A 104,798-nucleotide genomic window follows, 5' to 3' on the forward strand; every position below is an offset into this window, starting at 1 on the left:
TTAATGTAAGTATTAAGCGTTGTTTACTTACCAGTGAGTTCAACATCGAACTCCGTTATTTTTCCCCAATTCCAGCAGCCTACAGTATAAAGCAACCATCTTGTTTTGCTACTCAACCTCTACTATTGAAGTTAGCATGCTGACTAGCTAGCCCCATCTCATCTCACTTTCCGATACCGAGTCAGCATCCAGGCTGTCCTAAAGAAGACATAGACCTACAACCTCTTCTTTTGTAAATGCAATAATGGCTGAAGTTCAGGTGAGTAAACTGCCCCTAATTCTAGCATTAGCAATATAAAGCCGCTTTCCCACTAAAATTAGCGGGTTGACGCAGGTTTTTTAAACGCGGGTCGACCCGCTAACAAAGTTTTTCTTTTTTTCAGTCTTTTTTGGTCAGTGTTGTTTGATCTTTTGATCAAATCCCAGTCTCAAATGCGAGCAGAGCTTTGTTTTGGTAGGCTACGTGACATGAGACATGACTGGCGCGTTAAGACGTAGCGTCACGTAACGCTCAGCGTCATCACGTAAATTAGCGAGTTGACCCGGGTCTGGCGTTCCCACTGCAAGCCGATCAGAGCCGTGCCGATTGAAGGCGATTTTAACCGATTTTGCCGATTTTAAGTCGGCGCGCCTTCCCCACTGCCACCAAAAGCCGATTGTTAGCGGGTTTAAACTGTTTTTTTGGCCAGTGGGAAAGGGGTATAACATAGCCTAATGCTGCAATGGCTGAAAATTGGGTAAATAAACTACAATTATGCTAATGTAAGCAGTATAGCAATAATAAAATTATGGTTAATGGTGAGTAAACTACTAACTAGGTGAGAGAAAACTAAAAAAAATAGGTCCATAAAATAAAAAAAATAGTTTGGTCCTGACTGTGCTGTGTGTTCCTGTGTTTCTGGGATTTCTGCCTAATATGTCAGCAGCTCTGACGGATGAAGAGAAACGATAGGAAAACCTGTCGAGTTGGCACATTTTGCGATATTAATGACTAAAACTGGTTTTCAAGTGTTTCTCAAATGGCAGTATAGTGCACTGTGGGGTTTATTGACAGTGTTCACACATTTCACTTTTCTTTCATCAACAGGTTTCTACTGGTCACATCATTATTCCCTCCTCGCTGCTTTGACTGCAAAGCAAATTCCTCTTGATGACTGCAGTGGGCCTGCTATGCCCTGGCTCTGGGCCAGCCCTGTCTACATTTCACTGATGGACTCGCACAGCAATTTGCCTGAACAAACTTATCCCAGCTGTATCGCTAAAACCTCTGGAAAACGCATCACTGTGACAATTTCAGGCATGTTTGGCTTTTCAAATGGATTTTCAGAGATGTTCCTTCCTGCAACTTGTGTTATTTGAGTCAGAATAAAAATAGAATCGGTCCGATCGGCACACCTCGTCAAAGATGTGTGAGCCTTTTCTTTTCAGATGAGTAGCAGCGAGTCCAGCGGAAAACCTGTCAGGAGATGAATAGCAGGGTAATACAGGCTTTGAATGTATTACAAATGACAACATCATAAATAACTTTTCCATAAGATGGAACAGACGGTTCTGCTTTTGAAGGTTTCTGGAGACTTTGAGGTTATGGTTCTCTGGATATATAGTTAAAAAAAATTGTCAAAACCTCAATAGAAAAAAAAAACACGCACCACACATGTCTGATGATGGATGGTACTTAACTTTTTAGTGGTGGTGTAGGAGGAGAACAATTGGGATGTGTCATATCAAATGTTTTAATTGTAAAGATGTTTGTGTAGTTTTATGTTTGGCAGCTAAAGTAGGATTAAAAATATTAGGGTGTTTTCACTTGTGCGATTTATTTAGTTGCCATGGGGAAACTCAGCCATTGAGTTTGGTAAAGTCACATCATTCCCATCATAGAACCAAAGAAAATGATTGATGCCTGATTAAAAACACCTGTGTGGTGGGTGTGCCAATTTTCTTTTTTGTTAAAGGCGCTATTTTTAAGCTAATGCTATGCTGGGTAGCCTATATGTTAACATCACCTCAACTGAATCCTTTTTGGGTCGTGGGTAAGAAACAGCACATTGACGACTTGTTCAGAATAATTGGCAAACTTTTTAATGCCCACTTGGGAACATAAACAGAGGACCCTAAGGTGACACCACCATTATTCACTCTACCAACTACCTGACGCATCACTCCACTGTCTCCCAATGTATCACTCCACCCAATCGAAACCACAATTGAACACTGTGGCCAAACGACACAACAGAAAGTAGTTTTCAACCCCCACGACAATACACTGAACATTTCCCAAATCAAACTCCTCACTAAAATAAATCGCAATATCCAGTGTTAAAGCAGAAGTAAGCGATCCGGGCGTTTTGGCTAACTTCCTGTCAGCCAATGGAGTTACCAGCCCCTGTCCTCGTCCCTACGTCACCACATTCACGCGCATCCCTTGGCTGCACACACAGAGAGGACCGCCCCTTTATGCCGTTCTCTCTCCTCATTGGATAAAGGTTGTAGGATACAAGGAAAGTTTTCTCCTCGGCTTACAGCAGAGCAGAGTGACTGACAGACCCGTGTTTCAGACCAAACACTCTATAAAAGTGATTGCTGTCGGAAGATATAACTATTTAAGACTTATATAACACAAATATTCCGCTTACTTCTGCTTTAATGAGACTGCTAGCTACACAGCTGCTAACGCTGAGAGCTTCAACCATCTTTGCATCTACAAAACAGGATGTTATAATTCATTCTCTGATCAGTGCTACTACTTCATCTGCAGACCCTACAATGACTTGGTATTTTTCTAGATAATAAAATAGCATGGTTATGGTTACAGTAGCATACTCCAGTAGTGTAGAGTGTTGCTGAGTGTTGTTTTCCACTGCTGGAGAGTAGATAGATTACGTTTGATACCGAACTTAAAATGTTTCTTATAGACTGGAAGCAATGATAGCTCCTTTAATAAGTAGAGTGATTGAGTAAATATTGGGTACTCTGTTAAAGGGGAACTATGGAAGTCCGATTGCTTTTCCGCTGTGTTGCTAACCCTGCTCCTGTCCATGTGCATTTGTTTACAACAAAGCCAGCGAGAAATCAATCAATAGAGCGAAACATAACGTTATGTATCATATGCAATATTACAACGTGTAGCCTATATTTGTGTAGTCTTCTCTGTCATAAACAAGAGATTACAGGTTACAGGGTGCGTTCTTGATACGTAGTGCAGAGACGAGAGCTGGGACACCGGGTCGGAGGCTCTGATCTTGCAAGGTTGATTTCCTGCCAAAAGAAGCTAAGTGAAAGGCAGAGAGCCTCCATTGTCCCTGGAACAAGTATCAAGTCATTGATTTAATCATAGCAAAGGTTTTTAATTAAGGTAGAAATGTAGCAGAGTTAAGTTGACATCTGTCCCTCTGAAATGCAAATCACTTTTAATGCCACTGCTTATTTTCTTTTAACGTCTGTTCTGTTGTATTGGCCTTTTGCCAGATCTATAGTTTGAATCAGTTGCCAGAAGTCACTCAGCTTGCAGTGACAAGCTAAACTGTCACTGATAACAGTACAGTAAGTACTTGGATGGCACTGCAGTGGATAATTAAAAGAAATCCTTTGAGTGGCAGCTACAGCGTCCTGACAAGCCAATCTTTTTCCACTGGATTTTGTCTTGACAATAATAAAATATCCCTTCATGTTACATTTTGAACAAATTGAAAGATTCACTTCTAAATAAAGCACGATTAACTATGGACAGTCATGTTCTAATCAATTGAAAGTCCTCGTAAATATACTTATAACTACTTCCAACCACTGCCTGTTGGAAACATTTCCTCACACGTCCCTAAAGAAAACAAAAAGTCGACAAGAGCACGAGTACTTTCCATGTAAATACAGTGATCTAAGAAAAGTGTATCAACTCACACAGACTCCTCTCACATCATCCTGTGAGTGTTCTCGCTGCTTAATGCCATAACAAAACACGAGCCTGACAAATATGACAGGCCGACCTGTTTGTGAGCGACAACAAGTCATCACAGGATTTCTCGTCGAGGGTGAAAAAGTTACATACACACACAGAGAGAGACAGAGAGAGAGGGAAATGCCCTGTTGAATGTGCGGCGGAGCCCTTTAACTACAGCCTGGAGAATAGCGAGGGGATTTGTATTGTGAAAGGCCTGAGAGCAGAGAGGTGGGGCACTTTGACAAGCTCTTTGTGAGCAGAGGAATCCCATATTAATTGCAGCGCGAGGGCGGCTGCCGTCGCTGTCAGTGCGCCTTGGTGTGCAGTGCCAGGTGAAATACCACGGCCTTGAATTGAAAACAACTAAATACTTATCTCTGGTATTGTTCTCTCCAAGTGAGTGCTGAAAAAAAAGATGAAGGCTGATGCATCTGATCCCGTTTGTCAAAAACACGTCTGTCGTTGCCTCGGTAATGGGTTAAGCCTCGAAAGCTGTCAAATGGCACAGGGCTGACAAAACATACATCATCCTACACTTAAACACGGTTAACTCGGATCAGGACAGTGTGTGTGTGTGTGTGTGCGCTGCAGCAAGTGATAACCTGTATACGAATACCGAATACTAACAGTGTGTATAGGTTTAAGAATCACCAAGGTGCCATAAAAATGACAAACTCAAGAACAAAAGCTGATACTGTCACAAATTATAAGTAAAGGAAGATTGTTTTTAAATGTCAAATATGTTTGGGTTTTTTTTAAATTGAGAAACTGAATAAACCAGACAGACAACAGAAACGTGACACAGCAGTTTAGAGTTTACACACGGGGTCAAAATTCATGTGAAAATACACAACATAATACCACAATATGTCATTTGTGTCAACACACAGTCAAACAAAGGATGTCATTTCTATTCAGATGCACTGTAGTTGTGTTACCACCAGCCTCTTTCTCTGTGTTGCAATTGAGATTATTTCCAACACTGCAACTATCCTTTGTTTGTTTAGATGTAATTAAACATTTACAGTAAGTCTGGTTACTATAACAAGATTAGACCATAGTAGAGGATCAGAAATGCTGAATATAATAAATGTTTTTGTAAGTTGAGTGGGATTTTTAATTGCCTGAAAATGTTTTACTGACTTAAAACATGTATTTTGAAATTTTGAGACAAGAGGATCAATGAAACTCTTGTGAACAGAAACTATAGCTAAAGCCTGCAACTCATAATTTAGCACAAAATGTTTTTAATTTACACAATAAACTAATTCTCTCTTTAGCCCAAGACTACAAACTTCCTATAACACCCTAACCCTAACTTTCTGTTTTCATCTGTTTGTTTTCCTGAGCATTCGAGGCTGAAAATTCATGGACGTTGCAAAGGAAACGGACCAAGCAGATAAATCATGACGTATACCGTACATGAAGCCTGTGACTTTCACGTCTATAAGAAGCTTCTGCTGCAGTGAAGAGGTGAAAATACCAACAATGAGGAGGTCGTAACCTTCTTCAATCAAACATGAGCCATGAGGTTGGAGGTTATCATCAAAACGAAACCTGATGATAAACAGAGCTGGAGGTATTTCAGCTTTTGAGCCTTTTATATTTATAGGGGCCTGCTTATAACTTACAAGGACGTGTCCGAAGAAGCGTTGGAAGGTGTTTTAGTCTGAACCAGGTTGCTACAGATCCATTAGACAGGTTGATCTTTGGCTTTTGACAGGTCAAAGACCACGAAAACAGTTTGACCTCACTCTTATTTTATGATTCAATGAAGCTGGGACTCTATACCTCTTTGAATGGTAAAGGTACTATCTATTTAAACAGGTCTTATTTTTTAATCATAAATTCACTCATCAGTGATGGCAGTTTGGGTGATTTAAGGATAAGAAATGATTATCCCATGCACTTAAAATCGCCCATTTGTTCGGGTCCCCCAGTAAATTTTGTGAGTGGAAACAAGCAATTAGTCCCAGCATGCCACACATACCATAGTATATCATTCCTGGACCTCATGTGTCGTCTTTTCTGTGGCAGTTCAAAGAGAAAAACCGCAAAACAAAACACATTTGCACATTTTTCTTTTCAGTCGTATAACAACAGCAGCAGCAGATGCAGCAGCAAAGAGACGCGTTTCTTTACAAATACAGGCCGACACATCGCACCGCTCTTTACACCTTAACACCACTAACCTCCACTCCTGTGGATGTGGTTAAGATGAAGTGGTCTTAACAGCTCACAGATGCTCACCATGCACTGATGGTGGGCAGGTATTCAGGGGGGCTGACTTCATCCCCCCTACCTCCCTACCTCCCACCGCCCACCCCCCAGCGATTCACTGTGACAAGTTCAAAACACATGCAGACTTCGCTCTCTCTCCCTCCTCGCTGCAGCTTCACCTCTGCTACAAGCTGGAAGAGCTGGAACACACATTTGGGGCATAAAGAGCCAAAGCAGCTATAGCCATCCCTGCCCCGTTTCATCTGTTTCATCCAGTTCCAACCTGCAGAGAAAGAAGAAGAGGACACAACTCAATTACAGATGTCATTAACAGACATGTTTCAAGGGCAGTTTCTTTTTTCTTTTCTTTTTTTCTTCCTTCTTTTTTTTGTGTAGTGGAAAACGTTACAGTAAAAAATGTTTAAATGCTTTGTGTTTGCTCTCCCTCACCCTCTTTTTCTTTTTAGTCTTTCTTCTGCAAATTTTTGTGAACTTAACTCGCCAGGAAATCAGCTGTCAATCAAAACCGTCTGGGAAAAGGATTGTAATGTCTTTTTTCCTTGTTTGACGGAGTTGGCAGTCAAGTGCTCGGTTTCAATCAGAAACACTTTCTCCAAGCAATTACCCATTTATGGCGAACGTTTGCACAGTTCAGTGGAAAAAGACATAAAGGGAGCTCTTAAAAAATAATAAAATAATAAAAGCACACTCACTCGCACTGAAATTTATTCAGGAAGCCCCAGAATATAACACACTGAGGCAGCAGTAGAAGCTGCAGTATCTCTTTTTTTATAAAATTGGTCTATTTGGATCAAATTAAGACTGGGACGCGACTGGTTGGTGGCCATCAGTTTAAAAACATCCCCATTACAGTCAATGAGACTGTTGCAAACTGTCTACAGTAATCCTGAGAGTTTATCTGGGACACAAGATTATATGCAGACCATATTACTTCCTGTGTGTCTGAGGATTTATGGTCTGCAGGACACCAAATGCAAAATCATTCTGTGAAAACGGTCCTCCTAAGAAAAGAAAAAAAAAAAAAGTTCAGTGAATTAGAAAGAAGAGTATTTTTTGTCATAGAAGGATGATGTCCACTTCCTGTCTCTTTAAACCAGGACCATGGTTGTTGTCTAATCTTTAACAAGTAGATATTGCTATAGCCACGATGACAGAGGTCCTGTGTTGTTTCAACTCAAGCTCTGGCCAAGTAATAGAGATGAGTTGTGGTGTCAGATAAGAAAAGGCCAAAAATAGGAGCATCATAAAATAACATTTGCAGTATATGTCATATTGGAAGGCAGACAAACCTTTTAACCTATTATGTCATTTAAACAGGGGACTTGTTGAGACTGTGATAGCATGAAACAGATTTGACATTTATTTCTAAAAAGAGAAAAAAAATGAACATTTTCCAACAGTTTTTGTAGTTTGTGCAAAAATCCTGCAGCGAGCCATCTGCAGATAATCAACAGTGTGCATATGAGTAATCTGTCAGAAGATATTATCAGGCAGGGTTATCGCTGCTCATCAATGCCTCGGTCCGGCCCAGGCCACCAGATGTCAGGCAGGTTGTAATATTAAGCAGCGTGCTTTAACAATGAATGGCAGAACACCTGCAACAAAGGCAACTACAAAGAGGCTTCCCCCTGACAGCATTTCCTCTCTTTTCAGCCTCCTACATGACCCCGGCACCATCTTGGAAAAAGATCTCAGCACCGTTGCTCTGGACCAGACGCCGGTCCCATGAGAGCGCTCAAAAAGCAGGCCCTCGCAAAAAAAAAAAAAAAAAAAAAAAATTGAGCACTGGCAGGCAGAAATTGAGGGTGGAGTAATGGAGGAGGGCACGGTGCACCTGCCCGTAAATCTTTGCCGAAAGTTTTCCTTTCATGAGAAGCTTGAAGAGAGAAATAACAAACACTGGTCAGAGGGCCAGGGGATAAATTTGAGAGAGAAAGAAGCAGCCAGCTGGCCACGAATGATGTTTAGGAAATCATTTACTGAGACGACACAACAGCTGGGTCCAAACCGGACACCTCGGAGATCCAAAAGTCCATCATGCAGACACTGAATGCCTGGTTTTTTTTTGTGTGTGCCAGAAGTCTGTGTGAATGTGGATTGCTTTATGTAACGTAATACTCAATAACTTTTGTGGATGACTAATGATACTCAAGAATGTGATAACGATCAATGGAAAGAACTGCAGGGATACCCATTATCAGCTGCTACTAGTGATGAAACCCCAATTAATTAGCCTAGGGACTGAAAAGGAGAAAAAAGCTTGTCACAACGGCATTTAAAATGGGAAAAATCCAGATTTAGCCAGTGGATTTATTTTTACAGGAAACATTTTGACTGAAAAAGTTCAGGTTTATGATTGCATTTAATTATTTTATTTATCAATATCACCTGTACTGTACATTTAAATCTAAATGTCTGCTGTGGAAGATGGACTATGGTAAACCTCTTAGCAAAAATGGATGGCTGTAGTCCAAAATGGCGAAACCTAGCTTATTAGCACTTTACTGTTGCATTAACTTTAATTTATCCTCTTTTATTAGAGTATAAACTGCACCACATTAGTAGAATATGTCATGATATAACCACCTTTTAAACTAAATGGCTTTGTTTGCCAATGTAGTGCTAACTGTGAATGAGCATGCTACGATCAAAGAGCCACTTTCCATCCTCTGTTACTCTAATTAGTTAAAGTAATATACATTCTCAGCTGGTACAGAAAAGACTTGAGACTCTAAAATTAAACAGATGTTAAAGTTTGGTTGTAAATGAAATTAGGGTTGATGTCAAAACCCAAGGCTAGGTGACATTGTAACAGTTAGCAGATGATGGTTAGCAGGGGTCCTGGGAATAAAATACCAGAGAGGAATAAATGAAAAGAAGAAAAAGAAAAAGAAATCTCCCTCTTTAAGCCAAAATCAACCATTTGTTTTCAATATTTACTATATATATATTAAAATCCATGTAAATGTAAACTGCGACACACCAACCATGGCCTCTCTGTTATTATTTCCCCTCTTCACTGTTTAAACAGCGACTAAATCATCTGACTCAGAAATAAATGCACCGCAGTGTAAGCATTGGTTATTCAAATGGGATTCTCAGATAACACAGAGAAAACAAACAGCTGTGGCTCATGTAAAACTAATTATAACACACCCTATGTTTGCTCACACCTGTGTTGTGGACAACAACACAGTGTGTAGCCTATTTATGTGTACGGTGTACCTGAATGCCTCACACCCAAATAGCCTACCGCTCATTAATTTTGTTCCAATGTGAAGTCCCAGCTTGAATAAGATAAAAAATGTACATTAATGCATTAGATGTAGTAGCCTATTACATGGAAGATATGCAACAGTTTTTCATATGAAATATTTTCTGGCGATGTTAAATACTTTAGCTATATTATAAGTCCTCTGCGGCTCCTGTCCTTGCAATTTTTTATTGGATATATAGCAAGATACCATACCATTTTCCAACAGGTCCACCATTTTATTTTTCTGATTGTAGATACATGTCGGCCTTGTAGGCTTCCTCTGAATTGTGTACAGCTCTTTTCCCAGCACTGTTTTTGTCAAGTAAACGATAAAATGTTAGACAAAAAATAAATAATATAAACTGTTTCATCGAACAGTCTGTCAAATATCGAAAAGAATCTCAATTGTCGATCAAAAGTTTCACTGTATGGTCACACAACGCCCCAAAAAACATGTGTTCATGTCACCATGAGATTAAATTGCTCCATAAATGAACTAATAATTATTTTGCATTCATAATGATTGATGTACAGTATTATGACAGTCAGTATCGTTTACATAGGAACTCTCACTGAGATCAAAATCTGTTTTGCAAGATTGAAATGAGAACAATTGTGTACAGTACACACCAGATAAGCAGGAGAGCCAGTCACACAAAGACCACACACATACACATATATACACACATAGGTATTGAAAAATACAGCAAGTTGACATTTATTCAGATGTAGGATGCATAATAACAAAATAAAGTCTTCCTTAAATTACTTTTTATTGCTACAACAATCGTTGCAGTTAGTTTTAGCTCTGCTTTGATGGATTGGTGTTCATAAAGTTAAATAATTCCTACAGTAATATCATCATTACATTTTTTAGGCATCTTGATTCATATTCAAGTATTTATGGGGAAAATAAAGTAAAAGTTGGATTCAATGGACCTCCTTTGCATCTGTAAATGGTGTGCTCCATTGTTCAGCCCAGCTATTTATTTAGGAACCTGTACACTCTGAATAAAATGTCATGCCATGATTCACCTCAGCCTCTTCACAGAGGGTTTCAAGGTGAATGGAAGCCACAACCACTAGTCCTTTCACTGCCAAATGACTGCGGCCGAGCCCTTTCCTGGCTCGGTGAATCTGAAGAGGGGGTTGGTTTGAACCGCAAAGTTCATAATGTTTGTTTATTTGGGTAAAATTTACATTCAGGAACCCTGAGCACATCCTCACGTAAGAAAAGGGCAGAATTGTTGAAGAGGGGAAGTTAAGATCAAAGTTTAAATTGGCGGCTTTGTTTATTGATCTGTGAGGTATTCAAATGACCGAGCGACCGTCAGGATGGAGCTTTGAATGTCTTCACAAGGTCATCAAAGTGTCATCACGAATATATAGACACCCAGCATGCTGAAAACTATGCATTTTGTGTTTTACTGTCCATTTTATCATGAATAAGCTCTGCCTTATAATGACCACGGAAAATTCTGATATGTTTTTTATGTCTGATGATCGTAGAGTAACAGTGAAAAAGTGTTTTATTTAGCTCAATATGTGTTGAACGCTCACCAACAGCACATGGATTACTGTTCTTTATTACTTATGGTGTGTCTTTTTTTATTTTTATTTTAACGCATTGATTTTTAAACTTGGTACTATAGGCTACATCATTCGTCCAAAATATTTGTTACATCACTCAAGTCTTTAAACAGAAATCTGAACATGATGTCATTTTAATTGCATAAAAGTATCTTAAAATAACGACCAACCTGCTGCTCACTACAAGTTTAAGATTATTTCATTACTCAACATTATTCAACATGTTTCTTGTCTTCCCTTTACTCTACCAGTCCTACACTACAACATCCAGTGCAGTTTGGGTAAAAGATTGAATTCCATGATTTACTAAATAGTATAAAAGCGATAGTTCTAGCAGACACTGTGGGGAAATGACCAATGTTTACATATTTCCTGGAACAGATTCTATGTTATCTTAATTTATTGAGATAAGATACACTTGATGCAAATGCAGACAAATTATGAGATGTATTAAAAACAGGGTAGAAAAAACAATGTCTCTATCGAGTTTAAAACAAACAAATGTCCAGTAAAAACAGCTTTATCTTTTCATAGTGAAAACAAAACAAAGCTTCTGATATCAGAACGATGCAAATGGAGCTTGACTGAACCTGTGTGTTATTTGCATGACTTGCCTTTGAAACTCCACAATGCTATGATCAGGCTTACTTTATGTCAGTGTATGTAAATGTGGGCTAGCGCTCAATCACTCTGGACTTGACATGTTTGTTTAGGGCTCAGGTGGCCGCGCCAGCAGCTTCTGTTGCGTTTCAGCACCGAGCTGCAGGAGAAGACAGGCAGCTCACTGAGGCTCCGTCTGCTGGACGCTGACGCCATCTTGTGATCACTTCAAAGACTGCACAGCTGGGAACACACAACCTCTGGATCTCTGTCTTGCTCTAAGTAGCTTTATAAACATATATTAGGTGTTGTATTACATGTAAGGAATCGGTTTGCAAGTGAGAATTGCACATATGATGAATATCCTTGGAATAATCTAAAAACAGAATCATAATTGATTTGATGATTTGGTTTAGGGCCTTCACATTAATTGTGTAGCTATCTGAATTTGGTCAAATTGAGATATTTTTTGGTTGTCATATAATCATGAATCAAACTTCATGATGCAGGTTGAAAACATTTCTCTTTTCATGTGCTTATGGCTGCGCTCTTTTTAAGAACTTTAAACTTTATCTATTTTCTTTTCCTCCACATTTAGTTGCCTTCGCTGTGTTTAATGTTTACTAAAGATTAATTGCTGTGCTTACTGGGATCTTGTCTTTATGATGAAAAAAATTGAGTTACTGTACCTAATATATCCCATTAAAAGTTAAAGTCCTATATTCACACTTAGGCTATAGAAGTGATAAGGTTATAGGCTAGGTGTTAGATTCATATTGAGCATGCTGCATGCATAACCATCAGGGTTAGGAATCACTGATATTGTCCCTCTGTAGCAGAATAACAAGCCCACACATAAAGCCAGATTCATAGGCAGACTTGTAAAGAACTATTTCCAGACACAACAAGGAAAGGGGTCAGTCTGGGGTCACACGAAGAGACAGAAAACACTAAAGTCACAGAGGAACTGTGGCAGGTTCTGCAAGATGCTGGAACAATCATCTGTGTGCAGATGTGGACAGGACAACTTGTACAGTTTTGAATGTAAGAAGAGTTGTCACACATAACACTTTTTTTTCCTTCCTGTGTAGGCTACCTACTACATTTTGTACGCAGTTAGGCTACAATAGGATAGGCTATTAATGCATTCATTTATTGCCAGTGCCTTGAACTTTTGTACAGTCCTATCTCAGTTTCACACATTCCAGCTGTGCAGTAGGAATGGGCTCTTTGCACAGCTCCACTACTTCCTGAACTTAATACTGCTCCTTTATTTCCTGTCTTACATTATTGGACAAACTAATTAATCCAGGTGTGTCTGAGTAGTCACAATGGTCAGACTTCAAACTTCAAACTTTATTTATTTGTATAGCACCTTTCATACATATAAAAATGCAACACAAAGTGCTTTACAGTGTGCAAAAGACACACCTGGATTAATCAAGTTGTCCAATAATGTAAGACAGGAAATAAAGGAGCAGCATTAAGTTCAGGAAGTAGTAGAGCTGTGCATAGAGCCCATTTGACCAGCTATGATGTTTAGCTCAGAGGTAAAAACAACGAAATAAATAAATTTAAGTCGTTTTACTATAGCCTGCCTACTAGCCTACTTAGAGCAGGAAGAGTTGGTGATGATGAGACGGCTTTCCCTGCTCAAATGGTGCCAATCACCGTATTAAACATTAATAAACATAAGTTATTGTTATTTCTTTAACATCTGTACACATGTGTAGCTGTATTGCTCTGTTTTAGTGCAGTTAGTTGCAGCAGTTCCCACTCAACCACAAAAGTTGCCGCCCCCCTTCTACACGCCCCAACAAGAAGGGGGAAACTTGAAAAAAATGATTGACGTATGACACAGCCAATCACAGCGCAGGCAGGTAGGCGGGACTTCCGGTGACATTGACAAATCAATAATGGCGACAAAAAAAACTTTAGTATGTCAGCAAAACAACACGGAGGAAGGGGGAGTGAACTTATGGACGAAACATTATAACATATCCATCTCATTGTGAGCAGTTTAACAGTTCGGCCGAAAGGTAATTTGACCAACGGCTCCACCATATTATATATTATGATAAATACTGACGTGTTAACTCACTCGCGGTTCCGCTAACGGTCCAAACTTTCTGACAGTTCGGTTCAGTCCGTTAACCAAGCGAGCTAGTTGCTAAGCTACCTAGCCGTTAGCTGTTAGCCGTCAGTGAACCCGACGATCTAACGTTACGCCTTAAAAAAACGTCCTTATTGTTAAATCAGTGAAACTTTACGCTTCTAAACGTGACGTTCAAGTCGAGCGCTGTCACTACAGATGTAGCCGAGGTCATGACAGCAGCTTGACTTTCACCTAAAGTTTCATCTTTTTTTGGTTGCATATGCGTGATGATGATGGCCACCACCACCACCACCAGGTTTTTTTTGGGGGGGGAAGCCATGATGATCCAGACAGACAGACAGATATAGACAGAGCTGAACTGTAACGTTACTGTACATGAACTGACACTCAATAATAACGTTATAATAACGGGAAACGCTGTCAAACCGATAGCATCTGAATCGCAGCAGTAACTAACGAAACAATTTGTTGTAGTTGCTGCAAGAAATGCTAATACTGTATTTTAACCAGTAGGCAGAGCAATGACAGTTGTCATAAATTAACATACAGTAGGCATGTGCAGTATATTGTGGGAGTTGTGCACTACTTGTGTCATGTAGTTATGTGTTTTTATTACGTGTAGCATGCGTTCTTTATTATGTGTAGCACTTTATATATGTTTTTATGTCTTAAAGCACCTTCAAATGATAATAAAAATCTATCTATCTATCTATCTATCTATCTATCTATCTATCTATCTATCTATCTATCTATCTATCTATCGTGCTAGCTAGATGATTGATTGCAACCATAAAAAAAACAAACATTTGCATTGTGTGTTGTTCGTCTATTTTTATCCTTTCAGTTCAGTTCAGTTCAGTGCAGGAGCTGTTTCCGTTCTGAGGTTTTGTCACCATGAAATAAAAGATTGACAGAGGAGTGAAGTTTAGTTTGACCTAGAAATGTGGTCAGTCAGATTGATGCTGCAGTGCCAGTGCATGTTGTTGATGTTTGTTTACATCGAGGTTGCAGCTCTGTACAGTACAGAATGACCATTCCATGCCTATGTAATTTAGATAATTGAACTAGCGGTATAAGGAGAAATGCTCTCAAAAGAGACATTTGTTTTAGTGCTATAAGATACTGCTTTAGCCATAAACCAATAGTCATCAATAATTACTATGCTGTGAGACCTAGATTAGACAGTGTCATGCAAAAGTTTGGGCGCCCCTGGTCAAAATTTCTGTTAATGTGAACAATCATAAGCAATGGAAGATGAAATGATCTCCAAAAGGCATAACGTTACAGATGGTAGTACATTCCCTTTACATTTTAAACAATACAATTTAAAGTTTTCTTTTTTTACATTTTCAAAATGACAGAAAAGTAAAAAAGGCCCACAGCAAAAGTTTGTCCACCCTGCATAGTTAGTAGCTAGTAGCCCCCCCTTTGGAAACTATCACAGTGTGTAAATAGTAAACATCTTGTCTGAGAGCTCAAGTCTCCTGGGTTTCCCATTCTTTTGCAGGCTGCTGCTTTGTTTCCCTTTTTCACTATAGAAAACAAAAATAATTCACTGAACTGAAACTGAAAATAGTGTTTCATGTTTAACTTTTTGCCTTTTGGAGATTATTCATCTTCCACTTGCCGAACAGAAATTTTGACAGGGAGGTGCCGAAACTTTTGCATGCTACTGTATACGCTTGCAAGTTGCAACTGTAAAAAACATTTGCATTGTGTGCTGTTCGTCAAATTGGATCAGATGGTCGTGTCAGTTCAGTTCAGTTCAGTTCATTGCAGCTGCAGTTTTGGTTCTGAGGTTTCTCACCGTTAAGTCAAAGATTGATATGACAGAGAAGTGAAGTTGAGTTTGACATAGAAACGTGGTCAGTCAGATTGATGCTGCGGTGGATGTTTGTTTACACTGAGGTTGCAGCTCTGTACAGTACAGCAGTTTGTCTGTGCACATGTAATTTAGGCACTAAAAGCAAATTGAAATTGCTTTTTGAAATCAAAACCATAAATGTATTTTTATTTATCTGTGAATTTGATGCAAATTGCAGAAAAAAAGATAAAGAATCAACTCCAAGTTTGCTGTGATCCCTCTGATACACCTGCACTCAGGTTCTCAGGTCGTTGCAGCATCTTGGTTCATCTGCTGCAGTTTCAGTCTCAGTGTCTCGTCATGTGATCGGCTGCAGACCGACTGCATGATGTAGAGATCAGGACTCAGTGGGACGTAGACCACCTGATGCTGGACTGCTTGTTCTTTCCTGTCTCTGCTGATAGTTGTTTATGACTCTGGCTGTGTGTGTGTGTGTGTATGTGTGTGTGTGTGTGTGTGGAGCTTGTTGACCTGCTGCAGAATGAATTTAGAGCCGAAGAAGAATGCGTCCCTGATTGTACAGTGTGATAGATAATCATCTAGATATATTAAGAGTCTGAAATCTTTTGCATAATGATGGTTTACAATAACGTTATGCAGCAAATGCACGTTACTATATATGGCAAACATCCACAAGGCCATAAGGAGACCGCCTAATTTACTTGTGCTTGAAATGTTAGTATAAAAAAATACAATATTTGGTTGTTAAAATAGGTTTTTCACAAATTCCTCTCAGAGCAGATGTCCAGATCACATTCTGTTTTGTTTTAAACATAATTTAACATCTGTCATGTATGAAATGCTGCTCAAAAAGAAACAAGAAAAACAAAAGACAAGAAGAATTCATTACATTGCATGAAAATCATGTTCTTTCTTTGTTTTTTTCTTTCTATCTTGAAGCTGTCTGGTGTCCCTCCAGCAGTTCAGTCGATGTCCACCCCCTCAGACACATCAGGTGGTATGTCCCATCCTGGCCCTTCTCCGGGGGCTGGTCTGTCCCCGGGGCCCATCCTGGGTCCCAGCCCCGGACCGGACCCCTCCCCAGGCTCCGTTCACAGTATGATGGGACCGAGTCCTGGACCGGGGACGCCCAACGCGCCCCACGGCCTGCAGGGCCAGAGCGACTACTCTCAGGACGGCATGTATCCTATGCACAAGGTTAGCGCTAAAATATATATTTAAAAAATGTTTAAAACATAAAATATCTTTACAGTTATATACGTAGAAACTGCCTCTGTGCTGTGTGCTTTTATCCTCATTATTATTATCTTATTTATTTCAAGATACATTTTGTATTTTTTATGTTTCATTGTTATGACAAAATCATTTTTTCACTGTTGTTATTTAAACACTCCAATGTGGATATGAAAGATAAAATGTGCAGAATCTATAAGTGTCAGTATATGTCTGCCCTTTTACTGTTATTTTGACATTGTTTTGGCTTAATATGAATATAAACATACGTTTTGCTCTAGGCAATGTTTGATTGACAGATAGTATATAGGTATCGACCCCACTGTTGTGTTAAAATTGACCATTTGGGAGATAAATGTGTTGCAGAGCGCATCCAGAAAGTTTTCAGACCCCTTCACACTTTTATGAAGTTGTAACCTTTTATTAAAACAAAACACATTTTTCATTCATATCAGAAAAGGGGTCTGAATACTTTCTGAATGCACTAATTGAGTTTAATTTTTTAACAATTTTCTGTATTTTTTTCAGCCCATGGAGGGGATGAATGACAAGACAATGGCAGACGCAATGCACTTTGGCCACATGAAAGGTGTGGGGATGAGATCTCTGCACAGCGGGATGGGGCCTCCACAGAGCCCCATGGACCAGCACAGCCAAGGTAGAGAAACCATTTTGAACCAGACTAATTTTTTTTTAGGACGAACACAGTGGCCCCTAACTCCAAATTTCAGGAGCACAGGCGTAAATCGACTTGCAAGGCAAATATTCACAATTCCTTTCCATTCATGATCCACACACACACATTGTCCTGCAACCTGTAATGAGAGATTCCAGTTTTTTGAGTAGCCCTTTCCATGTTTCACCAGTGTAAAATAAAAAGAAGGTAAGTTTACTGGTTGCACATGCGCAAGTAGATGAAAAATGTACTTGCACAGTCTCAAATTTTAGGGGCAGTGGTGTTGCTTTTAAATCTGCATGAAGGAAACTTTTTGGCTCAATGGCATCTGTTTTTTTTTCTTTCATTTTTTGTTGTGTTGATGATCATGTGACTCTTATGACAAACGTTGTTGTGAATTTTATTCAAAATGAAAACTCCTCCTCTTCTCCTTCTGTAGGATACCTGTCTCCACATCCTTCCCCCATGGGAGTCCTTGAACACGCTTCTAGCCCCATGTCAGGAGGCGGAGGAGGCGGCGGACCCACACCGCCCCACATGCCTCCCACACAGTCCGGCCCGATGATGCCCATGGATCCGCAGGGAGGCATGTCCAACATGTCCAACATGTCCAACATGTCCAACATGTCCAACATGGCTCAGCAGGGCCGCGGACCCTCTGCCTTCAGCCCGGTGCAGCTGCAGCAGCTCAGAGCTCAGATCCTCGCCTACAAGATCCTGGGCCGGGGGCAGCCGCTGCCCGAAAACCTCCAGCTGGCTGTTCAGGGCAAGAGGAGCCTACCCACAATGCAACAGCAGCAGCAGCAGCAGCAGCAACAACAACAGCAACAGCAGCAACAACAGCAACAACAGCAGCAGCAACAGCAGCAACAACAACAGCAACAGCACCCAGCACCTAGTGCAAGTCCTTACAGCAGACCTCCAGGTAGACACACACACACACACACACACACACACACACACACACACACTGCTAAACCTGAGAAATGTCGTATAGTTATAGTTTTATAGGTCACTTCAAAAACCAGAGACAGTTTTCAGATCATTTGTTTTGTCTGACCAACAGTTCAAAACCTAAATATGTTCATCTGACTGTGATATGAAACAAACAAACAAAATAAATTAACATTTAATTCTTCATCAGTCGATCGAAGAATAAAACAACTTTCTCAGTTGAGAGTAAAAACGCTTTCGTCGAATCTCATCTCTAACGAACTTTTTCTGTTCAGGTCGTGTTAAAGTAATCTTGCTTTAGGGACTGAAGATGCTGTCATAGTTTAATAATAATGAATAACAATCCAAACTCTTATCTTTATTGAAAGCTATGGCGATGGCACCTTTAGGCGGACCCCAGTCGAGCCCCTGCCCGACCCCGACCATGCAAGGCCACAATCAGAGCACAGGACCCAAACCGTGGCCTGATGGTAAGTCTGGTGACACAACAACGATGTGTTTGAGCTGTAGCTGGTTTGAAACCAGTGACACTGAGACAGGAGCTGCCTCTGTCGGGGGCTGGTGGGGCGGAGCCAGCGAGACCGGTCCACGCTTTGTGACGAACATTTTTATGCCTCTGTGTCAACAACAGTCGTCAGAGCTGGACACTCTGCAACAGTTTTGTAACATTATAATCATAAGGTTTTATTTGTAACAAATTTGATTTTTGATTATGTTCATGAAAAACAACATCCTGGTCCTGGTCTGCAGTGTAAACGCGCCTACAGTGAAATAAGTTCTCAGGAGGATGAGACATCCAAGTCGACATGTCTGAAAAACCTCGTCTTCTTTGCTCTCTCCAGCTCGCCACAGTTTTTATTTTATTTTTATTGATCGCATTAAAAATGTAGTCTCGGACTTCCAAGCTTGTGAAGCAAGTTTCGGTTTTTTGAATATATTTATTTTTCCAAACATTAGACCTCATGCCAGAGAGTCATAGCTGCTGTTAATATTGAAGTATTGATCCAATTAAAACAGAGCTGATTCACTGAAAACCGCCTCCACACAGTCAGAGCTTCACAGTTCAGCAGCAGCAGCAGCAGCAGACGGAGACTTCTCCCAGGTCTCTTTTTGTTAAATCTCCTTTACCTGGACACACTGATCAGCCATTTATGATGATTCATAATTAATAATTTGTGTTTATATGTAAATTAGTGGGCGACCGATGTGGTCAACTTCTGTTCAGACGCTTAAAGGAGAACTTTCTTACGTCATAAACATAATTTAAGCACGATTTAAATGTCTTTAACAACTTCTGCCACATTGATGTACAGTAAACACAGGATAATGTTGCGCTAAAGTTTTCAACAAAGTTCAGAGAAAGTCAGAAGTATTAGTCGATAAATTGATATATAAATGAATACAAAACCCCCAAAACAAAGAAAACAAATCTATATTCCCACTGAGGTCAAATTAAAACGGAATAAATCCATAATAATGACAATAATAGACATATAGTCAGAACAGCAACAGGTGGAAAAGCCCTGGAGGAGAAGCAGAGTGTGGGAGGAGGAGGAGAGGGCAGAGCTGCCTTCACAAGTTTATGTCTGAAATAACTTGTTCTTGTATTGTGATCTTCTTCTATATAAACTCATCATCAATCACCTCTTTTGATCTTTGTCGTTGTCCAGCTCAGGGCGGTGACAATCAAGCCAACGCTCAGAAGCACCTTACCCCCGTCTCCAGCGGACGGCCGTCCCCGGCGCCGCCTCAGGCCCCCGCCGTGCCCACGGGGCCCATGGCCGGCGGCTCGGTGGCCCCCCAGCCCCCCGGCCAGCAGCAGGTGTCCCCCATGCTCCAGATGCAGCAGAAGCAGAACCGTGTCACGCCCATCCAGAAGCCCCAGGGCCTGGACCCGGTGGGCATCCTGCAGGAGAGGGAGTACAGGTGTGTGCAGACCAAGGGGGCAGTTGTGGGTCTGAGAAGTGAAGCTCACTTCCGCGTTCAAAAAACTGCAATCCCCTCGGATTCCTCTGGGGGCTGGTGTCAGAAGGGAGCATTCTCCATAGACCCCCATGTTAAAATCGCCGACTTTACATCCTCAGTAAACATGTTAAAAGCCTGGTGTCAGAACGTTTTTTCGTCTCAATCGATAGTTTCTACCCCCGCACACACTCTGAGGGGGGTGAATTTTTTTTTAACTCTACAGTTTTACTGTTATTAGGTTAAGACTCTGGCCAATCAGGGCGCAGAAACGTTGAGTGACAGGCCTGAGCAGCTCCGTGGACAGCTGCTTCGAGGCCAGTGGGCGGGTTCTCGGCCGGCCAATCCAACATGGCGCTGTCCAGGCCGCCATATTTGACTAACTAAGCTAAGCTAAACTAAGCTAAGCTAAACTAAACTAAACTAAGCTAAGCTAAACTAAACTAAACTAAATTAAGCTAAGCTAAACTAAGCTAAACTAAACTAAGCTAAACTACGCTAAGCTAAACTAAACTAAAATAAGCTAAACTAAACTAAGCTAAACTAAAATAAGCTAAACTACACTAAACTAAACTAAAATAAGCTAAACTAAGCTAAACTAAACTAAAATAAGCTGAGCTAAACTAAACTAAACTAAGCTCTGGGTCTGTTCACAGTTGTTAATTGTCTGTGCTGGCATGAGAGCAAACTAACAGTGTATTTTCGCATCTCAGAATAATACACCTGTTTAAGTGTACCCTATATGGGTCAGTAAGAAATAAAAAAAACCCATTTTAGATACATAAAAATTAAAAGGTAAAAAAAAAAGTTTTAAAATAATGCATCAGATTAGTTAAAATGTAAATTTTGTACTCATGTTTAATTCAAAAGTACTGTAAGACTGAATGCCCTGAAAATGTCAAATGGTGTAACCACAAAAGAATGATAAATATTTAGTATAAGTATTTTATCCACCTACACTGGATTTAACTGTACTTATAAATCATTAACTTTATTCTGAAATAATTACATTGAAATAGATTTTGTTGCTTTATGTCTATATTTGAATTTGAGTGCATTTTGGCAACACTGAGCAGGACATGTCCTGAAACCACCACTTTTCTTCTAAATAATGTGACAAATTATGTAAAATTTGTTGAGAAACATAAACATAATGTTTCATTGCAAAAATGAATCACATTTATTCTACATTTGAGTCCAGATTTATTTTCGTGTATAGTCAGATTTTTATGAAAAAATGCCGGTTACATCACTTGACATTGAGTTGCATCAGTCACTGGGACTAACTAACTCCTATGAATATCCTATGAAAAGGTTAATTTTTAGTTATGAAGCACTACAAATTAGTTGCAGCCCGTTTATAATATTTTTTTTTGACTGATTTAACATCCTTGTGGTGTTGTTCAGGTTGCAGGCTCGGATTGCGCATCGTATCCAGGAGCTGGAGAGTCTGCCCGGCTCGCTGCCTCCTGACCTCAGGACTAAAGCCACGGTGGAGCTCAAGGCGCTGCGACTGCTCAACTTCCAGCGCCAGGTACTGTACGCCACAGCCGCCGTGTTCCCTGTTTCTGTTTCTGTTTCTGTTGTTGTTCCTACTCCCACGAGTGCAGCAAGGTGAAGTTTCTGCCTGAAGATATTGAAACAGTCGAATTGCTGCAATTTAAGTTGAATAACAAACATTTAATTAATGAATAAATTAATGCAGATAGAACAAAAACTCCTTTTGTTTTTGCTTCACCGCCCTCTACGGATTTAATATTCGTTATAATATTATTTTCTGATGAAATTCAGCAGCAACCTGCGCCAAGTTTTCCACACCAAAAAACTTCAACTCATATATTTTTTAAAAAGATGTTCAAGGCCATGCGAAAAAAGTTTTCTGTTCATGTTATTCTCGGATCAATTTACTGTTGGCATGCAGAGTTTTTTGACAGGTCTGTCAGTGTGTCTGGAAATGTGAACTCGATGCGTTCGTCTCTCCAGCTGAGGCAGGACGTGGTGGCGTGCATGAGGCGGGACACGACGCTGGAGACGGCGCTCAACTCCAAGGCGTACAGACGCAGCAAGCGGCAGACGCTGAGGGAGGCGCGCATGACGGAGAAGCTGGAGAAGCAGCAGAAGCTCGAGCAGGAGAAGAAACGCAGACAGAAACATCAGGTGAGCCGCCATCAGAGAAATAAAATGTTGACAGGTCCAAAGTATATCAGCGATTCCTCAGCAACTGTTCAGCCTAGATGTACAGTCTTGGTGAAAGGTTACAAACTTTGTCTGCTTACTTTTGCGAAGCTGGAAGGACGTGTTTACATCGTAGGGAGGTAAGACTGGTCTTACGTGACAGAGGAGAACGTCCTCAAGTGTTTTGATGTTTTCTAGCTCCTTTTATTATCACAATCACTCATTTTCGAGGCGCTATAGTAAATTATTTACTATATATAAACACACGTTTTTAAATTAGCTTTTAATATATAATCTTTGTGTGTTTTATACTGTTTTCTGTGTTTTATACTGTCTCTGCTGTTTTTAACTGAATTACAATTTGAATTGCTCTATTTTATGATTTTTAAAAAGTGTAAAGTGTCTTTGAGCATTTGTAAAAGCGCTTATAAATAAATAGATTAAATTATTATTATATCATCTCAAAAATGAGTAATAATAATAATACACAAAATGTTTTTAATTCTTGAAATCAGACTAAGGGTGTTAACTTTTCACACCTGAAAGTCCGAACCAAGGTCCGTGTTTTATTACATTATAATACATTTGGTCCTGTTGGTTTTGGTTTCACACTGCAAATGGAATAACGGATTTCACAAGACAAACCTACTGGATGCGAGTTTGTTTTGGTTACGCTCCGTTGTTAGGCCGTTGTTAGGTCGGCATCTGACATCAGTGTTACTTCCTGTTTACTGTTGCTCTCCCGTTCTCTCATAACCTCTCTCTTTAATCCTCTCAGAAAACAAGTAAAAACTCTCATTATTTGTATGTGTTTTCTCGTGTTGGGTCTTGATGAAGTCGTCCGACCAGATTTAAATTAGGCAGCTAATCTCCTCATCTCCCCATGTACTGTCATATAGAACGTCTCTGATTTTGTTTTGTTTACGCTGCTAGGCTACCATCATTTTATTTTGCTGAGTCAGCTGGTTAGTGTGATGTAACTTCCTGTACTGTAAATCGAGAGCAGAAGAAAAAAAAAAAAACTTCCTGTCATTGATACGAAGTTCCGAACCATACAAAAAGTTGTTTTCAAATTCACACTGTAAAAGGTACGAACCTTTAAATCTGGAATTTAGGTTCAGATCAAATTGAAAAGTCTGGACCAAAACGAGATGGGTGTGAAAATGTCCTAAACCTTTGGTGGAAATTCAATCATAGCTGTTTTTGTAGTAGAATCAGAAAAAGAAAATTGTTGTTTCTTGTATCTTGTTGTTGCGAAGTTATTGGCTTGAGAGTAAGAGTTAAACAGACAGACTGACTGACAAAAAAAAAAAATGTTCTGGTCGATTAATCTCATCTCGTCATCTTGTTTTTCAGGAATATCTCAACAGCATCCTTCAACATGCTAAAGACTTCAAAGAGTATCACCGCTCGGTCACTGGGAAGATGCAGAAACTCACCAGATCCGTGGCCAACTGGCACACCAACACGGAGCGGGAGCAGAAGAAGGAGTCGGAGAGGATCGAGAAGGAGAGGATGAGGAGACTCATGGTGAGAACCTGCAAGTCAGATGAAATGTTATCACCTCTAGTTTTTGTTTTTAATTGAGTTGAAGTACCAGATTTAAAGGGACATTGTGTAACTTCTCCTGTTATCCATTCACAAAAATCGATTATTTCGTTCAAAAGTCTGTTTTTCATTAATCAGTAATCCCCCCCCATCAACAAACTGAAGTGTTCCTTTCAGCTCTGAATGAGCCGTTCATATCATTCATATCTCCATGGAGCGGGTAAGCTCGGTGCTGCTGCCATGTGGCGTCGCCATGTTTTTACGTTCAGTGGCAGCGTGACGGTAGGAAACCACGGAAACTCAGCGGCGACACCGGAGCTGTTGGCTCAGGTCGAGGTGGCGTCTGTGAAAAGTCACCGCGGTAACGCAGTGAGGAGGAATGGAGCGTTACACTGATGCTGCATTCACCTGCAGTCGGGCAGACGGCCGTCGTCGGTAACAAACCAGATGTCATTTTAGTCACAGAAGTCGAGAGAAAGCCGGTAAAACGTGGGTCAGGTAAACAATACAACATCGCCATGACAACATATTGTCACGTGTATTGTTTTGCCTCGTGCTGACGGACCACTTGTTTACATAGAGGCTTGTTTATGCCGTTACGTGCAGCGGCTGTCGTCCGTCTGACGTCTGCCCAATTTCACGTGAATGCAGCATGAAAAATACGATTGAGTTGCTTCCGATATACAACCGCAACGCTAGATGGGAGTAATTCCTACACAATGTACCTTTTAAAGATTACTTAAATATTCAGAAGTGATTCAGTTTTTTATGCCTCCACACAGGTCGTCCATCAGTCCGTCCCACTATCTCTCTCTTTTTTATATTTGGCACAAACGTTCACCAGGAACGAGGTCTCAATTAAATCTTTAATGAAGTTGGTCCCGTTCCTCCATTAACCCCCTGTCACCTTCCTCTCCTCTCTGTCTTTCTCTCTCTCTCTCTCTCTCTCTCTCTCTCTCTCTCTCTCTCTCTCTCCCTCCTCTCTCTCCCCTCAGGCTGAAGATGAGGAAGGCTACAGAAAACTCATCGATCAGAAGAAAGACAAGCGTCTGGCCTACCTGCTGCAGCAGACGGACGAGTACGTGGCCAACCTCACCACCCTGGTGTACGAACACAAAGCTGCCCAGGCGGCCAAGGAGAAGAAGAGGAGGAAGAAGAAAAAGAAGGTGGGAAGAAGTGGTGACGGTGGAGTCTTCTCTTTTAAATCAACATATATGAAACAGAAGATGGAAATATACCTGTTTGAAGACAATAAATTGTGCAGCCTCTTAGACATTTGAGCTCCATGTACAGTCATGGTCAAAAATATCTGCACCCCTGCACTTATTTTTTTTAGAGAACGCTCCAATTTCTCCCCGAAAATTGTTTCTACTACAAATATTTGGGTTTTCAGAAGTGTATTTAGTTGGTTTGCAATGGAACAACTCCAAAAAACTGAGGGATAAAAACTAAAATCTGACATTTTACACACACAAATCCAAAAATGAACTGGTCAAAATGTTTATCGCCGGTGCCTGTTGATTAAAATGAAGCAGCATCACTGGTTGAAATCCAATAATTTCTCTCAGTTTTGAAAAGGATGCTAATCATTTTCTCCAGTTCATTTTAGGAGTTCTGTGTGTTTTGTCAAACCAAAGAAACATTTATAGTCACAGTGATTTTCTGGGAGAAATGGGGACATTATCTGAAAAACAGTCCATGTGGGGTTTTGTTGAAAAGCTTTTATCGCTCTCGATGTGTTTTATCTGATGCCACGTGCGCTCGTCAGTCGTCACACCCTGAGTCAGAGCGGCAGAGCTAATCAGCTGTCGTCTCATCTCCACCTGCTGTTCCACTACACTCAGTCTGACATCCATGATGACACCGACACCGGCATCGTCAGCCTCTTTGAAAGGCAACGCACCGTGTCACCTCATTTCGATTCAGGGGGAAAAACAGGATAGAACAGGATGGGAGAGGAAAACCTGAGTGATGACAGTGAGATGACACATTAATCCACTTCATGCCTCTTATTAAACAAATAATGCATCACAACAAAGAGCAGCAGGATAAGAAACACGTCTGTTGATCTCCTCTGGTTGTAAATCACAGCACGGTGCTGCACACAATAAGCATATCAGAGTGTGTTTGTGTGTTACATGCATTTAAATATGCGATTTGGCCGTTATAGAACCATTATTCACTCTTCACTACTGTTTTGAACATCACCTGTAGAATAACAACATGTTCACTGTGTCAGCTTAATGTGTTCTTGTGTGTTTGATGTGTAGAAGGTGGACGGAGACGGTGAAGGCACCAGCGCCATCGGACCTGATGGAGAGGTGAGCCACGCTGCTTTATGCACATTGTTGTAGTTTCCTTTTTGTTTATTCCATCACTCTGCTCATTTATTGTTGTATATACCTGTTACTGTTTTTCCTCAAATAGCGACCGGGGTCTTTATTTACCTCAACGGCCCAGGGAGCCAGGCCTCTTATTGGACGCATGCTTTTATTAGAGCAAGGCCTTTATTTCTGATTTCCTTTGTTTTTATATTTGAATTTGAATTTATTTATTCAGGATAGCTCCTTGAGATGGATCATCTCATTTTCGAGGGGGTCCTTCCACAAAATGATACAAATGATACAAAGTCAGGGGGAAAAAAAGAAATACATTGAAACACATTACAGGACTTATACATTCACACAGACACAGACACAGACACAGACACAGACACAGACACAGACACAGACACAGACACAGACAAGGCTCTTCTAATCCCAGCTAATCCACAGACAGCCAAATCTCAATTTAGTAATCAATTTAGTGATATCCATGCTTACAAATGGGAAGAAAGAGAGTCACAAACATTTCAGTTTATACGATAAATATATAAGATGCAACAAAGATATGAACGAGAAAATGAATGAGAAATAAGAATAACACAAGAACAAAAAAAAAACCAGAAACAAGAACAGGGAGTTTGCAATATATACACATATTTGCTCATGTTTTAACATGAAGCTCCTTATTTTCAGTTTTCCTTCCATTTGCTCTGTTAATTTTTACACATTAGAGACCGTATGCATCAACAAGCTCATTGTTCAGTAGCCCTTAATTGAGGACACACAGTATATAGGTGGCAGAGATACCAGAGTTATCATTAACATGCAGGAAGAGCAGTGTGTCAAAGGAAAAAGTAAAAAAAAAAAAAAACTAAAATCCTCTGGTTTGGTGTTTCAAGTTCCACATTTCTGCCTTAAATCCACAGCTGGATCTCAGATGTAAATCTGCTCAGTGTGGATGTTTCTCTTGTAATTCTGATATTCATAACTCTGCTGCTTCCTCTGATACCTGCGTTGTGCGACGTGCTTTGAAAAACCAAACCTGCGTTCTACCTCCTCCTTCCAAACGTGCTCTGACAGAAATTATCGAGAAAAACAAGAGGTGAACAACAACAGTAATCATCCTCTCAGAGAGGAGCCGGATGCTGAGTGATCCTCGAGCTGAAGCAAATCAAACATCTTGTAAATAACGCCATAAAACCAAACAGAGAAATCCTCAGCGCTTGTTCTCATTGGCAGCTTTTAATTGCCTGTCGGAAAAGAGATTCACCCAGAAGGGCAATTATGGAGGAAACAATATCCCATATGGTTGTTAATCTTTTAAAGAGGCCTTTGGAAGTTCTGCAAGTTGGACTGTAATGAAGGTGGTGGTGATTGGTTTGGAGCTGAGATTTATTATCCCTCCTTTGTTTCCTGGCTCTGTTTAAATATGTGAATCAGTGAAGCAAGGACAAATCTTTAATTCATGTCCATCAGCAGAACAACCCCAGAGGCTCCTCTGTCTGTGTGTGTGTGTGTGGGAATACAGTTCATATACACAACTTATTGAAAGTTTTACAGATAAAGTAATCAGTGTGTTTGTGTTTTTTTCTTTCCCCCGCCTGCAGCCGATGGACGAGAGCAGCCAGATGAGCGAGCTGCCAGTCAAAGTGATCCAGACGGAGACGGGGAAGGTGCTGCAGGGAACCGACGCTCCCAAATCCAGCCAGCTGGAGGCCTGGCTGGAGATGAACCCAGGGTGAGGAGGAGCCGCACGGTGGTGATGTCATCAACCTCTGATGTCTCTGTTTAAGAGGAACTATGCAGGATTTTTTTTAGCTTAACTATGCTACATTTTTACCTTTATTAAACAGCTTTGGAGTAATTTTGTTGGTTTAATAAATGACATGTTACTTGTTCCAGGGAGAATGGAGGCTCTCTGCCTTCCACCTAGCGCCCCGTAACCTGTAATCTCTTGTTTATGACAGATAAATTTAGTCTACACACACATATACACATGGTAACATTGTATATGATATATAACATTATCTACCGCTCTATTTACTGATTTCTCGCCGGCATCTTGAAACCAAAGCCACATGACCAGGAGGAGGGTTAGCAAAGCAGAGGAGAAGAGACCAGACTTACATACAGTAGTTCCTCTTTCAGTGAAAGCTGTGTTTTGTTTTTCTGGAAAGGGTTTACACTTCCCTATCCTCACTGCTTCTGCTACCTAGTTGTGTTTTTCTAGTAAACCAACTGTACGTTGACACTAAAACCGTCGGGTGCGTCTTGACGATCAGGAATCATGAATTTTCTATGACAGCCGACATCTTTTCAGCAGTGAACAGTGTCAAAAAACATTGGCGTCACGGTTTTGGTTGGTAAAAGCGTCAAGAGTAAGTTGAAGTCTGCTGAACTTTATAGAAATGAGCTACGATCGGAGTGAAGGCGTCCTTTAAATGGATGACCAAGCAGGAATATTCAAATATATATTGAATATTCCAAAGCGTCCACAAATTTTCGAACGGCATCAGAGAGGGAGAGCGCAGCAAAAGTGAAATCAGACGCCCCGCCGACGGTTTGGGTGTGAACACACAGTAACGAGTCTGAAAACTAGGGTTAGGGCAACGAATACTCGAAGAATGGTCGAATAGTTCCCGGAGATTATCGAATAGTGCTGTTGCTGAAAATGCCCATCTCTACTGAAAACAAAACACTCCTAAACAACTGATGTAAACCCTTACAAGACATAAACACAAGTTCCAACTGTGGAGATAAGATAAGATGAGACTGTATCGTCAACTAGAATGGAGAAATTTGTCTTGGGCAATAGAGAGATAAAGATAAAGATACAGACAATAAATAGATATTTACCGCCACACACAATAACAAACATAGAGGTGACGGACATTAGACCAGGATGTCTTCTGAAAGGTTTTAAAGTCTTTTATCAAGTCAAATTTCTAATCAAGCACGACTATATACAGTAAATTTAACACAACACAACACACATCTACATGAGTAGACACATACATAAACAATGCTTTGTGTTTTTGAACAAAAAAACAAACAAACCAGTCTCCTCCCTCTCATCCAGAACCTGAATCTGTTGGTTCTGTGTAAGTGAATGAGACTCCTACACACACCAGGATCAACAGCAGCAGTGTGTTTTGTATGCCAGTGTGCAGAGTGGATGATTGCACTCGTGGGAATAAAAGCAGGCAAAGTGCAGCTACTCTAAATTGTTTTAGATTTACACATAATGACTTTTAAAAGTCAGTTTAGTCTCATTAGATGAATGGAAGGACACCACACCTCCACGGCTGGTTGAACCGCTCTGAGTCAGTGCAGCAACTTTTAAATAAAACTAAATGAATGCAAAGAGGAACAAAGGAAGTTCATTTTTGTGAAGATACAGTGATGCAACAAGTTGCTCACTTCGAGAAATATCCTATGATTTTTTTTTTTTCAAGAAACACAAACTGAAGAAATGTAATGAAACAAACTCCCCACAGTGTGCAAACAATACAATTTCCTACATTATTCATTGCTGTGTTTGTTTTAATGATGCAAAGTTGCTGCTGTGTTCAGGAGCAGTGGGACTTTCTCCTTAAAACAATATTCACTCTGCTACAACTGAGGATTTTTATCAGTTTTCCTCCCTAATAATGTAGTTAATCCCCTCCCCTGCCCGTTTTGCTTGTTCTAGGGATCAATTCAAGGTTGAACGTTGTGTTTCTGTGCACGATGCAGAAAAGATCCAGCTGTTTGTAACTGATCTTTGTCTTTCCTCTTTGCTTTTTCCTCCCCCCACCTTTAAAAAAAACCGAACAGCTATGAAGTGGCCCCGCGGTCGGACAGCGAGGAGAGCGGCTCCGAGTTCGAGGAGGAGGTCAGTGACTTTTTATTTCCCGACTCCTCGCATCCTGAAAATGTGATTAAAAAAAAACAAAAAAGATTTTAGTTTATCTCAGTCTGGACAGTCAGAATAAACTACACCTTCACACAAGTGAATCCAGCAGGGGGCTGTAGCTGTACGCACTTCTTCGCTCATGTTTCATACTGTATGATGCTGTAGTTTGATCCCCATCAGGACTTCCTGCAGGATCTCTCTCTGCTGTTATTGCATTAAACAGCAGAGATGGGATCAAGTCCCAAGTCATTTCTATTAGTCACCTTATTATTGCAATCTTACCTGCAGTATCTGGTCTTAATAAAGAGAAAAGAAAAGATCACTGCTCTACAAATGTTGGGAAATTATCGACACCCTGAGATAAAATGTGTTAATCCTCACATATTTCGATGAGATGAATCAGAAAACAGGTGATGAAGGTGCTGGTTCGCTAAAGTTTTCAAGATGTATGTTTAAAGATTTATAATTATCTATAAACAGGGGACGGTATTTGCTTAATAACTTCGAAAAGTACAGCAGAGCAATGAAAATGATACTTTCTGGTAATTAATCTTCACTTTGAGACAAATTTTTATTATTGTATATTTATATCATTATTACCTAACCTACCTGTATCCTGGAAACTGAAGCCAATTAACACTCAGGACTTAATTATCCTGTTCATCAGTGAGATATCAGTACCTGTCAAACAATGATATCATTGGCAGTTTAATCTATCCTTTAAAAAAAACCATGATAATGAATTTAAGATAAATTTACTACTGCTTTTATCATTGAGTGACTCAATTTTTCATTTGTTCTTACTGTATCCACTCAATCGTTAACTCATATTTACTTCATTTATTGTTTGACTGCATTTTAAAACCATATTTATAATTTTAAACTAATATCTAAGTGACTTTATTACTGATTATTGTCTGTCAGTGTCCTCTCACCACACCGCTGTAGTATTCATTTCTTCAGCCTTTCATTTATTTGTTTTTCACTGCGTGAGGAAATGTGGCTTGTTGAGAGCCTGTGAGGTCAAAGGTCAATGCCAAGTGTTTTCTTCCTGTGAGTCACACGCTCTCCAACTTTGCCATCTTTTTTGAAGGAGGAGGACGAGGGGGCCAAGGCAGAGATGGAGGAGATGAAGATCATCGACGCCAACGGAGTCGAAGTGACTGTGAAGGCTGCCAAGCACATCATCGAGTATTTTATTCGTTCCTTTTTATTTGACTAGTAGCAATTACATCAGCAGGAGAAGTTGTTGTTGTTGTGTCCTTTTATGGACTATTTCTTTAAATTGATCTCGTTGTTGTCATCTTGAAACATACAAACGCAGAGCCTCATGTGGCGCTGAAGGAGTTCAAAATTCAAGGTGCTCAGATTTAGAGAAGAAAAGTACAACGAAATAAACAAATAAATAAGTGAATGCAGCTTTAAAGGGATAGTTCACTCAAAATTGAAATTTCGCTCCGTGCAGCACTGCATGTCCATATAACGGTTGCAAACGGAGCTCACTTTTCTTCATCCAAAAAGACACACCAAGAAACATCCAAATACCTCCATGCTGCTCGTCTGTAATGTCCCTCTTGTATTGAAGCCCTAACATGAGAAATTGTTCTGAAAAAAATTAAATAAGTCTATATTTTAAGCTTGTTTGTAGCGGAAGCTCCCAGCCTCTCTCTCACACCCAGTTCACGGCTCCGCAAATCACGCGAGATTCCGGCAGAGCAACACTGGGAGCTTCCGCTACAAACAAGCTTAAAACATAGACTTATTTAATTTTTTTCGGAACAGTTTCTCATATTGGGACTTCAATACAAGAGGGACATTACAGACGAGCACTATGGAGGTATTTGGATGTTTTTTGGTGTGTCTTTTTGGACGAAGAAAAGTGAGCTCTGTTTGCTACCGTCATATGGACATGCAGTGCTGTGCCGAGCCCCCCTGTAACTCAGAGAAGGCACGGAGGACCCTGAAACTTCTCCCAACCCCTAGTCGACATGAGGGTGAGTAGATAATTCAATTTTGAGTGAACTATCCCTTTAATAGTGTTTGTAGACTCGTCTTGAGGCGACTCTTCAGTGAGGGGATCAGGTTTTCCTCAGGCTGTGCTCCTGGCCTCAGAGTCAGCGATCATTAAAATCAATCATGGGGAGCACAGCACAAGGTCAGGTCAGAGAGCTCTCTCTCTCTCCGTCCTTTTTCACATACTTATTATTATTTTATTTTTTATTTTTCTCCCCATGAAACACAAACTCAGTTCGGCCAAACAGGATGTGGACGACGAGTACAGCGGTCCCGCCGGAGACACCGAATCCCAGTCGTACTACGGCGTGGCCCACGCTGTCATCGAGAGGGTGGAGAGGCAGTCGACGCTGCTGATCAACGGCATGCTCAAACATTACCAGGTACACACAGCACAGATTCACCTGCTTATCCTTATTTTTTAAAGTTTCTTTTGAAGCTGAACTTTCTTTTCTTTCCGAGAACAGAAGGAAAAACAAACATTTTTGGAGCATTTTCTTAAACCTTGAATAATACTTTATCCTTGAGCTAATCAGCAAGTGTTTTTTAAAACAGGAGCAGCATCTGGCCACATGACAGTAAATAAATTAAAAGAGAGGCAGCTGTAATAGAAAAATAAAACTGAAAATACTCCAGCGTCTTGAGAAACAATGGAACCTGCACATACTGATCAACAACTTTTCTCTTTTATCTCTTTTAAAGCAACACTATGTAGTTTCTCCATCATAAAATAATGTTTCTAAACTCATTCAAGTGGTAGAAAAGCTTTTACAGGATGAATGGTGCCGCTGCTGCAGCCTGAGCGGTTGCAACTGCACTCTGTAACTTTCCTGTGCGGGTTGGATCCCAGTGTAACTGTGGCTGTCTTTACACCAGTGTTAATTTTGACAGCAAATTCTAATTTAGTTTTAGTCTTAGTCTTTTGACTAAAATACAATTTAGTTGTAGTCATATTTTAGTCATCTGAAATATTTTAGTTTTAGTCTAGTTTTAGTCGACGAAATATCTTTAGAATTTTAGTCAGCTAAAATTACAGTGGATTTAGTCGACGAAATGTTTCTCCAGAATATCCAGTCATTGGAATTATCCATCAATCTGTTATGGAATGGTATTAAGGTTTGAGTCTACAATACAGGCACAGAAACAGTTGTAATATGGTACATGCATTTTTTTTTATTCATGTTCTTTTAACTTTCATGTTAGTTTCAATCAAATTGCTTTGGTTTTCTTTGGAACAGTTTAGTCAGTCTCCCATCTACTATTTCCATCATTAGCACAAAGTCCTCATCTGCAGTTGTGAGTGGTAAATGTGTGTGTCCAGTCCATCTGGCCTGCTCCTTGGTCTGTTGTTCTAGAAGAACTGAGGGAAGCTGTAGAGATGAACTGCTGCTGGGTTGCATAGCAGCACTAGCTTTATCTCCACTTGGTCCATGATTATCTGTGTCATCATCAGAGTCTTCTGTATCTGTGAGGGTGAATAAGGGGGGAATCAAGTTGTGATCTTTGTCGCTCAGTCCTCCCAGATCTCTCTGTCACACTATACACACACACACACGCAGGCACACATGCACGCGCTTGCACACGCACACACACGCGCAACGAATCAATCTTCTAATCAATACAATTCAGAGGTGGTTTCCTTTAGCTTCTATTGCATTTCATGTTTAGTCCTATAAACACGGTGGTTTGTCTGATAATATTACTTTAGCGTGTGTGCTTACCGTCGCGTGTTCTGTGTAGATGATGCTTCACGTTGCTGGTGTGTGGATCGATGTGGGTCCCCGCGGTGCTCCGGTTTACAGAGGGTTCTGGGCATTGTCCTTGTTGTCATATGTGAATTTCCGTGGTGTTCACAACTCATGCTGTCGCGCTCGGAGCGCGTGCACCGCAGGACGCTAACGAGCGAGGCCAGTTTTATTTTGAAACTTTTCATGTGCCCGGCTGTGGCTCTGCTTCCAGAGAAATCAACATGATTAAACCTCTTCTCCATTCGTCCCTCCCTAACATTTTCGTCTCGTTTTTATTCGTTGACTAAATTGTTAATTAATTTCATCATCGTCTTCGTCATCACAGCTGACTTTTTATTTAGTTTTTATTTAGTTTTCGTCCGTGAAAAAGGTTCGTTGACGAATATTTTTCGTCATAGTCTTCGTCAACGAAATTAACACTGCTTTACACTACAGGCCTTGATGCCAAATTCCAATTTGTTTCCTATATCTGATTTATATTTTTGGTCCATTTTTAAAAAAAATCAGAATTGGGCCACCTGAACCTTGTATTGTGTGTGTGAATGGGTGAATGTGATGTACTGTAAAGCGCTTTGGGTATCGTTCAGGTATAGTAAAGCGCTATATAAAATACAAGACCAAGACCATTTGTATTGTAAAGACAGCCTCTGATTAGAGTTAGATTCTGGTGGGGAGTGGTAATACTCTACAACACTGGTCCGATATTTAGGTAATCCGTGTTGGGAAACTACATAGTGTTGCTTTAACAGCTGCAGTCAGAGCTATATTGTTGTCATGTTGTCCATCCCATTCTCATGGACACAATATCTCAATAAAACCCTCAAAGGAGTTTCTTCCAATTTGAGCACAAACATTCACTCAGACTCAAAGACAAACTTATTAGATTTCGATGGTCAAAGGTCAAACACCTCACGCTGCAATTATGACATCATTTCACACATAAAAAGTTGCCTTTTTTTTGTATGACTGAGGTCAGAAACGGTTCCTTTACTTGATATTCATGTAGTAAATGTCTATTAGATGGTAACTTGCACGTGAGATACAATAAAAGGGAAATTGCTCATCAATTAGACCTGGACAGGTGTGATCACTACAGTAATACTAATAATAGTATTTTGCAGGATATCGCCACATCTGGAAATCTGTCACCACAGAAACTACTACACCTCTCTCATGTAAAACTTCTGGTTCAAACTAGAATCTAATGCACCTGCATCTTGTATTTGATTGATCGATGCTACACGCCCTGTGTGATGATGTCACATGTTGTAGCAGAAGCTCAGTCGGGCGTTATCAGGACCACCCGGTGTTGTTTTGTTGGTTTTGACCGTTTCTCATCTTTTAAACTGTCTCCTGTGCAGTGGAGAAAGAGCTATAAGCTGTCATGGCTTCGGTTATGGATGGGGAAACGGGGTGTGACCGAAACATATCTGCTGCTAGGCAACTAAATTGGCCGATCATTTTTGTTTTCTTGTATGACACTATCGTCTCGTCTCTGCTGTAGGAACTGAAAGATGGTATATTACAGCAGATAGGGAACTGGCAATTGGCCGCTGCTCGCATTTTCTTTCTTCCAATCAGGTTGCAGCCCCAGCACTCCTCTGATTTATGGTCTGCCAGACCTTAAATGAGATATGGTGGCAGCTCCCGGCCGGCGAAAATTGGAGCGATTTCTGCTGCACCGTAATTGGAACGACTGTCTGCAATAACAGCAGCAATCAGTGCATCAGACCTGAATTATCAGCAAGAATATACAGAAGCTCGGAAATACTTTTCTATGAGTTTATTATTTCATGTGAATTTTCCCCCTACGGTCGATCGTTTCCGCTGTCGGGTGTTTCGTTAACGATGCCGTTAACTAATTGGTTGCTGCCACCGCCCCACCGCTTCACCTCCTCCTCCTCCTCCTCCTCCATTCTTTCTCTTGCTGATTGTTTTTTTTATTTTTTTTATCACCACAGGCGAGCGAGCGAATCAGCCGCTTACACACTTGATATTTTTCCGCCGTTCCTTGAGTTATTTGGGATGTAAAATGCCACAGAGGCTGGAGGATCAAAGTGCAATTGGCAAAACTCTCTGAAAAGCATCAAATTAACTTCTTCAGATGTTTTAAACTGCTTGTACTATTACACGCAGAGAGGCAGGAGAAACACATTTAACCAATTCACTTATTCTTTGGCAGTTCCTCTGATTAAACGGCTGAAACTGATGAGAAGTGTAATAAGGAAGAGCAGGAAATTAAAATCAAACCATCAGAGCCTTAAAACAATTTAAACTTTTGATAGGCTCCGCATTACGTAACGGTAGATTTCCTTGTCTCATTTGATTATACTGTAATTCAGCTCTAGGTTTTATAGTAGTGCTTTGTCCAAGGCAACTCTCAACTCAGAAAAGAAACAAGCTCTGAGTTGTGAAAAATGAATTGAATGGCGTCAAATTCAGAAATCACAGTCCGGAAATTCGACGGCCCTCATCGTTAACTGTCGATATTTTCACGCATCTTCATCTGCTTCCAAAATAAGCATAAATTGCTGATACTTATATTTTTCGTGTTCTGCAATCAGCCACAATACGACCAACTTCATTTGGGCTTCCGTGTTTTTTCTCCTCCGGGTTAACCTGTCGGAAGTTGGAAATTTCAGAGTTGGATTTCCGACTTCTCTGTAACCTCCAAATTGTCTTGAACGCAGGGTTATACTGTGATGGTATCAAAGCCTCAGTCCACAGAGAAACGCACACAGCCTGTATTCAGAAACTGAGCCTAAAAAAAAACTGCCATCAGGACTTCCTGTCACTTTGTGATGTCACAACTAAAGCAGCCAATAAGCCCTGCCCACCACCATTCAACACTTTGCAGGATTTGGTTTCTCTGAGTGTCTTAAAATGAGATAAAGGTGAGATATTCTAGTCCCATGATGGTTATTGAATCACCCAGAGAGCCGTCAGCCAATCAGAAGAGAGGCTCAGGATCATTTGACCTTTTTATTCCTTGTGAAAAAGGAGCAATATATCAAACTGCAGGAAATAAATGGAAGGGAGAAATGACATTTCTGCTGCATGCCTGTTTTTTTTAAAAATGTCTCTCTGTCTGTGTGTCTGTGTGTTGTCCAGATCCAAGGGCTGGAGTGGATGGTGTCTCTGTACAACAACAATCTGAACGGCATCCTGGCTGACGAGATGGGCCTCGGCAAAACCATCCAGACCATCGCCCTAATCACCTACCTGATGGAGCACAAGAGGCTCAACGGCCCCTATCTCATCATCGTCCCGCTCTCGTCAGTACCTCACCCCCTCCCGCTCGCACTCATCATTCGCTCTCATCACTCTGTGTCGTGATGTGCTAAAAAAAAAATGTTTTGTAACGAGGGACCAATGCAAACAGTTTCCAAAAATAATTACTTTAGCAGTAAGTAATTAGTCCCAGATTAAATTACACCAACCTTATCAGCTGCAATCACAGGATGGAGCTGTAATTGAGAAACGGGTGAGGAAGGAGGGGGGAGTCAGGAGTCCCATCACTGATTGAGGCACCGATGCACCTGTTTTTACTCTAAAGATATTCAAGTGTCACAGCTGCTCGCACTCGCCAGCCTCCAGGGGGCGATGAGACGAAGTTAACGCTCAACACGAACTCACTGAGTCACTGGTAACAACATCCAGTCCACTGAGGAGTGAGCTGCACATTCATCATAAGATATTTAAAGTACCTGCAGTGTGTGGTGGTGCTGTCTGAATACACAATAACACAACAACAAACAAACCAAAATCACAACATGTTAAGAAAGTTGGACCGATTTTAAAATTTAGAGGTCAAAGGTCACTGAACTTACAATAGAGAGCCTAGGCGAAAGCAGGAAGTAACGTCGCCATGGGATCTCAATTCGGAAAAAATCTCCATGTAAGTGAACGAGAGTCAAAATTTTATTTCGTGATCCGATTGAATTGTGTCATAAGAAATATATATGACCTCTACCTGTTTAAAACATCGCGTTTTTATGGCAAAAAATCAGCAGTTTATTGTAAAACGGCAACGAAAGAATGCATTTTGTGTGAAAACCGCTCTACGGACTACAGATCTGGTGTCCCACAAAAACTACGTCACCAACTGACACGGGAAAGGGCGCCATTTGGTGTGTGACGTCACTTACGCGACCTGTAGTCTTTCTGGTTACGGATTCTTCGGGATTTTATTTTACAATAGTTTTACAACAAACTGCTGATTTCTCTGCATGAAACGTGACATTTTAAACAGGTACAGGTCATATTTTTTTCTCATGGCACAATTCAATAGGATCACGAAATAAAACTTTGACTCCTATTCACTTACATAGAGACTTTTTCTGAATTGAGGTCCCATGGCGACTGTTACTTCCTGCTTCCGCTTAGGCTTTCTATATGGTTTTGATGACATGGTATAATGATAAAGGGGTTAAAACACTGAACATATTTCACATAGACGTATTTTAATCCTTAGCCTGTTTTAAAGTGAAATTCCGGCGTAAGTGTAAACCATGGTCAAACACACCGTAACACCGAGTTAGACCCCCCCTCGAGAGATCAATTTGCCCGACCGCTACATTCACGAGATCCACCAACTTCAGCAAATACCGCAATATCGCCACACACGTAGTACGAGTTGTCAAACATCTGCTAGCTTTGCCTGTTTTCTTTAGCAAGGAGACCAGATACAACTCACCTACTTCTCCTCCGGGAGCCGCTCGTTGGTGAGGAAGCCCTGACGAGTCGATCACCGAGTGCACCGGAGTTCCGCAGCTCAATCAACAATTACCTCATGGAAATACAATCAGAGTTTTTTTTTTTTTTATCTTGCATATTACTTTATAACTATTATTATCGAGTGCTGGCCACGATATAGGCGCAAATGAGCATTTTTAAGAGCTGCGGAACTCCGGTGCACTCGGTGATCGACTCGTCAGGGCTTCCTCACCAACGAGCGGCTCCCAGAGGAGAAGTAGGTGAGTTGAGTTGCATCTCCTTGCTAAAGAAAACAGGCAAAGCTAGCAGATGTTTGACAACTCGTACTACGTGCTGGGACCCTGTGTGTACTATTGATGACATTTGGTGCAGTTCTGAGCATTATTTTGGGCAAATGGTGGCGTTTTGGTTGCGGTCAGACAGTGGATCCGGAGAGCGCCGTGTGTGGCGATATTGCGGTATTTGCTGAAGTTGGTGGATCTCGTGAATGTAGCGGTCGGGCAAATTGATCTCTCGAGGGGGGGTCTAACTCGGTGTTACGGTGTGTTTGACCATGGTTTACACTTACGCCGGAATTTCACTTTAAAGGGGAACATTGCAAGTCTGGTTTCTTCTCCTCTGTGTTGCTAACCCTCCTCTCCGCCATGTGCATTTGTTTACAACGAAGGCGGCAAGAAATCAATCCGTGGAGCGGTGGATAACGTTATTTATCACATACGATGTTACAACGTGTATATTTGTGTAGCCTTATCTGTCATAAACAAGAGATTATGGGTTACGGGGCACATTTGCGTGTTGGTGCCGCGGTGCTATGAACATTTATTGTTAAAAAAAAAAACTGCATAACCTTACTTTAAGTCTAAGTAAAACATTTTTTCTTTCAATTTTACAAATAAATGACTTCAAGTGCAGCAGAACAGGAGGTTTATTTTTCCTTCAAACGACTCAAACACAATCAAACTCCCAAAATGCCTCATTTGTTCCAACAGATTCACTCATCGACTTTTCTTCAGCTTCATTATTGAAAGAACTGACATAATTTCACAGTCTAAAATAACAAAGTACAAACGTAGCAGCGTACCCTCATTTGGCCTCATAGCTTCTTCCCTCAATCACTCATCATTCATTCTTTAGCTTTCTTTTTCCCCCACAGGTCTTTTTTTTCTTTTCCTGATAAAACACTACTTGTACAGTGTAATGAGTGGGAGACGAGGCTGTGAAGCGCAGCTCGACAGGTCGGCTCAGCTGCTTGACAGATGATTTGGCCTCTGATCTGTTTCTGTAGCACAGATGTCAGGAGGAGTAAAACCCTCTCCACCTCCCTGGCAGCTAAAACAAGCCGTGGATAAAACCACAACACCTGAGGCAGAGTGCAGCCGACAGACACCTGATGTCGTGAATACTGTAATTATTTAGTCTTAAAGATAAAGTCGGGTTGTGTGTGTGCACCTAAACAAAACCTTCCAAGGTGAAAAAAAAGTTCACACACAGCGGCGTCATGCAAAAGTTTGGGCACCTCTGGTCAAAACTTCTGTTAATGTGAACAGTTCAGCAAGTGGAAGATGAAAAGATCTCCACAAGACATAAAGTTACAGATGATATACATTCCCTTTACATTGTAAACAATATACTGTATAAATATTTATTTTCATCTTTTACATTTTTAAACTGACAGAAAAAGAAAAAAGGCCCTGCAGCAAAGGTTTGTCCACCCTGCATAGTTAGTAGCTAGTAGCCCCCCCTTTGGAAACTACCACAGTGTGTAAATAGTAAACATCTTGTCTGATACCTTGGTCAAAGTTGAGAGCTCAAGTCTCCTGGGGTTTCCCATTCTTTTGCAGGCTGCTGCTTTGTTTCCCCTTTTTCACTCTGAAACTACAGAAAACAAAAATAATTCACTGATATGGTTTAAAATATTGGAAAAGAGTGTTTCATGTTTAAAGGGATAGTTCAACATTTTGGCAAATTGGTCCATTGCCATAATCCCTATAGTCATAGCAGTAGGTTCGTTACCTTTAATTGTCGGTGCAAGCTATTTTTAGAACGGCGGAGCAGAGCCACGAGCTGCTCAGAGCTACGCTACGGAGGCTAATGGGATTTCTTGGTTTCCCTCATCAAACTCATCAAATACACAATCCAACAACTCCAAAACGCGCTGGTGGACAAGTTGTGACCTGCACATTCACCACGCTATGAGATAATAACAGAACGTTACCAGACAGAGTTGTTTTAGAGGTAAATTCATGCAAAACCTCTGATGTGTGTTCCCATCGGGGGCAGTTTTTCCATCAAGCAGACTCTGTATTTGTCTCTAAAACAACTCTGTCTGGTAACGTTCTGTTATTATCTCATAGCGTGGTGAATGTGCAGGTCACAACTTGTCCACCAGAGCGTTTTGGAGTTGTTGGATTGTGTATTTGATGAGTTTGATGAGGGAAACCAAGAAATCCCATGAGCCTCCGTAGCGTAGCTCTGAGCAGCTCGCGGCTCTGCTCCGCCGTTCTAAAAATAGCTTGCACCGACAATTAAAGGTAACGAACCTACTCCTAAAACTTATTGCAATGGGCCAAGTTGCCAAAATGTTGAACTATCCCTTTAACTTTATGCCTTTTGGAGATAATTCCATCTTCTTAGTGCTGAACTGTTCACATTAACAGAAGTTTTGAACAGGGGTGGCCAAACTTTTGCATGACACTGTATAAGAAACACATTAAAGTATTCCGACTCATATTTTGTTTAGAACTACATTATGTTTTTACTGGATGAAGGATTTTAATCATAAGCTCGTAGGTCATCACAGAAACAAGCTGAGGAAACAGCATCAAAGAAACACTGCCATTTAAAGTGAAAACTACTTTATTTACTTGTTTAAAATGATTCAGTCTCTGGGTCTGTTTGTTTCAGACCTCTATGAATAATTCAACTCTTTGTAAAAAAGCCTGTAGGAATCTGATCTAAAACACACCGACTGCAGTGACTCTCGTGATCCCACTCTACAAAACACGCTGCGTCTCTTGTTATTGTTTAGATGGAGACGTCCTCAGTGGCAGAAACTTACATTTAAACTCCTTCAAACAAACGTCTCTACTCAAAAAAAAAAACGCATAATAATAATAAAACGACTGCTGAGGTTTTCTCCTCAGCTTCTGCAAACAAACACAGCAGGTGAAAACAAACCTGATACTCAACTATTTACCCTTTAAAGCGAATTCCCACTTTCACATTTCAGTAAATTTGTACTTTTCTTTTCAGTGATGATTTTTTTCACATCTGCTGGTGTGAAAGGATAAAAACAGTGAGCGATGGGTTTCTTCTACGAGCCGTCGGCCCTGAGGCGTGCGTGTCGTTCTTTCTTTCTGTAGTCAGACAGCGGCGGCACAGCAGCAGACGCTTTAGACTCGACCCCCCACCCCCAGGCCGCTGAGTCAATGTGCTTTTTAATATGGAGCGAAGCCCTGAACTCTCCGTCTTTTATCTGCAGTTGTGTGTGTGTGAGGAAATTAAAAGTTAATGGGGCAGAGAGACTCATCTGTCCGGGGGGGCTCAGGTCTCAACAAAGACATCTCTCTCAGACAAACTCTGTTGTCTGAACTTTTTTCTCCTTTTTGATGTTCATCCAGCAAATTATTAGTCTCTTTAACCCTCCTGTTGTCTTTCTGGGTCAATTTGTTCCCTTCCTCCATCCTTCCTTCCTTCTTTCCTTCCTTTCTCCCTTCCTTCTATCTTTTCACAATCCTTCCTTCCTTCCTTCCTTCCTTCCTTCCTTCCTTCCTTCCTTCCTTCCTTCCTTCCTTCCTTCCTTCCTTCCTTCCTTCCCTTCCTCTTTTGATCCAATTGACCCTCCATCTTTCTTTCTTTCCTTCCTTCTTTCCCTTTGTCCTTCCTTCCTTCCTTCCTTCCTTCCTTCCTTCCTTCCTTCCTTCCTTCCCTTCGTCTTCACTTCTTCCTTCCTCTTTTGATCCAATTGACCCTCCATCTTTCTTTCCTTCCTTCTTTCCTCCCTTCTTTCCCTTTGTCCTTCCTTCCTTCCTTCCTTCCTTCCTTCCTTCCTTCCTTCCTTCCTTCCTTCCTTCCCTTCGTCTTCACTTCTTCCTTCCTCTTTTGATCCAATTGACCCTCCATCTTTCTTTCTTTCCTTCCTTCTTTCCCTTTGTCCTTCCTTCCTTCCTTCCTTCCTTCCTTCCTTCCTTCCTTCCTTCCTTCCTTCCCTTCGTCTTCACTTCTTCCTTCCTCTTTTGATCCAATTGACCCTCCATCTTTCTTTCTTTCCTTCCTTCTTTCCCTTTGTCCTTCCTTCCTTCCTTCCTTCCTTCCTTCCTTCCTTCCTTCCTTCCTTCCTTCCTTCCTTCCTTCCTTCCCTTCGTCTTCACTTCTTCCTTCCTCTTTTGATCCAATTGACCCTCCATCTTTCTTTCCTTCCTTCTTTCCTTCCTTCCTTCCTTCCTTCCTTCCTTCCTTCCTTCCTTCCTTCCTTCCTTCCTTCCTTCCTTCCTTCCTTCCTTCCTTCCTTCCTTCCCTTCCTCTTTTGATCCAATTGACCCTCCATCTTTCTTTCTTTCCTTCCTTCTTTCCCTTTGTCCTTCCTTCCTTCCTTCCTTCCTTCCTTCCTTCCTTCCCTTCGTCTTCACTTCTTCCTTCCTCTTTTGATCCAATTGACCCTCCATCTTTCTTTCCTTCCTTCTTTCCTCCCTTCTTTCCCTTTGTCCTTCCTTCCTTCCTTCCTTCCCTTCGTCTTCACTTCTTCCTTCCTCTTTTGATCCAATTGACCCTCCATCTTTCTTTCTTTCCTTCCTTCTTTCCCTTTGTCCTTCCTTCCTTCCTTCCTTCCTTCCTTCCTTCCTTCCTTCCTTCCTTCCTTCCCTTCGTCTTCACTTCTTCCTTCCTCTTTTGATCCAATTGACCCTCCATCTTTCTTTCCTTCCTTCTTTCCCTTTGTCCTTCCTTCCTTCCTTCCCTTCGTCTTCACTTCTTCCTTCCTCTTTTGATCCAATTGACCCTCCATCTTTCTTTCCTTCCTTCTTTCCTCCCTTCTTTCCCTTTGTCCTTCCTTTCTTCCTTCCTTCGTTCCCTTCGTCCTCACTTCTTCTTCCTTCCTCATTTGATCCAATTGACCCTCCATCTATCTGTCCTTCCTTCTTTCCACAATCCTTTTTCCCTTCCTTCCTTCCTTCCTTCCTTCCTTTTTGACCCAATCAGTCCCCACCCTCCATCTATCTTCCCTTCCTTTTTTTCCTTCTTTCTTTCCTCCCATCTTTCCCTTTGTCCTTCCTTCCTCCCTTCCTTCCTTCCCTCCTTCCTTCCTAACTACTTTTACTTTGTCCTTCCTTCCTTCCTTCCTTGACCCAGGTGGACAACAGGAGAGTTAATTGATCTAAACTTTCTTTTTCTTTTATTTTGTTTTTCCAGGACTTTGTCAAACTGGGTGTACGAACTTGACAAGTGGGCTCCATCTGTGGTGAAAATCGCTTACAAGGTAAGAGAAGGTCACTTTTCTCTCTCTCTCTCTCTCTCTCTCTCTCTCTCTCTCTCTCTCTCTCTCTCTCTCTCTCTCTCTCTCGTTGTCCTTGGTGATGACGGGGACTCTCTTGTCTCTTTGTTAAAGGGCACCCCCGGTCTGCGCCGTGGGCTCGTGCCTCAGCTCCGCAGCGGGAAGTTCAACGTCTTGCTGACCACCTACGAATACATCATCAAGGACAAGCACATACTGGCCAAGGTGAGAGGGAGATCAGTGCTCTGTGCCCGTTGTTTCATGCACTCTGTCGCTGTTTGTCACACTTCACACACAGAAACAGACTTTTAGAAACGCTGCTTCCTCCGTTTCAGTTTGTAGACAGAGAAAACTGATCATAGCTGTTTTTAGAACGGCGGAGCAGAGCCGTGAGCTGCTCAGAGCTACGCTACGGAGGCTCATGGGATTTCTTGGTTTCCCTCATCAAACTCATCAAATACACAATCCAACAACTCCAAAACGCTCTAGTGGACAAGTTGTGACCTGCACATTCACCACGCTATGAGATAATAACACAACGTTACCAGACAGAGTTGTTTTAGAGGTAAATTCATGCAAAATTGCTGATCCGCGTTCCTATGGGGGCAGTTTTTCAGTAAGCAGTCTCTGCATTTGCCTCAAAAACAACTTACTCCGTAACGTTCTGTTATTATCTCATAGCGTGGTGAATGTGCAGCTCACAACTTGTCCACCAGAGCGTTTTGGAGTTGTTGGATTGTGTATTTGATGAGTTTGATGAGGGAAACCAAGAAATCCGATGAGCCTCCGTAGTGTAGCTCTGAGCAGCTCACGGCTCTGCTCCGCCGTTCTGAAAATGGCTTGCACCGACAATTAAAGGTAACGAACCTACTGCTATGACTATAGGGATTATTATGGCAATGGGCCAATTTGCCAAAATGTTGAACTATCCCTTTAATGTTAGTGTGGGAAATCAGAGTGAATAAGCAGCGTCTCATCTGTATGAGAGCTGTCAGGTGTAGGAACTGTTCTTCATCATCTCCTTTCAATTTAAACCTATTTCAAACTCAGCATCTCCTCGTCTCAGTGTTCAAATGAAGGTCTAATGAGTTTTCTTCCACACCAAGGTTATTATATAGTTTTTATTTAGTTTTAGCTAGTCTAACAAGTGATGGAGCAGTTTAAGTTTTTATTTAGCTTTAGTCTTTGTTTTTCAGGAGGAAAGCCTTGATTTTCTATGAGAGCTCTGAAGATGAACTTTAAAATCACAACACATTTACTTTTACCTACCTGCGGGTCGTAGTGGAAATAGTCCCATATCGGGCTGTGGCGTTTTCTACCTGCAACCTTAAAAAACAAAAACTAAGCAAATTTTATCTGAATTCAGTTTAGTTTCAGTTAGTTTTCATTTTTATTTTTAATTTTATTTCAGTTAAAGGGATAGTTCAACATTTTGGCAAATTGGCCCATTGCCATAATTGCTATAGTCATAGCAGTAGGTTCGTTACCTTTAATTGTAGGTGTAAGCTATTTTTAGTACAGCGGAGCGCAGCAGCAGGCTGCTCAGAGCTACGCTATGGAGGCTAAGGGAATTTCTTGGTTTCCCTCATTAAACTCATCAAATACAAAATCCCAAAACTCCACAGCGCTTTTGTAGACAAGTTGTGAGCTGCACAACCACCACGCTATGAGATAATGACGGAACGATACGAAACGGAGCCGTTTTCGAGGTAAATTCATACAAAACCGCTGATGCGCGTTGCGTTCAGGGACAGTTTTTCAGCAAGCAGTCTCCGTATTTACCCTGTATTTACCTCGAAAACGGCTCCGTTTCGTATCGTTCCGTCATTATCTCATAGCGTGGTGGTTGTGCAGGTCACAACTTGTCTACAAAAGCGCTGTGGAGTTTTGGGATGTTGAATTTGATGAGTAGGTTGAGGGAAACCAAGAAATTCCGTTAGCCTCCATAGCGTAGCTCTGAGCAGCCAGCTGCTGCGCTCCGCCGTACTGAAAATAGCTTACACCTACAATTAAAGGTAACGAACCTACTGCTATGACTATAGCGATTATGGCAATGGGCCAATTTGCCAAAATGTTGAACTATCCCTTTAACTAGTTCTACCTTAAGGTAACTATAACAACCCTGTAATCCACACGCAGATCCGTTGGAAGTACATGATCGTGGACGAGGGCCACCGCATGAAGAACCACCACTGTAAGTTGACCCAGGTGTTGAACACGCACTACGTGGCCCCTCGCCGCCTCCTCCTCACCGGGACGCCGCTGCAGAACAAGCTGCCCGAGCTCTGGGCGCTGCTCAACTTCCTCCTGCCGACCATCTTCAAGAGCTGCAGCACCTTCGAGCAGTGGTTCAACGCGCCGTTCGCCATGACGGGAGAGAGGGTGAGCGCCGAGTCGGAAGTCTCTGTTTCCTTTTTGGTGAAACATTGAACTTTATTTTTGAAGTGGCCACACGTCACAGGGCAAAAGCACATCAGTTAGTTTTTTAAAAAGTGTTTTTTTTAAAGGTATAGTATGTAGGAATTCCCCCCATCTAGTGGTGCGGTTGCATATTGGAACGTATTCTTGATGTTGCATTCACATGAAATCGGGCAGACGTCAGACAGACAACAGACGCTGCATGTAACAGGATAAACAAGCCTCTATGTAAACAAGTGGTCCGCCAGCACGAGGCAAAACAATACAGGCGTGACAATATGTTGTCATGGTGATGATGTCGTATTGTTTACCTGACCTACGTTTTACCGTCTTTCTCTCGTGGAGTAAAATTACATCCGGTTGGTTTGCCGACGATTTGATTAATTATCACAGAAGGACAAATATGTTATGAATGTGAAAAGAAAAACAAAAAAAGAACCAACACAGTTTCCATGACACTGTGAGCTGTGAGCCCCCAGAGTGAGAATCAATGTCATAGATCTGAGTCTTATTTCACACCTTGCTTTGTGAACGTGTTTGAAAGAAACTGTGGAGCTGCAGGTTTTTTTTTGGTTTTTTTGCCAAATACTGTTTTTCTAAACATGGAGACTCTGAACCTCCTGTGGAGGCTGGTTCAAAGGGACCAGTCTTTAAATCTGTTCCCCTCCAAGGACTCTCTTTGCTTCACACTCACCACACCTGTCATTTTCTACTGAAAAGTGAAGTTATTCCGAGTGGCAGAGAAAAAGCACTGAAACACCTGCATGTCAGGATAAAATTATGGTGACTCACAATAAATCTCATCTTCTTTAGCAACCTGTGATTTTCTCTCTCTCTCTCTCTCTCTCTCTCTCTCTCTCCGACTTGTTCAGGTCGATCTCAACGAGGAGGAAACCATCCTGATCATCCGGCGTCTGCACAAAGTGCTCCGCCCCTTCCTGCTGCGCCGACTGAAGAAAGAGGTGGAGTCTCAGCTGCCGGAGAAGGTGAGAGGGAACTGCAGAAACTCGGCATTAAAAACTAGGGGGTGCCGAAAATAATCGTTTCAAAGATGCACCGAGATTCTTAATGGGACGATTCTGAATTGATGCAGTTATGTCACATAATCGATTTTTAAAGAGGAGCTATGCAGGATCGGTAGCTTAACTATACTGCAAAAAGTTGGCTGGACTTGCATAGTTCCCCTTTAATATTACCGTAACCGTAACACTAGGCTGCAGAGGTATCAAACAGTCTTCAATGAGAGCTGGGCCATTATGCCATAAATGCAATAAATTAATGAAAATGTGTAGATCCAGAATAAAAGTTCTGCAGGGCCAAGGTTTAAAATAAATTACCAAACAAACCAGCTGTGAATGATCTGAACAGCTTTTTCTTATTTCATGCTCACAAAGTTGATTTTATTTTATTTTTTTAACGGACTGCAAAACTAATTTCTCCATATAAATGTGACTCATACCCAAACAACAACAACAAACCAAACAACGCTATAGTTTTTTCCTAGAATTTCCCGCCAACAATTAGTTGACAGAATAGCTGATTATATTCTGATTAACTGAGTGAATAATTGTTCCAGCTCTACAGTTAATTGAGGTAACGACTAACACAGTCTGACAGTTTGATTAAAAGCTTCACGGCAGGATTTCCTGTGCACCTGCTCATGCTGTAACTTTTTTATCTCCTCCTTTCTTGTATGTTTTTTTGTTTTGTTTGTTTTTTACATTTCGATTTCACCCGTCAGCATCAAAAACTGAGGCTTTTTGTTGTCGCTGTCGTTCACACAGGTGGAGTACGTCATCAAATGTGACATGTCTGCCATTCAGAAGGTTCTGTACCGCCACATGCAGAAAGGCATCCTGCTCACTGACGGCTCGGAGAAAGACAAGAAGGTAAATACACCAGGAACCCCCGACCCCCCCCCCATGTGTGTGTGTGTGTCTCTCCACTGTATATGTACATCTCTTTTGTTGTATCAGTGTGTGTCATCGTGACGGCTTCCTGCTGTTTGACATCTGAAAGGTCCCTGAAATCTGTTGTGTAATTGCCGCTACAGTTGCCTGCCATGTTTGACAAAAAAAAAAAACACACACAACAAAACATACTGAAGCAGATAAAGATGAACTATAATGTCAGTTTTATTTATCTTCTGAGGCTGTGTCTCAGCTTCCAGCCTCTCTCTCTCTACATATATATACAGTATATCTGTGCAGTAGAGTCTCTGTTATCTACAACACACTTGGGAGAGCAGGAAGCACTGTCAGAGTTACAACGCTCAACATCCATCACGTTTAAAGGGTTGATCAAAGCTTCTTATAGTTTATTTTTTTGATGGATATGTTCATGGTGACAGTGTGGGAACAGTTTGACAACGTGAAAGACGCCTCTTGTGGCGAAGCTGCTGAAAATAATCACCCGAAATCTGCAGCTTCCTGCGACTAAACAGATACTTCATAGAGAGTTTTTGAGCTCATCGTATCACAGCTATAAAATCAATGACAACGACTGGAGAACGAGGAGGAGCAGGTCGCAGAGAAAGAGCCAGATGTTTCCCACTGGAGGAGTAAAAAGAGTGACAGTATTGCTCTATAAGTAACTGATTAATGTGTAAATCAGCAACTGTTTGACTCAAAGTTTTTTAACATTTGAAGTTTCAATGCAACTTTCTGCCCCTAGAAAAAGAGAGAGAGTTAAACCGACAGAAAGATTATAAATAAACTCTAAATGATCGATTATTTTTCTCCAGGGCAAAGGAGGAGCCAAGACCCTGATGAACACCATCATGCAGCTGAAGAAGATCTGCAACCACCCGTACATGTTCCAGCACATCGAGGTGAGACCAGACCCAGACTCAGACCCAGACCCATCTAACGGCTCAGGCTTTTCTTAAGAAAACCATAATCTATAGGGGTGATCAAAGGCCAATTTATTTACTTCATGTGTCAAATATTGTGCTGGTCATAATACAGAACAGGTTGTGGCTCGTGTCTGTTCATCAAAGAAGTTGAAATATTTCCATGTTTGTCTATTCTGGGTCACATTAGAAGTCATCACATTTCAGGCCAAAGGTGAAGTGTTGGTGTTTTTACTATTCTCCAATGTAAAAATGAGTCACGTTTGACCCTTGACATTATTCAAGGTTTAAAGCCATCTGCCTGTTGGTTGCCAGTGAATTAAATAAATAATGCGTTACATAAACATTTTTAATTTCACTCCCCAATTTCTTTTTGTGCCCCCAAATAGTTCACTTTAGATGCTCCTGCGACACTTCATTGTGCTTTATTGAATGTATTTTCAACTACAAACAAGCCTAACACGCAACTTATATATTGCAATCAATTTCTAATTTTGTGACTCCGCATTTCTTTTGTACGTTTTTTATTTGTCATGATAGGTCTTAAATTTAATCCATAATGGTTTTAACTAGGTCTTAAAAAGTCTAAAGTTTGAGCTGGTGAAACCTGCAGAGACCCTGCTTCCATAATCAAACAAAATTGATATTAAATCTGAAATATCTCTAAAGAATCAGTATTCAATTGAATTGATTCAGTAGATCAGTAGTGACACCCAGCCCTGCTAATGGCTTCATATTTGTCTTTACATTCACGTAAACAGGACTCATTCAAACAGGTTTGCTCTTTAAATTCTTACAATGACATCACAAGTTTTTCAGCCAATTTGAACTTTTCAATGTCATACAGTAGATCCAGTTCTTAGATCAGACGAACAATGTGCAGCAAAGAACCTGTAATATATAAGAAAAATGTATGAACTCTGTTTCCAGTTCAGCCAGATTTAAACTCAGTACTTTTAGTTAAACAGAGTTTTCTTTCTGTTACAGGAATCTTTCGCGGAACACCTCGGCTTTCCCAACAGCATAATCAGTGGGTAAGTAGGCATAGGCGGCCTTACCTATGTTTCAACCGTTTCAATTGAAACGGGCCCCAGCCACCAGGGGGGCCCCCAGCTGCCAGCCACCAAGTAAAAGACAGTACAATAATTCATAGGTTTCACCTTATCATACACACACACACACACACACAAACAGCTCTGTCCACCGTGCGGTCACTCACTCGACCCCTGATCCGTTCTACAACCATTGATGGGCGTAACACCGCGATGGTACTAATCGCTCCTAATTAATAATATGGCAGGGAATATCAATAACAACGTAGGCTTACCTTTGAAAACGGCCCACAAACTATCAATAGACCCTCGTTTTCCTTCTCCCAGTATTATTCCTTTTCTCTTAGCGTTTCTAATGTCCTTTTGTTTTTCCTGCTTTCCTCCTGACGTGCGCCCAGTTGCGTAGCCTGATTATTTACGTCTGTCAATCACTTTCCTCCTCTTCTCTTTTTTTCCTCGGGTTAAAATGCCTCCAAACAGGCGATCTATGAGTACGTCCTAACTTAACAGAGAAATAAAACACAGCGAGAGCACAACTAAAATATGATATTATTGGCATCTTATTTACAGATTTTAATAATGGAGGAGACAGCTGTCTGTCTGCTCCAGCACCGCAGCACCTGTAGACGTCTGTCTGTCCGCATGTCTCGTCCTTTCCTTGTCCGTGGTCGTGGTGCTGAAATAACACAGAGCACTTTGCTCTCATTACTTTTGTTGCCAATTTGAATTCAAAATATTGTTAAAGCCTGTAGATTTTGATTGTGTTAAGATTCCTGTTCATGTCTGAAAATAATGATTTTGCTTTTTGATGAAAACCAACTTAAGTCCTCGTTTTTTCTGCTAAGTCCTGGTTTCTTGCCCTGGTAGTGATTTTAACACTTAATGTGTTGTGCGTACCTGGGATGCATGGATAGTGCGTTTACTGCGTCCTTTCAGGGTTTAAAGCATTAGCGACACATGGGCACATAGCTGGCAAATAATGTTATGTTTAACAGGGTAGGGCCTCATATGAAATATTGAAACGGGCCCCCAGATGTCTAAGGCCGCCACTGTAAGTAGCAACGACAAAAACCTTGTGACCTTCACAGTTCCACTCCTCATTCTACTGTTTTTTTTATCACTTAATGCTGGGGAAAAAAAAGGAAAAAGAAAAATCTATATTTTCTGTGTTTTACAAAACACCTGAACACAACCAACCACATGTTGTGACAGGAACAGGATGTTTCATATTCTCCACTAATATAACACCACAGAGCAGAGTCATCCAGGTGAACAGGCTGGTACAATGAAACTCATGTTGGTGAAATCAATATGATAGAAGACAGCGCTGCAGCTCTTCTCCGCTCTCTCTGGAGGTGAAGGAGAGTAAAGTAGCTGCAGAGGTTTTTGTGCTGATGCTGCCTCAGGCTGGAGAGTTTGATTATTTCTGTTTGTTGGTGAAATGACTCAGAGATGTTGGTCATTGAGTTTTATTTTGTTTTGATCCACTCAGACTGGACACACCGGCTCTTAGCTGGTCTGAGTCTGGACATTGATTCTTTATTTATTTATTTTTTGTTCATGTCATTTTCTGGATCTGGGATGTATGTTATTATCTCCATCTTTTAACTGTATCTCCATCCTCATCCCAACCAGATTTAAGTTAAATGCCCAATGAACTATTTCATAATAAACTATGTAGTGGAGGTTTCCAGTCTGTCTATTGGACCAGTGTCTTGCAGGCTGATAAATAAGTTTATACAACATTTATATAGAATTTTTTCTAGTCTTTCTTTACAACCACTCAGAGAACATTACACTTTTATTGACCTTCATCCATTCAGACACATTAATACAGAACGAGTAAGGGACTTTCCTACCGTACACTTCAACATGTGGACTGAATGGAGCGACTGGTTTCTTGATGTTGACTCATAATAAACAGACAATACAAAGAGACTACAACTGCCACCAGACAGTCAGATAGTGGATGATCTTGTTAACGTGACAACGTGACATTATTTACCAGTTTATAGAAGGGGGGTCCTCGACTAAGGATTTTCATTGTCAAATCTGATTTATCAGATTTGGCCTTTTGTCGACTATTCGTCAATTTTTTTCTGTCATTGATTCATGATCTCATTTGCGTCTTTTTCTGCTTCGGAGGAAATAGCTAAAACAAATTTAATTCTCCAGTTTGCATGACAGGAAAAGCAAGAAGAGGAGACCGCACACATCAGCTCCCTTATGTGCAGATTTATTAGCACATCAATAGTAACGTTTCGAGCTCATAGCTCTTCATCAGACTAACTCATACACATTAGACGCCCCGTTTTTAAACCTGCCCCTGAGGGTCACATGGTGAGTCACATGGTAAAGGGAATGTATAAATCAAAACCCATCTTGTGCAAAACCAAAACATACAAAAATCAGTCAAAAACTCCATCATAATTAAATAGACCAACACCCATCAGGCCGACTGGCCGTCATACAGATCTAATGAATTAGAGGCGCCTCTAGTAATAGGATGGCTAATTTTCAAAGTCTAGGACAAGGTTATCACATTATTTACATTTTATACATTTTAATCATGTTTAAAGATTTAACATATTTTAAAGTATTTTAAAGTTCGATTACCTATAACCTTGAGCTAGATAAGGAACAATCCAACCACAAAAAATGGAAACGTTAACAATATATAGAAGATCTATCTTCTATATATTGTTAACTTTTATATTGTTAACTTTTCCATTTTTTTGTGTGATTAAAATGTATAAAATGTAAATAATGTGATAACCTTGTCCTAGACTTTGAAAATTAGCCATCCTATTACTAGAGGCGCCTCTAATTCATTAGATCTGTATGACGGCCAGTCGGCCTGATGGGTGTTGGTCTATTTAATTATGATGGAGTTTTTGACAGATTTTTGTATGTTTTGGTTTTGCACAAGATGGGTTTTGATTTATACATTCCCTTTACCATGTGACTCACCATGTGACCCTCAGGGGCAGGTTTAAAAACGGGGCGTCTAATGTGTATGAGTTAGTCTGATGAAGAGCTATGAGCTCGAAACGTTACTATTGATGTGCTAATAAATCTGCACATAAGGGAGCTGATGTGTGCGGTCTCCTCTTCTTGCTTTTCCTGTCTACATTTTTGAGGCCAGCACCTTTTGAACTGGATGTGCGCGACCGTGTCTACTCTTTGTTCCCAGTTTTCATGACACAAACGTGAACACACCGAGCGCGTCAACTTCGGTCTCGCGCGAGACTTTGAATTAGATCTAGTTTTACAAACACGTCGACTTGCTTGAAGTAAATAAACTTCTCGGTGCATGTTTGAGTAGCCATCTGACGCTATCTGTGGGAAAAAATTGAGGCTTTGAGGGATGTAACTTGCGGAACTTGTGATCCGTTGTGTGTGTGTGTGTGTGTGTGTGTGTGTGTTTTTTTTGTTATTGTTTTTTTTCATCATCCGTCTCATCCTCTCAGGCCTGAGCTGTACCGAGCCTCCGGGAAGTTTGAGCTCCTGGACCGAATCCTGCCGAAGCTCCAGGCCACCAACCACCGAGTCCTGCTCTTCTGCCAGATGACCACGCTCATGACCATCATGGAGGACTACTTCGGCCACCGCAACTTCCAGTACCTGCGCCTCGACGGTGAGCTCACACACACACACACACACACACACTGACTGGTGGTAGTTAAAACAGCAACTTGATTAAGACGCCAAATTTAAATCTGGTTGTTGTCTGGTAGAAGACATTGGTTTTCTTTAGCTGATTGTATAATGTATTTTTCTGTTTTCTCATATCATATTAAAGCAGATATCAGTGGCACGGCCGTTTCGGCTAATGCTGTGTTCAAGGCAGGCTTTTGAAACCGTAAGTTACAGCTTCAAGTCACAACTACGACTTGGTAGCGTTCCAGGTAACCCGTAGCTCGTGTTTTTACCGTCCTGTTGTCTGTGAAAGTTCCCTATAACGGCCACTCGTAACTTCCGACCCGTGAACTCGTACCAGATCGAACTGGTATGACTTCACAGGAAGGAAAAACACAAAGTACGAGTTTCCTTGAACGCACCATGAGTTAGCAGCCCCCGCCCTTGTCAGGCATCAATTGGTCCTCGTGCTACGTCACCACATTCACGCGCATCCCTTGGCTGCACACACAGCCCTTCATGCCGTTCTCTCCCCTCATTGGATAACACTTGTATCCCACAAGGAAAATTTTCTCCTCGGGTTACAGCAGAGCAGAGTGACGGAGAGACTCGTGTTTAGGCTGAAATACTTCATGTAAGTGATTGCTGACGGAAAATAGGACTATTTAGGACTTATATTAACAAAAACATTCCACTGATATCTGCTTTAATAATTTTTAATTTATCAACTCAGTTGTGGATCAGGATGTTCAGTGTAGCACCGCCCGGAAAATAAAGCGGGTCAGGTGTAGAAGTCCAAAGATTAAGCTCAAAATCTTGCAGGTACTTATTTTGGTAACACTTTATAATAAGTACGCACTATTAAGCATTAGTTGCGCATTAAATCCTGAATTCATCATTTATAACACATGAATACTCATTAGTATGTAGTTTATAAACACAGTTAAAAATGTTTTACTCGGGGCGGTGCGTGGCGCAGTGGGTAGAGCGGCCGCCCCATGTAGAGGCTACAGTCCTCGCCGCAGGCGTCCCCGGTTCGAATCCCGCGTCGGGCAGACCTTTCCTGCATGTCATTCCCCCTCTCTCTGCCTCCCCATTTCCTGTCTATCTCTACTGTCATCACTATCAAATAAAGGCAAAAAGCCGAAAAATATTAAAAAAAAAAAAAAAAAAAAATGTTTTACTCATCATTGATAAGCACTAACTGTATTTATAAACTACATACTAATGAGTATTCATGCATTATAAATGAAGAATTCAGTATTTAATGCTTAATAATGTGTACTTATTATAAACCTTTTTATTTTTTATTTTATTTGGACCAGTCAAAACAAATTCATCAGGATTTCCACAATATATGATACATATTTAATTTAACCTGTAGTCTTTTATTGCTCACATGTCAGAAGAAAGATGTCAGAAGCCGTCTGATGTGTCCATGGAGCTGTTTAAAAGCCACATACATATATACCCCCCCCCCCCTCCCCGTTGAAGTCTGATCCTTTCGAACAGAGAAATTTAATTTCTCATTTCTAATTTGAGGCTGAGTCACACTTCTCGTCTAGACTAAAGGAATAATAATCTTGAGGTGTCATAATTCCCATTACATACCCTCAGCATGATGACCAGTGGGCAGTCGCTTTAGCCACAGAAACCAGAGTCCACTGAGGAGACGGTAACTATTCCTCCTCCTAATACACAATTAGTCTCTCACTCCATTTTACCTTGGCTGTGTGTGTGTGTGTGTGTGTGTGTGTGTGTGTGTGTGTGTGTGTGTGAGTGTGTGTGTGTGTGTGTGTGGACGTGTCAGACGATGCAGCTGGGAAAAGAGACGAAACAGAAATCTTCAAAGTGCCACTAATTAAGATAAGAAAGAAATAAAATAGGAAGTTAAGAGAGTTGTCTCTGCTGTGCAGCTGTTGACATGTTTTTTATCAGATCAGTGCTTGCTGAAAACTTTAAACCCGACTCAGTTCACCTCACATTTATGAAACAACAAGGTTTATATTTTTCTCTCAGAACAACGAGAAGACATAAACGCCAACTCTTCAGAGTTTAAAGGGATAGTTCAACATTTTCGCAAATAAGCCCATTGCCATAATCCCTATAGTCATAGCAGTAGGTTCGTTACCTTTAATTGTCAGTGCAAGCTATTTTTAGAACGGCGGAGCAGAGCCGCGAGCTGCTCAGAGCTACGCTACGGAGGCTCATGGGATTTCTTGGTTTCCCTCATCAAATACACAATCCAACAACTCCAAAACGCTCTGGTGGACAAGTTGTGACCTGCACATTCACCACACTATGAGATAATAACAGAACGTTACGAGACAGAGTTGTTGTAGAGGTAAATGCAGAGACTGCTGCCCAAAAAACTGCCCCCAACAGCTTGCACCGACAATTAAAGGTAACGAACCTACGGTACTGCTAAGACTATAGGGATTATAGCAATGGGCCAATTTGCCAAAATGTTGAACTATCCCTTTAACTCGACTTGAATTACTTTTTGCATTTCACGACCATCAATGTTTCACGGTGTCTTTATCAAGGTTCAAGGTGTATGGGGCAATTTGTTGTGCAACCAGCACAGTCACACATACTGTACATACATAGGATCAACATGAAAACTCACCAAACATAATAAATACAGCATGAGAACATGATACAAAGAATAAAATACAGCATAAAAAAAAACATGATACACATCAATGTTTGATATTTCCACAGGAACCACCAAGGCGGAGGACCGAGCGATGCTGCTGAAGAAGTTCAACGAGGAGGGGTCTCAGTACTTCATCTTCCTGCTCAGCACCAGAGCCGGAGGCCTCGGCCTCAACCTGCAGGCCGCCGACACCGTCGTCATCTTCGACAGCGACTGGAACCCCCACCAGGTCCGTGTCACAGATACAAATACAGATTCTCCTAGATAGAGAGATGCACCGATCCAGTTTTTTCTCATCCGATACCGATACCTTGGCTGAGCATATCGGCCGATACCCGATACCGAGCCGATACTATAGTGTTTAATGAATGAACCGTATACCTCGCCATGGGAGTGAAGGCATCAGGCTTGACATAAACATTTAGCCTTGTTAAAAAAAGGTAACAAATTAACACAGATATAAATGTACCTAATATTATTCATTAACAAATAACAAAGTGTACATTAGCAGCAAAAAGAAATGAATAAAACTAGATATGATATTAATAAAAAAGAAATGACTGGATCAGAAAGCTGGATCGGCCTCATTCATCCGATATCTACTACTACTACTATATCCGATCCAGCTAATTAGTCAATATCGGAGCCGATATCTGATCCGGGTATTGGATCGGTGCATCTTTACTCCTAAATAGTGATAATAGAGAGTGAGAGATTCATTATAAAGTTACTTCACTGCATCACAACACAAGTCTTTTATTTTCCCCTTCGTCCTGCATTTCTGTTTCCCACAGCGTCCTCCTGTCTGATGTGATTGAAACTGCCACTGATGCTGATTAAACATTATATAATTTTCTTTTTTTACTGTGGAGCCGACAGCATCAAACCCGTCAACAAAAATATCCTCTGCTCAGCTGTTTGCTTTTCCTTTAACTAATTTGTGTCATGTAAATCAGATGAAAATGATGTCACGTCTCTGCAACGAGTCCTTCGGTGCAAACATTTTGGGTTCTTGACAAGACGACAAAAAAGAAAATCACTGCCTCAATTTTACAGTCGGTGCAGTTTGCAATAAAGTTATGAACTCACTATAATCCAGAATCCACCACAGCTGAGTCGTACTCCAGCTTTATATGAACAGCTGTGGAGCAGCATCCCCGTCTGCTCAGTGACTCATTCAGAGTGGCTTTCTCTTTAGTCTTGTTTTTGTTTGAGATTTTATTTCTTTCGCAAACAAAAGACAAGAGTGTAATCACACCTGGGTGAGGAGATGCGAAGCTTTAAAGAGCCCTTGTCAGCTCTTTGTTTTTGTCTTCCTGTGTTGTTATTTTCGGTTTAGTTTAGTTCACACAGGCTCTTGGCTGAAGTGCAGAACGACACATACACATTCGCTCAGGTGCAAATTAAAGCTGAAATTTGATGAGACGTTCTTTGATTCTGGTTTCTGGGTGAAGGAGTGAATCTGTTGTTTTGATTTTTTGTAATTACCTCTTTTGTTGATTCCATACATATTTTCTCATCAACACTTTACATCATGTATACAATTTTTTACAAATATATAGAACATACCCGACAGAAATAGACATGAACGCACAATAAACACAAAGAAGAGTAGATGAGAAGTAATATCAAGTACCGTTTTTCTACTCCTATCCTTATTTTCACTCTTTTCCTACAGAGTCCCTTTTATATAATACAGAAAATAAACATATGAACAATTAAAGTTTGTAGCATGAACCAAAGGCCTCTATAATACACAGTGTCATTATTGCACAAAATCTGCTCGCAATGGTGACACAAAATCAACCCAGTTTTCCCAGTAATTCTTAAATTTAAAGGGATACTTCACCCAAAATCGATAATTCACCAATTGTCTACTCACCGTCATGCCAAGGAAGGGTTCGGAGAACTTTCATAGTCATCAAAACGCTTTTGGAGTTCCAGGGGGGGTCCGGTTGGAAATGGATTTTCATATAATGGCGGCAGATAGAGTTCACTTTTGAATCGTCCAAAACACACACTATGAAACATCCAGATACCTCCATACTGCTCGTCTGTACTGACCCAAGTGTCCTGAAGCCACCACATGAAAAAGTTGTTAGGAAAACATTAATTTGATCTCTGTTTTTAGCCTTGTTGTAGTAGTAGTAGTAGTAGTAGTAGTAGTAGTTGTAGTTATACTAGATTTTGGGTGAAGTATCCCTTTAACTGATTCCAGTCTGGCTGAGAAAGTCAGCTTGCTTCTCCATCCTATAAGTTGTTTTTATTTTAATCATCCACAGAGAAGCAAAGAAGCAACTGGCCACGCATTTATCAATCAGCAGGTGTTAACTTAAAAAAAAAAACATGTCTGTTTTATTTTGAAAAGGTCTCACATTTCCTCTTTTCTTCTTCTTCTTCTGCGGACTCCAGGACCTCCAGGCTCAGGACCGCGCTCACCGCATCGGCCAGCAGAACGAAGTGCGCGTCCTCCGCCTCTGCACCGTCAACAGCGTGGAGGAGAAGATCCTGGCGGCGGCCAAGTACAAGCTGAACGTGGACCAGAAGGTGATCCAGGCCGGCATGTTCGACCAGAAGTCCTCCAGCCACGAGCGCCGCGCCTTCCTGCAGGCCATCCTAGAGCACGAGGAGCAGAACGAGGTAAGAGCTCAGCTTGTATGTTTGTCATTTTGGACTTATATAAAAACATATTGTTTCTGCCAGGTTATAGATGCCACAATTAAACTTCTACAAATTTGGTGCAAATATTAACTTGGACAGTGCTGGAGCTGCTTCTTCAGCTGGGGACACACTACATGATTTTTTTTGCCCAATTTTACCCACGATTTACAGTTTGTGCAGAAATCTGTTGTGTGAGGCTGTGAGGTGTGTCTGAACCTGAACGCAGTCTCAAATAAACACATTGGTAACATTGTATATGATATTTAACGTTATGTACCGCTCTTTTGATTGATTTCTCGCCGGCATCGTTGAAAACAAATGCACATGGCCAGGAAGAGGGTTAGCAACACAGAGGGAAAGAGACTGGATTTACATGCTAGTCACATAGTATGCAAGTCCGGTCTCTTTTCCTCTAATGTTATTTATCATAGTTACATTTAATAATAATAATAAACTTTCTTTCTTTCTTTTTTTAAATATTTTTTGGGGCTTTTTCGCCTTTAATGGACAGGATAGTTGAGAGAGAGACAGGAAATGGGAGGCAGAGGGTGCTCTAACAACTGAGCTAAACACCGCCCCGATAAACTTTATTTCTATAGCACCTTTCAAAATCAGGGTTACAAGGTGCTTCACAAAATACAAAATACAATATCATTGAGATAATAAAGCAATTAAGACAAAAATGAAGAAAACGTCATACAGAAAACAGTGAACATGCATAAGATAAAAATAATAGAAATAGATAAATCATTGTACATTGTGTATATTTGTGTAGTCTTATCTGCCATAAACAAGAGATTAAGGGTTACGGTCTTCTGAACCCGGTTGGTCAGTGTGTAGCTATTCTAGATCTTTTCTAAAAATGGTAACAACTGAGAAAACGTGTAGTGTGTGTCCCCAGCTTTGGTTTTATTAGAAGATAATGTTTCTCATGATTAAGTCTTTTCCTTTACATAACAAAATGCAGGAGGCCTTAAATCCCCCCTCCATCTCAATACAGTTAAATTATGCATGCTGGTTTTGATTGAATGACCTCGGGCTCTGTAGATCTGATCAGCATGTTAACCATCCTTCACTCAACATAACGCGCGATTTCAGCTCTTTGATTGGTGCTTGATCAGATCTGTACGTGCTGCTCGACTGATCTGTTTTTGATCTGACGATGAAAAGCTTCTGTTTTTCCTGCAACAGTTGAAAAAAAAATTACGTGGAGAGAGAGAGAGAGTGTGATATATGTCAAGTTTCATGTCTTTTCATGTTTGTTTTTTTTCTTTCTTCCTCCTGACGTAACCTCCTCAGGAAGAAGACGAGGTGCCGGATGATGAAACCCTGAACCAGATGATCGCCCGCAACGAGGACGAGTTCGAGCTCTTCATGGTGAGGGAAAAAAAAAAAAAAAATCCAGATTTGTGTGAGATGGAGCAGTATTTGTGTGGTGGAAACAGGCAGGCAATTAAAAATGAATTATTGAATAATGGCGTATATAAGAGGGTCGAGGAAAAAGAGTAATGAAAACATCATCACCTCCAACAACTAGGAGATCAAGCTCCCCCATTTATCTTTATTTATTTCATTGTCCCTGATAAATAAATGAATAAAACTATTGTGGAGTTGTTTGGCCTTGGTGGAAGTAGGAGTCTTTCTAGTCAATGATCATTTATTGATGGTAAATGTGTAAATTATGCAGCTGTTAAATTCACCATGATGTGAACATGTTTAGGTTTAGTTTGGTTTGGTTTATTCATTTCATTTATCGACAAAAAAGGGAAAAATAAAAACAGTTCAATAAAAAAAACAAAATAGTACAAGTCCTGAATGGAGACCAAGACCAGAGCAGACCAAGAGCGAGACCATTTCCAAGACCATCACTGTATTCAGTACCAGTCCTGATAATAATCACGTCTCTTGATATTTACATTATTCCTCCTCAGCTAAAAAGAAAAGATCATTTTAAATAAAATCTAAAACATATTTAGTTTGGATTGAACAGAAGCTGCTGAAGTTTCCTCCCACTGTTCACACTGGTGACACCAAGTTCTTCAGATGGTTTAACACAAGCAGATACTTACTAGCAGATACTACAATTTTAATTATCTTAAAGTTATTGAATTACATTACATAAAGCAAAGTGAGCAGGTGACATTTGTGAGACTGAGACAAGACCAAGACCTTGAAAATGTCCTACGACACTAGAATGAATGAGTCACATATACATCCACTTTTACAGCTAGATGCATACATACCCACATAGATCCATACTGTATACGTGCGCACACACACATGCATGTGCTACATACATATGTCATTAAAACCTGCTTAACACAGGTCAAGTCTTAAATAGAGGATTATTCAGCCACTGTGGATCAAATCCTGCTGATGTCCTGACACAGCAGCACAGAGGGAGAGAGAGAGCAGGATGAGGACGAGCAGAGCGAATCAATGCGCCGCAGAGGAATAAGATTTGATTCTATGAAAATAGAAAAATAAATATGCTGCGCTCTGCTGAGTCGGACGAATCGATGGACGGGAAACACCAGAGAGCAAAAGCACAAAATGATGATCGTAAAAAAAAAAGAAAAAGATATAAATGTGCGAGGCGAGGAGAGGAGTCGCTGCCAGCTGCTGCTCTGCTCCGTCCAAACCAGGATAATTGCAGGTTGTCCATCGTGTCAGGATTATAATTCTAGTTCACATTCAACATTTGTCCAGGCTGAGCTTCCTGCATACAGACGGACTGAATCACCATTGATACGGGACTCACAGTCTCCTTGTCAATCACAGTGTTTCCAAGATAACATCTGGGTTTGACGTGTTTCATACGGTTGTTTTGTCTCATGGCTCAAACACTAGTTCACTAACAACATCCAACAGGAGCTCAACGTCAGATGTGTTCATGTATTTATTTTTTTATTCTCCATCCTGACATACATCACCTGTATCAGCTGGGTTTCCATCAGCCTATTTCTATGTGTATTATTAACGATTATAAAGCGCATAGGAATACCTGAATGGAAAAAAACAGAAAGTATTGCAAAAAAAAAAAAAAAAAAAGTTTATCGTATCGACAAAGGATCAAAGCAAAAATAAAAGGAACGGAAACTGGTTTAGCGAATAAATGAGATTTAGAAAGTGGCCTTTATGTCACTCGTAACTCGTCCAAATGCCCACAGATAGTAGTGGATTTTTTTGTTGTATTTTCCACGTCTCGTCTCTCTCTCTCATTTTCGTTAACCTTTGTTTAGTCGTGCCTTTTAATGACGTCATCACGCTGCTCTGTCTTCTTCTGCTATGGTAAAATGATTCCTAGAAAATTTGCACCTCCTACTGCTTATTTCAGCAAACTTTACTTCTATATTTATCTTGTCTTATATGATACGTTGTATGGTACCACAGCAATGACAATTAAGGCAATCTATCAAACTTATATTTGCATAGGCTACCAGTAGTGGATGAAAACACACATGAATAAACTCACATTTTCTCTCTCCGAATTTCAAAAAATTTGGTAAAATCTTGTGCTACATTTTGATATAAAACTCAGCTATTGGTGGTTTCTCTTGGTGTGTATCTAGAGGGAAAGGCCAAAACGATGTAGATGACACCAAGAGCTTTAACATCAGTCTGGTGTTGAGTTTATATTCGTGTGTTATGAGGCTGTCAACTGATTTTTCATTGGGAGTAAAATGCTTCTTATAACTGAGATCACCGGTTCAGGTTCAAGTCACTTCATTGTACCTGTAGGTAAAAAGTGTAAAGCGTTCAAGACAACAAAAGCCAGCAAAAATAAAACATTTAAAACAATTATTTAGACAATTAAAATTAGAAATTAAAAATCCCCCCGTGCTAATCAAGATGCTAAAATACCCAATAAATATTCATTAAAAAACACTTCAAATAACAATAACAGCTGAGAGGAGCTGTGTTTGCTGTGCAGTGTAATCCAGCCTCACACTTCACTGCACCTTCAGGTGACAGGATATTGATTAAGATAACGGCACAATGTCCTGATAATGTTCAATCAGAAGCTGATGTGTAAATCAGAAGCTGCACCTCAGGTATCTAAACTGTCTGCTTCCCGTGTGCAGCGCATGGACATGGACCGACGGCGGGAGGACGCCAGGAACCCGAAGCGGAAGCCGCGTCTCATGGAGGAGGACGAGCTGCCGTCCTGGATCATCAAGGACGACGCCGAGGTGGAGCGGCTCACGTACCAGGAGGAGGAGGAGAAGCTGTTCGGCCGAGGATCGCGCTGCCGTCGCGACGTGGACTACAGCGACACGCTGACCGAGAAGCAGTGGCTGCGGGTAAAAGTCTGAACGTTACTGTCCCAGAAATGAAAAATAATGAATGTTTAGTTTAGTTTAGTTTAGTTTAGCGAGTTTATTTCGCTCTTGTAGAATCAAGTACACACATCAATAAACAACATTATATAGACATATGCTTTAAACATAGATAAACAACAAACATAAATTAATTAATTTTTTTCCCTTCAAGTATAAATACAAAACAAAACAAATGTACTCACCTTAAAGGTATAATGTGTAGGAATTCCCTCCATCTAGCCGTGCGGTTGCATATCTGAACGTTTTCTTGATGTTGCATTCACGTGAAATCGGGCAGACGTCAGACAGACAACAGACGCTGCATGTAACAGGATAAACAAGCGTCTATGTAAACAAGTGGTCCGCCAGCACGAGGCAAAACAATACAGGCGTGACAATATGTTGTCATGGTGATGTCGTATTGTTTCCCTGACCCACGTTTTACCGTCTTTCTCTTGTGGAGTAAAATGACATCCGGTTGGTTTGCCGACGGCCGTCTGCCTGACTGCACCTGAATGCAACACCAGTGCCTCCGTCCTTCCTCATACTACACAGTGGTGACAGTTTTAACAGGCGCTACCTGGAAAACTTTCTCCCCAAGCCGACAGCTCTGCTGAGTTTCTGTGGTCTGACGTCTGCCCAATTTCACGTGAATGCAACATCAAGAATACGTTCCGATATGCAACCGCACCGCTAGATGGGGGGGAATTCCTACATATTTTTATGTTAACATTAAATAACTTCTGTTATCTAAAATGGGCTCTACTGCAGCTCTGCAGTAAACTCCTGGAAAATTAGAATGAATTAAATAAAAAACATGAAAGCATGAAACTTACATAGGAGACAGAGGAGTCATTATATATAAAGTAGATGTTTTCCTCACACAATTTCAGGTTTTGTCAAAGGACAATTCATCGACTGTAAACATCTTGATAATGTTCTTGTGCTTCTTTGTACTAAAACAAAGGGAGAAAGTTTGCAGTTCTCGTTATTTATAGATGCTGGTTATGTTATTATTTTACCAGTCCGACCCACTCGAGATCAACCATTGTGGCCTCTGATCTAAAATGAGTTTGACACCTCTGCTCTAATGAATAACGACACAGTGTTTCCAGTCGTACGTACAGTGTTTGTGTGGAGCAAACCTGTAGAAATGAGATAAAACCACAAACTGAATAAATGTAATTTTCTTCTTCTTATCAGCCGACGCAGACGATGATGAGACTGAGCTCCGACGGTCGGGGTCTAATTATAACGATGCTGCTGAAGAAGAATATTATCACGTCTTAGGAGTTCAATAATTTGACAACCTCTTAAGATCAGTGTAAACAATTGGACTATTTATGGTGTCATCATTTTTATGCACTCCAGAAACAACAAGAGTCTGAACTATTATTGGAGGCCATCTGTTATTTCTGTGTTTCGTGTGTGTGTGTGGATGCTGATGGCCCCTAGTCGCCCTCACCAAACACCCAGTGACACATTTCCCCGGAGAGACGACTCACATCCATTTTATCGACCGAGTCTCAGGTGTTTCAGGAGGAAAAACAAGAATAGAACAAAGAAAGTTTGAGGCGGAGGAAACGGAGGAGCTGCTGCAGTTCAGACCGACTCTGATTGGAAAAACAAAACAAAAAGAAAGCAACTTTATGACAGTGTTTGTACAGTCAGTGCACAGGCCTGAGCGATGGTTTTATAAATGAAATGTCAACAGGCAGAGAAGAGATAACCTCCAACATGTCTTCTTCTTGCAAAAAAACACAGCTCCAACACACAGAGCAGGAAACTGATGAGCTGTACAGTTAATTGTTTTCTCTTTGGGCTTTTACATGTACAGTCTAATTAAAAAAAAGGCAGTTTTCATTATTGAAAAACCAACACAACACTGTGCAGATATGAAAGGAGAGTAAAATATTACATGTACAACAACAGCCAGAGGGAAACAAAGACACAGAACAACAGATAACATCATGCAATTACATAGAAATTAAAATAAGTAGTTGGTTTGGTTTTAGCCGCAAAGTTTAATGTGAATTTTATATGAAAAAAAAAAAACGCCTTATTGAGAAAAACCCAAATCAGCAGCTTTAATGTTCACATATAATTTTTTAGAGGTTTTTATTTTAATGAATGCAAATGAACTTACAGTAAATGGTTCTTATTCATGATCCCCATGTTTAAACAACTTTTAACGTCTTGCTTATGGTCTTTTGTGAGGATTTGCACACATGCAGAATAAAAACATAAAAACAAACATAATCAATCAATCAATTTGTTTATTTTGGGCATGTCAAGTTAAATCATCATCATCACACTTCATCTTAGTTCAAATAATACAATACACATGGCCGAAAGGGAAAGCGGGAGAAGCAAAAGCTTATCTAGTCCCGCCCCCATTACCCACAGAATAAAAATCTTTATCATAATCTTTTCTTAAAGTCCACATTATTACACATTACACTTTAGTCCACATTATTACACTGTATTACACATTATTACCAATTGTTACAGTGTAATAATGTGGACTAAATAAAAAACAATAAAGACCTAGAGATGTAAGAGCAAATCCAAACTCTACAGTCAGTGATACTTTCTGGTGTCGTTTCTCTGCAAACATGACGACACTTGTGAAAACTGTCGTGTAATTATTGACACTGATTCTACAATTGTGAAGTAGTGGGATTGACCGTCTTCTGCTGCTGTGGCTGCTTTTCCCCCACCGCCCTGCAGGCCATCGAGGACGGGAACCTGGAGGAGATGGAGGAGGAGATCCGGCTGAAGAAGCGCAAACGCAAGAGGCGTCAGGACAAGGACTCGTCGAGCCGGGACGACTGCGGCGGCGGCGGCAGCAGCAGCAGCAGCAGCAAGGCCAAGAAGCGGCGTGGACGTCCGCCGGCGGAGAAACTGTCCCCCAACCCGCCCAAACTCACCAAGCAGATGAACACCATCATCGACACGGTGATCAACTACAGAGACGGGTAAGAACGAAGGAGAGTTGAGATGCTGCTGCTGCTCAGTTTCAGCACAAGGAAGTCGAGATCTTCAGTTTTAGTCCATATTACAGAGCCTGGTTGTTTTTATACCTGGGTGAAACCGGACGGTGAGGCAGAACTCCTGCTATAATATACAATATTATCATTTTAATGACCTGCCAAGGCCCAATGTGGAGCAAACAGCAGCGAAATGAGGTCGGACTGGGAATCATCAGGATAGTGTATGAAAAAGAGCACAGTGTTCATAATGATAGAAATTAGAGAATAGCATGTTTAGCAGGAAAGATTATTATTATTATTGATAATAATAACAACAACATTTTATTTTCTTAATTACTTTGAATATATATACATTATATATGCAATATTCATAAGGGTTATCTCATTCCCAAGTTGACGGAAACCACACCAAAGCAACTGAAACTGATTAAAAAAATATCTTTTCTGAAATTATACAATATTTTATATCATGTATCATAATGTTATAATAATATACAATAAAATATCATATCAGGAATTCAATATCATAAAATATCCCACCAAGGCAACTGAAATTTCTAATGATAATAATGAAAATACTGATGATGTTGATATTGTTCAAAAAAGAACTACAGTATAACAAATACATATATTTATTTTTTATTTTATTAGGAATTTTATTTATTTATTTATCAGGGACGATACATACAACATTGCCACAGAAAATGGGAAAATGTGATGCATATAAGACGTCTAGCCTCAGCTAATTTGCAATATTTTTCAACTATTACACTTAAACATGCAGAATTTCAATGTTTTCTTCTCCCTTTAACATTTCTACTGCTTTTTACCTTTAAAAGGCATTCATCTCATACTACAAGTTTTATGTTTCAGCTTTAGCATTAGCCTTTTTCAACATTGCTTTAGCAGTTTCTTCAGCTAATTTAGCATTGATTCAACAATTTCTTCAGCTCATTCAGCATTGCTTCCGCAATAGCGTTCAGCTGCTTTCAGCATTCACTTTTTCTAGTTTTATTTATTTTCCATTTTAGTAGGAATTTTATTTATTTATCAGGGACTATACATACAACATTGCCACAGAAAATGTGATGCATATAAGATTAGACGTCTAGCTTCAGCTAATTTGCAGTCTTTGCGGTGATGCAGACGTCGATGAGAGAAGAGTAAATATTAAAAATACCTCTAATGATTAATAGGTCAGTGGAGTTCAGCTGCAGGACATTGTGACATTAATAACAGTGGGATTTTACAGGTACCTGTTGCATCAGACGGAATTAGATTTCATCATGTTTACCTACTAAAACCAAGTTTATCCCATCAGACACCATCTGGTGTGAGAGAGAGAACAGCTCTGTGATTGTGCTCAGCTCTTCACACGTCGCCTCAGTATTTGACACCGACGACACCTCCACCAAAAAATACTTCTGTTTTTCTTTTTTAAAATGTTTCTGCCGGATGCTTCTTGCTCTCTGTGCCCACACAAGCTGCTCGTCACGTCAGCCGAGTCTGATTCATTTCAATAATATGAAGACGTTCAGCTGCACAGTGTTACGTTACTGTTCTGCTTTGTTTTTAAAGAGTAGGATCTCCCACCTGAGGAAGTTGTGAACCTGCATTTAACCCTGATCTGTTATCAACATCAAATGTCTTCAAAATAAATCTTACTGTTTAAAAAAAAAACAAGATTCGGTTTTAACAGGGAGCCGCTCCTCCGAACTCCAACTGAGAAGAAAAACTGAAATCCATTAAATCAATTTTCCTTTCACAAAGCTCATGTTTTCATCCTGATAACGTGATAATAGACCATCGACTTTGATCATTTAAGTTGTTTAGCTCAGTGGTTCTGAAACTTTTTTTTACATCAAGACCCACAAACAAACACCAGAAATACACATATATTTGTTCTGTGACTGAAAAACATTACTTTCTTAGTCACTGTACATTTAAATTAGGGTCAATCATGTGAATTTTTGGAGAAAATGTTGAGAAATTTCTGGGAAAAAATGTAATTTCTGAAAAAAAAGTGGCAAAATTTCTAAAAAAAAAAAAAAAAAAAAGTTGCTGACCCCCTCGAACCCTGTCAAGGATCCCTGAGGGTTTCCCGTTACGTTTTTAATTCAATTATTACATTCTTTGTTACAACCCACCATAATATAATAATAATTATATATCTAATCAGTCATCTGGGGGTGATGGTCCACTCCACTCTGTCATCTTGTTTTGCTGCTGTCGCTGCAGAAATCTCCGCTTCACAAACATATGTTTGTAATGGAGGCATGTTTTTTAGTGCTTTTGTGGCGATCTCAGGATAAGTAAAAAAATAAGTTTTCTGCAAAAAAAATGAAATGATGGAGAGACAGTGAGCTTGGAGCATGTGAAGGACCTGTTGCCAAAAACCCATAATTTCAACGGGACTCTTGGTTTTTCTTTTAGAAAAGCTTTCTTTTTGTTGGCAGTCGTCTGGTCTTTTGTCGCCTCTTTATTGAGTCTTTCCCAGCAACATGTGTTGGGAAAATTTGTGGCAAAAGTGGCAAAATGTGGCAAAATTTGGCAAAAGTGGCAACATTTCTAAAATAAATTTTTCATTCTCTCCCCACGGCCCAGTACCAGTCACCAGCCCGTTCGTTAGGAACCCCTGCTCTATAAAATATGAATGAATACAGTTGTCAAAAAGGAGGAAATCAGCCCTAGAGACCAGATGTGTTTTTGTACCAGGGCGTAAACATGTTGGTTTCTGGCATTTTAACATGGGAGTCTATGGGGACTGACTCAGTGTCGGAGCAGCAGCTCTAGTGGTCGTCAGAGGAACTGCAGGTTTTTCTGGTTCTTCATTTTTCCAGTCTTGATGCTCAGTCTCAGCTCTGAGGTTGAAGGTGTTTTGTGAGTGTGCGTTTCTCTCTCTCTCTCTCTCTCTGTGTTTGCTTCTCTGTCGATGTGCTGCTCAGAAGAGGTCCGATAAATCTCTTCCTGGTCTTTAATGGCTCGTTTTATTCAAGGAAAATCGATTTCATGCAGCAGATACCAGCACGGCCGCTGCTGCCAGAGAGGACATGAAGCTGTCTGTTAACTGTCAGCTCATGGAGACGGTGAATTTAACTTGAATAGTTTCTTTAATGCAGAGGTGGCTGAAGAGTAAAATCATTTATGTACAGGTTTACTACTGAGATACTCCCACCGTAAGAGAGGAGTATCTATATCTAAGTTCTAACTTTATCTGTTTTGGCTCATATATAAAACTGTCTGTCTGACAATATAATACAATACAATACAGTATATGGTGGAATATTGTGTAGAAAATATTAATTTCATCAGGCATAAAAACACAATTGAAAACACAAATAACCAAATAATATAAAATAAATAAAAAGTAAATAACACAGCAGTTCATTGTAAGCACTTGACTTAGTTGAGTTGAGGAGGCAGTTGGCATTAATTAATACATTTCCACACGTTTAAAAATAAATTCGACCTCATATTGTGTTGATCATGTTTATACACTGACTCCCAAACTTTTGTCTGTCATTAAAGTTTTCGGAACAGGTTTGATTTTCTGCGTTTTTCGCTTCGCTTCTGCCTCGAAAACAACTCTGTCTCTGTCTGCGTTATTATCTCATAGCGTGGTGAATGTGCAGGTCACAACTTGTCCACCAGAGCGTTTTGGAGTTGTTGGATTGTGTATTTGATGAGTTTGATGAGGGACAAGGGGACCTGCTGCACCGTTCACCTCCATTGTGTTCACTGAGCAGCTCACGTCTCTGCCCCGCTGATCTCAAAACAACATGCACCGATGATTAAAGGTGATGAACCTACTGCTATGACTACAGGGATTATGGTGAGAGGAGGCTTTGCCAAAATGTTGAACTATCCCTTTAAGGCTGAACTATGTGCATAAAATATTATATTGTGATATTATTCACCATTTCAGTGGAAATTCAAATTTTTGAATTTAATTTTCACTGGAAAAAAAACAAAACCACCCAAAAAACCCAGTGATGATGTGGTTTTGTGCCGGGATCTGAACCAGAGCAGCGGATTATCCAACGTCTGGAGCGAGTGATTAATCGGCCGGGGGAGTCTCTGCTGCACGCACCACAATGCTTCATTTATAATACTCTGTTGTGACACATATTTCCCTTTATCAAAACCTTTGCAGCTCCTGTGATTTGGATATTACGCTTGGCCGCGCTGCGATTCCGATAATATTTTGATTAATTGTTTGAGCCCTGCAGAACGGAGAGAGAAAGAGAGAGAGGGAGAGAGGCCACGTCTGGATCATCCAGTGGAAATTCCTGCAGCAGGAATAAAACACACACACACACTGTATTCTTTCAGTCCAACGGTCCAGTCCAGTGTGTGTGTGTGGTCTGTTGCGTTGTGTTGTGTTGTGTTGTGTCTGCCCTCGCCTGTGTTGTCTGTTACTGAGGAACATGTTGCATTCGTGTTCCCTTTTTCTACTCAGATATTCTGCTTCTGCTGGCGGAGAGCGGAGCCAGGAAACTGAGATTCTTTCCTCCTCCGCTCGATGCTCCGTCTTCCCGGAGCGTCTCAGTCATTCACTCGGCTCTGGAGCTGCTGCTCTCGCTCAACCGGAGTACGAGACTTCAGAGGTTTTTCCGCTTCAGATGTTTACGGAGGTTGCGCCACATAAAACACATAAACTTTCAAACCGTTTCAACTGCACCGAGCAAATAAAAAAACGAGTCCAAGTAAAAAATTTGATCCAGAGCTTCCTGGAATTTAATAAAGTCTTATCTCTTCAGTGGAGGCTGAGGCCACACACACACACACACCTTGGTTTCGCAGTTGTTTTATTGTGTTGCTATCACTGATATCACAAACTCTTAGTTCAAAACCTTCGTCATCACATTTCCACACAAGTCTACGCCTGACCTCACGCTGGACCAGGCATCGGCCGGTTTGAGATTCTGACCGTATGACAACCTCGAGCGAAAATCCCCTTCTGTCTACATTTCCTGTCTACTGTCCTGTCAATTAAAGGCAAAAAGGCCAAAAAATACTTAAAAAAAAGAAGAAAAAAAAGGCATCGATTGGCATATTTGGACTGGCATGACTCACATCTGACATCTCGTCGATAATGTTTGGAGTTTGACACATCGGGGAAACTTTCCGTGTCTTCTTCTCTGTTGTTGGTGTGTTTCAGTTGCAGCGTTACAGCGCCACACACGTGATAGTCTACGATGCAGTTGCACACGACCTGGACTTGCTCTCTTTGACTTAAAGCAGAAGTAAGCGATCCGGTCGTTTTGGCTAATGCTGCGTTCCAGGCAGGCTTTTGAAACCGTAAATTACAGCTTCAAGTCACAACTTACGACTTTGTAACGTTTCAGGCAACCCACTCGTGTTTTTCCGACCTGTTTTACCTGTGAAAGTCACTATAACGGCCACTCGTAACTTCCGACCCGTGAACTCGTACCAGATCAAACTGATACAACTTCACAGGACGGAAAAACACGAGTTACGAGTTTCCTCGAACGCACCATAACAGTCCTCGTCCCTACGTCGCCACATTCACGGCGTCCCTTGGCTGCACACACAGCCCTGCATGCCGTTCTCTCTCCTCATTGGATAAAAACTGTAGGATACGATAAATGTTTTCTCCTCGGCTCAGAGCAGAGCAGAGGGACTGACAGACCCGTGTTTCAGACCAAACACTCTATGTAAGTGATTGCTGTCGGAAGATATAACTACTCCTGGGTTAAGGAAGGAAGGACGAAGGGAAGGAAGGATAAGGATAGAAGGAAGGAAGGGAAAAAAGGGAACAATTGTGGAAAAGAAGGGAAGGGAAGATAGATGGAGGAGGGAAAGAAGGTCAAAATAGGAAGGGAGGAAGTGAACAACCGGCCGATGCCTATTGCCTACGCTGGACTGAAAGGCATCACACACACTGGACACATCACACACGCGACAACTGGGTTTGAACAAACCGTCCTCCTTTTTGTGGTTTGAGCAGAGTTTCCACAGTGGATCATGAAGTCGCAGCAACTGTGGTGATGGAGCGATAACAGCATCTGGAAATAATGCTCAGATTTTATTTTTCCTGATGATAAATCCATCAGTCCTTTCATCATTATGAAACAGGTTTAATCTGCCAATTAAAAAAAAATCTGATAAAAATCCATTTGCAGTTCAAACCCTGCAGCTAAACTGTTGTTTCTATTGATTATAACAGATCATTAAAAAAAACACAGTGTGAAGAGAACAGGTGAGTTATTGTAATGACTCCTTAATAATGAACATTGTTCTTTAGTTACTGAGTCTTTTCCCTGGGATTTGTAGGATGTAGAAAATCTCCGGCCTCTTGATCCTTACAGGATTAAAACTGATCCGTAAAACGACTCCTCATTAGTTCTTAAAGCTCTTTGACTTCTCGCTGTTTAAAGTCGCCGTGCAGCGTCGGAGAGTTTCCCAGTGTCGGTGCCCCTCAGTGGTCACGAGTCACGACCTGTGTACATTCATTTTATTTATTGCATATTGAATCATTTCTAATTGCTTGACGTGGCATTTAGACTCGAGGAAGATGCTGAACCACATGTACTCTCAACGATAAGGTAATTTATCTGCACTGCAACGGGTGTGTGTGTGTGTGTGTGTGTGTGTGTGTGTGGAGTGTGTATTACAGTTTTCTTTGACACTTTTTAAATATCTCTGTCTGATTCATTGTTATTTTCAGCAGAGACAGCTCAGTGATGTGCAACATTAAAACCATTTAAATGCCATTTGACCTTAAACCAACACTAAGGAACTTTTCAACCTTCATATAATATTTTCATAACTTTTGTGATGGTACATCGACTTACAACAGGTTGAATGACACCTCTGTCATGGCCTGAGGGGGTCTGTATCGCCTTAACTGGCACTAAGCAACTTTGAGGAGCATGGTGGGACACCGGCTCTCACTTAAGTTTCACTTTCACTTTCGTGAGTCACGACGAGGAGGGATCAGGCAATACGGCACCTTTCCGTCGGATTGTGTTTGTGTGTTTACTGTGAAATGATCCGCTGGAAACAGAAACTTAGTTTGGACGTCTTCTGTTAATTTCCATGCACCAGGAGATCAGGATGTTTACGGCGCTACGCGCTGGTGCTCATGGGAAATGGAGTCTTCCTTCAGGCAAAACACTACCGCTTTGGGCCACTGGCGCCGCCAAACTCAACCAAAACTGAAAGTTCTTTAGTACTGCTTTAAACTTTCTGAAGTTCATTGAATTTACTGAAAGGTTTTTTGTTGTAGAGTCAAGGGGATGCAGTCTATATTTCAATTCAAGAGCTTAAATCATTCATATTTCAGGAAAGGTTTGAAAAAACTGGATACAAAAGTTTGTCTCGATATTTCAAAGGTAGTTCCAGTTTGTCCAGATGTTGAATCTGACAGGGACACACCGATGCATCAGCTGAACATCGGTATCGGCAGATATTCGCCTCATTGACTGACATGGGCCATCGGAAAATACCTATGACATACCTGTTTTTTTTTTTCTCTTTGTGGGGGGATGTGTGAGATGCAAGAGGGCGCGTGCACATTCAATTTGTTCAAGTTCAGTGATGAAAAACGTCCTTTTTTTGTGAGAAATGGAGATTTCTTGGAACAACAGAGAAACAACATTGGTACCGGCATTGGCCATCGACCAAATTGTTAGTTCATATTTATATTTGAATGTTTTTATTGGATTTGACATATTTCATACACACAGTGTTACACACAGTATATAAAACATTTAAGAAATGCAATGCTTTGCACACACACATCCATAAACATTATAATAATGAAAAATAAATAAATAAACAGACATACCGACAAAGAAAAGCAAAAATAGCTGCATAAATATTGCAAAATAGCAACATAAAAATAAATAAATAGGTGAATAAATAAAAATTAGGGCTGTCAAACGATTAATTTTTCTAATCGCGATTAATCGCATTTTTTCCATAGTTAACTCGCGATTAATCTCTATTAAAAATATTATATATGGCGCTTTGGACTTTCAACACTACAAAGTGTTATAATCTCTAGACAAACAACTTTTAGACCAGACCTAGCAGGCCTAGTACCTAATCATAACACATGATGCATGAAACTCACACAGAATTGAAACGAATTGCATCCAGTGGAAATTGCCCTTTACTTTGCTACGCCCCTGCCTGGCCATGTGCATTTGTTGACAACAGAAGCCGTCAAAAAATCAATACATCGCCACGTGCATTTGTTGACAACAAAGCCGTCAAAAAATCAATGGATGGAGCTGTGGATATATGTTAGACTGTGTATATTTGTGTAGCAACCAACTTGAAGGTGCTTACCGCCACCTACTGGACTGGAGGTCCCACACTCCAGTCCTCCAGTCCAGCAGACAGAGGACAAAATGGGCCGCGATTAACCGCGATTAAAAAATTTAATCGCGTTAATTTTTTTAATTAATCTAATCGCGATTAACGCGTTAACTCTGACAGCCCTAATAAAAATTAATGTTAAAAAAAATAATAATAATAAAAAAAAAATTAACAGGGCCATTGTAATTATTTACTCGACAGGGAGCTTCTCAAAATATAGTAGGAATGGTTGCCAAAGCTTTTTGAACTTTCTTTCCGAGCCTCAAATTGTTATTTTAAATATCGTCATCGGTATCGGTCCAGAATTTCCCAGAAATCGGTCCATCTCTAGAATCTGATGATGATAATGCTGAATTATATTTGTGTTTTATTCTGCAGCTCTGGGAGACAGCTGAGCGAGGTGTTTGTCCAGCTGCCGTCCAGGAAGGAGCTCCCAGAGTATTACGAGCTGATCAGAAAACCTGTGGACTTCAAAAAGATCAAGGTATGAGGGATAATCAATCAGTCCACACTCTGACACCGTGTTTATAACTAATTTAATAATCAATTAGATGTATTAAAAATATATAAGGAGAGCTGAGGAATCAAACCGTGTGTCGTTTTTCTTCCTGCCCACAGGAGCGTGTGAGGAGTCATAAATACCGGAGCGTGGGCGACCTGGAGAAGGACGTGATGCTGCTCTGTCACAACGCCCAGACCTTCAACCTGGAGGGATCGCAGGTCAGAAACCCCCAAGAACAGTGGGGATTTTACTTTTGTCTGATTGAATCCTTAATTTTTCATGCGTGTGATGGAGAAGCAGACGCCCGCAGGTTTCCAATCCCCTCCCAACCTCCAGAAACAGTTCAGCTCTGTGTCAATAATTAAGGAGCATTAAAGAAACCCAGATGTTTCTGCAGCTGTAAAAAGGTAAAGGTAAAGGTTTACTTTCCACTGTCACGTGAAGGGAAACTTGTCTAGGGCGCCAGGCCGCTGCATTGCACACATCCATCACAATTAAAATACATCACAATACATAAAACATATCAGTAAGAATCTCAATATACCAACTCGTGATCCAAATGGAGTTACAATGAAAATCGAATCAGAATATACACTGCAAAAACTGAATATTTGTCTTATTTCTAGTCAAAATGTCATTTCTAGTCAAAACAAATCTCATTATACTTAAAATAAGACTCATCACATTTAAAAAGTAGCTTGTTTTTAGACACTTTTTACTTCTTTCAAGCATATTTTCACTTGAAATAAGTAGAAAAATCTGATAGTGGAGCAAGTTTTTCTTTCTTATTACAAGCACAAAATTCTTGCTTTCACTGGCAGAATTTTCTACTTATTTCAAGTGAATATTAGTTTGAAACAAATGAAAATGATCTAAAAACAAGTTCATTTTTAGGTGAAAAGAGTTTATTTTTGACTAGAAATGAGACATTTTGACAAGAAATAAGACAAATATTCTTGGAAAGATTTTGAGTTTTTGCAGTGTACAACAATATAAGTCGATAATCAAAGTGCTGCTCAAGGTGTAAGAAAGGGAAAAAAATGGAAGTGCTGTTTATTTCCATTCAGTAACTTAATGGAGACGAGAATAAATGAGTTTTTGTACCGATTCAGTTTACAACAAGGTATTCTAGCTGAGTACAGATGTTTCATACAGACAGGAGTAGCCTGGTTCTCCATGCGTCCTCAGGAACCGTGAAGTGGATTTAAAATGTTACCACCTCATCAGTTCATCCCCTCAGACATTAGTGTTAAACTGTGTCATAATCAGTTTATAGATTTGTCAGACAGGGTTTAGTGGGGTCACGCTGACCTTTGATCTTTTGACCATTAATTTTAATAAGATTCTCTTTCACACGCACAACCCCCCGGGGTAAATGTCTCATTAACAAGAACACGAGGTCACAGTGACCTTGACCTCTGACCTCTGAGCTCCAGAAGTGGATCACTTCATCACTGCCTTCCCTCAGGGATCAACTGGAAGCACAAACACAGAAACATAAAATCAGGTTTAAGGCCTTTTCACACCGAGGACGTGACCAATAAAAGACAAGAAACTGTGAAATATTCAGCGGCAAATATAGACGCCACGATTATAAACCAAACGGTAACACTTTACAATAAGGGTCCCTTAATTAACGTTAGTTAGTACATTATTAAGCATTAATTAACTGTTTACAGATATATTAACAATCATTATTATCAGTTCAGTTCAGTTTTATTTATATCCCGAGGGAAATTGGATTTGCAGCAAGCATTACAAACACAAGACAAAAAACAGCATCCAAGACATCGACATGTCGCTAGCCATGTCACAACATAGTGCAGTAATACATTAAAAAGACAGTACGAATAATAAAAACATACTACTACTACTAATAAATTACTGTTGATAATAAATAATATGTATATGTATGTTGATAATATGTATGTATGTATCTTAGGATTAATGTAGCCTATTAGTAAGCAGTTCATTAATGTTTAATACTCAAAGTTAGTTAATAAATTATTAAGTAATAAAAGTTTAATAATGTAATTAGTTATCATTATGTATGCATTACTCATGAATTAATTAACGTATTAGTTTATATATTAATGCTTAAAGCAGAAGTAAGCGATCCGGTCGTTTTGTCTAACTTCTTGTCAGCAGATGGAGTTAGCAGCCCCCGCCCTCGTCATGGATCTATTGGTCCTCGTCCCTACGTCACCACATTCACGCGCATCCCTTGGCTGCACACACAGAGAGGACTGCCCCTTTATGCCGTTCTCTCTCCTCATTGGATAAAGGTTGTAGGATACAAGGAAAGTTTTCTCCTCGGCTTACAGCAGAGCAGAGTGACTGACAGACCCGTGTTTCAGACCAAACACTCTATATAAGTGATTGCTGTCGGAAGATATAACTATTTAAGACTTATATTAACACAAATATTCTGCTTACTTCTGCTTTAATTAAGGGACCTTTATTGTAAAGTGTTACCAACCAAAGTTTCTCTTTACATCGGGTGGTTCTTCTTCTCCTCCACGTCGTGTCTTAAATCCGTTTAACACAACTACTCGTTGATACTGCTGTCATCTTGTTACCAACTTCACTGAATCCAACACAGCAGCTCACTGTCTGATCAATATCTGATCAATATCTAATCACTGTCTGATCACTGTCCTGACAGCCGAGCTTCACCAGAAGTCGTCCTTCATTTCATTGTCTTTGTAAAGTTTGTGTCTTTTTGTCAAACGAGACAAGGTGGTGAGAGACACGGGTTGTTCACATTGTTGTCATGGTGTTGTGACGTACCTCCTTTTCAAGCTACATGATTGGTTGATGCATTTTTATACGCCAGGTGAAAGCTGAAAATTAGGTCGCATTTTCGCTGTGGTTTGAAAAAGAATATTGACACATCAAACAAAAATACATCCTTTAGAGTCTAAAGGGTTTTTAAATATCTATGTCAGGGTGAAGTGGAGGAAAGAGCAGATTTTTATATTGTTTTCTAAAGCAGCAGTCAGAGGTTCAAAGACTCTCTCAGTGGGTGGAAGCTGCAACAAAGACCTCATACGATGGCATGTTGTAGTAGTAAAAAAAAAAGAGCTGAAAGTTTAAAATTCATGAGAAAAACTTCACACAAAGTAACAAATTTGCAAGAAAAAAAATTACAAAGGTGGAAAACTTTTGAGTTTTTCTGAGGGCAAGTTGCGTTTATTTTCTGTGAAGGTAGAAAACAAAACTACACTTTGCAAGGTTTTTAAACAGGGTATCCGCGGGGTCTTGAAAAGTATTAAAAGGTGATAAATCAATTTTGGGAAAATTAAGACCCTTAAAAAGTATTAAAAAGTCTTTTCACGACTTTATAAAGTCTTACATTTTCAAGGTTTTTTTTTCTGAATTAGCTGTCCAAGAGTTTGAGTCCTAAAAAACATTGTAAAAGTGTGTGAATTTATTCATTTTATTAAAGAACAAAGATGAACTGGTACATAAAAAAGAAAAGAAGATTGTTGTTTTTGTTTTTGAGTGGAGCAATGTTTTTTTGTTTTGTTTTTTGATAAACTTTCCCTTTGATTTATTATCCTAGCCTATTTTGAATTATGTTGTATCATAGTGGTCTATAGGCTTTATCACAAACTAAAACTGTTAAGTTTTAAGTGTCACTGATGTAAATGGTTACAGCTTGAAGTGGCCGTGAGGTATTGAAAAATATTGATACGGTCTTGAAAAAGTCTTAAAAAGGTATTAAAATTAACTTCAAGATTCCTGTATATACCCTGTTACAGATGTGGCTTGTTTTTCACTCTCAAACTCATATGATGCCTTTGCTCTTCCAACCTTGGGAAGTGTAGAGACGTGTTTCCTTCATTGATTTAGAAAACAAACTAGAAAAGAAAAAAACAGACACATTTTTTAAAGTTTTATCTCACACATTTGTGATTTTAAACTTGAAAATTCAGATTTTTTAAACCTAAAATGCCCCTAATGCACCATCACAGCCTTTTTCAGATGTGTGTGTGTGTTGGCGGTCCGTGCTCCCGCTGAGCTCCTCAGGCAACACTTCAGTCGAGTGTATTTGCATAACCTTTGTTCCCTGAGTGGCGTGACTGTTGAGCATCAGCCGTAACATATAAAAAGCAGAATGTGATGATTGGCGGCCGCTCAGAGCTGCAGCGAAGACAGACATGATGTGAAGAACTCACAGCACACACCGTCTGCTTCTCTAATGTGGAAATCTGCTGCTTCTCTAAGTCTCATGTCAGAGTAAATTGAATCCACACGGATCAATATTCGTATCATTTCTCACCATTTTCTGGTATTTGATAGAATCAACAACCAATTGGTTGATTAAAACTGAAAATTATAATCCATAGCAGTCGAGGAACCAAACAGGTGAAGGTTATTGAGGTTATTGAGGCTCACTGACTTGTATTTGTCCTTTATCCACCATCTTGAATCCATCTCCATCCATTCACACTTCAGATTTTCTCTCTCGTTGATTCCTCCACTTCTTTTCACAGCATCTGCTCTTGTTTATTTATTTTGTATTTCTCCGTTCAGATCTACGAGGACTCCATCGTCCTTCAGTCTGTGTTCAAGAGCGCCAGGCAGAAGATCGCCAAGGACGAGGTGAGCGACGACGACAGCGACGAGGACGAGGATGAGGATGATGACGACGAGTCAGAGGCCGAGGGTAAGAGGACACACACTCCAACATCTCATTTAAATAGTACGGTGTGAACCAGCTGAGTGCTGCTCAGGAAAATAGCTTTTGGTTTTACGCTATGAGATAATAACAGGACATTACCAGAGTTGTTTTAGAGGTAAATGCAGAGACTGCTTGATGAAAAACTGCTCCCGACGGGAACGCGCATCAGCGGTTTTGCATGAATTTACCCCTAAAACAACTCTCTCTCATAACGTTCTGTTATTATCTCATAGCGTGGTGAATGTGCAGGTCACAACTTGTCCACCAGAGCGTTGTGGAGTTGTTGGGTTGTGTATTTGATGAGTTTGATGAGGGAAACCAAGAAATCCCATGAGCCTCCGTAGTGTAGCTCTGAGCAGCTCACGGCTCTGCTCTGCCGTTCTAAAAATAGCTTGCACCGACAATTAAAGGTAACAAACCTACTGCTATGTCTATAGCGATTATGGCAATGGGCCAATTTGCCAAAAAGTTTAACTATCCCTTTAAAACTATTTTTTTTAAAGATATTTCTGAATTGCTCATCTTTGCCGACTCTTATTTGTTCCTGACCCTTAGATAGTATCTGCACTGGGGAAGAAATATTTGGCATTTCCTCCCACAGCAGCTCCAGACCATAACTCATTATAGTGGATTTAACTAATTAGTAGAGACAGTTTATTTTATTCCTGAAATCCCTCTCTTAACATTTGCCCATTTTGGGACAATAAAGAAATTTACTTACTTACTCTGTAGTGTTTACTCACATGCACATTTTGAAATATAATATAATATAATGAATGGTGGGCCTCAACTTTTCAACTACTGATCCTAGAAGTGAAACTGATTGTTTTTAGTATTGATTACTCTCCTACTGGTTATTTTCACAAGCAACTGATTAATCCAGTTCCCAGAGCTCAGTGTCACACAGTGGCTTCAGTCAGGACACAGAGGATTGTGCTGTGGATTTAATCTTAACTGGATAAAACTGTCATTTTTACCCATCAATCATCTTCGCTCTGTGGTCGCCAGTGACAACAGGTGTCAAGGGGACACTGGTGAGAAGGGAAACTCAAGGTTGAAAACTCAATTCGACCTGAGAGTGAGACGACGACGACGGTGGATTTACAACAAGCCTCCGAGCTCAGTCAAGTCAAAGCTGCTGGAGCTGAAGACGACAGCGTCTCCTCCAGACCGACGCAGCCGCGGAGGAAGAGCCAGGAGCGCTGGGATCGACTCCACAAATCCAGCTTTTAGACGCCGCCAAAGGGGCTTCGACAAACTTTTGAATTAGGCGTCTGAAAAGTTTCGTAATTGATTTTAGATCTTGGATACATTTTTCAAACATGTCTTAAAAAAACACAGATTACCTTAAACCTCATGGGTTATTGAGCGAAGACTAATGGACGGTTTTATCACTTTAAAATGAAGATGGAGGGGTCTGACTACTTCCTGAAGCCACTGTATTTTATCTTATCGTATGTCTGAGTCCAGATGTGAGTGGAAAATGAGCGATTCTGGATACGAAAACAATGATTAAGACTTAGGGTGAACTGTTTTTCTTGCAGCCAAGTCTGTGCGGGTGAAGATCAAGCTGAGTAAAGAGGGGCGGAGCCACGACAAAGGCAAGAAGAGGCAGAGCCGAGGGAAGGCCAAGCCGGTCGTCAGCGACGACGACAGCGACGACGACCAGGACGATAACGTAAGTCAGTCAAAGGTCAACGTCACAAAACAGGATTTTGACCCAAGATATCAGGAACTTGATCAAAGTTTATTTTATAAGGATTAACCATCTTATTTTTAAAGGGGTCCTAACAATACAAACAAAAAAACACACAGAGATACTACAACTAAGACAACACACATGAAGACGCAAACATCAGAGAGACAAAATACATGAATATACACAACCGCTACTGTAGGTGGCCAAAAATAGGCCACAGACAAATGAGCAGATACTTGCCCAGCAAAACCATGAGATAGAATAAATAATTTAGGAAAGAATATAAAAATACAGTGAGTTATATATAATATATCGGTGCAATACCATCTGAAACATGTGCAGTTGAACTCAAAATAAGAAGACAAACTAAATTTAAACTAAAAATTATGTTAAGGATCATGTATTTGGAGGTCAATTATTCTTTAGTCTTTAAACAGAAATGCCCTTTTTCCAATTGATCCTTTGAAGGGGCAGAAAAGTACACAAGTATTAGTTGAGTGCTTTAATTTATATATCATTTTTGAATATGAATATGGAGTCAAAAGTTAAAAGTAAGTACGTTTTTTTTTTACCTTTAAAGAGGAACTGTCGAAGTCAGGTCTCTTCTCTGTTTTGCTAAGCTTCCTCTCGGCCATGTGCATTAGTTTACAGCAAAGCCGGCGAGAAATCAATCCATGTAGCGGTGGATAACGTTACATATCATATATGATGTTACGACGTGTATATTCGTGTAGTTTAATCTGTCATGAATAAGAAATTACGGGTTACAAGGCGTTTTTGTGTGGCGGTGCCGCAGAGACGTGAGCTGGGACACCGGGTCGGAGGCTCTGATCTTGCAAGGTTGGTTTTCAGCCAAGAGAAGCAATAAGTGACACACAGGGGGAAGGTAGAGAGCCTCCATTCTCCCTCATAACAAGTTAAGCCTTTTATTAAACCATCAAAATGACTCCGAAGCTGTTTAATGAAGGTAAAAATGTAGCATAGTCAAGCTATAAATCCTGCCTAGTTCCTCTTTAAAGGGAATTCCTTCAAATTTGCTGGAAACCATGGATGAGCCGATTAGATTTTGGGTCTCAAAGGGGTCAAAAGGTCACACTAATGGTTAATATTTTCTGTCACAGTGGATAAACCCGTACCATAGATGTTCCCATCTCCACGGTGACAGGTCGTACAGGTCATTTGATCTGACCACATCTCTGTTGCACCTGAAGCTCAGTGGGCGTTTTTTTATTGAGCTGCAGATTCAATATGAGCGATGCCACCTGTCACGTTGTGGAGCTGCTGATCGGATTTGAAGCCGCGGTGACAAACCTCACACTTTGTAATTACTGCAGGGAGCTCACACACACACAGAGTCTGGGAAGTGAAGGTGACATTTTAATAATCCAGGTGTGAGTCTTCTTGACATTGTCTCAGCATCCAGGTCGTTGTGAACTAAACTTAAAGGGATAGTTCACCCAAAATTCAAATTTCAAAGTTTGTAAAAGCAGAGAAGAGGAAGAAGACAAATAAGCAAACAGATGTCAACAGTTCAGGGTGTTAAATATTTGGAAAATTAATGTTTTATGTGCACAAAATGTTTACGACAGAGATTAGAACTCGAACTAATGAAACGTTTTCATGACGGGTTAAACTCCACAGTTTGCTCTTTTCATTAGATGATTGTTTTGTCCATAAAACGCCAGCAAAGAGTCGAAGATTCACTGTGAGTTCAAGATAATCAATTCAAACTGTTTGTTTTGTGTCCAAAACCAGAAATATTCAGATGTTAGAAAGAAAAACAACAAATCATCATATTTCAGAAGTTTTGACGAGGAAATGTTTGAATTTTGAACTTTTTTTTTGCTTTGAAGATAGAAAGAAAAGAAAGGGTCCAAAGTTTATAAACCGTATAAACTCCCTTATGAGACGTCAGTTTTAAACTTCTAGGTTGTTTATTCCAATAATGTGACTCGGTCTGTTCACACCACGGTCAGCTCAGTGTTCGCTCGTTAGTGAGAAGTGTGAGACGTCACTCTGTCTCATGGTGGGAGATGATGAGTATTGTTCTTCCTCACAGAGTCGGTGACGAGCTGTTTTTTTTTTTAAACCTCAGAGGAGATGTGGATTTTTCTAAAGCAGCTAAAAACAAAAACACCTGGATGTTGAAACTGAGCAGTTTGTGAATGTGGAGGAAGAAAAGCGGATCTGTTTGACGTGCTTTAACAAATTAAGTCTAATTCTGAGAAAAAGAGACAGTATATAGTATTTTTTTTTTTTCAAATTTTTGGTCACTCACAAGTCGAGAACTTTATTCATCACTTACACAGTTATAATACAGCTTGTAGGCCCCGTAGACTGTGCAAATAGGAAAGATGAGAGTAAAATAAATTATCATAAAAAATAGAATAGATAACATTAACAATCACACTGGAGAGTCTGATGGCCTGAGGAAGCAGCTCCTTCTGAGTCTCTCATTGTGGAAGTGTTTGCTGGATTTCAGCCGCTGATCAAGGAGTTACCATACATACTGTAATATCCCCTCATCCCATAGGGCGACTGTTTAAGATATTTAAATAAGTGAATCTGCTAAAAGTTGATGATGTTGTGATGGCCGTCATTTCCCGAACTGCTACACGCTCACTTATCATTCCAACCTTTAATTTCAGAACAGGAAACAAAACTCGTTGTACCATTTTCTTTTCTTTCTTTTATATCTACTGTATCAGTTAATACATGCGTTGTCCATACATTTATAATGCACCATGTTCACATACATCTGCAAATGCATTGAATTTCTTTTTGATCCAAAATACTGGCAGAAGATGCAGCCTGTTATTGGTTGGTGCAGTACCCATGAAACAGCTCAGGCTGTGGTAAATATAGATGAAGCACAAATATCAAACACTTTAAAATGTCAGGTCGTTGGTGAGAAGTCTGGGACCAGAGGAGAAGCTGCCTTTTTTTTTTGGATTAAGATTTTATAGAAAAACATTTTTAATCTTCCTTTAAAATATGTTATTTCCCCCCAAAAAATCCATAGGTTCTTATAATCTGTTTACAAAGTTCTCCTGTGCATCAGAAACATGTTGCATCTTGTACGGTCGTGCGGTGTCAGATGTTCGGCGTGACGGAGATAAATCTGAAACTCGGCTCCATCTTCAGATGTTTCTGTCGTTACGTAACGTTTACCACACACACACACACACACGGTGGCGGTGATGATGATGATGGTGGTGATGAGGCCCCTGTGGCGACCTCCACGCCGTAAATCTGCTGCAGTTGATGCTCGTGCTGTTTATAGAGTTATTAAATATACTCCAGAGTTCATCGCTGTCGCCACACACTCTCCCTCCTGCAGTAATAATAACCCTGACTTCTCTCTGGTGGCATTTACCTCGTGTGTGTGTGTCTGTGTGTGTCTCCCCATCCCAGAGCAGAAATCCTTACATTGATTGGCTAGTTTTAAAAGGGTTCTTTATAAGTGCCGTAGTTTCTTTAAAGCCGACGTGAAAAGGTCGAGCGGTGAAGCCGGAATGAAAACACAAAGACGCTGTGATAAATATAGAACCATGTGTTAGACACAGGTCATATCTGGGGAGAGAAAAAATACAAAAATACAATTGGAAGCATCTCTGACTCATTTCCTTGATAAATGTCACTGTTTACACCAAGTTTACCAACCAGAGACGAGACGGGCTGATAAAACCTGCAGCAACAAGTGTCGGCCCTTGTTCCAGCAGCAGCTGGTCGCCTTGACGATCCGTCGCTGTGAGCTTCGTCCCCGCTGCCAGCTCAGGTTGTTTTCTTGATCGACTCATCCACACAGACTTGAGGAAGTTTTTTTCTCTCTTATGAATTATTTATCTGGCCTCCAACATCGCCTGAGTTTGGGGGAAAGTGTGGCCATTGTGACGTTTTCTACGTAACAAAGCAGGATTGGTCAGGAAATTAAATTACCTCACAGTTCAAAATTCTTCACAATAACTTTATTATATGTTGAATTAGAGACGTGTTTGCTCTGCAGCACTGAGCTGGTGCATCATTCATATTCCCCACAGTGTTTACAGTCACTCCATCACTTCATTTATTACAATCCATGGTGTGAAAGTTCACCTTGGTGGTTTGGAGCGATGATGTTCAAAGACAGAAGAAAGTAAAACACCAGCTTTTCCTTTTATGGATCCTATTCTTTTCACTTGAAACAGCTTCTTTTCTTTTCTTTTGAACCTAAAATGATGTATTCGCGGGTATTGAAGAGGGAAATCAGCTGTAGCTTGGCTTCGCCCACTTAACATTTCTTCCACTTAATTTTCATTTCCCTTCAGTTCTCTGTCTGGGATTGAAATGCTGTCACAGCTTTCCTCCTGCAGAGAATCTACCAGCCAATCAGGAAACAGAGGGAGTGGCTGAGGACAATGATGTTAAGATGGAAGTTGTAGTTCATACAAGGCCTGTACGATATCAGCAAACTGTCCGATGTGCGATGACACTGTTCATGAGAGTCTATGGCAGTGTTTTTCAACCATGGGGTCGGGACCCCACATGGGGTCGCCTGGAATTCAAATGGGGTTGCATGAAATGTCTAATTAATAAAAATAATAATAAAAATACTGATTTTTTTTTAACTACTTATTATTCTTTTAAAAATTATGATTAAAAACACCACACACAATCTTAAAGGGACAACGAGGAGTTTTGGAAAAGCGAAGCGTTTTCACACTACATTTATGAGCCTCCGCGCGCACCATGGATTTCTTTGACCGACGCAAGACAGACTCATGTTTTCATTCATCAAGAATTAAAGTCAGAGGTTCGAAGACGATCAAATACCGTCGTTGTTCCGACCTTAAACGGCGATTTGGCGGCGTTATTCTCATGACTCGCCGCAAAACCGAAAGTAAAGAAACGCTGGTCGAGCCAACCAGCGTTTCCCCCACCACTAATAATAACAAAATAACAATAGAGACAGAACGATATATTTATCGAAAATGGGCCAATTAACAAGTGTGGGTAACGTAGATTCATCCACATTAATATGAGACTTTTTTATTGTCGCGGAATTTTTCGTTCTGCCGATGGAGAAACTCCTCGTTGTCCCTTTAAACAACTGTATTCTATACTTTCACTTTCTTGAATATAAATCCAAATCCAATCCAAATAAAATGCAGCATATAAAAATATCTGAGCTGGTGCATCTTGATTCATGTGCAGTCATGTGATCGCCAGATTTGTGATGTCAAATGAGGTCATGAGCCCCAAAAAATGTTGGGAACCACTGGTCTGTGGACACCGATTCAGACGGACTCTAGTGGTCGTTAGAGGAACTGCAGGTTTTGGATCAAACGCAGGCATCACAAAGTTTCCCCCTTCATCACATGTCCTGATCTATTCTCAGTCGTGCTGTTTTTATTCGAGCCTCCAGTGACTCCGACCCGCCGGGTTGTTGGAGGTTAATGTAAACAGCTCCGGTCCACGGGTCGGCCCAAAGCCAGGTTAACTCTGAATATTAATGCAGCGGCTGATTCCTTAAGCCGTCCATCAGAAACCTTTGTCTCCTCTCGTTTGTCTCTTTCTCTTTATCGCTGCTGATTACCAGCTGAACTTTTTGCCTCTTGAATTCCTCAAAGATGTTTTTTTTTAAGTCCCTCTGAGCAGGAGGATGTAGAGACGTAAAAGTAAAGAGCAGGGCTTCACCTTTAAACCTTAGTCTCTCCTCACAGCGATGTATTTTATCCAGCTGGCGATGACCTACACTACATCACACCCAGCTGCCTGTAAACCTCCATCTGTCCTCATGCTCTGTATCTCTTTCTCCACAGGATCTGTCCGACAAGAGCAAGAGCGACGACGAGTGAGAAGTGGATGCCAGGAAGTGAGGATATTGTTTATGGCACTTAACAAAACAAAAGGACAATATCTCCCATTACTGTCGTTCATGTGCATATTCAGATTTTCTTTCTTTTTAAATTTAGCTTCTTCTTTCATCTCGGTTTTCGTCTCTCTGTCCCTGTACTGTGTGTCGACGCCCCCTCTTCTTCCCCCTTGGCTTGGAAATGTATTACTAACAATCAATAAGCTACAGCAATACCAATCTGCGTATATTCCTGTTTTTAAAACAATTTTGTAGTATATTTTTTAACTCTGTGCTTTAACTAAATTTTAAATTCTGTATGAAAAAAGTAAAGAAAAAAACAAAAACAAACAAAAAAAAAGATTTGGACATGCCACAAGCGCTTATGCTTAATTTGTACTTGCTTGCTTGCACTTTTGGAAGATTAAATCTTAATATCCAAATTTAAAAAAACATGTAATAAAAACATATATATAAATATGCTATATATGTAGCCGCCGACGTCCAAGTAAACTTGGAGAGCCACTGGTGAATAAATAAACGGCAATCAAGTTTTTAACGTTTAGTTTTATTGTTTCACCTCGTGCAGTGCCAAATGTGGAGAAATGTAGAGAAATTGATCGTTCGCTAAAGCCAATAAGAGATTGTCTAATAATCGTAGCTTAGCTTAGCCTTAACAAAACCAAAAAACACAGAGCAAAGCAGTCACTGTGTTAATCTGCTGTTACGTAAAACCGCAGAGTTTAACATATCAATTAGTTTACCAGCTCAGACAATAAGTCGATCAGCAGAAAAACTGTTTTTTCAAAGCAAACATAGACAATATAGTGTCCAATATTCAAACCAGAGGATTTAAGTGTTTTCGATGTTTAATCGGCAGAATGTAAATGTTGCATTAACTGCCCACTGAAGTTTGAGGGTTTTGTTTTAAAAGGTCAGAGATTTCCTTTGTCATTTCGATGTATTTCCATTAAATGAAAACAAAATAACATTTAGCTGAAAACACCACACAGAAATAAAAACAGCAGTGTAAGGGGTTGACAAACTGTTGATACAGTAAATATGAGAAATTGTCAATAAATATAACAATAATATTATCCAGTTGTGATTGTATTGTGGAGGCCGATCCTGGACTGAAGGTTACACACCAGCAACAATAATGTTTGCCAAACACACTCTGGTTAGTGGTTTTACTGTAGATGTTTGGAAACGTACTGTAAAATACATGGACGAATGGCAGCTAAGCAAAAAAAAACAAACAAAGAAACAAAAAGGTTACACTCAACAACATGGATGCTGACTTTTATGTTTTTTTTAGAGTGAAGGAGGTAACGTTAGACTAGGTACTACTTGCTTAGATTTGTTAGATGACAGTTGCCATTTGATGGTGACCAGCAAACAGTGTGGTGGCACGTTCTTGTTGAAAGAAAGGACCCGAAAATGGCGATTAACAGCGTTTAACAATCAATTATTTGCTAAAGGGACAACAAGGAGTTTTGGAAAGCAAAGTGTTTTCATACTACATTTACCATGAGCCTCCGCGCGCGGTGAAATTCTTGGACCGTCGCCCAGCATTTCCACCATTAATTATAATAACAAAATAACGATAGAGACAAAACTCTATATTTATCGAAAATGGAGCCATTAACAAGTGTGGATAGCGTAGATTCATCCACATTAATGTGAGGCTTCTTTTATATAACCAAATACAAACTCCTCGTTGTCCCTTTAATCAATTCCTTGTGAAAAAGTGAAAGTTGCCTGTCAAGGTTTCAAGAGTTTTCGTCCGACCAACAGTCAAAAATGTATTGGTCACTGTAGATTTACAAAAAAAAACTGTGAGAAAGTGAAAAGATGAATAGTTTTTTCTGATGATCGACTGATTATTTTAGTCCTGTTTGAGAAAAAAAAAAAAGAATTGCTCTGAAATTCAAAAGCTTGTCAGATGTAGCATCGCCAGCTAACGGCTTAGCAAACGGTCAAATGTGAGACGACAGGATTATAGTGTATCTGACATTAATGTATCTTTGAGCCAATGAGCCGACAGTTTTCAAAAAACGTTGAATTCAAATGGCCATAAAAACGCTGAATGCTTTTTTTTAATTTGCCTTTTTATTAAGAACAATGTAACCTTACATTTTAGAAGTGGCGCATCATGTAGATAGATCCACGACGTGTGTTTCATGTATCGTTTTCCTCTTGTTCTTTCAAGTTGTGGCGACTCGGCGGGAGCTTTTTGAACTCGTAATAATGTCCTCACGCGTACAGTAAAAGGTGCGTTTGGGTTTTTTGTTTTAAATTTTGAGAAAGTGGCCTTCAGAGCAACAGATTCAAGGGAAACACCTCGTCTCGCTGAGTGAAACCAGCGTCTATCGTATTGTAGCAGTAAATGTAGCTCTTTAAAGCGTCTGAACACGCGTTGGTCCGGCTGCAGCAAACAGATTGTAGAGAACCAAGTCTCCGCTGGATTTTTTGCAGTTTTCAGAAAACGGTTGACAAATATTTCAAAGAAAACAGTATTATGGATTTAAAAATCTGATTTGAATGACATTGATTTTAACAGTATATTTTAAACAATGTATTGATTTATACTTTTTTTTTTTTCTTTTTTTTGATCGATGTGTTTGTGTCGCTCGTCATTTTATTGGTTTGTATGTTTGTTGTTTGTAGCATGAAACTCTTTTGGCAATATACTGTGTACATGCAGATATACCATTTTTGTTTGTGTCATTATGTGCTCGCCAACTCTCCATAAGTGTGACTTAATCTTTGCTTTCTTTGCACAGTGTCTTTGTGGTTGTATCTCATGGCCCAGGGCAAATAAAATCTCACAGATTTTCAGCACAAAACAATGTCTCCAATGTTTATTTATTTTATACATCAGTTTTCGCCAAAATAAGAATTAGATTTTGTATAAGTTTTGTGATGCGACCTGGTTATGGAGCTAATTATTAGTTCAATTAAAAGCAGAGGATTTATTTATTGTTTTAGTTGAAAAAAGTAGTGTGTTTGGTGACAAAACTGCAGTAGTGGAATATATCTTAGGGGTACATGTACTTTATTCAAGATTTTCTTTTTATGGGGCTTTTTCTTCTCTACCAGAATAATTTTACAAATTTCGTAATTTCTTTTTTTTTTTTTTTTAAATAAAAATCAGTCAAGTTTAGTAGTAAAATATGTGTTCGTAATTAAACTTACACAGATTTAAGTAGGGCTGACACTCTTAGTCAATTACTTAGCACAAATTGTGAAGGTGCCACATTGAGCCCTGGCTTTCTTACAATAAATTGATAAAATTCACACCTCAGCTTCAATAATGTACTGGTTATAACACATTGTTATGAGAAGTGATGTGAGTAATAATCTGAACATGATATATACGTATATTACTATAACAATCCCAGGATCCATTTTGTGCATAATGAAGTTTTTCATTCATAAATGTTCCTGATTACACTTTCCTTATACTTAAAATTTGTAGTGCAGACCCTTTACCTCACAGATCCTTTTAGTGTTTTTTTTTTGTTAGTAAAAGCTCTGACTATTTCTGCTATATAAATCCAGTTTGTTACTGATCTCAAATACATTTAACCTGCCCTGTGTTATTGTCTTTACACAAGGCTTCAACATGACCTGATCAAACACTCTGAGGTAATTAAATACTTTCTAACAAACCATTTAAAACAAACCTGTGCTGTTCAGAGTATCTAAGTTTAATGGGAAATAGTTTACAGTCACAAATGTTGGAATTAAAGTCCCAGTTTAAGCAATAATCCCACCCACCCACTCACTGCAGCAGTAACTGTGCTATTGTGTTTGCTGCAGGTTTGATGGCAGCGAAGAGTGAAACTACACAAGAAAAGCCTGAACAGCCTCGGGCGGCTCGATCCGTCAATCCGTCTCTCTCTCAGTTTACATACTGGGATGTCTCCTGACGACGTGATGTGAGAGACACAGCGACACAGAAAATCTACAGACTTCTGTAGCCTATACCTGAAACATGTGTTCCCATGACAACAAGGTGTCGTAGAAGTGAGGTTTTTTTTTTTGGAGTGACATATCTTCAGGATCAAACATCTCTATTGGTTGTTTATTAGGTGTGTAACGAGCCTCACAGCTACACAACATTTGTTTTGACTTGTTTCCTGTCCCTCCTGACATGTGGAGAGTCAGTGTGTGTGTGTGTGTGTGTGTGTGTTTTTTCACACTCTGTCCTTCCTGGGAGAAGAAGAGTCTGGTAAATGAAACCCAGCAGAGAGAGAGAGAGAGAAGAGGCCTTCTGGAAACGCATTTATTTCATCTGGGACTCTGCATGTTGTTGCTCTGCTTGAGGCGCTGAAGTTAAGAGTGTGTTTGATGTGAGCTGTGACCAGTGCACAGAAACATCCTCCAGGAACTACCAGTACTACTATTACTACTACTGCTATTTCTTCTACTACTAGTACTACATGACAGATTTTTTAATATTAAAAAAGAGGATATTAATGTTCTCCTTGAGCTGATTCTGTTCACTCACTGATGTAAAACAGGGACCCTGAACTCAACACGCTGCAAATTCACAAAACGTCAATGTCACATTGAGAATAGATGGGCAGATATTTGTGATTTTTGCTTTTCGTTATAATTAACAATAACAGAGGTCTTCAACAGGTGGTCCGCAGTTTCCACATTTAATGGGATAGTTCAACATTTTGGCAAATTGGCCCATTGCCATAATCCCTATAGTCATAGCAGTAGGTTTGTTACCTTTAATTGTCGGTGCAAGCTGTTTTTAGAACGGCGGGGCAGAGACACGAGCTGCTCAGAGCTACGCTACGGAGGCTCATGGGATTTCTTGGTTTCCCTCATCAAACTCATCAAATACACAATCCAACAACTCCAAAACTCTGGTAATGCAATTAAAGGTAACGAACCTACTGCTATAACTGTAGGGATTATGGCAATGGGCCAATTTGCCAAAATGTTGAACTATCCCTTTAAGCTTAAAATAAAAACATTAATTTGAATAGCTTGCAGATTGCATTAAAAGACATTGTTAATATTGGCATTGGTATCAGTTAAGAAGGTCTGTTTATAAATGGCAGCGGCACGGCCATGAATATATAAAACTCTGTATTATATGAATAGCTCAGTGTTGAATCCAGGGTGCATTTTTACATGGTACTAGGCCCAGTTTAATATAATACACAATTTTATAAGTATTTAAAATAGTGGGTCTCTGCTTCGGCCTTGGCCTGAAAAACGTTGAAGACCCCTGAGCTATAAAATATAAAATTGATGATGTGAATTTAGTTTTGCCTTGTACCAAACAAACTCTTTACATGGGTATGTTCTGTTGGGCTGGGCATTTCTGTAGCAACAAAACACTTATGGTGCTGAAAATGCTCAACAAATCGCAGCTTCTGTGATTTGGATGTCGCACTTTGGCCGCATTGTGTTTCTGATGATTATATTGTGATTAACTGTGCAGCTCTAATCTTCAGAACATGCCAGCAAACAAACAAACAAACCTGTTGCAAATTCAGTCCAACAACTAAACAAAAAGACGTTTCCATGGGGACACACTTTCAAGTCAAGTCAAGTCAGCTTTATTTTTAGAGCACATTTAGAAACAACAAATGTTGACCAAAGTGCTTTACAGTTATGTGCAAAACAAGATCAACAATGACAAGAAAACAGACAGAGAGAAATAACATTTAGAAACAGTGGGGGCAATCAAATAAAATCAGAGAATGATGGAGTATTAGTACTACGCCGAATCAAATACTCTGAAAAAGAGACAGGTTATTAGCCGTGTTTTGGAGATATTAATGGAGGGTGAGTGAGGCCAATGCAGCGGAAATACGGTCACTTCTCCTGGTACCAGTAATGAAGCTTAGCGAAACTTCAGACAGGAAGACTATCTCTTTAAGCACGCCTCAAAGCCCTTTCCCTGTTTTCCCGTTATCCTCTCGCTCCACCCTTATTCTTATAATTCAACCAATCACAGTCTGCCATCCTCTTTCTCTTCCACCAATCAGTCATTAGCGTCAAATTTAAAAGTTCTCTCTCTCTCTCCTGTCATCCAGCCGTCATTTCAGCAAACTCTCAGCCCACCTCCACCCCTGCACCACCTCCATCAAGATACAGACGGTCTTAATCTGGATCTTCAACCGAGAAGTTCCCTCATCAGGCGACTTCAAGCTTCCCTACCACCACCAGTGTCTAGGCCCGGGGGGGATATAACTTCTTCAGATGCAAGCTTCTCATCCCCAGATCAGTTTACTCGGCTGGTCTACACCCCGTGGTCTAAGCGCCAAAGTTTATTTTGTTCACAATAAATGTAATTTCATCTTCATCTTCAAACCTGGCTCTCTCGTCGTAAATGGTCTATCCTGATTGAAATAATTTTGCATCTGCATTCTGGACCAGATTTGAACTGGGATGCTTGACTGATTCCAGTGTAAAGAGAGTCTAAACAGGAGGAAATGAAGGCAGAGTTTCTAGGTCTGTGATGGACAGAAATGATTTGAGTTTGGCGATAGATCTTAGATAGAAGCCAACATGACAGTCAGCAAGTGACAACTGCAAAAGCCCTTTGCTGATGAATGAAAATGACCATGGGAAATGATTGAAAGCCCCAGTACAGAGCTCATTTTACCAGATGATTATGAACATGAACATCTCTGTGGAAACGATGTCGAGGCCTTGAACCACTGCTGCAGTGGAAGAGTTGGTTTTGCCCAAAGACGACACCATTCATTTTTCTGATGGATTCAAAATCTGCTAAAAAAACAAAAAAACAAAGCAGTTATCCATCAAAATTGGTCAAAATTTCTTATGGATCATTACCCGATCTGTGACAAACCAGTAAATATATTGTACTATATATGAATCAGGCTCAACAGGATCCAATTTCTTGGTTAAAAAAGACTCTTATTTCAATCGCTGGTGGTTCCTAATGGTCCCTATTCTGCCTCTGTCGTTATATTCCAACAACATAAGTGGATTTTTTTCTGCACTGTTTCATGTCAAGTCTGCGAGTTGTGCAGCCTCTGGGAGGGTTTAACACGCTCCGTCACCAACACCATCACTAATCATCACACACTGTGGTCATGAAACCCAGAGCTGCCCAAGGTCTGAGTGCAGCCCTGCCCCAGGTATCCCATCATATTTCCTGCCTTTGGCTTCTTAGGTGTCAGCATCTTGGGATTTCATGCTGCTATATATTAAATAATAAATAAATAAATAAATGCCAAGTTCCTCCTCATCTCTACAGACCTTTACCATCACAGGAGTCAATGTGTTTCCACCAAGCGGCCTATAGGTGGTGCCAGTGTGCCAGCGTTTCCATGCACTCATCTAAACAACACAATTGGAAGGGAAATAAAAAAATACCGTAATTCAAATTTTTAATTTTCTTCTTTTTGGGGGGGGGGTCTTTACAGCTCTGACCAAAAGTCTTCCACCAAAGTTTTGACAAACAACAGAGAGACAGATTTTCTTTTTTTAAAAAAAGAATTAATTTAAACCTTCATTTCCACCTCATCATGTGTTCTTATTGACTTTCCAGGAGGTTTCCCCCTCTCCAACATTTGCACACGCCTGTCCAAACCACTGCTGTGCTCTGTCTGCTGCGCTGAAGGCTGCACACTGTCTTGCTATAATGGCATCACGGCAGCATTGTGCAGCTCAGTCACACAAGGACAGAGGAAGGTGCCGTCGTATACTGTACAGCTGTCCGGGCCCTCACACTCCGCAGCACATCAAAACAGCTCTCCTTTTTGTATTCCCTGCCATTTTAAACAGAGCTTCACTAAGCCAATTCCCCCTGAAGAATGACCATCCATCGCCCCCTTTTTATCTGCCCCTTTGAAGTGCCGAGCTGTTGGGATAGACTTGAGCCCAGGAAGAGAGGGGCAAATTGGATGTTAATCCTTGTCTGAGAGCCAGAGATGTCAGCTGGAAAAAGTCAGGTGCCAGTTCGCTCTCTGCTATTCCTCTGTAGCTTTTGTCCACGGCTCACACCATCATCACATTCTCCAAGCAGCGCATGCAGGTCCTTCCAACCCCAAACGGATTCAGGGAATTTTCCCTCCTAATGACTCATGAATGGTGATCTGAAAAGCGCCAGGTGCTCCCTATTATTAGAGGGCCCGGTTTGTCTGGTGCTGTAACCCCGTCCGCAATTCGAAAGGCGGGAAATGGGCCCTATCGATGCTAACTCTTGCACAACTTAAAAGGAAGAGCGGGAAAAGGCTTTGTCTCCCTACAGATTCCGGGATTCACTATCAGTTTAACGCATGATCGAGGAAAAGGCTCATAAGCTGTCACATCACAGCCACCAGGACAATGAGGGCTTCAGGTGCAAACAGGACACATCATGTGTACCTGGTTTATCAAAGAGCACATCAAAGGTGCAAAAACCTTATATCACACATATTGTCCTTAAAATGTCACGGCATTGATTAAACCTTCCATCAGAGGTTATTTGTTTCGCCCGATCAAGAGTCCAAATGTCAATAGTCTATTCAAAGCAAAACCTTTCATTTTACAAACTGGAAACAAGGTTATTTCTCCATAAATAACATAACAGATTGTCAAAAATATTCTCTTGCATCTACTTTATTGAAGGCAAGGCAAGGTAAGGTCAGCAGCATTTTTATATATATTTTTAACATCATAAGGATACAAAGTGACAGTAACGTTACTTGTTTGCTATGCCCATTTAATAAAATAAAACTTACAAATCAAATAAAAATGAAAGGAAGGAATACATTTATTTTGGGCATTTTAGAAACTGGAAAATTATCATTTTATTTCAAACGAATTAATTTGGCACAGAAATTGACCCTCTGATTCAATATAATGATTTCCATCATATGTTCACCCTTATCAAATTCATTGAATAAAAAGCGGGGGCATTAAAACATTAAAATTGACTACTTTTACATGAAGGAAGGGGGAAGGAAGTAATGTTAGTAATTTTTCGGTTTCTTCCTCTGAAAACATCTCGTACAAAACGGTATTTTTTGTTTTGTTCGTTTGAAAATGAAGCTTGCATTTCAACCGTCACCAGCACCGCTGACAATCTCCATGGAAACATCACTGTTGAACGACCGTCCAATCAGATTTATTAATTATATTTCTAAGACCCGCCCCCTCCGCCCCCATTCATTCAATTGGATAAAGATACTGTCAGTCAAACGACAGCGGCTGTTTGCGCATCGTGATTGGTCACTTGTTTTTTAAATTTACGAACGGTTCAAATGACCGGATTTTTTTTTTCTAACGAGAGACGTTGCATGACAAAGGTATGATTGTTTGAGCTTTATTTAATGGCTTTAACTGATATGTTTCGAAATTTTCGAAGATGTTTTAAAGGTCTGTGGTGACAACAAGTATGAAAAACTGATTATTCTTATTTTATTGTTTATAAAACCAAGAAAAACAAACAATGAGGCACGTTTTGAGACCTAACTGTGCTACTTGCTCCATGTAGACAAGCTAGCTAGCTGTTTAATTCAACCTTGGATAATAAGGAGCATACATTTGGCTCCACTACATTTAACTACTGTATGTTCTGAGTTGTTGAATCAGTAAATGATTAATTTAAGACGAAAAGACACGGATCTAAATATTTTGTTGTCAGCAGCTTCAAATATCTATGCCACAACAAACACAGGTGTGTGTTGTGGGTGTCAGGTGTACAGTAGGCTAGCTATTACATAAACTGTGGTTCCCTGTGAACATCAATGTAATGTGAATATGAAAGCACAGTAGGTTCCTACAGTAGTGTAGCTACACCTCAGCTTTGTCATCGCACAGCATGACGTCCATTCGTTTTCTCATTTTGTGTTCCAGCTCAGTCTGAAGCTTTTGATTTATAAAGGAAACCCTGACAGCAGCGGTTTGCCTCCATCCATCCCTCACAGAGTTATATACAGTACACTCACAGCTGGAGCTTCTCACAACAAACCACAGGGTCCTCGGCCAGATTAACACATGGGAGGCCCCAAGACAAAAAGAAGCTATAGGCCCTTATTAACCTCCCTGCTCCTATAAGCTCTTGCATTGTATATTTCACTTCAATCAGATGTCAAGAGCAGTGCACACATCAGGTGACATGACAGCTTCATTATAAAGAAAATAAGGGGAAACAAGAGTTTGGTACTGACCTACTTGATGAGATTTGGTTTCATACTGTATGTCACCTTAAAGCCACTATAGAGATTGCCAAGACACGTGACCAACTGGGCGGCAACGTCATCAGAAACGCAAAGGATTGTGGGTATCTTTGGCCAATTTCCCCCGATCTACATAGCGCGCTAGACATGGACAATGTAAATAATAACAAAAGTACAATAAAAAACAGAATTAACTGGCACAATGCAGCGGGCAAAGGAAAACAACAAAGAACCATACCGCCTAAAACTAAATCCAGCCGCAAATAAACGATACGAGGACAAAATAAAGACAATCAAAGGGCTGGATCCCTATGAACATGGTGTGGTCCGCTGACATTAACCTGCTGCCCAACTTCCAGCACCCATATATATATAATTATTACACGGCTCTATTAAATGCTGCTCTGATTGGTCCAGTGCTGCGTTCTGCGGTCTGTTATTTCTGTATAACGGACCTTCGTCACGTATAACACACCGTTGCTAGGGACGCCGCTCTGATCAGCGCAGCACAGAAAAGAGAAACTATGCAGGATATTTACCTTGTGTTTCATTTTTACCGTCATTAAACAGCGTCGGACTAATAGTGATGTTAGAGATAAATGACTTGTAACTTGTTACAAGGAGAGTGGAGGCTCCTTCCACATCGTGTCTGGAAACCAAACCTGCTGATCAGAGCCTCTGACCCGGTGTCACAGCTCTCCTCTCGTCTCGGTGGCACCGCGGCTCCGCGACACAAACGCACCCCGTAAACAGTAAAGTTAATCTCTTGTTTATGACAGATACGACTACACACAATACACACATCTTAACACGTGTATGGTAATCTATCGATCCACTGATTGATTATCAAAGGCTTCAAATGCACGAACGGGAGGAGGCTCAGCAAAACAGCGGAAGTGACCCGGTCTTGCAGATTCGCTAAATGCAATTTTAAATCGATGAAAGTCGTATTTTGATCAACATTATGTTTCAAATTAATTATTTCACTCGTAAACCGTGTAATAAGCGGGATAATGTACAGTTGGTCGGTTGTTATGGAGAAATAAACCCCTTCATGTTGAATGAAACCGGGTTCCATACAACCTGTCGGGGTTTATTTCTCCATAACAACCTCCGAACTATACATTATCCCTTACTTATATGGTACTAAATGTAACTTTTTGCCCTGTCTATCGTGCGAACGACTGTTGCAGTTCACAACACAGCAGGTTGATGGCATCTTCAAACCAGAGCAGTAGATATTTGAAACTAGCGTTCTTGCCTCCACAAATTCAAAGTCTGGCGCGTTTGTTTGTGCCAAAGTTTCCCACAATGCTTTGCGTTCCCCGCCGGGAATACGTCATGATGACGACACGCTGGCAATCTCTATACCGTTGTTCTTAATAGAATATATAAATTTGCAATTTATCAAGTTTATAACTGCAAAATCCACTGGCAAAAACCTGGAGTCCTCCAGTTTGTGGCTCTTGAGCAGTAGGCAGCCTGCTTTGACCCGTAATCCAGCTTTGTGTCTTCGTCAGCGAGTAGCCACAGAGCATTTTGGTTAAAAACCTTGCTCAAAGGTGTGTAAAGATTGGGAAAATGGTTTTCACGACTTGAGAAAATGTCTGTTTGGTTTTATCTCTTGTTTACTTTAATAGGCAGTGATTGTGAGAAACAGTTTTTCCTCCCTTTTGTTGCATTGTTGTGCTCAATCTATGAAATGTCCCGATATTAGTGATGAACATATTACCTGAGCTTCAGTGTTAACAAAACAACACTGAGCTAAAGAACAGTTCGACGCAAACGGTCGTCTAGTCACCTTTTTTGAATTGAAATTGAGTTCATTTTGGTTTCATTCAGGAGTTTTTGACATTCATTACAAACTTTAGGTCCTTGGGATTGTGTTAAGCTTCGATGTCAGGATGCATAGAGAAGCTATGTTAACATCCATGTCTGTTGAGTCGTTCGCATGCAGGATTATGTAAAAATTACTGAACCAATTTCCACCCACCCGCCAGGAGGAAAAACTCATGTACCAATGAATCTGTTTTTTCTTTCTCCGAGGTCTGATGTACGCTGCTTGACATTTGGAGGCGTGTTACTCTCTGAGAGCTCCTCTACTTTCCGGACAAAGTATTTCTTTTCTTACCTGGCCTTTGCACGGGCAAATTATCTGTGTCAGAATAGCCCTGTGGTTCAGCTTAACAAATGTAGTGGAGGTGTGACAAACACAGCGTGTCTTGCCTGCAGGCAGAGAGTTTCTCATATTGTATGATAATAGTTTTTGAAAGAAAAGTAACTTGTTTCTACAAACTCCTCCGCTCTTGTCTGCACCACCATTATTTAATACCTGACAGCCTCCAGAACAAACTTGATTTTTCACTTCTCTTTCATCAGGTGGAAACTTTAAAGGGATAGTTCAACTTTTTTGGCAAATTGGCCCATTGCCATAATCTCTATAGTCATACCGGTAGGTTTGTTACCTTTATTTGTCGGTGCGAGCTATTTTTAGAACTGCCAAGCCAAGTGGCGAGCTGCTCAGAGCTACGCTACGGAGGCTGATAAGATTTCTTGGTTTCCCTCATCAAACTCATCAAATACACAATCCAACAACCGCAAAACCTGACCTGCACATTCACCACGCTATGAGATAATAACAGAACGTTACCAGACAGAGTTGTTTTAGAGGTAAATTCATGCAAAACCGCTGATGCACGTTGCCTTCAGGGACAGTTTTTCAGCACGCAGTCTCTGAATCTACCTCTAAAACGACTCCGTCTGGTAACGTTGTGTTATTATCTCATAGCGTGGTGAATGTGCAGGTCACAACTTGTCCACCAGAGCGTTTTGGAGTTGTTGGATTGTGTATTTGCTGAGTTTGATGAGGGAAACCAAGAAATCCCATTAGCCTCCGTAGTGTAGCTCTGAGCAGCTCACGGCTCTGCTCCGCCGTTCTAAAAATAGCTTGCACCGACAAATGAAGGTTACGAACCTACTGCTACTGCTATGACTATAGGGATTATGGCAATGGGCCAATTTGCCAAAATGTTGAACTATCCCTTTGACCCCGACCACAAATCATCTTTTTCTGTCTTGAACTTAGATAAACTTCTGATAGAGCAGACTGTGCGTGGGGGAAGTGACAAATTCACCTCACAGCGCCTGTCTGTCTCAGAATGGATGAGCTGTACAGGTGAAGCCAGCAGGTGAAGCCAGCAGGTGCTGCGTCGGGTCACCGAGGTCTGCAGAACAAAATCTGCCGACTCACGGCTGTTGGGATATTTTGCCAAATAGAAACTTTTCAGTGGAATAAATCTCATATAAATCTCATGAATCTGAGTTCCAGTTAATGTGAGGATTCAGCCTGGGAAGCAAACAGAGATAAGTGGCCTATTCTGGTTCTCCCCAGCTGCTCCGACTTACGGTTGCGCTGCCTCACATTCCTGTTGTGTCAAAAGCAGATAAGCTGCTCACTGCGATGTTGAATTAGTTTCCTATTATCGCTAATTATTGTTAATGAATTGATCTGTCACGTCGTCTGAACCCGCACGTTAGTCGCAGACTTGAGTTATTCTGTTGTTCCATAATTAAATCAGGCAGCCCGCCAGTCCAAGTTTATTTTTATTGGATATTTAATTGAGGCATTTAATGATAATAAAGAACCCAAAAGAGACACACACACCTGTGATGAGGAGCAGATGTGCTATAGTTGAACCAAACTATCCAGTGGTCCCATCAGTTCTGCAGAAACACTCCTGTGTGCTCTGGACCTCCGTCGGTGTCAGAGTTTTATTACACAAATATGTCTCGAAGGCAGCGCTGCTCTTCTCACAGATCAGATTTACAGTTTGATGTGAACAGCAGGTATAGCAGGGTAAAGAGAACAAGATGCCCTTAAAGGGATAGTTCAACAATTTGGCAAATTCACCTATCGCCATAATCCTTATAGTCGTAGCAGTAGGTTCGTTACCTTTAATTATTGGTGCATGTTGTTTTGAGGTCAGCGGGGCAGAGACGTGAGCTGCTCAGCCAACACGTTGGAGGTGAACGGTACAGGTCCCCTGTCCAAACTCTGGCAAAATATCCCAACAGCCGTGAGTCGGCAGATTTTGTTCTGCAGACCTCTGTGACCCGACGCAGCACCTGCTGGCTTCACCTGCTGGCTTCACCTGTTCTTCTTCTGAGACACACGGATGCTGTGAGGTGAATTTGTCACTAACCCCACGTACAGTCTGCTCTATCAGAAGTTTATCTAAGTTCAAGACAGAAAAAGATGATTTGTGGTGGGGGTCAAACTGACAACGATGGAGTTGGTTTAAAGTGAGAGTTCAACATTTTGGAAAATTGGCCCATCGCCATAATCCCTATAGTCATAGCAGTAGGTTCGTTACTATTTCGGTGCAAGCTATTTTTAGAACGGCGGAGCAGAGCCGTGAGCTGCTCATGGGATTTCTTGGTTTCCCTCATCAAACTCATCAAACACACAATCCAACAACTCCAAAACGCTCTGGTGGACAAGTTGTGACCTGCACATTCACCACGCTATGAGATAATCATGTACAAGACAGAGTTGTTCTCGAGGCAAATGCAGCCGCAACTACTTTCCAGACACGGCTGCTGGGCAGAGTGATTTCAAAAGTGCAGTATTTTCTTAATGTGTTGTAATGTTACATACAGTAATGTTACATGATTATCTCATAGTGTGGTGAATGTGCAGGTCACAACTTGTCCACCAGAGCGTTTTGGAGTTGTTGGATTGTGTATTTGATGAGTTTGATGAGGGACAGGGGACCTGTACCTCCATTGTGTTCACTGAGCAGCTCACGTCTCTGCCCCGCTGATCTCAAAACAACATGCACCGATCATTAAAGGTAATGAACCTACTGCTATGACTATAGGGATAATGGCAGTGGGCAAATTTGCCAAAATGTCGAACTATCCCTTTAACATCAACACCTCATCTTATAGCTCCATTTTTATTGTGACTCTGAGACTTTATGACTTTTGACCATTTGTTTTGATTCTTTTTTTCTTTAACGTCATATTTCATGTTGACTGTCAGTTTCCCTGGAGACTGTGACTGATTTGTGCTGTGTGTGATGATGGATGACTTTAATGTGTGTGTGTGCATTAGACCCGAAACTTTCCTCGGTTTCTTCTGAATAGAGAGTTTGGCAGTTGTAGTTGCACTAAAAGTCAAAGTCCTTTCACAGGTTTTTCAGCTTTTCTTCAACTGAGGTTTAATCACCTCATGTTTAGGAGCTGAAAGAAGCTTTTAGTAATGAGATGTAAAAAGGTTCAATTTATCACTCTTGTGTGGCGGCCCTTCACGGCAAAGAAAACATGCAAATAATAACACAACGGAAGTTTCTCCGAGTGATACTAAAAAGGGATTAATGTAGCTCGGACTTGTTGTTCAATGTGTAATTGTGGCTTCAGCTTGTTTTTGCACTTCAAAATGAACATCTCTAATTGCTCTGAGAGTGAAAGTGCACTCAGCAGTAGCATGTGAAAAGGTTTTGTTGGCGAAGGTTGTCATGAACTCTCCTCATCAAATTAGGCTGAAAACGTTGCTAATGTCTTCAGGATTGTCAAAGGTTCTTGTCATCAAACAGGTACCGACGCTGGATCAAAAACCTGGCGGTGAGGAGGGCGATGAACTTGGATGAGGGGCCTTACATGCAAAGATGGACAGAGTACTCGACCCCAGTACTTGAGTAAGAGTACAAATACTACTGGTCAAAATTTACTCCGTTACAAGTAAAAGTAGCTCAGTCGACATGTTACTCGAGTAAGAGTAAAAAAGTACTTGCTTTTAAAGGTACTTAAAGCAGATATCATCGGCACGGCCGTTTCGGCTAATGCTGTGTTCAAGGCAGGCTTTTGAAACCGTAAGTTACAGCTTCAAGTCACAACTACGACTTGGTAGCGTTCCAGGTAACCCGTAGCTCGTGTTTTTACCGTCCTGTTGTCTGTGAAAGTTCCCTATAACGGCCACTCGTAACTTCCGACCCGTGAACTCGTACCAGATCGAACTGGTATGACTGCTGTAACCCGAGGAGAAAATTTTCCTTGTGGGATACAAGTGTTATCCAATGAGGGGAGAGAACGGCATGAAGGGCTGTGTGTGCAGCCAAGGGATGCGCGTGAATGTGGTGACGTAGCACGAGGACCAATTGATGCCTGACAAGGGCGGGGGCTGCTAACTCATGGTGCGTTCAAGGAAACTCGTACTTTGTGTTTTTCCTTCCTGTGACTTTTTTTTTAGAAGCTGGCACAAACCGGCTTCTCATCCCACTTCACCTTTACAAAGAAAGACGGGGTAACCGGAACAACTGCTGAGATAAAGCTGCAGCTGTGATCAAGTGAAGCTTCATGGTATCCAAACTTAAAGGAGAATTCCGGCCATTAAATCGTTGTCCTGATGGTCATCCAGTGTTGCGGGGAGCAAATGACGCGACTAAAATTGATGCAGGTAAACCGGAGTTACACCATGGCTACTCGGCACTAGGGATAGCGACATGCTAACCTATGGGGGCAGTTCTTTCAACCTTTCAAATCGAGCAATGCGCATTGGTAATGTCCAAAATATCTCAGACTGTTTATTTTTGTAAAGAAATCATCACAACAAGGAAAAAGTGTTTCTGTGGCGGGGAGAGCAGGCACTCTGTGATCGGATAGTAATCTC

At 40.6% G+C, this 104,798-nt stretch overlaps 1 protein-coding gene across 1 annotated transcript; it reads left to right on the forward strand.

Moving 5' to 3' along the window:
• Nucleotides 1–13,560: 13,560 nt before the first annotated feature.
• On the forward strand, nucleotides 13,561–88,323 carry smarca2 (SWI/SNF related BAF chromatin remodeling complex subunit ATPase 2). The gene is made up of 34 exons (XM_085785907.1): nucleotides 13,561–13,663; nucleotides 16,505–16,762; nucleotides 17,327–17,456; nucleotides 17,914–18,399; nucleotides 18,797–18,898; nucleotides 20,099–20,354; nucleotides 21,798–21,924; nucleotides 22,374–22,547; nucleotides 23,922–24,095; nucleotides 25,109–25,279; nucleotides 26,384–26,434; nucleotides 28,045–28,175; nucleotides 30,254–30,311; nucleotides 31,426–31,523; nucleotides 32,581–32,728; nucleotides 37,205–37,368; nucleotides 44,216–44,282; nucleotides 44,412–44,522; nucleotides 46,437–46,679; nucleotides 47,588–47,701; nucleotides 48,500–48,604; nucleotides 49,459–49,545; nucleotides 50,554–50,600; nucleotides 54,089–54,255; nucleotides 56,982–57,145; nucleotides 59,329–59,556; nucleotides 60,877–60,954; nucleotides 63,663–63,881; nucleotides 66,630–66,877; nucleotides 75,620–75,725; nucleotides 75,860–75,961; nucleotides 80,283–80,415; nucleotides 81,975–82,108; nucleotides 87,931–88,323. The coding sequence occupies exons 2-34, from the start codon at nucleotides 16,535–16,537 to the stop codon at nucleotides 87,964–87,966; spliced, it is 4,887 nt and encodes a 1,628-aa protein (XP_085642033.1). The 5' UTR covers nucleotides 13,561–13,663; nucleotides 16,505–16,534; the 3' UTR covers nucleotides 87,967–88,323.
• Nucleotides 88,324–104,798: the final 16,475 nt, after the last annotated feature.

This window comes from Trachurus japonicus, chromosome 9 (genome assembly GCF_045865225.1).
Source record: "Trachurus japonicus isolate A0001 chromosome 9, Traja_1.0".
In the NCBI taxonomy this organism is placed as follows: Eukaryota; Metazoa; Chordata; class Actinopteri; order Carangiformes; family Carangidae; genus Trachurus; species Trachurus japonicus.

Bases quoted from the DNA above. Each gene is read 5' to 3' on its own strand.
- smarca2 (XM_085785907.1), top strand. From the start codon at position 16,535: ATGTCCACCCCCTCAGACACATCAGGTGGTATGTCCCATCCTGGCCCT. The intron at 16,763-17,326 runs GTTAGCGCTAAA...TATTTTTTTCAG, and splicing joins GCATGTATCCTATGCACAAG to CCCATGGAGGGGATGAATGA. The intron at 82,109-87,930 runs GTAAGTCAGTCA...CTTTCTCCACAG, and splicing joins ACGACGACCAGGACGATAAC to GATCTGTCCGACAAGAGCAA.